The following is a 144179-nucleotide window of genomic DNA, read 5'->3' on the forward strand; positions in this document are numbered from 1 at the left end:
GTATAGCGCGCAGTGTTTTACCTCCATAATTCAAAATAAAAAGCTGGTGCGCGCTATACATTGATACAACGCTATCCTGGCTGCTAAATTGTTAAAAAATATGTTGTGTAATCGTAAATAATCAAAATGGCCGCCATGTTTTTTTCCAGAAAACTACCACCCTATAATCGTACAGACTGAGGGGCCATTGTCGAAACAACAAGAAGTCGCTACTGGTAGATATGAATACGGTAGAAGAAGTTTTGGTCAAAAATAAATTTGTTTGAATAAACTTGCGGACATTTCTTTGTTTGTGTTTTTACACTTCTTTATTGATGAATTCCGATGGGGATTGTTTTTGACATTCCGGAGAGCAGGCAAGGGTAGGTGCGAACGAGGTCTTTTTTGCGGGCAATGGTAGGTGTGAAAGGGGGTCATTTACACTTCGTAATAGGCAGATGTTATTGAGTAATATGTGCCACGACTTGTTAAGACGCTAATTGACATTTGAGACACTAATTGACACTTGAGAACGTGAAGATATGCAATTGCATTTTGTGTGTATAAATATTGAACATTCAACAGTGGTGTACCTCAACAACAGTTACTGTATCCCTGTCTCCCATGCGACATTCAAATTTACCGGTAATGCCCCTGCTTTCCCCGAGGAAAAATCACATGATGTACACTAATTCTTATTTTCTCACGTTTTTCACGAAATGCACGTGGACTGTTAATCTTTTGCTCCAAAATTACAAAATTGTCAGAAAAGTATAGTGCTATGCAAACCATGCTCCTAATCATAATGGCGCCTCCTATTTTGAATGCTTAATTAAGCTTTCCAATGCCCCGGATTATTGGATTGTGCAATAGTAAAATGGCGGCCATTTTCTGTCCGATTTGGTGGTTTTATGGTCTTTAAATATTTTTTTCTCCATTTTTGCATTTAAAAACAGCCTGCGCGCTATACATAATTTTTTTTTAATGTGACCTTGACCTTACCCTTGACCCGACTGGCTTCAAATGCAATCCCAATCTAGGTCTGCATGTTAGCTACAGTACAGGCACCATTTGCTTAAACAAAAACGCCTGTCCGCGGTGTTCATTTTTCCCGATGGGTGACATTTCGCGGGGGATGGACACGCTACTGACTGCGGTGTTCGGCGAACACCCTAAAATGCCGCGATTGCACATTATCATTAAGGGAACACCCAGGATCACAGCGATGACTTTTTTCCAAAGTGTCTAGAACCCATGTTTCTTATCCCTAAATGTTAAATAAGCATGTGCACTATTAATCATTATGTTGGTCAGTACAAAGGGCCTATAGAAAACTGCCAACTGCGTTTTTGTTTTATTTCCCAATCAATTAAGCACCCAAAATCCAATGATTGTACATGTCAGTAAACATATCGAAGGAATTCTCGTATATGATCTCGGAAACAGGATGTGCTTTATACATTTACAATTACGATATTTATTTTCATAAGTTTGCTGAAAACAAATGAGAACCAAACAAACGTACACAGACAACAGAAAATATAAATAATTATGACAAATTAAATTTTAAAACTGTTGGTTTATTTTCGAAAAATCGCTTTAACTTTCTCTCGATTTCCAGAAAATGACTGTTGAATGAAATCTCAATATAGATGACGCTGTTCATTGGTCGTTGTAAAAGAATATTTATGAACTGTACACGGAACTTTGTGTGCAATCGGATACATTACAATAATTGTTGCAATATTGAACGAACTAAAAGATGATAATGACACAGCATTTTTGTCTTTTATTTTATGCAGAGGAAATGTCAATCCCAAATCATTTGCAAGATACCCCAATACTTAAATGGAAATTCACTAGAAGTACGAAGCTTTTACAATGATGTCTGCTCTTCGCAGTTTTTTTAGTATAAATTAATACACCCACGCCTATTTACACGCGCTTTTTGTTAAGACAAAAACTGGACACGAAAATATCATGGGCATATACATGTATTTATTTGTGGCTACAATTTTTAAAACAACATGAACTGTATACGATTCGCGCACACCACATTAAGTGATTAACGCATGTTGGAATACCCGTGTCCTGATTGGACACTTATTTCATCAAATTTTTAAATAGAATCATATGCCGAAATTCATTTGATACTTTACTTTTGTTGTCAATATTAACACTTATAAATGAAAGGGATCAATACAAACCCTTTATGCTCAATTATTTTATGTTTAGCGAACACAATGAACACTGGGGTAGATATTATGGGTCCGCGGTGATTCGCGGTGTTCGCCTTATGGAAAACAGCCCCCTCCGGCGATATCTGAACACCCATCGCGGGGTTCATATTGGTAAGCAAACAGAGTGAGACGAACACCGCGGCGAGTAGCGTTTGTTTAAGTACACGGTGCCTATACTGTACCTACACACACAATTTCAGTGTAATACATCAATCAAAACTAAGGACTTTGTGCTAATGCCATTTTTCTATTATTTACATGTATACCAGAAGCCTTGACCATTAACGGACACCCCTAAAAGACACGCCCAACCAGGCCTAAACAAAAACTTGCTTTATCTTAAGTTGAGTTTCATTAAGGTTGGAGACTAAGATACAAACTACAGTTAATAAATTACCCAGAATCAACAGTGTTTTTTTTATAGTTTTAGACGCAGTGACCTTTGTCTTAATCTTTCTGGCCCAAAAAGCAAATCAAAGATTTGTCTTCATGTTAGCTTGCCATATCCAAAGTTTCATCCTGATTGGTCAGTGCAAACTAATTTATTGAGTTTAAACCACCTGTATGACTCAGTCAGCCAATCCGGGCAGTCAGCCCAGCATGCCTGCGATACCGGAATCTAATAAGTTTTTCAAAGTTGTTGAAAACCAAGTCAAAATTCTTCTCCTTTCAAACCATAAGGCCCAAAGGTTTTATTTTTGGTATGTACCATTGTATTTTTTTCACCCCCAGAATCAATACTGGTATAAGTTAATAACATGACACAGAGTATTGGCCAATAAATTTGCCAAAAAAAACAGATTAAACATTGTAAATTTCTACATAAATTCAAACAGGTGTTTATGTAGACAGCAAACTATATGTTGCAGATATTCATGTACATTTTCAGGGCTTCACAAGCTCAAAAGAGTCTTTGGCATTTAACATTGCCACTTTCAATAAATTTGAGCCAATGTTTATCCAAAACAACAATTCTATAAATAATAATTATAAATTGTTTTGTTACATTTTAGAAATCTACAATGTAGCTAAACATCAATGTCATGAAGTAACAAAATGCATTTTCATATTTGAAATGTTAACAGTATAATTGTTAATTACAGTAGATATATTTATTTCACAACTGTCAAGGGCCTTACTACAAGGATTTTAAACAGGATTCCTTTGAAAATTTAAGTTACCCAAATTTTAATTCAGCCTAGATATTGTCAAGGTTAACATTCTGACTGTTGAAGTTTCATCAAGATTGATAACAAATATGGCCTTCAGAGATGTACATGTAATGACAGAATATTTTATCATGTGCACAACAGCGGACATAGGTTGATCACAATACATTAAATGAGCAAAAATAACAAGAGCTGACTCATAGATTTTGATCAAGTGTGATTGTGCCTTATCAAGCACAAAACAGATTGTGTGCTATAAGAGATAATATTTTACCACATGCAACTCTCCTCTGCAAAAGGATAATTAGTGATCTCATAACAACATCGCCCTGGGGGCTTGTTTGTATGCACTGTTGTGAGTTAATAGTCTCCAGTAATATACCAAACAAGATACACTGTAGTACAGATTGGTCCAGTCATCAATGTTGTCACACATGATTAACAGGGGTGTGATTGCAGGTGAAGTCCAAAGGAAGGAAATTCTGTCTAACAATTTTTGTCCAGAACGCAATTATAAACCTGTAATAAGATACATTAGCACCTTCTTCAACTTCATTACAAGATTTATTTATGAAAACCTTTTGAACTTCACATTTAGCATATTAGATAAGTTAAGTAAACATTATTAATTTGATCAAAAACAATATGTGCTCCAATCCCTGTGAACAATGATGGCAAGTTTTCGGTATGGTTTATATTGTCATAAGTAATGGAGCATTTCTTGTTATTTGATTTCTATCCAGCTGATGAGGCTGATTGTGATAAACTAGAGACTAGATACTTGTCTACTTGAGTTATGTCAAAACCAGGATTCCATATTACAAATGCATTCAGCAAGCTGTCAAAACCAGGTTTTCAACTTAACTGACCTTTACATGTACCAAGATTCAATAAAAATGTTGATGAAACAAGTAGGCCAAAATAAATAACTCAAACTTGAGCATTTGTTAAAAATACCTTAATCAAGCAAATAAGAAAACATTCTGTCTAATCCTCAAAGTGTGTAAAATTATAGAAACTGGTTAACTAACTTTGTGCAGGAAGCACGCATTTCTGAAATTCAGATTATTTGTTTACATTTGTTCATACAGATATGTTTTTAATTCACTAACATTATTCACATGCTTATTCTGGTTGATGGCTGACAAGTTACATGTAAGAAGCTCAAATAATTTACAATGAATGTATGTTTGTTGCATGTGTTATTGGATTGTGCCACAGAGCTCCAGATAAGGATTTGTGAAATGAGTAACGGTACTGCCACTGACAGAAAGAAAAGGAGTAACGCTGAAAATCAATTAGTACATGTACTACCATATCCAAAAATACAGGTAGTACTGTACTACCCGTGTTCTTGGATATTGAAGGATGTATAACTAACTTTAAAGAAACATTTGCAGCAATTATAACAAGGGCTGTTTGTAAAACATGCATGCCCCCCATATGGGCTGTCTGTTGTAGTGGCAGCCATTGTGTGAAAATGATTTTTGTCACTGTGACCTTGACCTTTGACCTAGTGACCTGAAAATCAATAGGGGTCATCTGCGAGTCACGATAAATGTACCTATGAAGTGTCATGATCCTAGGCAAAAGCTTTCTTGAGTTATCATCCGAAAATCATTTTACTATTTCGGGTCACCATGACCTTGACTTTTGACCTTGTGGCCTCAAAATCTGTAGGGGTCATCTGCAAGTCATGATCAATCTACCTATGAAGTTTCATGATCCTAGGCGTATGCGTTCTTGAGTTATCATCCGAAAACCATTTTACTATTTCGGGTCACCGTGACCTTGACCTTTGACCTAGTGACCTCAAAATCAATAGGGGTCATTTGCTAGTCATGATCAATCTACCCATGAAGTTTCATGATCCTAGGCGTATGCGTTCTTGAGTTATCATCCGGAAACCATTTTACTATTTCGGGTCACCGTGACCTTGACCTTTGACCTAGTGACCTCAAAATCAATAGGGGTCATCTGCAAGTCATGATCAATCTAGCCATGAAGTTATATGATCCTAGGCGTATGCGTTCTTGATTTATCATTCAAAAACCATTTTACTATTTCTGGTCACCGTGACCTTTGACATAGTGACCTCAAAATCAATAGGGGTCATCTGCGAGTCATGATCAATGTACCTATGAAGTTTCATGATCCTAGGCCCAAGCGTTCTTGAGTTATCGTCTGACAACCACCTGGCGGACGGACCGACAGACCGACCGACCGACCGACCGACTGACAAGAGCAAAGCAATATACCCCCTGTTCTTCGAAGGGGGGCATAATAAATATATTTAGCTTCTTAAACAGTCACTTTATTAGGGTTTCCATTCTGAAGTACATGTATGTTGCAAATACAACTACACATTAAAACTCATGACTAAATACTATTTCTTTATTTTTCTTGACAAGAAAACACAAGCCAACTAGTAAGCTAAGCCTTAGTAAATGAACACTAATGTCACTGTCTCATCCGTTTCCCATCGTGTTTTCTAACGTATTTGGCCACCGATGCAATCAAATCGTTTAATATCGGGGCGACAATGTATTTTTGGGTAAGAGATTGAATGTCAGGATGGTTTGATGACCTTATGTGGTTATTATATGACAACAAAGTGTGTTTGTTTTAACCGCTTTCAGTTTACCTGGCCTTCCCTGCGCGCAGACATATTGTTTTTGATGGGTTAACGAGTTACCGAAAATCACACAACAGAATTGACAATAATACCTTAACCTAGTCTACAATTAATTGGTAATTTTAAATTGATGAAAAGCGCCGTAAGGTTAGAGACCAACAAATCACGATGCGCCGACCCAGACGTATTGGTACGGCCAGATTTTTTTTCGTAAATGCGTAAAAGGGATATTAAAGTCGTAATTGTACGTCCAGTTTATAAAAATAAATGCGATAACCTTCATGAAAAAGCTGTATTTACGGCTATACGGCCCTTATCTGAAGCTCTGGTGCCAATACAAATAGCGATGAAACTTCAGTGGTTTCCACGGGCCATTTAACGGTCCCTCACCGGGGCGCTTGAATTTAGAAATCACAGTCTGCGGGGCGCCTGAAATTTTCCAATCAGTGTATATTGGCTGTTACTACAAATAGCCATTCTTAAGATCAAAGTGATATCGACCTCGCCGAAAATTTTGAAAGCCGATTTACGATCGTCTATCAACTACATCTAACGCTGTACCCAACTAAAGCCCGCTTAAGGGCAGAGTGTCGCTGTATTGGATAATCAATATTGGCCTATGAGAGCGTAGGCTTTGTATAAACGAAAGCACTCGTAGGCAGGCACTACCTTCAGTTAAATCATGCCCATGACTCGTGATGTACATGTAATTGCCACATAAATCTTGGCCAGTTACTTAGAAGACTGATGATGGCTGTAATCCTTGTAAAAGTTGTGCATTTCATGAATAAAACATTTACTCCACTCGTAAAGCGTTTGAACAAATTATCGTTGAATTCATTACGCAACTGTTAATGTTTTCTTGAAGTCTCAAATGAGCATAATTAAATTTGTAATCCGAAACCCACTTCCGAATGTAAATGTTAACAGATTCTTGCTTCAAATAAACAGTGATAATTTATTTCATGTTGACCCTTTGTCTCAATAAAAAGGGCCTGAAAATTATGCAGCATGTTCAATGTAGCGTCATGTGCATAGAAAGCGTGGGTGTTCATGAACGTTGTATTAACAAGCACACACCATGTCAAGCGATTTACGCATTTTTAGTGGCAATATTTCATCAAATCTATATATAGTCACTTATGCTGAAATTTAGTTGATACTTTAGAAAAATGGCAACGTTTGTTGTAAAAGAAATTATTGAGCACTTTTATCGTCAATATTTACCTGAAAGTTCTTTTAAAAATAAGATTATCGGGTAATGAATAGAAACTTGAAAAGTAGTTAGTATGCAGTAATAGAATCGGGATGATATGGATGTATTGGTCAATTCAGGGTTTTTTATCTGATTATGGGGAAAGGGCCTGGCCTTTTTTGAGGGGAAAAAAATTGCGCGAAATGCAGGACTTTGGGGGAAAAAATCACCCGAAACGCCTGATTTGGGGAAAAATAAGGAAAGTCTTAAATGATCAATTTAACAATTATTTAACAGATAATTTAATTATGCAATATGTTCTATTTTCAACATTGGATCAGGTTAAAGTATGTATTTTTTATTTTTATTTTTTTTTGGGGGGGGGGGGGGAGGGGAAATTAAATCTGGGGGAAAATTTACCTGCTGAGGGGAAAAAAAATCGAGGGGAAAGGGCCGTTTTTCGGCAGGTAACAAAGAAGGAAAAAAACAAACTGGGTCAATCATTCTAGTCCCCACGTGGTTGTAGAAGTAGTTGTATAGAAAACTTGTTGATTTACGACAAACAAAAAGTCGTCTTTAAACTGATACTTATCAATTAATATAATCACAGTTTGCAACATTGTTTTTATTTTGATAATTTAATGCAAAGTTTTCATGTAAGCAGGTGTTTTTTCTATACTGAACATGTAAACAAATGACCAAGGACCCTAAAAGTCTCGCAAATCTGTGTGGATTGACAGTTTGACGTTATCAAAGAAAAGCCGCTTCCTGTCTGAAGGCATAACTTACTCAAGTAAACACGTTCAACGAATGCATAAGGAATGGTTTTCATTGTCGGAACAAAGTCGATTCTTGCTCACTAATGCATTTATTTTCTCTTTGTTAAGGTAGGTTATTCCATTGATTGCTAAAAGAAGGTGGTAACTATTGAGTTGATAGTTGCATTAAATATTCAAAGTTGTATTCTAATTGCGTCGACATTAAAAACAATGTTTACCAGTATAATGGACCAAATCGGCAGAGTGACATTCACACATGTTAATCCCTTTTGTCAAAACACGGCAGACAGCAGTCTACACAATAGGTCAGTAGACAAGCTTTGCGTGTTTTCATAACTTCGAACACTTAACCCAGTTCCGCCCAGATGTCTTCTTTAATCAGTTTACAGTACAATTACTGTTAAAATAATTACTCTACTAAAATACCGTAACGATAAAGATTCGGCGTATTTTTTGAAATTATTTTGTAGGAAATATCAACTTATTCGCGATATAATTTTTTTTTAAAATACCAAAGAAGCTTTTAACCGAAATCAACAGAATTAAGTGTTCTCTGCGTATCAAAAAATCAATACACGCACGCTTTGCAGGAGTATACATTGACCGTGTACATTGCAGCATAATTTTCGCGCGCTTTTGTCGGGAAATATACATGATGACTGTATATTGGAAGCATTTGTAAACGTCGTGTTAACATTTAAAATCGTAGTGTGTTTCGGATTACTAATTATTAATATTATTCTCATTTGGAAATTTTACGGAACATTTATCCTTATAAACTTTAAACAATCACCTGGCGTATTAATTCATATTGTAGACGTACCTGTGAAATAAAACATATATTAATTTTCTATACAATTTTCTTTTTTATACATGTACTACAGTATTTAAACAATTTATTATAACAATGTTTTTTTTTTTTTTGGCATGCCCAGTAGCACACTGCTAACGCGGCGGGAATTAGCGAACGCGGCGTAACGCCGAGCGTTTTATCGAGTTCACCTCGCTGACTCCAAACGTCGCGTGAACACTCGCTAGCAGAAAAAAACCCGCGGAGGGAGCGCGTTTTTTGGGGAAAATGCGTGGAGTGTACTGTACTAAATGTAGGACCCGCAAACTAAATATAATGACAACAAATATGGCCAACATTGTACCTGACAGATTGGGTTGTTTAAAGAAAAAGCAATTTGCTATCTTGAAAGAGAAAGATTCATACAAGGGACAAAATTGTCACAAAACCAGGTTTTCATTGTGAAAAAAAATCTGATAAAGGGAGAAAACTCAAAATGAACTTTTGAAATGAACAAACAAAATTAACCCCCTTTGTAATTTATTTATTTTTTTAAATCTATTTTTAGTCGTGGCGACCTTGACATTGGAGATATTGACATGATTCTTTCGTGCGACACACCGTCCCATGATGGTGAACAAATGTGCCAAATGATTTTAAAATCTCACAATGAATGACATAGTTATGGCCAGGACAAGCTCATTTATGGCAATTTTTGACCTTTGAACTCAAAGTGTGACCTTGACCTTGGAGATATCGACGTAATTATTTCGCGCGACACACCGTCCAATGATGGTGAACAAATGTGCCAAATGATTTTAAAATCTGACAATGAACGACATAGTTATGGACTTGTTCCGCCCGCCCGCCAGCCAGCCCGCCAGCCAGCCAGCCAGCCCGCCCGCATTCGCCAATCTAATAACCAGTTTTTTCCTTCGGAAAACCTGGTTAAAAAGTGTTATTGTTGTTCATATTAACTTGAATGGAGTTAATGATAAACGTCAACTAATGCATGGCAGTGTTGATATTTATGAAGAAAACGATTCCTGGAAATACGACTGTCAAAACGCTTGAACATTTTGACCAGTCAAGAATAACGTTTAGAACACGTGTCACTTACAATATTTAATATTGTTGGTGAGCAGTAAAAGGGGATAAAGTGGATTTATGCTTGTGTGATGACTGTAGCCATATGAACTGGTTATCGTACGGCAAAACCCATCACGTAAAGAAGAGTCTTCAACTTTTCAAGAAAGGAATGCCTTGTTTTGCTATCAACACAAAGCTTGGAACAGGAAGGTACATGGATTATGCATTTTTTTTCAAGTAGATCTATAACAATTTCATTATTCATAATTGGAGTAAAGTAGACTGTGTAGGAAAAGTGCACCCTGTCAGTGATTTTTAACACATAATCGGGCTAACAGTGATTTTTTTGCTTTTATTTGTTACAGCCTGTGCCATTTGAATTGGGAAAATTAGCGTGATAAACCGTTAAATTGGGAAAAATAGCTAGATAAACCATGAAATTGGGAAAACTCAAGCATTATAAATATGATACCAAGTAACAGAATTAAATTGTTTTTAAGTGCATGTTCAGGGGGTTTTCTAGCCATTTTGGGAAAAGGAGTCTGGTCAAATTGGGATTTTTTTCAATAAATAAAAGTGGCAAATTTGGGAATTATTTATCGACAAAAAGGACTAAATTAAAGTTATATATTTTGTAGGATGTTTAAAGAATAAAGTTGAGATCTAGAGTTAAGAAATCATAAAATCATATAAGACTTCCTTCTTAAAAAAAAAAAAATTATATTTTTTTTGTTTTTTTTGGAAATTGGGCTTTTTTTGGGAAATTTTGGTCAGATTTTTTGGGGAAAAAAAATCACTGGCTAATATTTGCTTTCATTTTGAAAAAGAAAATATGCCATGTAAGGAAAAATGTGTGTTGTAAATGCATGGAAATGAAGGACAGCATATTTGAATTTTATGACAAAGTAATGATGTTTTCCTCAAACAAACAACAAAAGTATATTATGTCCCAAATACTAAAATTACTATTCTGAAAATAATATGCCAATGACTGCTACTTGTGTGATCTCCTTAATTATGTATTATGGTTATCCAAATTAAAATGCTGCATATTTATTATCTTTTCAGCAATGATCAACAACATTGGTGGTCCAGGAAGGGTTAATTACTTTTTTGTCAGCACTGAATGTTCCAATGATCAGTTGAACTTGGAAAATGGAAATACATGCGGGTATGACCAGTCATCAAGTGTCAACCATCTCCTTTATAGCAGAAATACTTATAAGATGGAAATGAACATAGGTATTTCACTGATTTATGTGATTGTTAATGTAGAACCAATGTTTTAAGTAATAAATGTAACGTTAGAAGTCGGTTTCATATCCAGTAGGGATAATACATGTCTTTGGTATTAACATTTGGATGAAGAATGCATATATGTGGTGTTTACACTTACTTATTAATCCAGTTTAATAAACTGAAATTTCATAACATCTTTAATCCTTGAAACTGTCCTTATTATAAACTTTAAACTTAAAAAAATTGATAACACGAATTATTCTGCACTTATTGCTCTTGCTTTGAAAAAAGTTTGCAATCGACTGATATTTTGGCGCAACAATCGGGGACGTCTTTCAACCTCTCTTAAACATTTTGATTTCGCATCCTTATAGAAACTGAAAGTACAGTCGCTTTACAAATACATGCACAATGAGCGACAAATTATGTCAGATTGAAAACGCATGTATGTCTTCGTCAATTATTTGGTCAGAGGCTTGATTTAACTGTAAAATCTAGTCCGCAGAGCGTTTTAATAATTTTGACTGCTCTGTTATCCGTGCGCTTGCTGAATGAAAGCGTCGATGTGTTATGATAATAATTCCAAAGTTGAGAGAAAATTCCAAAAACGAACAAAGCATTTTCGATCGACGCTTTTGCATCGTACGCATAAAATTTGACGAATTTGCGTAAAAGTCAAATTGGTTGCGTTTTCAATACGCATGATATTGTATTTCTTTGCATTTTAAAACATTTTAATAGGGTGAAAGACGCAGATACGCAGCTTATCTGGGGCACTGAGCTTCATGAGATACACATGCATGCCAAATATTTAGTTGCTATCTTCAAGTTCAATATTGAAAAGGTTATGGCCAATGTACAAGTTTTCGGACGGACAGACGCCATATATTTGACATTTGACCTTGAAGGATGACCTTCACCTTCACCTTTCACCACATTAGTTCAGCTCCATGAGATACACATGCATGCCAAATATCAAGTTGCTATCATCAATATTGAAAAAGTTATGGCCAACGATAAAGTTTTTTTTTCGGACGGACCGACAGACTGACATACACACATACTGACTGACGGAAAGTTCAACTGCTATATGCCACCCTACCGGGGGCATAACAATAGATTACTGAACCATGTTAAACAAGTGAGATAAATACTGCAAAATCATGTACATGTTGTCTTTCTTTCAGCTATCTCACAGTTGATAGGCTTATCATAAGTGCTAATGGCTAAAACAGTTATGTTAATTATGAAAATTCTGTGTTATGAAAAATAACATAATACAGTTAATGTTACATAATAATGACATAATAAAAACAAGCTTTACTACACAGGAAACATATGTTCTGACCATATTTCATGAAGATTGGGCAAACTAGAGTGTTAACAAGATTTTACTTTAGCCATATATAGCCATATAAGGAAAAATGCCCCACCCCTTGGCAGCCATGTTTTTCAAGCAAAGGTTACCATTTTTGAACTCATCCAAGATATTATTGGGACAAATCTTCTGAGCAAGTTTCATGAAGATCTGAAAATAAATGTGGCCTCCAGAGTGTTAACAAGGTTTTACTATAGCAATATAAGGAAAAATGCCCCGCCTCCTGGTGGCCATGTTTTTCAATCAACCGGCATCATTTTCGAACTTGTCCAAGATATTATTGGGATAAATCTTCTGGCCAAGTTTCATGACGATCAGACAATAAATGTGGCCTCTAGAGTGTTAACAAGATTTTACTATAGCCATACATGTATATAGCCATATAAGGAAAAATGCCCCGCCCCTTGGCAGCCATGTTTTTCAAGCAAATGTTAACATTTTCGAACTCATCCAAGATATCATTGAGACCAATCTTCTGAGCAAGTTTCATGAAGATCTGAAAATAAATGTGGCCTCTAGAGTGTTAACAAGGTTTTACTATAGCCATAAAGGGAAAAATGCCCTGCCCCCTGGCAGCCATGTTTTTTAACCAACCGGCATCATTTTCGAACTCGTCTAAGATATTATTGGGATGAATCTTCTGACCAAGTTTCATGACGATCAGACAATAAATGTGGCCTCTAGAGTGTTAACAAGATTTTACTATAGCCATAAAGGAAAAATGCCCCGCCCCTTGGCAGCCATGTTTTTCAAGCTGCAAACGTAACCATTTTCAAACTCATCCAAGATATCATTGAGACCAATCTTCTTACCAAATTTCATGAAGATTGGACAATAAATGTGGCCTCAAGAGTGTTAACAAGGCAAATGTTGACGCCGAACGACGGACAACACACGACGGACAACGGACAATAGGCGATCACAAAAGCTCACCATGAGCACGTTGTGCTCAGGTGAGCTAAAAAGTGTATATTTTTCCCAATAGGAGCAAAAATTTCCCAATGGAAGGTTTAAAAAAAATAAAATAATAATATCAATAGTTTATTCAACTCCCATCCATATAAGTGCAACCTTCATAAATATAACACTGAAAACACTAAATTTTAAAGCATCATTTAACAAAACACGGTCCGGTGCTAAAATTGGGAAGCCTCCGGTAGGCTTTGGGAAAGGTACCGTTCCCCGGTACTAGTTAAAGAAGGAAAAAAACACGCTGTGTCCATATAGCTAAGGTATGCTCTACAAGCAACTGACTTCATGGCAGAACATTGTATCAGCTTTGTAATTTCATAAATAAACAACATAAATGGCGGTTTTCACAAATGATTGTGGCTAAAATTTAACCAATTTATAGTAGTTTGCGACTCAATTTTTCACATTTTGACAAAGTTTGTGACTCAATTTTTCATAATTTTTAAACAGTTTGTGACTCATTTTTGTAACAAGTTTGAAAAATTTGGGACTAATCTTTTCACAAAATTAGAGGGCCAAAGCGACTTTACAACAAAATGTGCAGCTCCATGTGATACACATAAAGTATATTTACCTTACCCGGGGTACATGTAAGTATACTTAAGAGTACCCGGGGTACATGTAAGTAGTACCCGAGCCGACAATCACCAATCGAGCTTAACTAACCATTGACAAAGAGAAGATTAACCTGTTAACTACTAATATTGTTTTGGTAATGCTAGTATCCAATGTACTTTTGGTAATTTCATTTCATTTTGGGTACTATTACCAAAAGAGAGCGCCTTCAATTAATCTAATAACCCAATTTCTGAATTTTAATATAGGCAACAGTGTGGAGAGAAAACTGTTAAATTTTAAAAACATGCAATGATTTTGTTATAATTTTGTATAAAATTGTTATAGATGTTTTAAGAATATTTTTTTTTAATATACATTTTCATCAAAATCAACATTTCATTGTTATGTTTGGGATTTCAACTTATTTTTCAAAATGACCAGACTGACACCTGGCCAGTTCTTCATGAATGCTCTGAGCTTTCATAAGTACATACGTAAAGCTCAAAGCTTGTTAACCCTTTTTTTCATGTAAAAAAATTATGTCTGACGTATGTCTATAAAATCGAGTTTAATCAACCTAATACATCGTTACAAACACAATACCTGTTATTATAATATTACCGATATCATTATGCGAGTGAATTGTGGAGAAATACTCAAAACAAAAACTTCATACAAAAACCGTTATTAAACTGAAAGCGGAAGTTTTAAATTGCCGATTCAATCTATCTTACGGTTGTTCCGGAGATAGTTGGTATATTACGATTGGTAGATTAGATACGAGATCTATGTCGCCAATGATTCTGGAGATAGTCTATAGTTTATTTTTGAATTCGGAGTTACTCGGAATACTCGACTGTCCATGGCAAAAAATATACATTACAAAGAACCATTGACGTGTTTGAAACTTTGGATTAATATCAATAACTTTAGATAAATGTTGCATAATATTATATAATACTTATGAATAATGATTATGTAAAATCTTAAATAGTTTAGCAGTGCTCAGTCTCTGGCCTTCAGAAAATAATAGCCATAATTTTCTTCCTTAAAAAAATAATAGCCAAAACATATGCGGACTTTTCCGCAAAACGGTACTGAAGGCAAAAAGAAAGAAAAACAATGAATCTCATTTTATCTATGTTTTATTAAATGTATATCTATTGGATTTAAGTTATAATATAATATATATATATATATATATATACTTAAAAACAAGCATAATATCAGTGTCATTTTCTTATAAAATATTATCATGGCTTTACAATAAAGAATACAATCAAGGTTGTGGGTGCGACTTAACAAACCAGATCTCAGCTACAGTTATATACACATAAGAATTAAGGGCAGAGGCCCCAACCCACCCAGAGCCCTTACTAATTATACTATTTTTTTTAGTTTTTCCAATTGCAATTTTTGGTGAATACAACTCGAAATATTATAAACCACACCTTCCGTATCACCGTATGTGTATTCGTCATTCTATTTTTGCTATTATGAACTTCGAAAATAAATCATAATCAACGAAAAATATACAGTTTCCGAAAACGGTAATCCGAAAAATTGTACGCGTTTTGCTTATGAAATATGCATAATATAAAATATTAATATGCATAATCTAAATTGTGCGTATCATTCGACAACTTTATCTCTTAATACGACATTTGCCATCGGCTGCAATATTGTAGGCACTGGTGAGAGGCCAATATCAATTGTAAAAATTGATTTATTCCAAAAATAACACTTTCGCAATGCCAATCATGTTTACATCAATAAACGTCACAGTGCGTGAGTTAAAATACACCACCTCAGTGTAATTTCAAACACGTGTTTCGTTAAAATTAGCTGGCCATGGCATATGCCGGGTCCCTTTGAATTGGGAAAACCAGGTTACCTGGTTAAAAATTGAAATCAGTTAATAAGGTTAAAGCAGACGACAAACAGCGGTAATTATGGGGATAATTAGTTGATGGCGATTAAATAATTATTTCATCAAGCAATGTTCAACGTTATCTAATTGCAGAAAAAAACAGCGTTAAAAATAAAACCAGCCGACAATATTAAGCGGCGATTTCATGCCGATTAATTAATAATTGGCGCAAAATTAACAAAAATCTAACAGTTACCGATAATTGGTAAAGCACCGAAGATTAAAAATGTTTTTTCCGAAATATATCACTGCTGTCGGACACTGATTGAGAAAAACGCTCTAAGCCACAATGTCGCAAAAGTTATTGACGCCTGTATGACAATACACATGGTCGAGTGTGTACACAGGTAATCTTGTCATCGATTTTTCCTGCTTGATGGCCCGATTTGCAGGTATTTCGCATTCTTCTGACAACATTTAGAAGCAATTTGTTTTTTGATGTAGTCGGATAAAATAATCACCATTTTTTCTAGACAATTTTAAGAAATAATAGCCAGTTGGATAAAATAATAGCAATTGGCGATAATGTCTGGCAGCAGCGTGAGCACTGGTTTAGAGTAGGCTCTTAGTAAACTTGTGAGTTCATATATATTTCATACTGAGTACATTTAACATTTGTGTATCATCTAATACGAATTAAGCTTTACTTATTTCTTTAATATCCTTACTTCTAGTATATTGTGTTAATGATGCAATATTTTATGATGCTTTATTTGTGATTCATATGTCATTATTAATGTAACCCATTATTGGTTTAATAAACAATTCTTATTCTTATTCTTGCAACTAACACCCGGCAGGCTTGGCAGGCTTAAAAGTTGTGCATACCCAGTGGTAAGTGACGTACAATACATTTGTTATTTCCCGAAATCGATCATTTAAAGGCGTTCTCAATTATGCTTACCCTAACGTCGAAATAAATCCATTGACAGTTCCTTCTGCATACAGTGACACTATGTCTCCAATATGCAAAAATGTTGCAGACATTCTGCAATCCAGCCAATCAGTCACTAGTTGTCAGATAATGTCTATGAATCAAAACAAGTGGTCACATCATTTTACAAATGTACTTTTTAAACATTTAGCTGAAGTAAACCAACTTCATTTGTATTCATCACAAATGTCGAACACGGAAACTAATTTTAGCAAATCAAGCTCATTCAGTACATTTGAGAGACTACACCCAACTATTTCAAATGCGGTACGGGTAAATACGGGTCAAAACGGCTTTATTTGAAACGGTTGTTTTCGCGTTATATAGAATTATTAGAATTAATATAATAGAATTTCCATTTGTATTAACGGCGAGTACAATAAATAGGCTTTGAGTGCGGCGTTTATATATACGTACACATGTATAATGTTTGAATAAGTCAGTTGGTGCTGTGCTGCTGTATACAGCCGATAAAGTAATTAACTTTAACCCAGAAAGACATTTAACGATGTCCTAAAAACACTTTACTAGATTCAAGTTTTATAGACTTCATTTCCAACCCTTAAATGCATGTGAGTAGCAAACATCATAAAACTTGAACATACTTCGAGTTACTCGCATGCTGTTCTGGTGTTATGCTGTTTCACGTAGCCATTTTAACTTCGCTTCTGAGAGGGAAAGGGTTACGAGAAGACAGCCTGGCTATTAATCTGAATCTGAATCTGAATCGATACGTTGCAGGGCCTTGTAGGGCGTAGGGCGCAACGGGAGAGAGACTAGACCAACTGTGGATTAAGCAGCGCAGTCCTAAAACTGTTGACGGAAGCCGCGCACACAACACTGTCACTAATTAAGTTTGTTCCAGTCTAATACAGTTCTGGGAAAGAAGGATTTTTTTTAAATTGTTCGGTTTTACACACAAAAGTTTAAAAACCCTTTGTATTATTTGTCACTTGGTTTTCTAGAATGTTTGTAGCTTGATAGTCATTAAATAGTTTAGGTTTAACGTTTCTTTTATTTCTTGCTGGTGTTAGTATGTCATGACAAGGTAAGGCTGGCACCTTCCCCCCGACAACTTTCTACAGGAAGGTGAGTCGATTGGTCTTTTGTCTGTCCTGTAGGCTTTGGAGTTCCAGTGTTTTCATCATTGAAGATACACAGCCTTCGTCCCGCGAGCGGTAATCCCCTGTGATGAATCTAGCCGCTTGTCTTTGGATGCGCTCGATCTTGTCGATATGCTTTGCTAGATGTGGATCCCATACTACAGAGCTGTACTCAAGTGTCGATCTGACTAACGCTAAGTAAGCTGTTTTTCTACAGGTGATCGGGCAGTGTTTAAGGCTTTTACGTATGAATCCTAGAGTACAGTTAGCTTTCTTGATTATTTTATTGATGTGGGTGTCCCAGTTTAAGTTGGAGGATATTGTGACGCCTAGGTATGGATTTTCTTCGACCTGTTGGAGGATGTGTTTATTTAATTCATAGAAGTGAGATGATCTGTTTTTAATGCTCAGGATGTAACATTTTTTTGGCATTGAAATGCATTCCCCATGAAGATGCCCAGATTTCCAACGCTTTCAGGTCGTCTTGAAGGGCTATGTGGTCTTGTATGGATCGTATGGGCCTGTACAAGAGGCAATCGTCTGCGAACAGTCGTGCTTGTGACTTAACTGTGTCAGGGAGGTCATTTATGTGGCACAAAAACAAGAGGGGGCCGAGGACGGTTCCTTGGGGTACTCCTGAGTCAACATGGGCGGTTGTGGATTTCTCCCCTTCTAGGACATTAAAGTGTTTGAAAACCAGGAATGAATGTTGCTATTTCTTAATCCTAACTCCTAAAATATGTTTTTGATCGGTTACAATTTGCATTTAAATGTTTCGTTCGAATGTATTGTTCAGACATGTATTTTCCAAGTTGACCAACATATGAGGCTTAAAACATCTGCATAGACAAATTCACAATGAGTGCACTAGCCTGATACACATGAAGTCTACATTTTTAATAATTAAAATAGTAAATTTTATTTGTTTCACATCGTTTAAACAGAAATGTATGATGTTTACACATGTTCGCCTTATGTCTTCTATGTTATTGTGAAGCGCAATAGAATACGAAACAAGTCGTCATTTGGGTCGATATGGATGCGAGGCGATCCATCCGATCGCCCGTCCTGACCTGCAAAACATAATAATCGATTAAAAAAGGAAACATGGCCGAGACTTGTGTTATTGAAAGTTTTATTTGATATTAACATGACAGACGCAGGTTGATTGAACGAACGTTAGTATGTTATATTTTACTTTTCTTTATTTTGCACAACCAAATAAAATGGAATTTCTTTAATTTGTATTTGAAAAAAAAGCTCTTTCGCCAGAAAGATTCGCCCCCTAAATACAGGTTTACTAACGACTCGCCCCCTTAACGACTCGCCCCATAACGACTCGCCCCACTTGTTATAACGACTCGCCCCACTTTTATAACGACTCGCCCCACATGTATAACGACTCGCCCCACTTTTATAACGACTCGCCCCATCATTATTTATATGGTAGGATTTTTATTTAATTTCGATTTTATTGTGTTTTAAGTCGGTAAAAACTGGTGGGGTATTGGAAAAATATCTTAAGATTTGGCAAATTAGAAGTTTGATGAAATTTGTTAAAATGCTTTACTTTAACTTTCACCTTTTTCAGGAACTTTCAACAGAAACTGGAATACTGTATCGCATCCTGCATGATATGTTCAAGATTTCTACACCTGGAATTTTATCAACTCTTGCAATTAATATAATGCGTTAACACAGTAACATAACTATGTTTTTGCGTATATAATATATAACGACTCGCCCCATCATTTTTATTGTTACATTTTTAGCATCTATGTTAAATGTAAACAGTACAGATGAATAGAAAGAGAAATATATAAGAAAAACTTTTTTGTTTTTATGGTTTATTAGATACTTATGTACTTATATACAACAACAACAACAACAACTTATAAAAATAGAAAGTTACGCAGTGTGTATAATAATATCAATACATTGAATTTATAACAAAAGTTTACAAAAAGACAGAAATGCATCAGTAATCAATATAATTATATCTTAATATAATCAACATTGAATTTATGAAAACGCTCGTTGTATCTTTTCCACACTCCCCAGAGCTTCCCCTGTACCTGAAGTGTCTGTTTATTCTGATATCTCCTCAACTTTCCCTCTCTCACTAACCCCACCTGTGTATTCAGCAGCTCGCCTCTTCATACAACAGTTGAACCAACAAGTACAATTTCTACTTACTTATATTCATTTGCATGTATTTCTTTATTGACTTATTCTTACTCTGTTCAACCTTAATTTAAATATACGTATTATTTGCATTTACCTCTGTCTTCTGCTGAATAGAACTTGCAAGACCTGGCTTGGATGGATGGATGTGCTCAATTGACATAGGAGTGAAGACGTTGCCGGACTGTTTAACCAACGCTGTGCATGCCATGGACTTCCCGCGCACACTACATCGCCAAACTATGTCACCAGATTTGAGTTCTCTCTTTACCACATACGAATATCCGTCGGATGACGCAAGCTTCGGCTTTCCTCGCTGTGATGTCGAACGCGTGGTCAACTTCCATTTCCTCTTCAAGGAGTGACATGGCTGACGTTGCCGTTGATTCCATGGTGGTGTTTGTCGAATCCGGTATCGAGTTGACTATCTCGTCCATCAGATCACCATTCTCATCGGTGTTGTTGTGCCGACAGCGCATACACACAAATTGTAGATCCCGATTTTCGGCAACAGCGGCGTCGTATTGCTCATCTGTGATCCCTGAAATTATATACTTAAATATTTATAAACTGTATAACGTATTTGTTTCAAAGTTTGTTCATATATATATATATATATATATATATATATATATATATATATATATATATATATATATATATATATATATATATATATATATTATATAAAGGTAAACAATGCTGCGCTGCAATTACAGAGTACAAAGTTTATTCAATCTCTGATATAAATTGACTATAATATAAGCATAGATAACAAGAGAAAAACAGTTTTATACACTTTTATATATATTAGTAAACAATGCTGCGCTGCAAATACAGAGTGCAAAGTTGACACACGAAAATACTACAACGCAAAAAAATAATTTATCTTCGATTGTACGTTTTAGAAGTACTTGCATGTGTTACCACATTTTATGTGATGCCACCGTGAACAGTTGTCACATGTCACCGCTCTGGAGTTTTGGTACACCCGTCGTAGACAAAACAAACAAGGAGGCGCAGGCATGGTGTTACTCGAATTATCAATTTAAAATTATTGGATACTATAATCATGTATACATCTTTAAATACTAAACTCCGCAGTGGCACGTATTACTCAAATAGTGAAATTTATTGATTTATCACAAATGGTTTCTTGTTTATTTGAAACCATTGCAAATTTTCCGCGATAATTGTTAACACCTACAAATTAAAAGAACCGCCATTTAATTGTCATTTAATGTTTATTTGAAACCATTGAAAACTTTCCGCGCTAATTGTTCACACCAAAATTTAAAAGAAACGCCATTTGATTAGCATTTTAAAGTAAAGTTTGTGTGAAAAACACAAAAGGACTGATACGCATTTTTATAATATGAAACAAGATTTTTAAAACGTGTGTTGTGTATTCAGATCAACAGGTAATAAATAGGTAGATTTAAGAGTATAATGGTAATTTTAAAATTATAAATAAAAAATTATCTTACAGATGAATTGTGTCCGTAAAATTTCTGCAAAAAATAAATTTCGGCAAAGACCTTTTTTCATTTTTCTTACCTTTCAATACCCGTATATATGAAAATATTTTTACCACGAAGCAAGGTATTCACGCTTTCGCGATTATGACACGTGTATTGTTGATTGTCATCACCCGCCCGCGGTAATGTACCTGTCAATTATGTTGTTAATTCATCGGTCTCCTTTATAACGATAATCCCTAAATTCTTGAGTAATTTAACCTGGGAATCTTTAATTGTCGATATGATCTTGATAGGACGAGTCGTTATATATGTGGGGCGAGTCGTTATACATGTGGGGCGAGTCGTTATAAAAAGTGGGGCGAGTCGTTATGGGGCGAGTCGTTAAGGGGGCGAGTCGTTACATTACCCTAAATACACAGGGAAAAGTCCTTTCCCTGTGCCTAAATCATGTAAACAGCAAGAACCAATGATTTTTTAAAACACACGCGATGATACGTAATTGATGACAAAAGAGTGCAAGAATAATAATAAGGGTCCAAGAAAGAATTTACTGTTTGTTTAATGTATAACATTGAAAACAAAATTTTGTATGATTTTTTTTTGGAAACAAGGGGTTGCAAATGTTATATTTTTTCACAGAGGTTATTTCCTTTTCTAAAAGCATGTCTATATTTTTCACTGAGATTAATTCCTTTTCTAAAAGCATATATATTCTGAATGTACAATTTTACATCCTTACATTTTCTTTATAAGCCCAAAGTCATAACTAATTCCAATTTGGTCAAGATGCTTGTGTCTTCGTTAACGTCACAATCACCCTTGTGTAGTGCAACAACAAAAAAACACTTGCCAAGACAAGATTTCAGCTGTCAATCACATTTTTCAAGGTCGTCATATCAGCCTTGTCTAAACCGGAAATCCCAAAAATAATTGACTTGCACTTCTTGTGGTTGTTCATATAGTGGACTTGTTAAACTTACTGTATGACAATATATATATTTTAAAAATACATTCAGAACATGCAACATTTTTTGTTTACGAAAATCTCCAAACAAATGTCCACTTCAAGTTTGATGTCTTATTTCATATTCACATAATACAGTGTGTTTGTTTCAGCTCTAATAAATTAGGCTGTGATCCTAGCAATCAGGGGAACATACTGCCGTCATCATGTCATCTCAAGCTTCCATCGCACAGTTTGTGTCAGGGCTGAAGAGTCGCAGCGAGGAGACACGATGGAAAACAGCCAACGACTTGCATCACTTTGTGAGCACAGAGCTGCGAGAAATGCCGCTAGAAGAACACACAAAGTTCATGGATGAGTTTAACCACCACATTTTTGAAATGGTGTCAAGTTCAGACCTTAATGAAAGGAAAGGAGCAATCTGGGCTATTGGTAAATGGCATTGAGTTATTGACAATGGAGAAAAGAATTTATGATTTTCAGCAAAATTACAAAGTTCAATCAAATTTACAAAGACATTTTAGATAAAAAGTATGAATGAAATGCGTGTGTCTCTCAACAATGGAAAATACTTTTTGTATAAAAACAACAAATATTTATAAAAAATTTACACAGTGCCACGGAAACAACAATGTTTGTTAATTGAAAGAAAAAGAAGAATATGATACAAAAATAAAATTAGACAAACTTGGTTTGATTTATTGCAGTCTGCACATGCAAATCAGGGAAAACTTTTTTCCATCTAGATTTGATTTTTTGTTTTGTGAAAACGAGGCTCATTTAATGGCTGGTGTTATTTCAGTGAGCCTACTAGGGGTCGATGTAGGCAATGCCACAACACGCATCGGTCGCTTCTCAAACTACCTGCAGAACCTGTTGGACTGCAACGATGTGGCTGTCATGGAGATGGCCGCTAGGGCGCTGGGAATACTGGTCCTCTCGTCGGGAACTTACGTCGCTGAGTACGTAGAGGTGGTCGTGAAGAAGGCCCTTGAGTGGCTCACTGAGGACCGGCATGAAGTTAAGAGGCATGCAGCGGTATGTACACACTGAGTTCATGCAACAATCAATATTATATGTCAGGGCCCTCAATCTGTCAAAACCACGGCCGAAATTCGGCCGCATTACCCCCCCCCCCCCCCCCCCCCTGAAAAGTATACTTTTTTCCCCTTTTGGGTGGAAAAATCCCCCCCCCCCCCCCCCCCCCCCCCCCAAAAAAAATTTTTTTTTTTTTTTTTTTATAGATAGATGTCTCATGATTACTATATCTCAATCCTTTTTAATTTAATCTTGTCAAACATACTAAATTATGAAATAAGCAATGAATATAGTGCAAACATGTACAAATGTAATAATTAGAATTTAAGTTAAAAATCCCCCAAAAAGGGAAACGCCGCGAAAATTCCCCCTGCTATGGGTAGCGACCCGCTTCCCCTAAAATGGATTGAGGGCCCTGTATGTGAATTGGATAATGAAAATGTTGATACTAGTATTTGGCACCATTTTCATTATATTATTAATCACCAAATTATAACCAGTATCAGTCAAACCCCAACTAGGCAGATTTTTACAGGGCAGTAGGTCAATACAAGACCTTTGTAATATCTCAAGAACATTGCAGTATTTTAAAAACAAAAGAAGTTGATCATGTTTAGCTCGGCTGTTTTTGGAGAAAACCCGAGGTATTGTCATAGCCAGCTCGTCGTCCGCCGCCTGACTTCCGCTGTCCGCGTCGTGCTTAAACCTTTACATTGGCTCTAAAATCAAAGTGCTTCCACCTACAACTTTGAAACTACATATGTAGATGCACCTTGATGAGTTCTACACGCCACACCCATTTTGGGGTCACTAGGTCAAAGGTCAAGGTCACTGTGACCTCTAAAAAAATAAAATTCTGACAAGCTTTCATTTATTAAAAACTGCACCCGCAGCCAAGAGTTGGCACCCGTTGTGCGGTGCTCTTGTTATTAGTAGCCACCAATATTCTGCAGTAAAAAATGCAGATCGTGGGCCCTGAACAAAAACAGGACCTCCTTTTATAGAGGGCCTTGGAAATATCCAAGAACATTGCAGTGTTTAAACAACATAAATAGTCGATCATTTAAGAGTTTTAGTGCACAAGTCTTTTAGGGGTCTGGTCAAGGCGGCTTAAATGTATGATAGCCTAGATAAATAAAGTGCAGCATTTTTCATGCCTGTAGTAGTTTGACAGCCTCGATCATGATGGTGCAAATGACAGTGATCATTTTAATAATTTACTTGTGCAGTTCCTTACAAAATTAATATTTCTATTTCTTGATAATTAGGTAATCTTATTAAGCGACGATGCCAGCATGGATTTGACTGTAAGATGATAATTATGCGCTAAATTGGCCAATAGGTTACCTAGAAAGTTCCGACAGCAGAAGTTTACTTTAGAACGGGAAAGCATGTGTAGAAAGATGGCATTGCTATTTTTTGCAACACAATAACTTGCAGAGGCATAAACAAACCAAGATAATCACTCTAAATCGGACAGACAGGCCGGACGTGACAATATATTACAGGACATGTTTGTCGGTCCGGCCATGTTTGGTAGGGACAGCTGTGTCACTGGGTGAGATGCAAAGCTGGTCAGAATAGTCTTTATTACATTCCATTTTCTTGAATATGAGTCTCGTTATGGGAAAACTGGGCATAATGCATGTGCGTCAAGTGTCCTCCCAGATAACTTGGGACGACACTTTACGCACATGCATTTAGCCCAGTTTTCTCAGAACGCAACTAATTATTATGTCAAATAAAGAGTTTGCATTTCATTACCAGGTTTGATTGCTTTGTTCTGTACAGGTGCTGTGCTTCATGGAGCTGGCTGTGAACACGCCCACTTTCTTCTTCCAGCAGATACAGCAGTTCTTTGACTGCATCTTTACAGCAGTCAGAGACCCCAAGGTATTGTCAATGAGCCAAATATGTGCTTCATGTGGCATACTAGATAAGTGTTGAAGGGTTTTTAATGCATGTGCGTAAAGTGTTGTCCCAGAAAAGCCTAGGCAGTCTTACAGGCTAATCAGGGACAACACTATCCGCCTAAACTTGATCTTTGCTAAGAAGAGACTTTCTTTAATTGAAAAATATCATAAAAGCAGAAAGTGTCGTCCCTGATTATCCTGTGTGGACTGCACAGGCTAATCTGGGACGACACTTTGCGCCCGTGCATTAAACCCCTTTTACCCGGCCTTTATGTTTATTTTAACAAAGCTTAGAAAATCTGGGCCTTTATTCACCAACCAATTCCTAGACTTAGTCTTAAAATAAAGAATACTATAAAAACTGTCATGTACTGATACTATTGAAAGTCCAGTCTCGCTGTTAACACTTTTTATTGTATGATTCTTCATTGAGAACAATTTGTTAATGATATTAGCACCATTTTTATAATTAAATGACCTGTGGAGTGATTTATTTTATTCCTATTGAAGTTTCCAGTTATGCATAACAAACACACAATCTGAAAAACATTTTGGATTTGTATGATGCTTTAAACAATATTTTATTATTAAATGAACCGCAATGTCCTAATTGTTGTCTTTAAAATCCAGAGATTTTAAACTTATATGTTTCGCAGTAGGCTGATTATAAACCTTCAGCCCAGCTCTGAAGTTTGTTATTGTCTAAGTAACCATCAACCTTGTCATATGCTGGGATAAACCTTGATATTCTTGGAATATACTTGCATGTTCATGGGTGAACAATATAACTTTTCAGTATTAATGCTGATTTCAGTATAATTTAAATTTGTATTGTTCATAATGTAAAAACTATTAAGTTGAGCTCCATGTCTACCATGCACAGCCAATGATTCGTGAAGGGGCCGTGGCGGCCCTTCGTGCAGCGCTCACTGTGACCTCCCAGAGAGAGGGCAAGGCCAGCCAGACATCTCAGTGGTACAAGGTAACATTCAGCAGAGATTTTTAACCATTTTGGGAAAGGGGTGGCTGCCTTTGGATGGGAGGAAAATCATGTCAAATTGACTTAAATTGAAAAATAAGTGATGCTGTTTTTGTTTGTTAACAAGAACTTAAAGTAACAATCACGCTCAAAAATATCGAATATTTCGTTAAATAAAGCTAACCCATAAAAAATCAATGTTCCTTTTAGCAAAATGCAAAATTTCAACGTAAGATGTTGTCTGGTAGAATTGATTTTACGAGATACAAAATGCTTGTTTTTATTTTTTTGTGGCCACAAATAATTCCGTTTATATCTCCCGTGAAATATCCGAACATTTACGGGCGAACATGAGATTGGATACGGCAAGCGTCGGAAGCATGACGTAGCTCTCATGAATAATCATTCTATGAAATCGAAATGAATTCTGGGTAACTGGAACTTACTGAACTGAATGCGAAAATGGCTTGTATAAATTATGCAAATGAACGAATCCGATCCTGACTCGAAAGCGAAAGTAGATTACATCGTGGAACGATATTTAGATATTTAGATGCTTAAAACTTGCCGAATGCTTGTAATATAACATTTTTACATCAATGTTACTTGTTTTTAGGGTCTTCCTATTGTAATTAACCATCGTATGGTACTACTTGTCGAATGTTTTTATATAGCATAATACAGTAGCCGCATGTATTGGTGAGCGTGATAGTGACTTTAACCATTTAAAATGGAAGTTATTTTAATTTTACATTTTCCATTTTCAACTTATTGGAATTTTTTAGGGTTTAATTTTAGAAAAATATTGTTTTATTGGGAATGTGTCCCTCTATCGGCCCAAAATTTGAATGAAAAAATAATGTACAAATGCCGGTGCGTTAACTTAACACACAAGCTAATCAGGGACTTTACTTTCCGAAACTAGGTTTTTGCTAAAAAGATGATTCCTTTTAACCAATTATTCCATAAAACGGGAAATTGTTGTCCCTTATAAGCCTGTGGGCACTGCACTGACTTCTCTGGGACACCACTTTACGCATGTGCATTCAGCCCTGTTTTAATAGAGCCATGCTCAACTAATAACAATTGTGACATTGAGACTGCTGTCTTCATTGACTCGTTATATAAATCTTCATGGCAAAAAAACCCTTGCGTAAGAATAATATTTTTTATCTTCTACTTGATGCTTTTTATTCAAGTTGTGAATAAAAGAGTTATGGTGTTCTTTTTAAGAACTCAATCTCTCAGATTGCTTGAAATGAAAGACATAATAAGGTGATGGTATTTCAGCAATGTTTTGATGAGGTGGACAGGCACTTTGATGACACCATATTGCGAGACAAGAAGATGTCAAAAGATGACTGGGCCCATGGCTCCCTGCTCATTATCAACGAGCTTCTAAGGTGCAGCAACGTGGAGGGGGAGGTAAGGCAGCAAATATTCCAATCTTCATGCAGAGTTGTTGTTCTTTCCTCTCACATACAATTTCTACCATCACAAGAAATTCCTACCAGATTTGGTAGGATTTCATTTTTATGCCCCCTTTCGAAGAAAAGGGGGTATATAGTTTTCGCACTTTCCGTCTGTAAGTCTGTCTGTCACACTTTTTCATGTCCGCTTTCTAATTCAAATAGTTTTCATCAGATCTTTATGAAACTTGGTCAGAAGTTGTATCTAGACAATATCTAGGTCAAGTTCGAATATGGGTCATGCCAGGTCAAAAACTTGGTCACAGGGTCGAAAAAAACAAACCCAAGGGAAGAAATAAGCTTTAAATGGACATAATTATCTGACCTGCCAAATTATATATTTTTATGTCCCCCACCTTTATAGTGGGGGACATATTGTTTTTGCCCAGTCTGTTGGTCTGCCTGTTGGTTTGTTTGCTCCAACTTTTACATTTTGCCATCACTTTTGCAATATTGAAGATAGCAACTGGATATTTGGCATGCATGTGTATCTCATGGAGCTGCACATATTGAGTGGTGAAAGGTCAAGGTCAAAGGTAAAAAAAATCAAAGCGGCGCAGAAGGGGACATAGTGTTAACGACAAACACATTTTTTTGTTAAATAAATCAAAGCAGCGCAGTAGGTGGCATTGTGTTTCTGACAAACACAGCGTGGTTAAAGGTCAAGGTCATCGTTCAAGGTCTAAGGTCAAAAATACAAATCCAAGGGAAGTAATAAGCTTTAAAGGAAGAGAATTATTCAATATTGAACATAGCAACTTGATATTTGGCATGCATGTGTATCTCATGGGACTGCACATTTTGAGTGGTGAATCTACAGTCACGGTAGTGGCTTTAAATTATTTGCTACTAAAAATAGAGATTTGTTAGAGGCAATTATTTTCAAGGGAAGTAATTTATATAATTATAAATCTCAGATTATATATTTCCTTACCAAGAATTTAAGTTCTTTTCACAGTTACTGTACAGATTTTTTATTTTGGTTATTTATAACTCAAATGATTGATTTGTCAAAGGTTTTTTAGCTATTGTCATCACCTTGGCGTCGGCATCCGTTTTTTTTGCGTTTAGGTCCACTTTTCTCAGAAAGTATCAATGCTATTGCATTCAAACTTGGTACACTTACTTACTATCATGAGGGGACTGGGCAGGCAAAGTTAGATAACTCTGGCGTGCATTTTGACAGAATTATGTGCCCTTTTTATATTTAGAAAATTGAAAACTTTGGTTAAGTTTTGTGTTTAGGTCCATTTTATTCCTAAAGTATCAAAGCTATTGCTTTCATACTTGCAACATTTACTTACTATCATAAAGGGACTGTGCAGGCAAAGTTATGTAACTCTGACTGGCATTTTGACAGAATTATGTGCCCTTTTTATACTTAGAAAATTAAAAATTTGGTTAAGTTTTGTGTTTAGGTCCACTATTCCTAAAGTATCAAAGCTATTGCTTTCATACTTGCAACACTTACGGACTATCATAAGGGGACTGTGCAAGCAAAGTTATGTAACTCTAACTGGCATTTGACAGAATTATGGGTCCTTTATACTTAGAAATTGAAAATTTGGTTAAGTTTTGTGTTTTGGTCGACTTTACCCCTAAAGTATCATTGATATTGCTTTCATACTTGGAACACTCACAAACTATCATAAGGGGGCAGTAAAGGACAAGTTGCATAACTCTGGTTGTCATTTTTACAGAATTATGGCCCTTTTTTGACTAAGTAACATTGAATATATTGTTAAATTTTGTGTTTAGATCCACTTTACTTCTAAAGTATCAAGGCTATTGCTTTCAAACTTCAAATACTTTCATGCTATCATGAGGGTACTGTACCTGGTAAGTTGAATTTTACCTTGACCTTGACTCTTAAAGTCAAATTATTAAATTTTGCTAAAATTGCCATAACTTCTTTATTTATGATTAGATTTGATTGATACTTTGGCAAAACAACTCTTACCGGACATATCACAATAGACTCCACCTAAACCATCCCCCATGCCCCCCCCCCCTCCCCCCGAATCCCCCTCCCCCTAATTTTTTTTTTTTTTTTTTTAAAGATCATCTAATAAATGACCACCACACCCTCACACTATACCCCGCCCCAACCCCCCCCCCACAATTTTTTTTTTTTAACGGTTAAAAAACACAAATATTTATTTGTATTATTTTTTTTTTTGAAATACCGTCAAGAATCTCCCCCTCCAATTTTTTTTTTTTTTTTCATGTATGGAAGATAATGTAATAAATGACCACACACCCACACTATACACCCTCTCCACTCCATCCCTCCCTCCTTTGTGATTGAAATTGAGATAGGTCCCCTCACCTTAAAAAAAAAGAAAAATAGATGAGCGGTCTGCACCCGCAAGGCAGTGCTCTTGTTTTAAATGATATAATTATCATTTGTTTCCTCTACTAATTTGTGAATGGTAGGGTTCATTACATACCTGTGGACTTATGTCCATAGATACATGATGAACTATGGCTATGATCTCTTTGATAAACCATAGGCCTTGGTTGTCAGTGATGTCTGATTTGGTCATTTTTGACTGTCTATAGACCCCCCCCCATTGGATTGGACCAAATCCAAGGGAAGTTATAAGCTTTAAAGGGAGATGATTTCTATACCTGCCAAATGATAAATAATTTGTTTTATTTCAAAGCGGCGCAGTAGGGGGCATTGTGTTTTTGATGAACACATATCTTGTTTTGTTGAAGAATTATATTATGAAAAGTAGTATCATTTTATTTTGTATTTTGAAAATCATGTATAAGTTAAGGTTCATTATGAAAAATAAATTACCTTAATTATATGAAGTAATTATAACAACGGTAAAATTATTGTACCACGTGGCTCGGCTATCATCATGTGGTTGGTTATGAAGGCAGAGATTTGATCCAGCTATGCTGGTTCTAGTCAAATCTCTGCGCGGTTGCAATAAACCCTTTACTACATGTACTCAGAAGTAAAGGTAAAATGGTTATGTGCTTACAGCATACAACCAGAACAGCCTGCGAGTAACTCGCAGTATGTTCATGTTTTATGCTGTTTGCTGCTCATCAGTGTCTTAGGGTTGGAAATAAAGGGGAGGTAAGACAGCAATTAACCTTTTACATCTTAGATATGATTTTCACGCATTTGTAGTCCCTAAGAAAGTTCAATTTAATTTAAAACCTTTCTTACTAGATTCAAGTTGTAAAGGCTTCATCGCTAAACATTGGATACTGATGAGCAGCAAACAGCATAAAACCTGAACAGACTGCAAGTTACTTTTATGGGAAGACACTTCAAGCAGATGGTTTTAGCCTGGTTTTCCCAGAACATGTTTCTTTCGTTTCAGAGGCTGAGAAATGACATGGAAGAGATCACAACTCAGCAATTCCAACATGAAAAGATTGTCAAAGTAAGCACTATGTGTTGTCTATCAATCATCTAACAGCTAACAAGCATAATGCTTTCTTCTACCTATTATTCGAGGCTGACACAATGGGCGTCGCTGAAAGCTGAATGTCTATGTTGTATTTTAAGCAATGAAACATTTAAGAGGATTAAATGAAGGACTTTCTACATACAGGAACTAATGCTTTTCAATAACACATATGAAGCCATCCTCTGTTAAAAGGGGAGTTAATGCATGTGTGCAAAGTGTTGTCCATGGTTAGCCTGTGCTTAGCCTGTGCAGTCTGCAGGGAGGACAATTTCTGCTTTTCTAATATTTTCCGATTAAAGAAAGTATCTTCTTAGCAAAAATCCAGTTTACGCGGAAAGTTTCCTACCTGATAAGCCTTTGCAGACTGCACAGGCTAATCTGAGAAGTGCATTAAACCCCTGTTTCACAGAGCTTGGCCCAATTATTTTTGAAAATCTTTTTCTTGGATTTCATTTGCAATATTTTGATTATTTCACACATTCCGTAAGCTTCTTTTGTCTCTTGTACCTAAAAGTTATATGTACAAAGTTGCTTGTGCTATGAATATGGTTCTTGGATGCTTCCATTTCACAGTTGGGTCTGACGCTAGGAAAACAGTGCTTACTGCATGTGTTACTGCAGACTACACAGGCTAAGCTGGAATGACACTAGTCATATGCATTAACCCTTTACCACTTAAATGCGTATTTTTAAGGATTTGTAGTTCCTTAGAAAGTTGAATTTAGTAAAAGATCTTTCTTACTAGGTTTAAGTTTTAAAGGCTTCATTTTCAACCCTTAGATACTGATGAGCAGCAAACAGCATAAAACCTGAACAGACAGCAAGTTACTCGCTGGCTGTTCTGGTTTTATGCTGTTTGCACATAGCCATTTTCAATTTATTTCTGAGAGGAAAACGTTAAGTCAGGTTTCCAAGTGTCAGGCTCACAGTAGTGTGTTTGTGTGATGTACAGGAGCAGTCAAGGGGCCACAAGCCACAGGGTACTTTGATGGGGGCCCAGCAGTTCAAGCAGAAGTCGTCTCCCCTGATGAGTTTCAGCCTCACGTCCAGGCAGCTGCACAGGAAGCCTACCCTGTTTGAGAGCAGGTTCTGTAAGGAGCTCATGACACAGAACTTTGACAAGGTCAGACACAACCACGTCTTCTTGTTTAACCCTTAACCAATCAGATATGCACTATGACGCATCTGTAATCCGTTAGAAAATGAAAGCCCAGGGGGCCGTTTCATAAACGATCGTACAACAATTTTAACTTACGAGAGAATTTCGCAATCTTAATAAGTAGACCAATTAGCTGGCCATGCTTTTCAAATATACGGGGCTAACGATGCCAATGTAATCAATTAAGGACTGCAAATTTATAATCATATGATATGGACTTAAGCAATTATGTCCTTTTGATACATGAATGTGTTTGATAATTGTGCTGTCTTATTTTATACTAATAATAAACATATTAGTGGCATTTACTTAGAACATTGATAAACCAAACTTCTCTTAAATGGCAGGATGGTCCTGATCCCATCAAGGATTGGTCTAGTTCTTTTGCTGTTCTGTTCAGACAGATTTCACTGCACTAAGATGCATGCCACTTGTTTCAGGTGTGTGCCCTGGTACTACGCCACAAGAGCAGTAAGAGTGTGTCCGTGCAGCAGACCCTGCTGGTGGTGTTCCCTAGGCTGGCAGCCTTCAACCCAGACGTATTCTCCAAACTGTGAGTGTTGCTTGTACTTTCAAATACTCTGCTTAATCAAAGCTTACTCTGCCATTCCTCAAGTAACACAATGGCTACAAAGTGACCCATTTGGCTAAAGAAATACAACTTTTCGGTTATAAAAATTGACAAAGTACACAAAATGAGAAGTTTTTTTCTATAGCAAGGCAAATCAGGTTAAAAAAAAAGAGCCTAGAGGTGTTATCGAAAGAATGGGTGCTTTGTGTGCTGTAATCTTTACTGATTTAATGTCTGATAAGTGTGCTTTTGACAAATGTGTCTCGCTCTTGGAGAACTAGGCTGCAGACATCCCATTGGCTGAAATTGTCATCCCTGATTTATCTGCGCAGACACTACACACATGCTTTAAGCCCCGTTTTCCCAGACCGCAGCTCAAGTACATGTTGTGTTGCAGGTACCTGGAGGAGACAGTGGTGTTCCTACTTGGTGTGCTGCGGTCCAGTAAGGAGAAGGCGAGTGCCTTTCAGGCCATAGGCCTTCTGGCTGTGTCTGTACAGCAGAAGATACAGCGCTTCATGCCCCGCATCATGGAGAATGTCAAACTGGCACTGCCGCCCAAAGACACTCAGACCAAGTAAGTGCCACGTTCGTGGGATATATATATTTTTTTTAACGATCCACAATTGAATACAAACACGTCTGGAAATGACCAATGCAAATATCTTTTTTTCATTTTAGCAGAAATCTACGATTTTGCTTGTCCACCATAAGTGTTTTTCTTAAGCACAAAATTTCATGCGAACAAATATAATGATAAATATATACAGTATTTTTTACTCGCTATGTTAAGTGTTTCACTTTTATCATCAAACAACCAAAGATATGTAAGTTAATTGATCCTTTTGTGGCAGGGATTTGATTACAGAAGTAAATTCGTTGTTTGCATTTTCAGGAAACACAAGAACTTTGTGGTGGACCCGACAGTGTTTACGTGTATCAGCATGCTAGCGAAGGCCATGGGAGCCCATATGTACAGGGATGTGCACGAGATGTTGGAGTCTATGCTGTCCACGGGTCAGTGATTTTTTTATTATATTTATATTTTACAGCCTGTGCCAGTGTGGTAAACCATGAAAAATAAAACATTGTTAAAATTATTATAATTAATGTTATTTTAATTGTTCATGAGTGCATGTTTTTAACTGCATTTTTTTAATTTTTATTATAAAGTGCTAAAGAATTACAACACTGTATAATAACATGTATAAACCAATTATTGAGTTTATTGGACAAGTTTGGCAATTTTTTAGGACAATTTTGGTAGGATTTTTGACACTTTCAGCCAAAAATGGAATTTTGCAAAGAAGAGACTTCCTTAAAATGAAAATTACCACAAAAGCCAAAAGTGGTGTCCCTGATAAGCCTTTGGTGACTGCAATCTGGCACGACACTTTTCACACACGCATTAATCCCCATTTCCCCAATTTTGAACGAAGAAACTCTCTACAGGTCTGAGTCCCGCCCTGACGGCTGCGCTGAGAGACCTCGCCCTGCAGATCCCAGCCCTGAAGAAGGAGATCCAGGACGGGCTGCTCAAGGCTCTCTCTGTCCTGCTGATGGGCCGCACCCTGCGCCACCCGGGCGCCCCACAGAGCCCGGCGCCCACCACCTCCCCTACCGGTGAGTAACAGGGCTCAAGGGCCCACCACCTCCCCTACTGGTGAGTAACAGGGCTGGAGTGCTTTCAGTAGATTTATGCACCAGGAGCAAAGCCTGTCAGGCCTGAATGTTTAAAGGTAGATCAGTGTCTGTTTTTGATCAAATTTGTGAACAAAAATTGCAATCTCAAAAAGTATATATTTTACTCAAATGACTGCCCGTCATGTCAATTCAAGTTTAAAATACATTTTTTTTAACTTTTTGTATATAAATTGCATTATAAAGTTATTCTCCCTATTCAGCTTTTTGAGATGAACTTAAGGAAAGATAATATTATAAACACTTTTATTCTCAATTTGTATTCAATTAGTGAGCAAAAAGACAACACGCAAAATTTAATAGTTTTAGTCAAAACTTCACAATTTTCTTTAATTTTCAGGTGTGTCCACCTTGGGTGCAGAGAACCAGGATGTCACCAGCATAACACTTGCACTGAAAACACTGGGAACATTTGATTTTGAAGGTTTGGTATATTTAATCAACCATTTCAAATTGTTTTTTATTCAAACAGTAGTTAATGTTTAATCCCATTATTTTGTATGCCCCCGGCAGGGTGGCATATTGCAGTTTAACTGTCAGTCCGTTTGTCTGTCTGTCTGTGTGTCCGTCCGAAAACTTTAACATTGGCCATAACTTTTGCAATATTAAATATAGCAACTTGATATTTGGCATGCATGTGTATCTCATGGAGCTCCACATTTTGAGTGTTGAAAGGTCAAGGTCATCCTTCAAGGTCAAAGGTCAAATACATGGTTTCAAAGTGCAGTAAGGGGCATTGTGTTTCACAAACACACCTCTTGTATTGTTGTGATATCACTGTGTAAACGACTTGTGAGATATACAGTGCAATTCATTCTCCAGAAATCTATGCTTGGTAACTGTAGTATTTCTATATGAGCCTCATTTTGGAAAAATGGTGCTTAATGCATTTGCGTAAAGTGTAATCTCAAATTAGCCCGTGTCATTTACACCAACTAATAAGGGACTACACTTTTGGTTTATGTTAAAAAAAAAATTTGAAGGAAGTCTCTTTTAAACAAAAAACAAGTCTAGACAGAAAGCGTCGTCCATAATTAGCCTGTTCAGACTGACTGCCTAATCTGGGACAATGTTCAATGCACATGCATTAAGCCCTGTTTTCCCAGGGCATGGCTCCTATGACTTACTGATGTGAGTTGTGGTCTGAGAAAACTGGGCATAATGCATGTGCGTAAAGTGTTGTCCCAGATTAGCCTGTGCAGTCCACACAGGCTAATCAGGGACTACACTTTCCGCTTTTATGGTATTTTTCGTTTAAAGGAAGTCTCTTCTACACGAAAATCCAGTTAAGGCCGAAAGTGTCGTCCCTGATGAGCCTTTGCAGACTGCACAGGCTAATCTGGGACAACACTTTACGCACATGCATTAAGCCCAGTTTTCTCAAACAAGACTCCCATGTATTCTTTCTACAGGTCATTCACTGACACAGTTTGTGCGACATTGTGCAGAGCACTACCTGTCCAGTGAACACAAAGAGATCAGAACGGAGGCCGTGAAGACGTGTGCCAGGCTCCTCTCTCCTTTACTGGTCGTAAGTTGAAGTTATTGATCCTCAATCTGGTAAATTGGGGCTAAATGCATGTGTGTTAAGTGTCATCCAAGATTAGCCTACGCAGTATGCACAGGCTAATCTGGTATGAATCTTTCGGCTTTTATGGTATTTTTGTTAAGAAAATTCCCTTCTTAGCAAAAATTCAGTGAATTTGGCAGAAAGGGTTGTTTCATATTAGTCAATGTGGACCTGTGTTTTACCTTTTGTTTTAATATTTGTTCGATTCTAAATTGTTTAAACACAAAATATTAAAATTATTTGAGCTGTCTTTTAATGACAATTTATTCAAGCCTAAAGTTGTAATGTTGTATGTGTGTGTTATCATTAAAGTGTTTCTGATCTGTCCAATCTTTGGCTTGTTCCAGCTTCTCTCCTCCCACCAGGGGCAGATAAGCATGGCTGCCATGAATACAGTGGCGGAGGTACTCAATAAACTGCTGGTCGTTGGAATCACAGACGTGGGTGAGTTGGCATTGATCTCACTGTTATGTGCAATATTTCTAATGTTAGTGTTGGATCCATTAGGTTATCTATGTTTTAAAATAATATGATAATAAATAAAAATAATGTGTTACTCAGCATAATGATTGCCATTCTAAATTGTAGGTGGATTGCCTCTCTTCCTTGCAGGATTGCCTCTCTTCCTCTTGTACTTGTTGAATTGCCTCTCCAACTTGTAGGTGGATTGTTTCTCATACTTGTAAATGGTTTGCCTCTCTTATTTGGAAGTGGATTGCCTCTCAAACTTGTAGGTGGATTGTTTCTCATACTTGTAGATAGTTTGCCTCTCTTATTTGGATGACGATTGCCCGTCTAACTTGTAGGTGAATTGCCTGTCTAACTTGTAGGTGGATTGCCTGTCTAACTTGTAGGTGGATTGCCCATCTAACTTGTAGGTGGATTGCCCATCTAACTTGTAGGTGGATTGCCCATCTAACTTGTAGGTGGATTGCCCGTCTAACTTGTAGGTAGATTGTTTCTCTAACTTGTAGGTGGCGATAAATTTCAATTGCAATGACAAATCAATAATTTGATTCCAAATGTGTATCTTCAGACCCCGACATACGGCTGTGTGTTCTGGGCTCCCTGGATGAGAGGTTTGATGACCACCTCGCGCAGGCTGAGAACCTCAGTGCCCTCTTTGTGGCCCTCAATGACGAGGTGTTCGAGATACGAGAGATCGCAATCTGCATGCTGGGCCGCCTCAGCAGTAAGAATCCAGCCTATGTGATGCCTTCGTTGAGGAAGAAACTCATACAGGTACTAGATCTCATTGAGACGCGCTCTGGGAAAACACGGCTTAATGCATGTGCATTAAGTGTTGTCCCAGATTAGCCTGTGCAGTTGGCACAGGCTAATCAAGGACGACACTTTATGCTATCATCATTTTTATTTTCTTTAAAGAAAGTATGTTTTTAAAGAAAATCCATTTAAGGAGGAAATTGTCCCAGATTAGCCTGTGCTAATCTGGGATGACATTTTATGCTCATGCATTAAGTCTGGTTTTCACAGAGCATGGCTGTCACAACAAACAGTGCTAGATTATTGCTTTATTTCCAGTAAATATGTGTTGCTGTTGTGGTCAGGGTTTGAATTATGAACCATACCTTCTTGTTCAGTGGCAAATACAAGATGTGTTATATTTGTAAGCAAATTTCTACCAGTTGTGATAATAAAGTTGAAGCAAATTAACAGTTTATCGCATAATATTCTTTGTAGATTTTAATTTTACAAAGAATTTAATGATATATATATAAAATTTAAGTTACTTGTATTAAACTTTTCTGGCACAGAAGGAAAGTGAAAATGGCTATATGCCACCAGCAAAAATTATGGAACAGATTGTAAGTAACTTGCAGTCTGTTCAGGTTTTATGCATTTTGCTGTTCATCAGTATCTTTGGGTTGGAAATGAAAACTTTAAAACTTGAATGTACAGTAGAATTGCAATAACTCGAGCTGGCAATTTCTCGAAAACTGGCGATTACTCGAGCATTAAAGAAAGTCCCTAGCATTTTCCTTTAATTTCTATATAAAAATACCCGCAATTACTCAAACATGCGATTTTTGATAACTCGAGGATGTGTGCCGTTCCAGGAAAGGCATTTCACACCTAATTAACTGGCAATTGTTCGAGGACACTTTCTCGTCTGGTCGGTGCTAAAAATATTCGAGTTGTGAAAACAGCGCAATCAAGCAGACAAAAGACGCTTGATTAGGTGTGAAGTTAGTTGCAGTTTGAGAACCACTGTAAATTGTCATCCTTTGAGAAACACTGCAAATTGCCACCGAAGCGCTAGATGTAGTATGCAGATTCTTTCAAGCAAAGCCTAACACAGACCGGGAACTACAGATGTACATTGAATATTGATGGAATATTTGTTATTATATATGCTTTTTGTGTGTATGTTGAATTAATTAAAAAAATTTACGATCATCCTTATTGTTTTGTTTATTATACTGTAACCTTAAGTGAGTTCTACAAAGCCTTTTGTTCTCTAGCACCGTCTTACATGTAAATAAAGCGTTTGCGGTCAGAAATTGAGCATCATCAACCGAGACAGTAAAACAAATAATACCATGGATTACTCTAAACCTGCGATTACTCGAGCATCGAGGTCGGTCCTGTGCTTCCTCGAGTTATCGCAGTTTTACTGTAGTTAGAAAAGTCTTAAATTTAATTTGAATTTTTAAGGGACTACAAACAGGTCAAAGTGCCTAACTGAGTGGTAAAGGGTTAAGGCTTCATAGCAGTCCTATTGTTGTGTTGTTAAGGTTGCTGGGTTCAGGCTCCATAGCAGTCCCATTGTTGTGTTGTTAAGGTTGCTGGGTTCAGGCTCCATAGCAGTCCTATTGCTATCCCCACCGAAAAATATAGGGGATATATTAATTGGTCCCGTCCTGTCTGTCCGTGCGTCTGTGCGTCCGTCCGAAACTTTGTCCAGAGCATTACTCCAAATCTATTCAATGGATTTACTTTAAACTACGAATATAAACAGATGGCAACTAGGAGAAGTGCAGTGAATTTTTGTCCGGAGCATAACTCTAATACTACTGAAGGGATTTACTTGAAACGGTAAATTTAAATAGATGGCAAGTAGGAGAAGTTCAGTGACTAAGAACCATAACTCTATCTACCCTAGTTTTTGAATTATCTCCCTTTATTTAATTTCAAAGTAAATTTTTGTCCAGAGCATAACTCTAAATTTACTGAAGGGATTCACTTGAAACTTTAAATATAAAAAGATGGCAAGTAGGAGAAGTGCAGTGACTCAGAACCATAACTCTATCTACCGTAGTTTTTAAATTATCTCCCTTTATTTAATTTCAAAGTAAATTTTTGTCCGGAGCAAAACTCTAAATCTACTGAAGGGATTTACTTAAAACTAGAAATCTACAGCATAATTCCAACACTATATAACTAATTGATCCTTGAAATATAAATAGATGACACAGCTGCCATGTTTTACAAATATTATTCTACACTCTAAAACTAATGTTGTCATACTAGCAAACACATTTCGGCGGGGATTTGGCACTACTGTGACAAGCTCTTGTTGTGTTGTTAAGGTTGCTGTTGCATAATGAATATGGTGTCCGCCTAGCGACCAGGAGGTAATGTGTTTGATCCTCACTGTGGAAGCATTCTTAGATCTCCCCATAGACATCAACTACTGTTTCAACCCAGAAACTATTTGTGAGAGCATTACAATAAGCCTTAGGCTTTCTATGTAATTGAGCATAAATGTATAGGTTTCAATTAAACAATTATGACTGTGTTGTAGATCCTGACAGTGCTGAATAAATAGGTTTTAAGTAAACAATTATGACTTTGTTGTAGATCCTGACAGAGCTGGACCACAGTGGTGTGGGCAGGAACAAGGAGCAGGCAGCGAGGATGCTGGGTCACTTGGTGGCCAACGCTGCCCGCCTCGTCAGACCCTACATGGACCCCATTCTCAATGTGAGACTCAGTTTTTTACTTCAGCAGCATTTTGGAAAATTGTGGCTTAATGCATGTGGGTAAAGTGTTGTCCAAGAGAAGCCTAAGCAGTCGACAGAGTCTAATCAGGGGCAACACTGGCAGCCTAAAATGGATGTTGGTTTGCAATATTGACTTAATTTGGACTCAAAATTCTATAAAAGTGTAAATTGTTGTCCCTGATTAGCCTGTGCAGACTGCACATGTAAATCTGGGACGGCACTTTGTGCACATGCATTAAGCCCAGTTTTTCCAGAATGCAGCTCCAATCTATCTAATCATCCTGCATACCTTATATCAGCTTCAGCTTAATCAACATGTAGCTAAATATCCGTGCCATATTATAAACATGTATTGAAAGGTTATTGTAATTGATTTTGTGATCTCAGAATATTGGAAACGTTTACAAAATGTTGATACACTTGAGCATTTAAATCTAATATTATGGCATCCCAGCATATCCACACAAAAAATGTTATTCCATAAAGCTTTCCCACTTAGAAGCAAAGTGAAAATGGGTATGTGTGAACAGCATATAACCATAGTAAGTCGCAGTCTGTTCAGGTTTTGTGCTTTTTTTTGCTCATCAGTATCTAAGGGTTGGAAATGATGCCTGTTAAACTTGAATTAAGTAAGAAAGGTCTTAAGATATATTTAACTTTCTTAGGAACTATAAATGCGTATGTATCTAAGTGATAAAGGGATAAATAATAAAGGTTTTATGGTATTCACTTTTAAAGTTCAACACCTATGTTTTGCAGGCTCTGATACCCAAGCTGAAGGACCCAGATCCCAACCCCGCTGTGACCATCAGTGTCCTGGCTGCCATCGGGGAGCAGGCCCAGGTAGGTTTAGTTTTAAACAGATTAGCTCGATTGCATCAAAAGCCTCAGGCTTATTGAAGCGCCCTTGAGTAAATTTCCTGGGTACAACCGGTACTTGAGGTCTTTGGGGGAGTTTTACGAAACGTTCCCACAATGGGTATCAAACCTGTGAACCCTGGGTCGCTAGGCGGACATCATATCCACTACACCAGGCCCAGGTAAGAATCTTATAAAGTAATGCTAAGCATATGCATAAGGCTGTACGATGTATTTGAAGAACGCGTGAAAAAAAGTGTGTACATATTTACAGCATTACCCCTTGTTACTACTCAAGTGCGTATATGTATAGACTTGTACTGTATTTTTTTAACCACACATATTAATGTTTATGTTTATATAATCTGCTGCTTAATTATATGCACCTGTTAATGCTGATGTTTGCTGCATCGTTATCTTGTTGTTGTTGTAGGTGAGTGGGATAGAGATGAGGAAGTCCATGGATGAGTTGCTGCCCATTATCCTGGACATGCTTCAGGACTCCTCAGCTCTACAGAAGAGAGAGGTATGTGAGATATAAACAGGAGACTTGTTCTTGGACAACTTGGCGCAGTGCATGTGCACAAAGTGTCACCCCAGATTAGCCTGTGCAGTCTGCACAGGATAATCACGGGCAACACTTTCTGCTTAAAGTGGATTTTCAGAAGAGATTTACTATAAACTAAAAAATCCATTAAAGCAAAGTGTCATCCTTGATAAGTGTGAACTGCACACGTCCTTGAAAAGTGTGAACTGCACAAGTGTCATCCTTGATAAGTGTGAACTGCACAAGTGTCGTCCTTGATAAGTGTGAACTGCACAAGTGTCGCCCTTGATAAGTGTGAACTGCACACATCCTTGATAAGTGTGAACTGCACACGTTCTTGATAAGTGTGAACTGCACACGTCCTTGATAAGTGTGAACTGCACAAGTGTCGTCCTTGATAAGTGTGAACTGCACAAGTGTTGTCCTTGATAAGTGTGAAATGCACAAGTGTCGTCCTTGATAAGTGTGAACTGCACACGTCCTTGATAAGTGTGAACTGCACACGTCCTTGATAAGTGTGAACTGCACAAGTGTTGTCCTTGATAAGTGTGAACTGCACAAGATAGTCTGAAATGTACTTTATGCACATGCATTTAGCCCAGTTATCCAAGCTGGAGGCTAAGGTAATCTACAGTATGTTACTGTATACTGGTGTACACTGTAGTCTGGAGGCTCGGGTAATCTACAGTATGTTACTGTATACTGGTGTTCACTGTAGTCTGGAGGCTGAGGTAATCTACAGTATGTTACTGTATACTGGTGTACACTGTAGTCTGGAGGCTCAGGTAATCTACAGTATGTTACTGTATACTGGTGTACACTGTAGTCTGGAGGCTCAGGTAATCTACAGTATGTTACTGTATACTGGTGTTCACTGTAGTCTGGAGGCTGAGGTAATCTACAGTATGTTACTGTATACTGGTGTACACTGTAGTCTGGAGGCTCAGGTAATCTACAGTATGTTACTGTATACTGGTGTACACTGTAGTCTGGAGGCTCAGGTAATCTACAGTATGTTACTGTATACTGGTGTATGGAGGCTCAGGTAATCTACAGTATGTTACTGTATACTGGTGTACACTGTAGTCTGGAGGCTCAGGTAATCTACAGTATGTTACTGTATACTGGTGTTCACTGTAGTCTGGAGGCTGAGGTAATCTACAGTATGTTACTGTATACTGGGAGGCTCAGGTAATCTACAGTATGTTACTGTATACTGGTGTTCACTGTAGTCTTTTATTTCATGGTTTCTTGAAAAATCTACTTAACATGTAATGGTTTTTCGATGTTCATATTTGTGTTGCAGTATTCTTTTCATATCTCTGTCTCGTTCCTGACAGTTTAAATAGATTTAAGTGTTTTGTCAAGCATCAACTTACTACAACATTTTGAATACTTTCCCTGTTTATTATTATTCCATATCTGTCTATACCACCCAACCCCATTGTGACCCTGACCAAATACTTTAAATAGATCATATGATCTTACTAAATATAGAAACAATTGTTTTGCATTGGTCCTGTACCAATCATATTGGACTTTTTGCATCTTTAAATCTTGCAAACAAAGTATGAAATAACCAAATCTTTTTAATGATGTCTTTTAAATATTAAATGTTATCTTTTATACAAGAAATTTGTTGGTAAAACATATCAGATGTATATTTATGGTTGTTTGCAAAGAGACTTTTTTGCATGTGCCTCTGCAATGCAGGTGTCTCTATGGGCAATGTATTGCAGGTGTCTCTATGGACACTGTATTGCAGGTGTCTCTATGGACAGTGTATTGAAGGTGTCTCTATGGCCCACTGTATTGCAGGTGTCTCTATGGGCTCTGTATTGCAGGTGTCTCTATGGACACTGTATTGCAGGTGTCTCTATGGACAGTGTATTGCAGGTGTCTCTATGGCCCACTGTATTGCAGGTGTCTCTATGGCCCACTGTATTGCAGGTGTCTCTATGGCCCACTGTATTGCAGGTGTCTCTATGGGCACTGTATTGCAGGTGTCTCTATGGGCACTGTATTGCAGGTGTCTCTATGGACACTGTATTGCAGGTGTCTCTATGGCCCACTGTATTGCAGGTGTCTCTATGGACACTTTATTGCATGTGTCTCTATGGGCACTGTATTTCAGGTGTCTATGGACACTATTGCAGGTGTCTATGGCCCACTGTATTGCAGGTGTCTATATGGACACTATATTGCAGGTGTCTCTATGGCCCACTGTATTGCAGGTGTCTCTATGGACGATGGCCCAGCTGATAGAAAGTACGGGCTATGTGGTAGAACCTTACAAGAAATACCCCAAACTACTGGAGGTGTTACTGGACTTCCTCAAGACAGAGCAGTCAGGAGGCATCAGACGGGAGGTAAGCACACTGCTGAGTCTGATTGCTGCTGCTTTCTTATATTGCCCCATTTGTACAAAAAGGTACCATGTGACAGAACATTCAGTTGCCACATGGAACCTGTTTGCATCAATCGGGCGATATATAAATGTTTAATACAGCTATGTTTTTAGTTTGAGCTGCATTCTGGGAAAACTGGACAAAATGCATGTGTGTAAAGTGTTGTCCCATATTAGCCTGTGCAGTCCACACAGGCTTATCAGAAACAACAGTCCCCCCTAGACTGGATTTTCGTTTACAAGAGACATCCTTATATGAAAAAATTCAGAAAGTGTAATCCATGATTAACCTTTGCAGACTGCACAGGCTAATCTGGGACAACACTTTCCGCCTACAATGGATTTTTGATCTCCTTGAAATGAAAAATTGCAATAAAGCAAAAACTGTTGTCCCTGATCAGCCTGTGTGCACTGCATAGTCTAATCTATGACAACACTTTACGCTTATGTATTAAGCCCTGATTTTCCAGAACGAGGCTTATATTCAGAAAGAGGCTCAAATAAGTTTCATTTCTGTTTCACCTGTGTTTTTCATATTTACCCTTTCCCACTAAGAAGCAAAGTGAGAATGGCTATGTGCAAACAGCATAAAACCAGAAAAGCCTTAATTCTCAGTCTGTTCAGGTTTTATGCTGTTTGCTGCTCATCATTATCTAAGGTTTGGATATAAAACCTTACAAATTTGAATCTAGTAAGAAAGGTCTTAAATTAAATGTAACTTTCTTAGGAAATGCGTGAAAATATATATCTAAGTGGTAAAGGGGTAACCAGTAGTTGTTGTAACACTCTGAGCAATCCAAAGATGGCTGCTATTCTGTGCTTCATTGTAACCCAGGTGCTGCGTGTGCTGGGCATTCTAGGGGCCCTGGACCCTCACAGACACAAGACCAACCTAGGCCTCATTCAGCTGGGCGAGGCAGGCACCGTGCTCAGCATGTCTGACCCCAAGACCAGCCAGGACGCAGCTGTAGATGGTACTGTCTTCTCTTGGCATGGGATTGCCATTCAATATATGGGCTGTGCTATGTGAAAAGGGGGTTGAATGCATGTGCGTAAAGTGACGTCCCAGATTAGCCTGTGCAGTCCGCACAGCCTTATCCGGGACAACTCTTTCCGCTTAAATGATATTTTTTGTTAAAAGAAAGTCTCTTCTTAGCAAAAATCTTGTTTATTCCGAAAGTGTCGTCCCTAATTAGCCTGTGCAAACTGCACAGGCTAATCTGGGACGATACTTTACGCACATGCATTAAACCCCCTTTTCACTAAGCACGGCCCATATATATTTTACTTGCCTGGGAAAAGGAGACTTTCTGCATTTGCGTAATGTGTTGTCCTAGATTAGCCTGTGCAGTCTGCATAGGCTTATCTGGTGGGACAACACTTTCTGCCTTAACTAAATTTTTTGCTGAAAACAGACTTCCTTTTAATGCAAAATACCATAAATAGGATAAGTGTTGTCTCATGCATGTGTGTAAATTATTATCCCAGATTAGCCTGTGCAGTCAGCACAGGCTTATGAGGGATTATAGTTTACACACATGCATGAAGCACTGTTTTGCGGCTAAATATGGCGGCTCAATAATTTCTCTGATATGCTCATGTAACTGAACCAGTTGTACAAGTAAATGAAAGATGTCCATTATTGATATTTGTTAATTTGCAATTATATTTAATTCCTGCTCTTAAATATCATGTGTGAAGTGCTTAAACTATTTCAGGAGCCTATTGAATTGTTGTTCTTTTTTCCAAACAGGATTTTGGAATATTTGGAATTTTGTATGACTAGAAAATTTAAAAAGTTGGTTAAAGTATTTCTTACAAAGCCCAGATTTGTGTTTTACTGTAAAAGCATTATTATTCATATCATATGAGTCGCGTTCTGAGAAAACTGGGCATAATGCATGTGCATAAAGTGTCATCCAAGATTAGCCTGTGCAGTCCACACAGACAAATCAGGCACGACATTTTCCAATTTTATGACATTTTTCGTTTAAATGAAGTCTCTTCTTAGCAAAAATCCAATTTAGGCAGAAAGTGTCGTTCCTGATTAGCCTATGCAGATTGCACAGGCTAATCTGGGACAAACTTTAACGCACATGCATTATGCCAAGTTTTCTCAGAACGCGACTCATATTATTTCTAGTTGATTTCATTGGTTTACCAAACCAGGAATTTTACACAAACAGATTGGAAAATGACAGGCGCAAACTCTTCCTTTTTTTTATCAAAAACAGAAATCCAGAGTTTGCAAATTTTTAAGTCATGTTTTGAAAAAACATGAAATTAAATGGTAAGGAATATAAATAATTTTCTAATATTATTTAAATATTCTGCCTTGTTGTCCCCTACCGGTGAAACCGGAGGGGACTTATGGTTTGCACTCCGTCTGTCAGTCGGTCAGTCAGTCTGTCTGTCAGTCAGTCTGTCTGTCACATTTTTCTGGATCCTGCAATAACTTTTAAAGTTCTGTATATTTTTCCATGAAACTTGAAACATGGATAGATGGCAATATGGAGATTATGCACGTCTTTCATTTTGTTTCTACGTCAAGAATTCTGGTTGCTATGGCAACAAATAAAAAAAATAAAAAATCTAACATTGGTGGAGTTTCACAGGTAGGGGACAATATTGCTTGGCAATCTCTTGTTTTTTTCAGAGACAACCAGCGAGATGCTCGCTAACATGAGTGCCTCTGCCACGTTGGAAGAGTTCTACCCGGCCATCGCCATAGCGACCCTGATGAGGATCATCCGAGATCCCACCCTGTCCAAGCACCACACCATGGTGGTCCAGGCCATCACATTCATCTTCAAGAGCCTGGGCATCAAGTGCGTGTCGTACATTCAGCAGGTCATACCTGCCTACCTGACGGTGATCAGGCCTGCTGACCAGAACTTCAGAGATGTGAGTGGGCAGGCTCTCAGTATTCCAGATCATGTGTTTGAGTTCTCATCATAGCTATATGTGTGTGTGGCAGGATTTGACAAGTGAGAAGTCAAGTGATTGGTCTCAATGATATCTTGGATGAGTTCGAAAATGGTTACGTTCGCTTGAAAAACATGAATGCCAAGGGGCGGGGCATTTTTCCTTATACATGTATGGCTATATATGGCTATAGTAAAATCTTGTTAACTCTCTAGAGGCCACATTTATTTCTGATCTTCATGAAACTTGGTCAGAAGATTCATCCCAATAATATCTTGGGCGAGTTCGAAAATGATGCTGGTTGGTTGAAAAACATAGCCGCCAGGGGGCGGGGCATTTTTCATCATATGGCTATAGTTAAACCTTGTTAACACTCTAGAGGCCACATTTATTTTCCGATCTTCATGAAACTTGTTCAGAAGATTTGTCCCAATGATATCTTGGACGAGTTTGAAAATGGTAACCTTTGCTTGAAAAACATTGCTGCCAAGGGGCGGGGCTTTTTTCCTTATATGGCTATATATGGCTATAGTAAAATCTTGTTAACACTCTAGAGGCCACATTTATTGTCCAATCTTCATGAAACTTGGTCAGAAGATTCATCCTAATAATATCTTGGACGAGATCAGAAATGATGCCCTTTGGTTGAAAAACATGGCCTCCAGGGGGCGGGGCATTTTTCCTTATATGGCTATAGTAAAACCTTGTTAACACTCTAGAGACCACATTTATTGTCCAATCTTCATGAAATATGGTCAGAAGATTTGTCTTATTGATATCATGGATGAGTTCGAAAATGGTTACGTTTTATTGAAAAACATGGCTGCCAAGGGGCGGGGCATTTTTCCCTATATGGCTATATATGGCTCTAGTAAAATCTTGTTAACACTCTAGAGGCCACATTTATAGTCCGATATTCATGAAACTTGGTCAGAAGATTCAACCCAATAATATCTTGGACGAGTTCAAAAATGATGCTGGTTGGTTGAAAAACATGGCCACCTTGGGGGCGGGGCATTTTTTCCTTATATGGCTATAGTAAAACATTGTTAACACTCTAGAGGTCACATTTATTTTCCGATCATCATAAAACTTGGTTAGAAGATTTTTCCCAATGATATCTTGGATGAGTTCGAAAATGGTTTTGGTTGCTTTAAAACATGGCCGCCAGGGGGCGGGGCATTGTTCCTAATATGGCTATAGTAAAACCTTGTTAACACTCTAGAGGCCACATTTATTGTCCAATCTTCATGAAATTTGGTCAGAAAATTAGTCTCAATGATATCTTGGATGAGTTAAAAAATAATTATGTTTGCTTGAAAAACATGGCTTCCAAAGGGCTGGGCATTTTTCCTTATATGACTATAGTAAAATCTTGTTAACACTCTAGAGGCCACATTTACTGTCCGATCTTCATCAAACTTGGTCAGAAGATTCATCCCAATAATATATTGGAAGAGTTTAAAAATGATGCCGGTTGGTTGAAAAACATGGCTGCCAGGGGGCGGGGCATTTTTCCTTATATGGCTTTAGTAACACCTTGTTTTTATTTTCCGATCTTCATGAAACTTGGTCAGAAGATTTGTCCCAATAATATTTTGTTATCTCAGGTGAGCGACGTTTGTCCTTTCAGGCCCTCTTGTTTGTAATTTATTGTTGAAATGAAGTCTGTTCTTACAAATATTCAGCGCTGGCTGAAAGATTTTTCTCTTATCAGCTTATGTGCTCTGCACAGGCTAATTTGGGATGACGCTAATGCACATGCATGTAGCCCTGTTTACCCAGAGCAAGGCTCGTATGTGTGGGTCAGGATTGGAAAAATGTTTGTTTTTTCTTTTCAGTTCCTGTTTCAGCAGCTAGGGTTGATCATTGCAATCGTGAAGCAACACATCAAACAGTACTTGGATGACATCTTTGCCTTAATAAAGGTGAGTCACTTGCCTGGAGGGCTCTTTGTTGGCTTAGATTGCGTTGTTATATTTTGCATGCCTTAAACAAATAGGTTTATTCAGAACATTGTTTTTAAAATTGACAAGAATAAGTTGAATCTGGCATGCCTTTAATAAATAAATTTATTCAGAACATTTTGCATGTATTTACCAAATAAGTTGTAGCTTATTCTTGCATGCCTTTAAATAATAAGTTTATCCAGAACATTTTGTGTGTATTCAAAAAATAAATTGTATTTGGAGATGTATTGGTCTCAACAGAGTGTGTTCCCTGGTGCTGTTTTGCAGGAGTTTTGGACGCCCAGCAGTCCCCTACAGAACACGATCATCCTGCTAATAGAGCACATAGTGACAGCCCTGGGCACAGACTTCAAGGTGTACCTGCCCCAGATCATACCCTACATCCTCAAGGTGTTCATGCATGACACCAGCCCCCAGCAGGTCGTCACAGCCAAGGTACACAAGGCATATGATCTCTGTGTGGGGGTTATTTCTTGTCTTTGTGCCTCTTAACCCTTCTCCACTCAGAGGCAAAGTGAAAGTAGCTTTGTAAAAACAGCATAAAACCAAAACAGCCTGTGTGTAACTCGCAGTCTTTTCAGGTCTTATGTAGTTTGCTGCTCATCAGTATCTAAGGGTTGAAAATGAAGCCTTTAAAACTTGAATCTAGTAAGAAAAGTCTTTTATTGTCCCCTACCGGTTTCACCGAAGGGGACTTATGATTTGCGCTCTGTGCGTCTGTCAGTCTGTCTGTCACACTTTTCTGGATCCTGCGATAACTTTAAAAGTTCTGAATATTTATTCATGAAGCTTGAAACATGGATAGATGGCAATAAGGACATGATGCACGTCATTTCATTTTGTTCCTTTGTCAAAAATTCTGGTTGCTATGGCAACAAATATTAAAAAAATAAAATAAAATCTGACAATGGTGGAGCCGGTAGGGGACATATATTGCTTGGCAATAGTCTTGTTAAATTGAACTTTCTAATGGACTACAAATCCATGTAACAGGAGAGGTCCAAAACAAACTGGAGTGCTTAATTCTAAAAGCACTTTGAGTATGCATTTTAGCATATGCATTACTCTTACTCATTACTTGTATTCAAACGTTGTTGATGTTCTTTTCCCATTGAAATGCATGCTATTAGTTGTGTTGTTGGTCTAGGATCACTGTGAGGAAGAGTACAGCCTAGTTCTGGGAAAACTGGGCTTAATGCATGTGCCTCAAGTGTTGTCCCTGAATAGCCTGTGCATTGGCATTAACGCTTGACCACTAAGAAGCAACGTGAAAATGGCTATGTGCAAACAGCATAAAACCAGAACAGCCTGCGAGTCACGCGCAGTCTGTTCAGGTTTTATGCTGTTTGCTGCTCAACAGTAAATAAGGGTTGAAAATGAAGCCTTTAAAACTTGGATCTAGTATTTAATTTTCTAAGTGACTACAAATGTGTTTAAAAACGTATCTCAGTGGTAAAGAGTTCAGCCCAGTGTTCCTAGAAAGCAGCTCACTGTACTTCCTACTGCCTTGTAGCTGCTGAATGCCATCCAGCTGTTTGGTGCCAACCTAGATGAGTACCTGCACCTGTTACTGCCTCCTGTAGTGAGAATGTTTGATTCAACAGATGTGCCCATACCTGTCAGAAGGTAAACAAGTTTAGTGGGTTCAAATGATTTCACATGTTTCCAATATTTAAACTATTTTAGTGTATTCTTTCTATATGTAAATTTATACACAGTATGGCTGTCAATAGTTCAGTACCACATAACTCTTAAGCCTTTCCCACTCAGAAGCAAAATGGAAATGCCTATGTGTAAACAGCATAAAACCAGAACAGCCTGGGAGTAACTCGCAGTCTGTTCAGGTTTTATGCTGTTTGCTGCACATCAGTATCTAATGGTTGGAAATGTAGAGTTTACAACTTGAATCTAGTAAGAAAGGTTTTTCATTATCCCCCGCCATTGGTGGAGGGATATTGTTTTGGCGTTGTCCGTATATCTGTCCGTCTGTATGTCCGGCACTTTTGTGTCCAGAGCCATATCTTGGAAGTGCTTTGGCAAATTTCATTGAATCTTGGTATGAGTATATTTATGGATAAGAGGATGATGCACGCCAAATGGCATTGTACACCATCGGATAATAACGGAGTTATGGCCCTTTGTATATTGAAAAAATGCTTTTTTTGTGTGTCCGGAGCCATATCTTGGAAGTGCTTTGACAGATTTCATTAAAACTTGGTATGAGTATATATATGCATAAGAGGATGATGCACGTTGGCGTTGTCCATCTGTCCAGAAAACTTTTGTGTCCAGAAGTATAATGGCGGGGGATATCAATTTAAATAATTTGCTTGTTTCATTTTACTTTATAAGGGACTACAAAGTTGTCAAAATATGTATCTAAGTGTTTAAGGGTTAAATTCTTCTGCTTGGTTGTCACTTTTTGTAATGACCTGCTCAAATGAGCCACGTTATCTGAAAACTGCCATCCCAAGGGCTAATTGGGGACAACACTTTCCCCCTTTATGGTATTTCTCTGTTAAAGTCTCTTACTAGCAAAAATCTCTTTTGAGGCAAAAGTTTAATCCCTAATAAGCCTGTGCGGACTTCAAATGCTAATCTGGGATGGCACTTTAGGTACAAGCATTAGGTATAGTTTTCTAAGAACATGGCTCAAATAAATCTTGCCTATTGTCTCTTATTTGATAAATTTCCAATATTTACTGTATTTAAGTGTATACTTTATATTTATAAGTTCAGTTTCTCGTAACTCTTAAATACTTTCCTTTATTTGTATGGACCTGCTAAAATCCTGCCTGTTTGCCTGTTGCAGAGTGGCCCTTGAGACTGTGGACCGACTAGCAGACACGCTGGACCTCACAGACTTTGCATCCCGTATCATCCACCCGCTGTCCCGGACCCTGGACACGACCCCTGACCTTCAGCAGACAGCAATGGACACACTGTGCTCCCTCGTGGTGCAGCTGGGGCCCAAGTTTCTCATCTTCATTCCCATGGTGAACAAGATCACCCTGAAACATAAGATCAATCACCAGAGATACAACATCCTCATGTGCCGCATCCTCAAGGTATTCATACTGGGCTTGCGTTGATGCTATAACCCTTTACATCTATCATACACATTTTTACCCGTTTGTTGTCCCCTAGAAAATCAAATTAAATTAAACGACCTTTTCAATATCATTCAAGTTACAAAGTCTTCATTTCCAAGATACTGATGAGCAGCAAACAGCATAAAACCTGAACAGCCAACGAGTAAATTGCATGCTGTTCCTGGTTTTATGCTGGTTGCATATGGTCATTTGCACCTATTTAAGTAACCAAATTGGCCTTTTAAAGATCATATATTTCTTAAATCAACAGTTTAAGCAATATTACAAATTGTAACTCTGTTTTAAGACATCAATACCAATTATATATTTTTTCTTGATAAAAAAGATATTAAAAAAAAACAACAAGATGTTTGTCAATATTGTTTTGTGAGCATTCGAACAGTGTTTAACAGGTTATGTATAAGAAAATATGTGAAGAATGAGTTATGTTTAACCTTGGTAACCATGGTGAACTGGTTATATATCCGACAATTTGTAAGTAGTGCGTTGTGTTTAAGAGAATACAACTGCAAATAGGTGATCAGTTATGTATGTCAATACTAGAAAACCAACATTAATTTATAAAACTGGTTACTAGATTGGCGAATGCGGGCGGGCGGGCTGGCGGGCGGGCGGAACAAGCTTGTCCGGGCCATAACTATGTCGTTCATTGTAAGATTTTAAAATCATTTGGCACATTTGTTCACCATCATTGGACGGTGTGTCGCGCGAAATAATTACGTCGATATCTCCAAGGTCAAGGTCACACTTTGAGTTCAAAGGTCAAAAATGGCCATAAATGAGCTTGTCCTGGCCATAACTATGTCATTCATTGTGAGATTTTAAAATCATTTGGCACATTTGTTCACCATCATGGGACAGTGTCGCATGAAAGAATCACGTCAATATCTCCAATGTCAAGGTCGCCTCAACTAAAAATAGATTTTTTTTATAAACAAACTTACAAAGGGGGTTAATTTTGTTTGTTCATTTCAAAAGTTCAGTTTGAGTTTTCTCCCTTTATCAGATTTTTTTTCACAATGAAAACCTGGTTTTGTGACAATTTTGTCCCTTGTTTTCAATTTAATTCAGGTTTGAATACCAGGTCAAGCTCACTAACCATGTCAAGTTTAAACTTTCACCATTTCTTTTATTTTGGTCATTCCTGATGTCTCCTTTAATGCGAGCGTTGCTCTGGAATACACAAAGCTTGAGTGTTGTCCCAGATAAGCCTGTGCACTTGACCCATTCTAATCAGCGACGACACTTACCGCTTAGACTTATTTTTCATTTAGCAGACACTTGAAATGAAAAATTCTACAAATCAGAAATATGTCCCTGGTTAACAGCACTTTACACACAGACAATAAGTACCATTTTCCAAGATGGAGGCTGACCGTGTTGTGTTGATTCCAGGGCAGCACTATAGCGGAGGAGGAAGAGGACACTGCTCTGATGCTGTACAAGAAAAATAAGGAGAAGGCTGCAGAGTCGGAGAAAAATAAAACTGAACCAACCACAATCAAAAAGCTGCATGTCAACTTCAACAATCTTAGATCTGTAAGTACATGTGTTTTCTCATGAGCCAAACTATTGGAAACCATGCAATGTTAAGAAGTCAGTATTGTGGGAACCTTTTCTAGTTCACCTGAGCACAAAGTGAGCAAGGCATTAGGTGCTTAATCCTATACCACTTACATACTTATTTTGACAAATTTGTAGTCCCTTAGAAAGTTACATTTAATTAAATACCTTTCTTACTAGATTCAAGTTTTACAGGCTTCATTTCCAACCCTTAGTTACTGATGAGCAGCAAACAGCATAAAATCTGAACAGACTGCAAGTTACTCGCAGGCTGGTCTGGTTTTATGCTGGTTGCAAAAGCCATTTTTGATTTGCTTCCTATGGGGAAAAGGGTTAAGGTGATGTACTCTGGTCAGTGTTTGACAGGCTGTTGAGTTGTATGTTGTGTAGTCATCTTCTAGCTCAGTACAAATCTAGAGGCCACATTCTTGTCAAGTCTTGATTTACTTAATCAGAATGTTTATTTTGACAAGATCTAAGCCAAGTTCATGTTTGGGTCAAAAAAACTACTAGGTCATAAGGTAAATATTAAACTAGAAATGGCGCAGCAGAGGCCGACGCGTATCCCCATGCCGCATGTTTGACCCAGGGGGCGCCCAAGGGTTGGTTATGGGGCCATGCATAGTTGAGATTGACCGTATTGTCATAAAACAGAAGTTCAGTATCAATTAGAAGTGAATCGGTGTAGAAATGAAGAAGTTATAGTAAAAGGAAATTTTGGGTGGGTGTGGCCTATGTGGGCGGGGTGCCCCAGGTGTGGTAATGGGGCCATGCATAGTTGAGATTGACCGTTTTGTCATAAGAGAAGTTCAGTATCAATTAGAAGTGAATCAGTGTAGAAATGAAGAAATTATAGTAAAAGGCAATTTTGGGTGGGTGTGACCTTTGTGGGCGGGGCGCCCCAGGGTTTGTAATGGGGCCATGCATAGTTGAGATTGACCGTATTGTCATAAGAGAAGTTCAGTATCAAATTGCAGTGAATCAGTGTAGAAATGAAGAAATTGTAGTAAAAGGCAATTTTGGGTGGGTGTGGTTTATGTTGGCGGGGCGCCCCAGGGTTGGTAATGGGGCCATGCATAGTTGAGATTGACCGTATTGTCATAAGAGAAGTTCAGTATCAATTTGAAGTGAATCAGAGTAGAAATGAAGAAATTATAGTAAAAGGCAATTTTGGGTGGGTGTGGTCTATGTGGGGGGGGCACCCCAGGGTTGGTAATGGGGCCATGCATAGTTGAGATTGAACGTATTGTCATAATAGAAGTTCAGTATCAATTTGAAGTGAATCGGTGTAGAAATGAAGAAATTATAGTAAAAAGCACTTTTGGGTGGGCGTGGTCTATGTGGGCGGGGCGCCCCAGAGTTGGTAATGGGGCCATGCATAGTTGAGATTGACCGTATTGTCATAAGAGATGTTCAGTATCAATTTGAAGTAAATCGGTATAGAAATAAAGAAGTTAATGTAAAATAACATTAAAAAATGAGTGAAAATCTCTGACCCGACCCCACCCCAACCCCTATAACTTTTGACTCAGGGGTCAGATCAATAGTGCAGGGTCACACATATGCTCATAGCTACCATGTGTGTAAGTTTCAAGGTTCTAGTGCTTTTAGTGTAGGAGGAGATAGTGGCCAGGACGGACAGACAGACAAACAGACAGACAGACGGACAAACGCCAGAGATAACCACAATATCCCCATGCTTTTTTAAACAAACCTTATTACCACTTTAGACGCCACTTTTTAGCTCGACTATTATATATGAAATATATATAAAGTAGAGCTATCCTACTCACCCCGGCGTCTGCGTCAGCCTTAGCGTGCAAATGTTAAAGTTTTCGTACTACCCCAAATATTTTCTTTGTCCCTTGACATATTGCTTTCATATTTTGCATACTTGTTTACCAACATGACCCCAACCTATAAACAAGAGCAGACAACTCTATCAAGCATTTTGTCATAATTATGGCCCCCTTTTTCACTTAGAATATGCAGCAAATGTTAAAGTTTTCGTACTACCCCATTTTTTTCATTGTCACTTGACATATTGCTTTGATATTTTGCATACTTGTTTACCAACATCACCCTAAACCTATAAACAAGAGCAGAAAACTCTATCAAGCATTTTGTCATAATTATTGCCCCTTTTATACTTAGAATATGCATATTATTGATAAATCTATGTTAAAGTTTGCGTACTACCCCAAATATTTCCTATATCCTTTGACATATTGCTTTTATATGTTGCATACTTGTTTACCAACATGACCCCAACCTATAAACAAGAGCAGACCACTGTATCAAGCATTTTGACATAATTATGGCCCCTTTTACACATAGATAATTGAACATTTTGCTTAAATTGCCATAACTTCTTTATTTATGATCACATTTTATTATTACTTTGACAAAACAACACTTACCTGAATACCACAATGGACTCCACCCAAACAATACCCCACGCCCCTACCAGAATCCCTTCCCCCACCCCCCAACGTCAACCCCAATTTTTTTTTTAACATCATCTAATAAATTACCACACCCCACATTATACCCCCCTCTCACCCCCGCCCCCTATCCCCCCCCCACCCCCCCCTACCCCCCCACCCCCCCCAATTTTTTTTTTTTAAACATCTAATAAATTACCCCACCCCACATTATACCCCCCTCTCACCCCCCTACCCCCCCCCAAAAAAAAAAGATTTTTTTTTAAACATCAATAAATAAATTACCACACCCCACATTATACCCCCCTCTCACCCCCCCATACCCCCCCCCACCCCCCAATTTTTTTTCAAAACATCATCTAAAAAATTACCACACCCCACATTATACCCCCTCTCACCCCTCCTACCCCCCCCCCCCCCCCCCCCCCCAAAAAAAAATAAAAAAAAAAATTTATTTTTTATTTTTTTTATTTTCGAAAGATCGTCTAATAAATTATCGAATATGAACATTTTCCCCATGATGGCTTACGTTATACTGTCAAGCACTCGAATAGTCGAGCACGCTGTCCTCTGACAGCTCTTGTATGAATCAGTCTTGATAAAGCTTTGTCAAAATATTCATCTTTGAATGTCAAAATGTCAAATCTAACTAAATCCCTTCTGTCTGCAGTGGAAACCTCATTTATGACTTAACCTTCCCTCTCAGAAGCAACATAAAAATGGCTATGTGCAAACAGCATAAAACCAGAACAGCCTGAGAGTAACTCGCAGTCTGTTCAGGTTTTATGCTGTTTGCTGCTTATCAGTATCTAAGGGTTGGAAATGAAGCCTTTAAAACTTCAATCTAGTAAGATTTGTCTTTAATTAAATTTAACTTTCTTACTCTTAGGGACTACAAATGCGTATACAAAAGTATCTAAGTGGTAAAGGGTAATTGATGGCATTTGGTCTGAAAGTTTGTCTTGACAATATCACAGCCATGTTTGAATCTGGGTCAGGTGGGGTAGAAAACAAGGTCACCAGGTCAAGTCTTTCAAAAAAGGTGTACCCGGTATTTTGAATTCAGGCCATGACAGTAGGTCATTGTGACCCTCTTATAATTATTTGGTTATGAACATGCGGGGGGTCAATGTCAAAGAGGCCAAAAGTAAAATTATCGGAAATCACTGTAGGAAACTTGGTTTCTATCAGTTTAAAGTTGATGTAGTTGAAAAATTATTAGTAATAAACATGTCTTGATATTTAATTTTGAAAACATGGTAAGTGACCTATATATTTGAGACTCGCTCTGTGAAAAGAGGGTTTAATACATGTGCTTTTAAGTGTGGTGCTATCTTAGCCTGTGCAGACTGCACAGGCTAATCTGGGACAACACTTTATGGATATGCATCAAACCCCATTTTTACAGAGCGGGGCCCATATGTAGTTTATTGTGTTTCAGGCACTGGGTAAGGGTCGTCGTGAGTCCAAGGAGGACTGGATGGAGTGGCTGCGCAAGCTGAGTATAGAGCTACTCAAGGAGTCCCCGTCCCCAGCCCTCCGCTCCTGCTGGGCCCTCGCTCAGTCATACAACCCTCTCGCTAGGTAAGTAAACTCACGAGTCCCCGTCCTCTCCTACCCATCCCCAGCCCTCCGCTCCTGCTGGGCCCTCGCTCAGTCATACAACCCTCTCGCTAGGTCAGTAAACTCACGAGTCCCCCTCCTCTCCTACCCATCCCCAGCCCTCCGCTCCTGCTGGGCCCTCGCTCAGTCATACAACCCTCTCGCTTGGTCAGTAAACTCACGAGTTCCCCTCCTCTCCTACCCATCTGCTAGGCCCTTGCTATACTGTCTGGCTATGTCGGGGAACTCATGATCTTCAAGGAGTCACCCTTCTCTTGGCCCCTTGCTGGCCCTTACTAAGTATTACCCTTAGTCCCATAGTCCGCATTCTTGGCCAGTGAACTTATCATCTCAGTCAAGGAAGCCCCTTCCCTCTACTCCTGTTGGGCCCTTGCTCATCAGGCAAACCAACCCATTTCTCTTTACTCAAGATCTCGCTCATGGTGTCCCCCTTTTCTCTACAGCTCTGTCCCACAATGCTGTCTCTAGGTCACTAAACTCATGAGCTCAATCAAGAAGTCCACTCCCCGCCACTCCTAAAAGACCGGTACTTGGTGATAAAACCACATGGATAGGTCAGTGAACTCTTATACTTACTAAAGAATTCCCCTCCCTTCACTCCTAATTGGCCCTTGCTAATTCATACACCCTCATTGCTAGGTCAGTGAGCCCATGTTTTCACTCCTGTAGCTCGTTCCCTTATCTCCTGTTAGGCCCTCGTTCAATCATACCACCCCCTCACTATTAAACATTCACTCTCTATTGCTCTCCTGTAGCTCCGTTCCTCCTCTCCTGTTAGGCCGTTGTTCAATCATACCACCCCCTCACTATTAAACATTCACTTTCTATTGCTCCTCGTGCCATCATCAAACCTTCATTAACGAAATAACAACCTGATAAATATCGGTTTAAACAGCTAAACTTATATTATTTTCTTTAATTTCATTATATATTTTTATGTTTTAGTATTGCATTCGGCCATATTTTTATTCGATAGATCAGGGGTATATTGTTTTTGTCCTGTCTGTCTGTCATTGTGTCATTGTTTCAGAGTGTGTGTCCCAAAACTTTAACCTTGGTAAAAGTTTGATAACTTTTTTAATATTAAAGATAGCAACTTGATATTTGGCATGCATGTGTATCTCATGGAGCTGCACATTTTGAGTGGTGAAAAGTCAAGGTCATCCTTCAAGGTCAAATGTCAAATATCATTGTATTTTTCTTTCCTAAAACTTTAACCTTCGTTAAAATTTTGTCATAACTTTTTGAATATTGAAGATAGCAACTTGATATTTGGCATGCATGTGTATCTTACGGAGCTGCACATTTTGAGTGGTGAAAGGTCAAGGTCATCCTTCAAAGTCAAAGGTCAAATATATGGCTTCAAAGCGGCACATAAGGGGGCATAGTGTTTCTGACAAACAAATCTCTTGTTTTTACTTACCATATGTTGATGCGTTTATCTGTTTGACAAAAAGGCTCACAGTTGAAGTTGGCATTTGTCTCCTCAAGGACCTGTTTAACACTTCATCTGTCATCTGCAATTATATGTTTAATGCTGCATTTCTCTCCCCCTCACAGACCTGTTTAACGCTGTGTCTGTCTCTACCCTCAGGGACCTGTTTAACGCTGCGTTTGTCTCCTGCTGGACCCAGCTGACTGAGGAGCAGCAGGATGAGCTCATCAACAGCCTGGAGCTGGCCCTGAACTCCCAGGAGATCCCTGAGATCACACAGACCCTGCTCAACCTGGCAGAGTTCATGGAGCACTGTGACAAGGTGAGATCATACAGACCCTGCTCAACCTGGCAGAGTTCATGGAGCACTGTGACAAGTTGAACACACGCTTGCTCAAACTGGGCCTATATTCACCGACAATTCTTAGACTTGAGTATAAATATTTAGAATACTTTTAAAACTGCAATGTACTAATACTCCTTAAAAGTCAAGAAAGCATTGCAGTTTACACATTTAATTGTGTAATGTTTGTTAATAACAGTTTGTTAATAACAATATGTTAATAATACAGTGGAAACCCTCTAAACCAGATCCTCTCTAAACCGGACAAATTTTCCGGTCCCATTTTTAACCAGGTTTTCCGAAGGAAAAAACTGGTTATTAGATTGGCGAATGCGGGCGGGCTGGCTGGCGGGCGGGCGGAACAAGCTTGTCCGGGCCATAACTATGTCGTTCATTGTCAGATTTTAAAATCATTTGGCACATTTGTTCACCATCATTGGACGGTGTGTCGCGCGAAATAATATTCGTCGATATCTCCAAGGTCAAGGTCACACTTTGAGTTCAAAGGTCAAAAATGGCCATAAATGAGCTTGTCCTGGCCATAACTATGTCATTCATTGTGAAATTTTAAAATCATTTGGCACATTTGTTCACCATCATGGGAGGTGTGTCGCACAAAAGAATCACGTCAATATCTCCAATGTCAAGGTCGCCACGACTAAAAATAGATTTTTTTTAAAAACAAACTTACAAAGGGGGTTAATTTTGTTTGTTCATTTCAAAAGTTCAGTTTGAGTTTTCTCCCTTTATCAGATTTTTTTTCACAATGAAAACCTGGTTTTGTGACAATTTTGTCCCTTGTTTCCCTTTAAAACCATGCGTTAAATATTTCCTCAAGACCGGAATCCCCTCAATTCTGAATACCGGTCATTTTTTGGATCAAAATTGGGTAATTCCATACGTAATTGTACCTCTCTAAACTGCTCAGGGCCGGCTTATTGCACCTCAGACCTTGTGTCAAAAAGTTGTGAATAGCGGATTAAAGACGCGTGAAATTAATAAAGGTGGTAGAAAAATTTGCAAACTGTAAAAAGCGCAAAACAATTTAAAGATACTTGTCCTGTGATGTACATATCGCTTAATAGATGTGATAATACTGATTATAATTACTGATGACAAACATTGAGTTCTTTAGTGTGTTTTGTTTTTGATATAGGAAGCCGTGCTAAATTTTAATAATCTTTATGCTATTTAATTTTATGTTGTTTATGACAATTGCTAATTTAATGTCATATAAAACGGTGATTTGCAGAGTTCTTGACGCAGTTTTATTTAGATATTCATTTAGATTTTCAAATTGGTAATTAAGATAACTAAGACTAAAAGTGTCCGAACCTACTTCTACGCGATGGCGCATGGAATTTTATTGTTTCTAGAAGACAAAATCAAACTGATAAAAGAGTCAGATATGTTGCCAAAACCTACACTCAAGATGCTGTCAAAGAAATATCGGGTAGGAAAGTCGACGATCGGGGATATCGTGCGAAAAAAGTCGGCATACATGTTTTTTAGTGTGAAAAGGAACTAAATTCACCTAACACTTGCATGCATGTATAAAATTGTTTGTTTTCCAGGGTGCACTGTTTGATCTATGTTGTGACTGATATTGCTTTTGAATCAACAAATTAAGTGATGTGTTTTTCTTATGTGATGCAATATGAATAAATGTTATATATATATAAACTATGACAATTTACTGAAAGTGTTTTTTTCCACATTAGGCTATGTAATTGACCTTCTGAAAGTAAAATAGTCAATGTCCCCTCTAAACCGGAATCTTCTCTAAACTGGAATTTCCTCTCGGTCCCAGGGGTGTCCGGTTTAGAGGGTTTTCACTGTATAAGCATAATATTTAGATTGTATGCATGCAGAGTTCTTAAGTATATTTGAGTGTAAGACTTTTTGTTATTCTTAAGTTTCAGAATGGGTTAGTAAATATGGGTGCCGGACTGTCTTTTACATCAATAATAATTATTAAGCTCATATTACAAATATCTGGTTGTATGGTAAACTTGACCGAGATAGATTGTTCATTGATAATTCAGTCATTGTGTGTAGCAAAATGGTTATTCCAAATGAAAAAGCCTCATTTTGGGAAAACTAGGCTAAATGCATGTATGTAAATTGTCATCCCAGATTATCCTGTGCAGTCCACATATCCAATCGGGGAAAACACTTTCCGCCTCTATGGAATTTTTCATTTTAAAGAAGTCTCTTCTAAACGAAAATCCAGTTAAGGCCAAATGTGTCATCCCTGATAAACACTTGCGGACTGCAGAGGCTAATCTGGAACGACACTTTATGCAAATGCATTCAGCCTGGTTTTCCCAGAACGAGGCTCTATAGCCCCCAGGCCCTTGGTGCAAAAAGGTACCATGTGGCATTGAAATAAGAAGGCACATGGTACCTTTTTGCACCAATCGGGCGAATTATAATCCTCACAATCAAAATGTCTGATTGCATGTTGAACTTGACCCAAAAAGACTTGATAGATTTTTCATTGATAAATCAGTCACTGTTTGAAACAAAATAGCCATTTTAACCCCAACCACTTAGATAAGCATGTTCACGCATTTGTAGTACCTTAAAAAGTTAACTTTATTTAAAGACTTTTCTCACTAGATTAAAGTGTTAAAGGCTTCATTTCCAATCTAAGATACTGATTAACAGCAAACAGCATAAAACCTGAACAGACTGGGAGTTACTTGCAGGCCGTTCTGGTTTTATGCTGCTTGCATACGGACGTTGCTTCTGAGTGGAAAAGGGTTAAACATGCTTCAGGGTCCATTGCCCCTGGAGGCGTCCCTGCTTGGCCAGAGGGCCATGAAGTGCCGGGCGTACGCCAAGGCCCTCCACTATAAGGAGGAGGAGTTCCATCGCGGCCCCACCACCGACACTCTTGAGGCTCTAATCAGCATCAACAACAAGCTTCAGCAGCCCGAGTCAGCGGCAGGCGTACTGGAATATGCCATGAAACACCATCGAGCTGACCTGGTAGGGATCACACCAATTGTTTTCCTTCTTTATTAAGTACTTGTAAAAGGCACTTTCCTAATCAAGGAAAATTTGTGATATTCCCAACTGCTGTTCACAAAATTTCCCACAAGGTAGGAAGATTTCATCAATTTTATTCCAGAAGCATGTTATCTGCAAGTGACAACAAAAAACGAGCACTGACACTGAACAGTTCATCAAAAAGGCTTGTAAAACTACATTTTTTGGGCGTGCAATTAAGTACAAAGTAATTAAAAAGACCCAACGTTCCCAATCTTAATACAAGTGTGCGGAGGGATATTGTTTTGGGGTTGTCCGACTGTCTGTCTTTCCGTCCGTCCGGGGCCATTATCTTGGAAGTGCTTTGGCGGATTTCATTGAAACTTGGTATGAGAATATATATGGATAAGAGGATGATGCACGCCAAATGGCATTTTACACCATCTGTTAATCAAAGAGTTATGGCCCTATGTAAAAACTGTCCTCAATTGTTCTCCATTATCTAAATGAGTGTCAAATATAAGATCAAGGTTGCTAGGGTCATGGTCAATTTTTTTTTTTTTTTACCACTCAAAGGTCAAAATCACACATTTTGATTAAATATGCCTTATTTGGTAAGGAGTCTACCATACTAAAATGGATTCTCAAAATGTCCTGATGTAATTGTTCTCAATTTCCAGGCACAACCTTCACTTATACCTTTCCTTTAGTTCTACACCCATCCATAAACAAAATTTATTTGGCGGGATATCAATTCAACGAATTTGCTTGTTTTTTTTTACAAAATTGGACCTTAATACATGTATATATATGCCCTATTTGGTCAGATATCTGTAACTGAAATGGTAAACCTGGTTTAGATTGCAGCATACCTTTTCAAACCACATTTTTAGTTGGTAAACCCAGTTAAGATTTTAGCAGAAGTTTTTCAAATGTCATCTTTATTTAAGAAAATCCAGGAGGGCTGGTATGAGAAACTTCACGACTGGCCTCGCGCTCTGAAGGCCTATGAGCAGAAGTTGGAGACCAACCCTGACATGGAGACCCTGCTGTTTGGGCGCATGCGCTGCCTGGAGGCGCTGGCTGAGTGGAACCAGCTGCACCAGGTGGCGCTGGAGAAGTGGCCCACTGTGAGTGATGACGTGCGCAGTCGCATGGCTACCATGGCATCAGCAGCAGCATGGGGACTGGGTAAGCAGAAATAACCGAATTTATAACTTCATTATTAAGTCTTTGTAAGATGACTTATGTCCAAAGATGGACTTGTATAACAATTTCATGTTGATGTGATAATAAAAGTGTGTGTATTTCAAAATGTATGAGGTTCTTTCTGAGCCAGAGGCTACATTATGTGCGGAACCCGCAGTGTGTCTCAGCACACATGTGGTATGACACACTACAAACATGCATTAAGTCCTTTTTTCCCAGAAGAAGGCTTAATAATCTTAGGTGTCTTAATTTCTCTTCCTTTTTTCTCCAGGTCAGTGGGAGTCCATGGAGGAGTACATGCTGTTCATCCCCCGCACCACATACGATGGAGCGTTCTATCGCGCGGTGTACGCTGTCCACTCAGAGCAGTATCAGCTGGCCCAGCAGTGCATTGACAAGTCACGAGACATCCTCGACACGGAGCTCACTGCCATGGCGGGCGAGAGCTACAGTCGGGCATATGGGGTGGGAACCTGCGATATTTGAGCCTTGTTCTGGGGCTTAATGCATGTGCGGAAAGTGTCGTCCAAGATTAGTCTGTGCAGTTGTGAGTTTGCACAGGCTATTTAGAGACGACACTTGCCGCTTGTATGGTATTTTTTGTTTTAAGTAATTATTTTTAACAAAAATGCATATGAAGAAGAAAGCCTTGTCCCTGATTACTGTGAGGACTGCACATGATAATCTTGGATGACACTTTAGTAACCAGAATGAAGCTCATTTTTATACTATACCCACACTTTAGTAACCAGAATGAAGCTCATTTTTATACTATACCCACACTTAAGTAACCAGAATGAAGCTCATTTTTATACTATACCCACACTTTAGTAACCAGAATGAAGCTCATTTTTATACTATTCCCACACTTTAGTAACCAGAATGAAGTTCATTTTTATACTATACCCACACTTTAGTAACCAGAATGAAGCTCATTTTTATACTATACCCACACTTTAGTAACCAGAATGAAGCTCATTTTTATACTATACCCACACTTTCATCCTTTTATCCTTCTATATGTCCTTCCAATCTTCCAGCCATCAGATTTTGTTGTTGCAATAGCTGAAAAATTTGCTGGAATTATGAAACTTGATAAAGATATTCATCAATATTTGAACTTGTGCAACTGAGTATTTTGAGGCAGATTCTATGCTTCCATTCTCTCTTCGATACATTTGTTAGATTTTTGTCTGCAGGCGATGGTGAATGTTCAGATGCTGTCAGAGCTAGAGGAGGTGATACAGTACAAACTGATCCCTGAACGGAGAGAGGCCATCAGGAACATGTGGTGGGACAGGTTGCAGGTAAGTTAGCCAGTTTATGTATTATTTATAAATGGTATATTATAAATGGTAATTGTAGTTTAAAAATATTTATTTAAGCTTTATTTCCTGAAAAGCCAAAGGCGTATTGAAATACAGAGGTTGCCATGGCATAATGGAGATGATGTCTGCCTGCCAACCTGGAGGTCATGGGTTCGATCCCCACTGTGGTAGCGTTCTTTAGATTTTCCCCATAGACACCAAGTGCTGGTTCTAGACCCAGGAAACGGTCTCGAGGGTTTTTCAAATAAGCCTTAGGCTTTCTATGCAATCAAGCTAAAATAAAAAGGTTTAATCTAAACCTAATTTTTGAGACCGTTTCCTTGGTAGAACCAGTACTTGGTGTCTTTGTGGGAGATCTTATTGACCGTTTATTGTTATTGTAAATAACTTTGACACAAAATGCCTTTTGTACAGTATTGAGGAAGTCCTTTCTATGTTACTTCATTTGATACTTATATTTGATCTTATTTAGGAAAAACTACATGAATACAAATTGTTAAATTCTTTGTTCACTTGGGTTAAGTTTCTTATTACCTATAAGATTAATGTACATATTATATAGTCAGATGCAATTTGGTCATGTGCAATGTGTTTGATACTTGAGGCTAAGTGACATTGTATTTAATAGGAGATGGCAGGTTTTTCTGCTGGTAATTGACCTTTGTGGTGGGGAAATGGGTTTAAATGCATGGGCATAAAGTTTTGTCAGGGTTTAGCCTGTGTAGTCCATTAATCAAGGACAACCAGTTTAGAATGAATTTTCGTTTAAAAGAGATTTCCTTAAAACTTTCATGAAAAATTCCATTAGAGCGGAAAATGTCGTCCCTGAATGGCCTGTGTGGACACTTTATGCTCATGCATATAGCCTGATTTTCCTGTGTGTTGTGTGCAGGGCTGCCAGCGTGTGGCGGAGGACTGGCAGAGGATCATTCAGGTGAGGTCCCTGGTGGTGTCACCTATGGAGGACATGAAGACATGGCTCAAGTACGCCAGCCTTTGTCGCAGAAGTGGGCGCTTGGTAAGCTGCATGCAATGGGCGTTTATTGTTGAAAAAAACTAAGCTTCAACGATGGATAGAACAAACAGCTAGCCTAACAACATGGCTGTGGTCTTATTTTGCTACATTTCATTTTTTTTTAATTAGATAGTGAATACAAATAAGACACCATTTGATATTTTTGTTGTAATATTTTATAGCATCTCTTTTTCTAGTATCAATTTATAAACCAATTGTAAGCTGTTGGTTTCTGACATAATTGTATAGAAATACATATACAGTAACTTTCAAGTGTTTCCTATAAAAATGAACTTGCAAAACATGTCTTATTTTAAAGATTTCTGTTAATTTTTAAGCTTGTAATTTATGTATCATATCAAGTCTCGATAGCTTTCAGAGGTTGAAGCTGTTCTCAGGTCCCCCTCTAATTTTTCAGGTTTGCCATGTTTTAATCCTATAAGCACGCAACATGTTTATATCGTATTATTTTTCAATGAAATTTTAGTGAGAATACAAACAAGGCAATTTGTTTATCTCACCTGAGCACAACATGCTAATTGTGAGCTTTTGTGATCGCCTTTTGCCTGTTGTATGTTGTCTACATTTACCTTGTTAACACTATAGAGGCCACATTTATTGTCCAATATTAATGGAACTTGGTCAGAACTCGTGTCCCAATGATATCATGGACAAGTTCAAAAATGGTTCCTGTTGGTTAAAAAACATGGCTGCAAGGGGGCGTGGCAGTTTTTTTTAGGTGATAATTGTAAAACCTTGTTAACACTCTAGAAGTTACATATATTGTCAGATCTTCATGATACTTAGTCAGAACATTTTTTTAACGATATCTTGGATGAGTTTGAAACTGGTTCTGGTCTGATGAAAAATATGGGCACCAGGGGGCAGGGCATTTTTCCTTATATCGCTATAGTAAAACCTTGTCAACTCTCAAGAAGTCACATTTTTAGTCCAATCTTCATGAAACATGGTCAGAATATGTTTCTTAATTATATCTTGGATGAGTTCGAAAATGGTTTCCGTTTTTTTTAAAACATGGCCGCCATGGGACAGGCCAGTTTTCCCTATATGGCTATAGTAAAACCTTGATAACACTCAAGAAGTCACATTTATAGTCATATCTTAATGAAACTTAGTCAGAACTTTTGTTTTAATGATATCTTGGAAGGGTTTGAAAATGGTTCTGGTTGGTTGAAAAACATAGCTGCAAGGGGGGGGGGGGGGGGGGGGGGTCAGGGCAGTTTTTCTTATATGGCTATAGTTAAACTTGTTGGCGCTATATAAGCCACATTTATTGTCAAAGCTTCATGAAACTTTAGTCAGAACATTTGTCCCAATGCCATCATCTTGGCTGAGATTGAAACTGGGTCATGTCATGTTAGCACAAAAACTAGGTCAATTAAAAAATCAACATATTAATACTCTAGAAGTCACTTTTTTGGTCCAATCTTCATGAATCAGATCTACCTTTTTCAGAATAACCTAGCTCTTTTGGGTCGCATGTGAGCAACTTAGGATCCATGGACATCTCGTTTTTTTCTGGTTTTATTTTGAAAACCAAGTTATGTTGAGCTTGTTTGACTGTTCTATTTCAGGGTTTGTCTCACAAGACCCTGGTCATGTTGTTAGGAACAGACCCCAGCAAAAATCCTGACCAGCCCATTCCCACTGTTCAGCCCAAGGTCACCTTCGCCTATCTGAAACACATGTGGAAAAACAATCAAAGGGTAAGTCATGCTGCACTCAACATGGTTATCATACATGATCGATTGTGACAAACAATATTTATTCAAAGAACATGTTTTATTTGCCAAACAGTTTGTTTAACATTTTGCTAAAAAACTGTCCATTCAATAACTTGATTATTCTTCCCCGCCATCGGTGGAGGGATATTGTTTTGGCATTGTCTGTCCGTCCATCAGACCTTCCGTCCGTCCGTTTTTCCGTCCGTCCGGAGCCATATCTTGGAAGTGCTTTGGCGGATTTCATTGAAACTTGGTATGAGTATTTATGATACCGCCACATTGATATCTGCCTGATATAACAGTGCCTGATATATTTTTTAATATCATGGTCAACAGGAAGTTCTTATATCAGTCATTTGTGGAGGATGGTCATATGACTCGGTATCAACTATAAAGTACTCATTTTTAGTAACATCGAATCAGATTCAACAAAACAAACAATTTGATACCAAGATGTAATATATTTTAAACACAAAATGCAACACAAACAAAATAAAGCATTTTTTTAAAAAATAATAAGCGCGCGTGCCCATGAGGTCATTATTAACACGTCAAACGACAACAGTCATATTCTTTCCCGCTAAAACTGCAGCTTTTAGCGATTTTTTCATTTTTTCTTTAAAATCAGGGACGTAGAGGTATGATAAATAGAAAAACAAGTTACTGCCTGATCTTTTTGTTATATATCAGGCTCGGCACGAATAAAATAACGTTTCAGCAAGCCTCACCGCTATATAATTCTAAGCCTTGCCTGATATATTACAAAAAGATCAGGCAGTAACCTGTTATTCTCTATATATATGGATAATAGGATGATGTACGCCAAATGGCATTGTACACCATCTGATAATAACAGAGTTATGGCCCTATGCATCTTGAAAAAATGTTTTGTGTGTGTCCAGAGCCATATCTTGGAAGTGCTTTGGCGGATTTTATTATACCCCCACAAACGAAGTTTAGTGGGGTATATAGGAGTGAACTTGTCTGTCGGTCGGTCTGTCTGTCGGTCAGTATTAAGTGTACGCTCTCTAATTCAAGTAGTTTTCATCTGATCTTCACCAAACTTGGTCAGAAGTTGTATCTACATGATGTCTAGGCCAAGTTCGAACATGGGCCTTGCCAGGTCAAAAACTAGGTCACGGGGTCACTTAGTGTGTTTTAAACATTCAGCATGTTGTCCACTCTCTAATTCAAGTAGTTTTCATCCGATCTTCACCAAACTTGGTCAGAAGTTGAATCTAGATGATCTTAAGATCAAGTTCACACATGGGCCTTGCTGGGTCAAAAACTAGGTCATGGGGTCACTTAGTGCGTTTTTTTAACATTCAGCATGGTGTCCTCTCTCTTATTCAAGTAGTTTTCATCTGATCTTCACCAAACTTGGTCAGAAGTTTTATTTAGATGATCTGAAGGCCAAGTTCGAACATGGGCCATGAAGGGTCAAAAACTAGGTCACAGGGTCACTTAGTACGTTTTACACATTGAGCATGGTGTCCGCTCTCTATTTCAAGTAGTTTAAATCCGATCTTCACCACACTTGGTCAGAAGTTGTAACTAGATGATGTGTAGGTCAAGTTCGAACATGGGCCATGCCGGGTCAAAAACTAGGTCATGGGGTCACTTAGTGTGTTTTAAACCTCACCATGTTGTCCGCTCTCTAATTCAAGTAGTTTTTATCCAATCTTCACCAAAATTGGTCAGAAGTTGTATCTTGTCTAGGGTAAGTTTGAATATGGGTCATGCTATGTCAAAAACAAGGTCACGGGGTCACTTAGTGCGTTTTAAACAACACAATGTTGTCTGCTCTCTAATTCAAGTAGTTTTCATCCAATCTTCACCAAACTTGGTCAGAAGTTGTATCTAGATGATGTCTTGGTCAAGTTTTAATATGGGTCATGCCGGGTCAAAAACTAGGTCACATGGTATCTTATTGCGTTTTAAACCTCACCATGTTGTCCGCTCTCTAATTCAAGTAGTTTTCATCCAATCCTCACCAAACTTGGTCACAAGTTTTATGTAAATGATCTCCAGGACAAGTTTGAACATGGGCCATTCCGGGCCTAAAACTAGGTCACGGGGTCACTTAGTGCGTTTTTTAACATTCAGCATGGTGTCTGCTCTCAAATTAAAGTAGTTTACATCCGATCTTCACCAAACTTTTTCAGAAGTTTTATGGAGATGATCTTAAGGCCAAGTTAGAACATGGGCCTTTCTGGGTCAAAAACTAGATCAAGGGGTCACTTAGCGTGTTTTAAAAATTGAGCATGGTGTCCGCTGTTTTTTGTGAAGACGACATGCAAAATATTATGTGTCAATGCGGCATGTGGGGGTATTCGTCACGTCTGTGACAAAGCTCTAGTTGAAACTTGGTATGAGTGCCCACAAATATATTGGCGGGGGATATCAATTCAAAGAATTTGCTTGTTAGACATTATTATCCCCCGCAAAAAGGGGTTGTCCGTCAGTCTGTTCGTTTGTCACAAACTTTTTAGTTATGGCGGGGGATATCAATTCAACGAATTTGCTTGTTTTAATCACAATGAAGTGTCAACATGCAACTGAAGAGTGGTAGTAGTACAGTCATTGCCAGGACTCATCAACACTTCAACAACCATCTGTTTGAATGTGCGGTAAAATGAGCCTCAGTCTGGGGAAATCAGACTTAACCTATTTATGTCCAGCGTCTAGAAAAAAGGCCTTGGCAAACAGTGTAGACCCAGATGAGAAGCCGCATCATGTGGCGTCTCATCAGGGTCTGCGCTGTTTGCTTAAAGGAATTTCTGTAAGAAATATTATAAATATAGAAATAAATATACTAGACATCCCTGATTTTGGAAAAAAGTTGATCCAATTTAGAAGGATGTGAGAGTCCACTAGGCATAAAAGGGTTAATGCAAGTGGGTAATGGTTCGTGGGAGTTTAGGAGGCCTTATAATGCCTTCCTCCCTCCAAGCTCATTATATTTAACATCTACTTAAAGTAAAATGTATGTTTCATGATTTAAACAATTGCATAGTAACTGAATAATTGCCCAAATAATTTAGTTTTTAGCGAGGCTGTTTTCGGAGAAAACCCGAGGTATTGTCATCGCCTGCTCGTCGTCAGCCGTCCGCTGTCCGCCGGCGTTGTGCTAAAACCTTTACAATGGCTCTAAAATCAAAGTGCTTCCACCTACAACTTTGAAACTTCATATGTAGATGCACCTTAATGAGTTCTACACGCCACACCCATTTTGGGTCACTAGGTCAAAGGTCAAGGTCACTGCGAGCTCTAATACAAAAAAAAATAATCTGACAAGCTTTTGCAGCCGAGCGTGGCACCCATTATGCGGTGCTCTTGTTTTAAATACTGATGGCACATGCACAGCACATATCTTATTTAAGGTCTCATAAACTCCCATTTCTCCTAGAAGTACATTCAAACATCGTCTTAACCAAGTATCGTTTAATTATTTAATTTCCTTGAATTAAGCTGAAAAACTGTCAACAACGATATTCAAAATTTACTACATAGACATTAAATTCTGCCAAATTTACTACAGAGACATTGAATGAACTCAGCCAAATTTACTATATGGACATTGATTTGTATTGTGTTGTTAAACCGTTGTTCTACTGTTGTTATGCCCTGCTTAATCCAGAGGGATATAGAATTGGAATAGTCCGTCCTTCAGTCAGTCTGTCTAGAAGTCTGTCAAAAAAAATATTTTAAATGGGGGATATCAATTCAATTACTTGTTGATCTGCTGTTCAGAGTGAGTCCTACAAGAAGCTGCAGCACTTTGTGTCCCACTCCCTGCAAGCCCGGGCCCTCCAGCTACTGGCCCCTGAGGACGTCACACACAGGACCGAGCTCAACAAGCTCATGGCAAGGTTCGTACAAAACTACTTAACATAATTATCCCCCGCCATAGGCGGAGGGATATTGTTTTGGTGTTGTCCTTCCGTCTTTCTGTCCGTCCAGAGCCATATCTTGGAAGTGCTTTGGCGGATTTCATTGAAACTTGGTATGAATATATATATATATGGATAAGAGGATGATGCACGCCAAATGGCATTGTACAACATCTGTTAATAACGGAGTTATGGCCCTTTGTAGGGTCAGGATTAGCATTGAAAAAATGCTTTTTTTAGTGTCAAATATAACACTTTTGTGTCCAGAAGCATATTGGCGGGGGATATCAATTCAACGAATTTGCTTGTTATGGGCTGTGTTCCGTGAAAAGGGGGTAATCAGGAACACCACTTTCCGCTTTTTATATTTTTTGTTTAAAAAAGTCTCTTCTTTGCAAAAATCCAGTTCATGCTGAAAGTGTTATCCTGGAATAGCCTGTACAAACTTTACACATATGCATTAAACCCCCTTTTCACATTTGTTATTGGCAGTCCATGTCAAGTCATTGTGTGTTTTACGTCTGGTAAGGTGTTATGTTGTATGGTATTCAGTGTTGGTTATTTAGTGAAAATAAGAGGCTGAAATTCAGCCCCATTTACAATTTTATAAGGTATTTATTTTTATCCAAATGACTGACTAAAATTGTTAATTGAAGGTTTTCGGCAAAAAATATAAATATGTACAAACAATTTCACAAAGTGCAAGATTTAGTTAATCTCCCTATGAGTTGAACATAAGAAAATGTTATTATAAAAACCTTTACTCTTTTGTTTAAGGTCTTTTGTAAGCTAAAAAACAGCAGCACGCATTTTATGAATTTAATGCAAGATGGTGCCATTTTTCTTAGTCCACAGGGCCCTGATCCCATTTTCAAAATGGTAAGAAAAAACACTGGTAAATGTATTATATTGAACAGATGCTACCTGAAGTTGGGCGACTGGTCGGAGGCGAGTCTGGAGCTGAACGAGCAGACGATCCCCCAGATCCTGGAGTACTACAGCCTGGCCACGGAGCATGACAAGGGCTGGTACAAGGCCTGGCACATGTGGGCCCTCATGAACTATGAGGCAGTCCTATTCTACAAGCAGAAGGACTCTGGGGCCGGGCAGAGTCAGGATGTTAACCTGCCCCTCACGCCCCGCGCTGATACGGTGAGTGCCCCTTAAGCCTTGGGCTGATACAGTGAGTGGAGAGCTTGTGTTCTGTAGTTAACCACTTAAATAAGTATATTTACGTATTTATAGTCCCAAATGTAATTAAAGATTGTTATGCCCCTGGTAGGGTGGCATATAGCAGTTGCACTGTCAGTCCGTTTGTCTGCCTGTCTGTCTGTCTGTGTGTCCGTCGGAAGGTCATCCTTCAAGGTCAAAAGTCAAAAAATACAATCCAAGGGAAGTTATGAGCTTTAAAAGGGAGATCATTTCTAAACCTGCCAAATGATATATTGAAATTTTTATTTCAAAGCGGCACAATAGGGGGCATTGTGTTTCTGACAAACACATCTCTTGTTCTTACTAGATTCAAGTTTTAAAGGCATCATTTTCAACCCTTAGATACTGATGAGCAGCAAACAGCATAAAACCTGAACAGACTGCGAGTTACTCACAGGCTGTTCCGGTTTTATGCTATTTGCACATAGCCATTTTCACTTAGCCCAGGCTGTTCCGGTTTTATGCTGTTTACACATAGCCATTTTCACTTTGCTTCTGAGTGGGAAGAGTTTATCTATGTGAGCCTTACTCTGGGTAATCAGGGTTTAATGCAGGTGTGAAAAGTCTCATCCAAGATAAACCTGTGCAGTCTGCTTATCAGGGTTTAATGCAGGTGTGAACAGTTTCATCCAAGATAAACCTGTGCAGTCTGCTTATCAGGGTTTAATGCAGGTGTGAACAGTTTCATCCAAGATAAACCTGTGCAGTCTGCTTATCAGGGTTTAATGCAGGTGTGCACAGTTTCATCCAAGATAAACCTGTGCAGTCTGCTTATCAGGTCCAACACTTTCCGCCTGAAGTGAATTTTTGATAAAAGAGGAAACTTGCTTTAAACTTACGATACAATAAAAGTCGTCTCTGTTAAGCCTGTATAGACTGTAAACGGAAATCTTGGACAACACTTTTCACACATGCATTAAGCCCCATTTTCCCAGAGTGATCTGGGACAACACTACACTCATGCATTAAGCCCTATTTTCCCAGAGTGATCTGGGACAATACTACACACATGCATTAAGCCCTATTTTCCCAGAGTGATCTGGGACAACACTTTACACTCATGCATTAAGCCCTATTTTCCCAGAGTGATCTGGGACAACACTACACTCATGCATTAAGCCCTATTTTCCCAGAGTGATCTGGGACAACACTACACTCATGCATTAAGCCCTATTTTCCCAGAGTGATCTGGGACAACACTTTACACTCATGCATTAAGCCCTATTTTCCCAGAGTGATCTGGGACAACACTTTACACTCATGCATTAAGCCCTATTTTCCCAGAGTGATCTGGGACAACACTACACACATGCATTAAGCCCTATTTTCCCAGAGTGATCTGGGACAACACTTTACACTCATGCATTAAGCCCTATTTTCCCAGAGTGATCTGGGACAACACTACACTCATGCATTAAGCCCTATTTTCCCAGAGTGATCTGGGACAACACTACACTCATGCATTAAGCCCTATTTTCCCAGAGTGATCTGGGACAACACTACACTCATGCATTAAGCCCTATTATCCCAGAGTGATCTGGGACAACACTTTACACTCATGCATTAAGCCCTATTTTCCCAGAGTGATCTGGGACAACACTTTACACTCATGCATTAAGCCCTATTTTCCCAGAGTAATCTGGGACAACACTACACTCATGCATTAAGCCCTATTTTCCCAGAGTGATCTGGGACAACACTTTACACTCATGCATTAAGCCCTATTTTCCCAGAGTGATCTGGGACAACACTACACACATGCATTAAGCCCTATTTTCCCTTAGTGAGGTTCATATGTACCTGCTGAAATTATTACCAATATGGAGTACCTGTCATAATTGTTTTCATTGTTTTTTTTAAAGCAAGAGTAATTGTTTTTTGTATTTTTTAGGCAATGTCAAAAAGGCTTATTAGTCTTTTGGTTCCTTTTTATTAGATTAATTGTGCACAACTGAAGAAACAGCTAATAAACCAATCTACTAATAAAGTCAATCAACCAAGAACAAAGTATAGCAAAGTTTTAGGCCAACAATAACTTTTAATAGTTCGTCAAGCAACAATTGTATGCCATTTACTGAAAGGGGTGAGTCTCACATGTTGATTACGTTATAATTACAGATTTCCGCCAAGATCCACAAGTATTGTGTGCCAGCAGTGGTTGGTTTTTTCAAGTCTATCAACCTGTCCTCTCAGAACAGCCTGCAGGACACACTCAGGTAGCTCCACAGTCAGGTAGCTCCACAGTCATGTAGCTCCACACTCATGTAGCTCCACAGTCAGGTAGCTCCACAGTCATGTAGCTCCACAGTCTTGTAGCTCCACACTCAGGTAGCTCCACACTCAGGTAGCTCCATAGTCATGAAGCTCCACACTCAGGTAGCTCCACAGTCATGTAGCTCCACAGTCATGTAGCTCAACACTCAGGTAGCTCCACACTCAGGTAGCTCCACACTCAGATAGCTCCACATTCAGGTAGCTCCACACTCAGGTAGCTCCACAGTCAGGTAACTCCACACTCAGGTAGCTCCACACTCAGGTAGCTCCACACTCTGGTAGCTCCACACTCAGGTAGCTCCACACTCAGGTAGCTCAAAACTCATGTAGCACCACACTAAGGTATCACCATTGCTTTTCTTGTCACAATTAGCTCAATATCCCCATTTGATACAGTTCTAGTAATTCTGACATGTTTGGCTTTACTGTTGTATGCATTAGTTTGTTGTTGGACACATCACTCTGATATCAGTATACCTAACGTTACTGTCGTGTGCATTAGTTTGTGGTGGGACAAGTATACATTGTAGAGACTGTATTTTGAGTGTTATAATCTGTTGACACTTCAATATATGCTTTGCCCTATTGTCCATGTGTTAATGCTGATTACACTGGTGTTTAATTTAGTCGCTTTATGTGAAAACTAGACTAAATGCAAGTGTGTAAAGTGTTGTCCCAGATCAGCCTGTGCAGTCTGACACTTTCTGCGTAGACTTGTTTTTTGTTTGAAAGAGGCTTCTTCAAACAAAAACATCCATAAAGTGTAAACTGATGTCCCTGATTCTGCACAGGCTATTCGGGGACACCACTTTAAGCACATGCATTAAGCCCAGTTTACCCAGAATGAGGCTCACATTTTAATGGCCTTTATGATTATCTATTTCACAGGCTGCTGACCCTCTGGTTTGACTACGGACAGTGGCCGGAGGTACATGAGGCGCTCATTGAAGGCATCAAGGCCATCAAGATAGATGAGTGGCTGCAGGTGATACCCCAGCTCATCGCCCGTATTGACACCCATCGCACACTGGTGGGGCGGCTCATACACCAGCTACTAATGGATGTGGGCAAGGAGCATCCGCAGGCCAGTGATCCCCCCCCCCCCAAAAAAAAAATCTGACTAAAATTTCCAAAAATAAAGATGCCATACTTTTTCAAAAATCTAAATAATTGGTTCTTTGAATTTATTATACAATCATATAATTCCTTTTTATATTATAAATTTTCAAAAGCAGTTTAACATTCACTTATAAACAATTTGAACACTGTTATTTTGAGTAATATTATCAATGTTTCATTTTTTTCCAATATCATGGTTTATCCCGCTATCTTTCCCAATCCAAAAGGCAAAAGTTGTAAAATATAAAACAACATCCCTGCAGGCTCTCATCTACCCCCTGACTGTGGCCTCCAAGTCGGCCGTCACTGCCAGACAGAATGCAGCCAACAAGATCCTCAAGAACATGAGAGAGCATAGCAACACACTCGTGCAACAAGCTATTCTGGTATAGCAAGAAAGTTTGACATTTTTGTATTGAATTTTTTTTTAGGCACCCACTTTCAGAGGTGGTAACATTTAGATTAGAGCATAGCAACACACTTATGCAACAAGCTATTCTGGTTTAGCAAGAAAGTTTGACATTTTTTTATTGATTTGAGTATTGCTTGTGATAACCAGGGCGTAATGCATGTGCGTAAAGTGTCGGCCCAGATTTGCATGTGCAGTCAAAACAGGCTAATCATGGATGACACTATCCATGTTTATTTTATTATTCGTATCAATTGACTTTAAAAAAGCATAAAATCAAAGAAAATGTGTTGGATTCAGTGGAATATCGACTTATATTCACTTTTGATAATAAGTAAAATATATTTTCACTCGTGGCTGCGCCACTTGTGAACATATTATTTTCTATGATAACTCGTGAATTAAAATTGATATTCCACTGAATCCAACAAATATCATCTATGTATTTAAGTGGTAAAGGGTTAACCTGACCTCTAACCTTGAACCCTTTAAGTTTAGTAAGGAGCTGATACGTGTTGCCATTTTCTGGCATGAGTTGTTGCTCTGACCTCTAACCTTTGACCTTTAAGGTGAGTAAGGAGCTGATACGTGCTGCCATTCTCTGGCATGAGTTGTGGCTCTGACCTCTAACCTTTGACCTTTAAGGTGAGTGAGGAGCTGATACGTGTTGCCATTCTCTGGCATGAGTTGTTGCTCTGACCTCTAACTTTTGACCTTTAAGGTGAGTGAGGAGTTAATACGTGCTGCCATTCTCTGGCATGAGTTGTGGCTCTGACCTCTGACCTTTGACCTTCATGGTGAGTGAGGAGCTGATACGTGTTGCCATTCTCTAGCATGAGTTGTGGCTCTGACCTCTAACCTTTGACTTTTAAGGTGAGTAAGGAGATGATACGTGTTGCCATTCTCTGGCATGAGTTGTTGCTCTGACCTCTAACCTTTGACCTTTAAGGTGAGTGAGGAGTTAATACATGTTGCCATTCTCTGGCATGAGTTGTTTCTCTGACCTCTGACCTTTGACCTTCATGGTGAGTGAGGAGCTGATACGTGTTGCCATTCTCTAGCATGAGTTGTGGCTCTGACCTCTAACCTTTGACCTTTAAGGTGAGTGAGGAGCTGATACGTGTAGCCATTCTCTGGCATGAGTTGTGGCTCTGACCTCTAACCTTTGACCTTTAAGGTGAGTGAGGAGCTGATACGTGTTGCCATTCTCTGGCATGAGTTGTGGCTCTGACCTCTAACCTTTGACCTTTAAGGTGATTGAGGAGCTGATATGTGTTGCCATTCTCTGGCATGAGTTGTTGCTCTGACCTCTTACCTTTGACCTTTAAGGTGAGTGAGGAGCTGATTTGTGTTGCCATTCTGTGGCATGAGTGTTGGCTCTGACCTCCAACCTTTGACCTTTAAGGTGAGTGAGGAGTTAATACGTGTTGCCATTCTCTGGCATGAGTTGTTGCTCTGACCTCTGACCTTTGACCTTCATGGTGAGTGAGGAGCTGATACGTGTTGCCATTCTCTGGCATGAGTTGTGGCTCTGACCTCTAACCTTTGACCTTTAAGGTGAGAGAGGAGCTGATACGTGTAGCCATTCTCTGGCATGAGTTGTGGCTCTGACCTCTAACCTTTGACCTTTAAGGTGAGTGAGGAGCTGATACGTGTTGCCAATCTCTGGCATGAGTTGTGGCTCTGACCTCTAACCTTTGACCTTTAAGGTGATTGAGGAGCTGATATGTGTTGCCATTCTCTGGCATGAGTTGTTGCTCTGACCTCTAACCTTTGACCTTTAAGGTGAGTGAGGAGCTGGTTTGTGTTGCCATTCTGTGGCATGAGTTGTGGCTCTGACCTCTAACCTTTGGCCTTTAAGGTGAGTGAGGAGCTGATACGTGTTGCCATTCTTTGGCATGAGTTGTGGCACGAGGGGCTGGAGGAGGCGTCCAGGCTCTACTTCGGGGAGCGCAATGTGAAGGGCATGTTCACCACCCTGGAGCCCCTGCATGCCATGATGGAGAGAGGGCCTCAGACACTCAAGGAAACATCGTTTAACCAGGTATGCTGATACATATCTATGGGGTAATTTTAATCTGTTATGAGAATGTTGTAAAATCTGGAATATTTTGTTTCTTTAATTAATGCACTTTTTTTTTGTTGATTGTTGGGCGGCATCTCAACCCCATTCCCAATCACAAAATGCATATAAAAAATTCTCAAATGACTGCTTAACATTCATCATTGAAGTTTTCCCAAAAGAAAAATATATATATTAAGTACAATAAAATTAACAAAACTAATTTCCCAATTTTAGTCCAATCGACAATATTTTTCCCCAATTTGAAGGGCATGGCAACATTTCCACTATAGTAAGAAAGAAACACTGTACTGGAACAAACATATCACAATTAGGGTATTCTCAGAAGGGACTTGATGGAGGCGATTAATTACCTCTGTCTACACATGTTTTCAGACGTATGGTCGCGACCTGATGGAAGCTCAGGAGTGGTGCAAGAAGTACCAGCGCTCCGGCAATGTGAAGGATCTCACCCAGGCCTGGGACCTGTACTACCATGTGTTCAGAAGGATTTCCAAACAGCTTCCTCAGGTATGTACCAATGAGCCACGCTTTATGAAAAGTGGTTTTAATGCATGCGCATAAAGTGTTTTCCCAGATTAGCCTGTGTTGTCGGGATAGGCTAATTAGGGACGACACTTTCCCTTTTCATTGTATAATTTGTTATTAGGAAGACTCTTCCTGATGAAAATCCAGTGACTGCTGAAAGTGTTGTCCCTGATTAGCCTGTGTTGTCCGGATAGGCTAATTAGGGACTGCTGAAAGTGTCGTCCCTGATTAGCCTGTGCAGACTGTACAGGCCATCTGTTGGACACTTTTTTGCCTAAATTGGATTTTTGCTAAGAAGAGACATCATTTAAACAAAAAATGTTATAAAAGCGGAAAGTGTCGTCCCTGACTAGCCTGCGTGGACTGCACAGACTAATCTGGGAAGACACTTTACGCACATGCATTTTGCCCAGTTTTCTCAGGACGCGACTCATTTAATAATGTCTCAGTACTCAATGACTGTGTTTTGCTTCAGCTGACCTCGCTGGAGCTGCAGTACGTGTCCCAGAAGCTGCTGCGCTGTCAGGACCTGGAGCTGGCGGTGCCGGGCACGTACGACCCCAAGCAGCCCATCATCAAGATACGCAAGGTGCAGAGCTCCCTGGCCGTCATCACCTCCAAACAGAGGCCCAGGAAACTCAGTGTCTTTGGTACGAATTCATTAATGGGGATTAAAACTTTTAAGCAGCACTCTTGAAAACGGGGTTTAATAAATGTGCGTATTGCTGTCCCAGTCTGCACAGGCAAATCCAAATCAGGGATGACACTTTCCACCTTGACCGGATTTTCTTTAATTCAGACTTCTATTAAACAAAAAAATCCATGAAAATCAAAAGTTTACTCCCAGATTAGCTTGTGCTACTCAGGGTGGGACAACATTTATGCACATGCATGAAGTCAAGTTTTCCGCACATATTATGTAATTGTTGTTGAATGGTTTTGTGAAATTTATGCAGAATGTAGTAAACTTAATCACTGTTATACATGTACTGATCTATTGCCTTTACACACTCTTGCTTCTTGTTGATAATTTTGGTACCAAGTTATCTTCCCACCTAAAAAAAGGATTCATGTTTGCTGTTTCTGTCATGTATTGAGTGTTGTCATCTAGTTGATTATGTGAATACATTTCTTGCATTACAGTTCTGTATTTATAATTACCAAACCTTATCTTTGGATTAAATTAAATTAAATTATAATATGTTACATGTACCCAGTTATAATGACCCCAATGTGCTGCCAGACTGGTGTCATTAGAGTCTTGTTCGTGGAAAACTGGGTTTATGTGTAAAGTATTTCCCGGATTAGCCTGTGCAGTCCAAAGGAATAAGACATTCAGCCTAAACTGAATTTTGCTAAGAAGAGACTTCCTTTAACCCTTTCCACTAAGAAGCAAAGTGAAAAATTGCTATGTGCAAACAGCATAAAACCACAACAGCCTGCGAGTAACTCTCAGTCTGTTCAGGTTTTATGCTGTTTGCTGCTCATCAGTATCTAAATTTCGGAGATGAAGCCTTATAAACTTGAATCTAGTAAAAAAGTTGTTAAATTAAATTTCACGTTCTAAGGGACAACAAATGTGTAAAAATAGTTATCTAAATGGGTAAGGGTTAAAGGAAAAATACCATTAAAGCTGAAAGTGTTGTCTCTGGGACGACACTTTACGTACATGCATTAAGCCTGGTTTTCCCAGATCGAGGCTGTTTACATGCGAGGACCATCTTGTGTGTGTTACAGGCAGCAATGGCCAGGAGTACCAGTTCCTGCTGAAAGGCCACGAGGACCTGCGCCAGGACGAGAGAGTCATGCAGCTGTTTGGACTGGTCAACTCGCTACTGCTTAGCAACGCAGAAACATTCAGAAGAAATCTGACGTACGTATGCAGTGGGTTTTTATGCCCCCGGATCGAATGATCAGGTGTATATTGTTTTTGGCCTGTCTGTCTGTCTGTCATTGTATGTATCACAAAACTTTAACCTTTGTCATAACTTTTGCAATATTGATGATAGCAACTTGATATTACAGATTCCATTAATCAGTAAACTGTTCAGCCATTATGTCTATCACTAATTTGTATACCTTGCAGGATACAGAGGTTCAGCGTGATACCGTTGTCTACAAACTCTGGACTGATTGGCTGGGTGCCCCACACTGACACGCTGCATTCTCTGATTAGAGATTACAGAGAGAAAAAGAAGATCCTGTTAAATATTGAGCACAGGCTTATGTTGAGGGTAGGGATAACATGTTGATTGAAAACAGCGAAGGACTAAAATAAATATATTTTTTATATAAATGCCAACATTTTTGGGAGTTTTTAAGTACACCTGGGCTAGCCTTCATCAACACTTTTTAGACTAAATATAAAAGAAAAATTTTACTCACTTAATAATCAAGAATATTCATAGTCTCAACCATTTTATACCGAAGAGTTTTCATATATACAAACTTTAAATGGTGCTATAATCATTTACATATTGTTTTAAAGGAAGAATATAGCAAAAGATGTAAACCGCTATGCTAGACTTGACTTTCAAGTGGTTACAGTATGATAAAGTTTACAAAATATTCCTTATTTTCAGACTTAAGTCCAATCGGTTAGTTAATACGGCCCTTTATGGGAGCTGATCTTGCATTGTATGAGCAGTTGCACGCTATACCTCCTGGCCCCTTCACCATGGTAGATCTGTTGACTTGGTCCTTTATTTGTAGATTGCATAAGAATTGCACAACCTTTTTATCTTTCCAAATTGTCTATGAAAACTACAAGTGAGCCTTGCTCTGTGAATATTGGGCTTAATGCATGTTCTTAAAGTGTTGTCTCATGTTAGCCTGTGCAGTCCTCACAGGCTAATCAGTGCTGACACTTTTCGCCAATACTAGATTTTCATAAAGAATGGACCTCCTTAAAAGCAAAAATTCCGCAAAAACCCAAACAGTTGTCCCTGATTAGCATGTGCAGACTGCACAGGCTAATTTTTGCCCACACTTTATGCACAGGCATTAATCTCTGTTACCTCATTGCACGGATCATTAAGTTTGATCTATTGACTGTGCCTCTATCTATTGATAGAATTGATTTATTGACTATTTGGACTGTGCTCTGTGAAAAAGGGGTTTAATGCATGTGCATAAAGTGTTGTTTCACATTAGCCTGTGCACTCAGCACAGGCAAATCTGTGACGACACTTTCTGCCTAAACTAGATTTTTGCTAAGAAGAGACTTTAATACCATAATAGTGAAAAGTGTCTCCCCTGATTAGCCTGTGCGGACTTCACAGGCTTATATAGGAAGGCACTTTACACACATGCATTAAACCCCCTTTTAACAGAGCATGGCCTATATGTGTTTGTAGATGGCCCCAGACTACGACCACCTGTGTCTGATGCAGAAGGTGGAGGTGTTTGAGCATGCCCTGGAGCACACGCTGGGAGACGACCTCGCCAAGATTCTGTGGTACAAGAGTCCAAACTCAGAGGCAAGTCATATTGAGCTTTGAGGAATCAGGGCTTAAAACATGTGTAAAGTGTCGTCCTAGATTAGCCAGTGCAGTCTGCACAGGCTTATCAAGGACAAAACTTTTTGCTTTTATGGAATTATTTGTTTAAGGGATGTCTCTTTTAAACAGAAATCTAGTTTAAGCAAAAATTGTTATCCCTGATTAGCCTGTGGTGAATCCACAGATAAATCTGTGACGAAACTTTAAGCACATTAAGGCCCATTTTCTCAGAGCCTGACTGAAATATATTGGTCTGTATTGTCTTCCCAATCGAATGAATGTATTGGAATGAAAGTTAGTTACATTTGAGTTGGTAGTTGATAATGTGACAATCTTATCCTGTGTTTGCTTCCCGCAGATGTGGTTTGACAGGAGGACAAACTACACTCGGTCCCTTGCCGTCATGTCCATGGTCGGTTATGTGCTGGGTTTGGGAGACAGGTATGTATCCATGTCTTGTGATATTGAGTCTCGCTATTGGAAAACAGGGCTAAATGCATGTTGGTAAAGGGTCATTCCAGATAAGCCTGTGCAGTCCAGAGAGGGTGATCAGGGATTATACTTTCCGCTTTAATGGATTTTGTTTCGTCTGAAGGAAGTCTCTTCTAAACAAAAATCTAGTTAAGGCGGAAAGTGGTGTCCCTAATTAGCCTGTGCAGACTGCACAGGCTTAGCTGGGATGACACTTTACTCTCATGTATTTAAGCCCAGTTTTCCCAGACCTTGGCTCAATGTTCCCCTTTTTGAAAAGGGAATTATATTGCTTTGTGATCATGCAAATTGCTATGATAGCAACATTGGATCCTGTATTCCCTAATTGTTGGTTACATTATGCTATTGCCATCAGTATTTGTATTCAAGCATTAAATTGTCAGGGACATAGTGTTTACACCAATCTATTTTCAGCCATTTCAGTTGTTCATCTTTTGATTTTAAATACTGGCGTATTTTAAACTATACGGGACTGTAATCATTACAAACATTAATGCAATTTGGGGTTGCGTTTTATATTGTTTACAAAATCTCTTCCTATCTATAGGTGTCCTCTTGTTTTTTATAATACAAGTTCTAGTTTATGTCACTAGGATTATGATATCAGTATCATACACAAATCAGTATGTCAAGTTAAGGGCATTTGAGAAATTTTGGACCAGGTTTCATATAAAATTTAGTATCCTAGTTATTAGACTGGGGTATGTGGGTGGTGTCAAACAGGTGGTTGGTGGTCAATAAATTTAGTTTGTATTAACCAATCTTTATGAAACGGTGAATTAATCATCATATTTTGGTCTAGTATAATCGCGGTCAAGGTGGCTGTAATTGAAAATATCAAACGGTTTCTGCTCAATAAGTTGAGTTTTGAAGAAGGTATTGCACTTAACCCTTTTACTCTCAGAAGCAAAGTGAAAATGGCTATGTGCAAACAGCATAAAACCGGAACAGCCTGCAAGTAACATGCTGTCTGTTCAGGTTTTATGCTGTTTGCTGCTCATCAGTATCTAAGGGTAAATTTGACTTTCTAAGGGACTAAAAACGCGTCAAAATAGGTATCTTAGTGTTAACGAGTTAAATTTTATGTTTATGTTGCTTATGTTGCAGATTTAGCTCAATTACATTGAAGGTCAACATAGTTTAAAATTAAATAAGGTTTCCTGTCAATAACTTGAGTTTGGGTTACAGTTTTGTGTTTAAATTTAGTGTGTAGGTTCGAACTTGGAAAAACTCATTATTAAATGACAGTAAACCACAACGACGAAGAAAAGAAAAGTTGTAAAACACCGTATTTTTTTACATTTATGAGTTTATATTGATTAAAATATCACAACTGGTAAATTACATTACTTGAAAAAAGTTAATATTTTCAGTATATTCGGTAATAAACTTTCGCGATGTGAAATCGAAAGAACATCGCGAAAATATACACACTATAAATAACGCAAGTAGATTGATCATTTATAGATAAAATTTATACAATTCACTATGCATGCACAATTTGCATTCCTGGGTTAACCACGTGATGATGATGATCAATCTACTGGCGTTAACTGGTAGTTACCTGGTACCAGTACCCTGTAAAATTTATTACAGAATATGCTGAAAATATGAAAACTTAACAACTTTTTTTAAGTAATGTAATATACCAGTCGTGATATTTTAATCAATATAAACTAATAATTGTAAAAAAATACGGTATTTTACAACTTTTCTTTTCTTTGTCATGGTGGTTGACAGTACCTTTAAGTTAAAAGTAAATTTATTAATAAAACATTGAAAACCTGGTTTCACAGCATTGCCTTGTATGTTGTTTATGTAGACATTTATAGTACATGCTTTAAAGTTGAAAACTATAATGGATGTGAGCTGATACCTTTTTAACTTGTAGGCTTTTTTTTTACATTACAGACATCCGTCAAATCTGATGTTAGATCGGATGAGTGGCAAGATTATCCACATTGATTTTGGAGATTGTTTTGAGGTTGCTATGGTACGAGAGAAGTTTCCAGAGAAAATTCCATTCAGGTTGACTCGCATGTTGATAAATGCTATGGAGGTACGTTGGATTGCATTATTGCAATAAATAATAAAGGAAGATAATTGATTTTATAAATATAATAAAACTTAAGCATTTCTTCATATCGTCTTATCAGGATGAAAATTTTATCATTTTGATATATAAATCATACACAAATACCACACACTTTATGGTTGGCTCAAATTCGAATTCATTGTAATTGTCATATGGCTTTGAACTTTTATTAGTAAAATAGTTGTACTGGCCCATTTGAAAAAAGTTTTGGTCTCTTTGAATTTTCTTATTTAGTTTTTAAACAATGTTTTATTTCATTCTGAGTATGTACTAAAATGAGATTCATAAAGCCATTTGTGTGTGTGTGTGTTTTGTCTGTCTGTACTAGGTTTACACAAATTTAAACATTTCAAAAATGCTATCTGTAATACTTTGATACTGTGTACACGCCCACATCACCTCATCTCATTGTGACCTTGACATTGACATACTTTTGTACTTTGATTAACTCAGAAGGTAACAATTCTTAGTTAACATAATACTTACGCAAAAGCTTTGAACATACCACTTACCAGTACTTAAAAGCTTTGATACTTGCATCACTCCGCAGACTCACATCATCTGACCTCATTTTGACCTTGACATTGACCTTCTGTTGAACCTTATTTTGGACTCATTTAAAAGCGCAAATGAATCAATACTTTAAAGGTGTCCACTGGAGTTAATCCCATTTATTGAACACAACATCTTGTTAGCTTTTTACAGTTGCACTGTCAGTCCATCTGTCTGTCAGTCTGTGCGTCCGTCCGTAAACTTTAACATTGGCCATAACTTTTGCAGTATTGAAGATAGCAACTTGATATTTGGCATGCATGTGTATCTCATGGAGCTGCACATTTTGAGTGGTGAAAGGTCAAGGTCATCGTTCAAGGTCAAAGATATGGCTTCAAAGCGGCGCAGTAGGGGGCATTATGTTTTTGACAAACACATCCCTTGTTTTTATCTCTGTATGGCTTAAAAAGTATTTATTACAATTATATTTTAAATTGAAAATGGCACATGCGAAATCAATATACTCATGTCTGCATTGTCTGGTGTTGGTATCTGCAGGTGACTGGTATTGGTGGTAACTACAAGATGACATGTGAGAGTGTTATGAACGTACTCCGTGACAACAAGGACAGTCTGATGGCCGTCCTTGAGGCCTTTGTGTATGACCCACTACTTAACTGGAGGCTTATGGATGGTAGGTATCCTAAAATATAGGAACGTAATTAATGTATTTTTAGCTCACCTGAGTACAACGTGCTCATGGTGAGCTTTTGTGATCTTCATGAAACTTGGTCAGAAGATTCATCCCAATAATATCTTGGACGAGTTCGAAAATGATGCCGGTTGGTTTAAAAACATGGCTTCCAGGGGGCGGGGCATTTTTCCTTAAATGGCTATAGTAAAACCTTGTTAACACACTAGTGGTCACATTTAATTTCTGATCTTCATGAAACATGGTCAGAAGATTTGTCCCAATGATATCTTGGATGAGTTCGAAAATGGTTTTGGTTGCTTTAAAAACATGGCCACCTGGGGCGTTGCATTTTTCCTTATATGGCTATATATGGCTTTAGTAAAACCTTGTTAACACTCTAGAGGCCACATTTATTGTCCAATCGTCATGAAATTTGGTCAGAAGATTGGTCTCAATTATATCTTGGATGAGTTCGAAAATAATTATGTTTGCTTGAAAAACATGGCTTCCAAGGGGAGGGGCATTTTTCCTTATATGGCTATAGTTAAATCTTGTTAACACTCTAGAGGCCACATTTACTGTCCTATCTTCATGAAACTTGGTCAGAAGATTCATCCCAATAATATCTTGGAAGAGTTCAAAAATGATACCGGTTGGTTGAAAAACATGGCTGCAAGGGGGCAGGGCAATTTTCCTTATATGGCTATAGAAAAACCTTGTTAACACTATAGAGGCCACATTTATTTTCCGATCTTCATGAAACTTGGTCAGAAGATTTGTCCCAATAATATCTCGTTATCTCAGGTGAGCGACTTTGGACCTTTCAGGCCCTCTTGTTTAATGGATGGTAGGCAATCTTTCAACATATGTTCTGTTTGTTATTAATTTGTAATATTTCCTTACAGTTGAATGGTTTTAAAGATTTTATGAAAGGCCTATGATATGTTCAAAATAAACCTGGTTTGCTTTTTGAAAATTTGCAATGCTTTTGTTCACAGTCAAATGCCTGGTTCAGTTTACTTATACAAAAAGTATTTAATTAAAATAAAAAAAAAAATTATTGTTCACACTGTATAAATGTTGTATGTCAGTATCAAAAAATATAATATTGTTCACACTTTATAAGTATTGTTTGCCAATATCCTAAAATATAAGCACATAATTAATGTATTTGTTATGCAAGCATCTGAACGCATTTATTATAGTATAAATGTTGCTGTTGGTGACTTCAATAATGTGAAAGTACCACTACTGTTATCATGAAATGATTTATTAAAATCAATACACAAACAGAACTACACAAATTTAATGATTTTGAGATGGACATTCTTTGTGCCATTAACAACTGTGAAATGTCTGGAAACTAAAGTGGTTAATAGTGTTTCGTAAATGAAAGTGAAATATGATGGGGGGGGGTTATTGTGGAAAAGTTTTAGATGATCCTTTTCCTTCTTTGAAAGTTGCTGTTTACAACCAGCATTAAACTAGAACTAGCAGAAAAAGAAGTATCTTGTTGTCTGTTCAGGTGTTACGCTGTTTGCTGCTTATCAGTGTCTGAGGGTTGGAAATGACGCCTTTTAAACTTTAATCTGTTTGGAAAAGTCTTTAATTTAATTTGATTTTCTAAGGAATTGCATACTGGTCAAAATGTGTATGTTGGGAGTCAAGCTAAATAAACGATTTCAACTACAACAAACAACAAGGGTAAATCCAAGCAGTCCACACAGGCTAATCAGAGACAATACTACCCCCCTTAACGTCACACAGGCTAATCGGAGACAATACTTTCCCCCTTAACGTGATTTTCAGTTAGAAGAGTCTTCCTATAAACAACAAATTCTGTAGTAGCGGAAAGGATCGTCCCTTTTTAGACTACATTAAGCTCATTTTTGTTAAAATTTCAATAAATCTCTTCAGCTACAACAAAGAACAAGGGTAAATCCAAGAGGTCCGATGCCAGCTTCTCAGGGGAGAGTCAAGAGCAGGGTGACAACTTTGAGACTGTGGAGCTGACCCATTCCAGCCACAAGAAGTCCTTGAAGTCTGTAGCCGAGGTGGGACACACTGCTGCAGGGGACTCCTCTCAGGCAAGGGATTTTTTAAGCCCTAAATTACAGCCTCTTATAGTATGTTTCCCGATGGCAGAAAGTAAATTTTTTCCCCAAAAATGCTAACAAAATTTCTGAAAAATATTGTCAATAAAGTCAAAAATCGGTTTCTTGAGTTTATGATACAGCAATATAAATCTGTAGCACTTTATAATATAATGTAACCATGCTGTTAAAGTTGCACTTATAAACATTTGATATGCAGTCATTTATAATCATATTGATAATGTTTCATTTTTCCAATTTGATAGTTTATCGGGCTTTATTTTATGCTTTCAGGCGGTTTATAGAGAAATTCCAGTGAATTAAATCTTAAAATTCACTGTTTCAAACTGTAAAAATATCTAAATTTTTACTGATATATTGTGAAATTATGTCGTTTTCATGACGTTACAACGTCATTATTTCAACAAAAATGCAAAAATATTCATTTTGAAGCATAAAATAAAAATAAAATGTGTGTTGATTCGATGAAATATTGATTTTAATTCACTTGTGAACATAGAAAATATAGTCACTTGATAAATTAATAATTAAAATTAATATTCCACCCAAATCCCAAAAATATCCTATATATTTTTCCCAATCTAAAAAGCACAGGCTGTAAAATATTAATAAAATGATGCACAGGCTGTAAAATATCAAGCATTTAAGGCACATTCTGTAAAATAGAAAGCAAAAAATGCACAGGCTGTAAAATATAAAGCAAAAACACACATTGCAGGCAGAGAACATGAACAAGAAGGCCATCAGTATTGTGGAGCATGTGAGGGCCAAGTTGACGGGGCGAGACTTTACTGCAGATGAGCCGGTGGACGTGGCAAAGCAGGTAGATCTGCTCATCAAGCAGGCCACGTCCCATGAGAACCTTTGTCAGTGCTACATCGGCTGGTGTCCTTTCTGGTAGTGGACTTTTATTGATAGTTCAGACATTCTAGTCGAGATTGAGGCACATAACTCTTAAGATATTTTACTGTGAATGATGTTTTATTAGGGCTCTAGTTACATTGTCAATGCAAGTGGCCATAATATTTGTTTGAATTATTTAGAAGAGACTGTTTTGAGTATTTGGTAAAGTAAATCTAAACTTAAAGTTTTGAATATTGTTTGCATAATCAAGGCATCTTGGAAAAGTTTACAATTATTAACTGCAAAATGTTACAGCTTGTGTTTAATTGACTGTGAAGTTTTTTGTTGTTGCTGTAAATGGTATGATTTCCGCCCTCTCCCTCCCAAGAAGAGTGGCTATACTGGATTCACCTTTTGCTTTTTTCTTTGTAAACATTTTACCTTAATGTTCAAGTTTGCATGTCTTGTTCCTAATGTTATGAAGTTGTTCATGTTCTATTTGTATTGTCCTATGATGAAATTGTTTAAGATTTGCTCTCATGGTACTTGTTATTTAAATAAAACAACTTGCTACATATTACATGTAGCACTGGGATATTTGTCATTTCTGTGACAAGCTGTAATTGTTGAAAAACAATGAACAGTCCTAAATAACAATTACAGGACGATTAAGGGTGCTTTTTTATGATTGTTAATGTTTTGTAAATATTTTTGAAAGAGATGTATATTTAACCAGTTATTGCAAGTTCTTTAGCCGAGCAGTTATTGCACAACAATAGACTTCTGTTGTATACACCAAAGGTATCCACTGTTAATTTTATATACTTTAATTGGTAAGAAAATGTTGTTATTTTCCCCCACCACTATAGTGGGGGACATATTGTTGTTGCCCTGTCTGTTGCTTTGTTTGTTTGCGTCAAATCTTTACATTTCCATAACTTTTGCAATATTGAAGATAGCAACTTCATATTTGGGGATCCAGACATAAGCCCCCCAGGACAAAACCCCCCCAATGAAAAAATGAACATTTGGACAATTGCCCCCCAGTAGAAATAACAGGTAGGATATAAGCCCCCCAGTGCTTATTTTGCATCTGGACATTTGCCCCCCAGTGCTTATTTTAGAAGTGGACATTTGCCCCCCAGTGCCTAATTTTCAATGACATTACTCGATTGAGCAGATAATCATGTCCAATTATCACCACCTGATTACTCAAAACCTTTGAGATGATAATCCATTTATCCAATTACCACCACTGAAAGGCTTAAATAATGGAATGGATAAATAAGGCGACACTGGATTTGATCTCTTCTCTGACTTTCATAACTTCAATGGCTAAGTGGTCAGCATCGTTACTGTGTGTTGTGGATGATGTGACCATAGTAACCTGAATATATAAAAACAATTATTTAATATTGTAACTAATGATAATAGCAATGAAACATTTAATTTATTATATATAAAATTATTTTGTGACGTTTTGTATAACTGTTTGGAATTAATTATGTAAATTAATTGATATTTTGAATGTTGGTAAAGCTTACAAATACTACATTTACCTTTACTTCAAATAATTAAATTTGTGAAGTTATGCAATACTGTCTGGAATTAATTTTGCAAATCGCTATTTTAAAAGTTATGATAGCAAAGATAACAAATAGCATTTTAATATTATACTTACATCAAGATTAGTTGTCAAGGTTCCTTTACATGAAGCGCTTTTGCGCTTGGAACATTCCCAATGTATTGATTCTTTACGAGACTTCTTTTTGGTGTAAGAGTACCCATCCTTCAGTAATTTCTCAGACCCTTTATTACTCTTAATAATTTCCATGATGAAATGTATCATTTGAAATGTGATAGTTTCGTTATATACTAAGTTTTAGTTAATTGTCACTCAAACAATGTAACTACAAAAATAATTGCCTTTAAATGTTGTTATATGTGTTCACTTTAATTATCATTATTTGTACTAAGTTATGATAATTATTATTGATAATCCTTTTGATTGATTAAATAAAGAAGCCATTAATTTTCATTAACAAGTATATGATCAAAGCCACATGTCACACCTTTAACAAGCTGATAATCCTTTTGATTGATTTTTTTTTTTTTAACAAACACGTCTTAATGCCGAGCTAAGCCTTTATTTGTCAGTCAGCATTCCGCTGAAACATGACTGGCATGTATGTGCCCCGACCCGGGATCGAACCCGAGACCTCTGGATTTCAGCAAGCGCCTTATCCACTGAGCTATGGAGGCACATGAACAGTTCTTTAAGATGTTTGTTTTACCTAAGATTAGGAAATTCAAGTGAGTTTCTGGACCTTTTTTATTTCAAATTATAATAATCCAAGTTTCTATGATTATATATTTGTGAGATATGAAATAATAATGAATCCAAAGACAGAGATATACTAGTTTAATGGAAACAACATATGATATTAGCACTGGGGGGCAAATGTCCTCTTCTAAAATAAGCACTGGGGGGCAAATGTCCAGATGCAAAATAAGCACTGGGGGGCTTATATCTTACCTGTCATTTCTACTGGGGGGCAATTGTCCAAATGTTCATTTTTTCATTGGGGGGGTTTTGTCCTGGGGGGCTTATGTCCTGCATGCATATGTATCTCATGGAGCTGCACATTTTGAGTGGTGAAAGGTCATGGTCACCCTTCAAAGGTCAAATATATGTGTCAAAATCGCTCATTTAATAAACGCTTGCAATATTGAAGATAGCAACTTCATAATTATGTGGCATGCATTTGTATCTCATGGAGCTGCAGATTTTGAGTGGTGAAAGGTCAAGGTCATCCTTGAAGGTCAAATATATGGCTTCAAAGCGGCACAGTAGGGGATATTGTGTTTATGACAAGCAATCTCTTGTTTTCTTTCAAGTAATGTACTTTGATATATTTATTATTGTATTAATAAAGTGAAGTAAATGTTGTCCGAACAACAACATGAAAAATCTTTTGTATTTTACTGTATCAAGTTTAAATAATGCAGTTAAAACACTGTTAATATAGTATGTATATAATAAGCGATATGTAGTTTTACTTGATTGTGCTTTGATTTTGGATATAATAATTATAAACAATATATTGTGTTCATAAATTGTTCTTTGAACATGGATATAATAAACAGTATATTGTGTTCATTTTTTGTTCTTTGATGATGAAAAGTTGTTTGTTAATGGGGTGCCAATTAACAGCTTCAATTGACTGGCGAATAATAATTAAGATTCTGTGATCACAGTATGGACAGTCATTAAAATGTGTGAATTACTCAAATTGCACAATGCAATATACACACTTTAATAAACGGCACAAACTGTTGTTTGTCAATTAGGTGCCAATTAAGAGCTTCAATTGACTGGCGAATAATAATTTAGTTGTTGTGGTCACAGTTTGAACAGACATTAAAATATGTGAATTACTCAAATTTAACAAATGATATAAATTCAAATAGTAAATTTTTGGTAGGAAACTAATCTTCAGAACAATTATTTTATAAATTTTATATTTTACAGAAGCATTTATTGTATCTGTAGCCATCTTACTCTGTATTTAAATCTAAAGATTCATATTGCAATAAAAATGGTAAAGCAAATTAGTAATTACCTGGGGCATATGTTAGCACAATTGTCTTGATCTCATTGATTTCACTGATGATATTTTCACATTATTTTGCTAGCACCAATGCATTCTTCGTAAAATATATCTTTAAACACTTCCTATCGAATTCTGTATTTTCCTCTTACACCACCAATCATTTGTAAAATAGTGTGGTTATATCTTTTGAAAACATATCAAATTATTTTTTAATTTTTGAAAAATAAGCGAATAGGGTGAAAATGGTTTTGTAATTGAATCTTATATTGCTTTTTGTCATAATGTTGGCAAAGTGACTTAGTTTAATGAAAACAATGTTTTGTCAAATGCAGATCATCGTCGTACTTTCATGAATGCCGAACAAAAACCCTCCCGGATAAAAACCATCCCATGAAAAAACGGGGTCGGACGAAAACCCTCCCATGAAAAAACGGGACCGGACAAAACCCTCCCGTGAAATATGAGTCAGGAATTCAAGTACCAACGATTATTTATAAAAAAAAAATATCCGAAATCGGTCATTTCCGAATGTCATTTCCGATATTTGTCTTTTGTTGTCGGTTATCCGAGATATTTATTTTTTGTAATAGTTACTTCACTTCAGTAGGTAACATTACACTATACATTGACTATACATTGACTAATTAAAATATTTCCGCATTGAAATGTTGTTATTTTACACCCATTTGACTTCAATTATACGATTACTTAGTATGAATAACAAGTAAGGTGTGTGAAGCAAATGCATGTGTCGGTGTTTAATTGCTTTTAATTGATTCTGTGATTATACTAATTAAAAACTAAAAGTAGTTGCAGATTCACAGTTTGCTACTTTGAGTAAATTTTGCGGATTAATGAATGCAACACTGTGTTAAACAATTACATTTGTCGGTGTTTAATTGCTTTCACGGGAGGGCTTTGCCCGCAGGTGCAGATCCACAGTTTGATATTTTGATATATATTATTGTATGCCATTAACTAGTTCATTGTTATAATTAGCTGATTAGTGGGCCTCATTAACCGTTAGCGACTATCGGTAATGCTGTATGTGCTTTCGATCTTTTGAATAATTGACAGATTTGACAATATGCATTTAAATATTGTCTGCAAAAATGCTATTGAAAACATTACAGTCAAATAGAATTTAAATAAGTAATTCAAACAATTGAGTTACATGCAAACGCATTGTTAGTTGTTAACGGAATTTCACATTCATTTTCGCAAGGTTTTCAGAAAGTTCACGAAAAGCACGCTTTTTGCACGAACGCGCGTATGACGCGATTAAGCGTTGCTCTGTATCGTATTGCATTTAATCTACATTTAAATTCACTTGTCTATAAATGGCCTCATTTACAGTTCATCGATACACATTTTCTTCTTTTCGGATTAACTGTGTGAAACAATTACCTTTGTCGGTGTTTACTTGCTTTCACGGGAGGGTTTTTGTCCGCCCCGTGCTTTCACGGGAGGGTTTTTGTCCGCATCCGTTTTTTCATGGGATGGTTTTCGTCCGGCCCCGTTTTTTTCATGGGAGGGTTTTTGTCCGCCCCCTATGAAAATGACGGGAGGGATTTTATCCGGGAGGGGTTTTGTCCGTATTCCTACTTTCATCTATGGCAAGCAAAGAGTAACATAATCACTGTTTGATTTTAAAACTACTAATTTTCAATAACTAAATTTCTATAAAGATTGTGCTTTTACTTATTCAATTATATATTATTATATATATAAACCACTTGTAGTGGTGTACATGTAGTGCATAAAATCAAGCGGAATATAGTATTTGTTAAATATTTAATGGAAAATGAAAACAGCTTACATGTACGCGAGTGTCCTTGTCTAACTTTCAAGTGGTATTTTCCTGAAGTCAGAGGTGTTTATGCGCCGCTTTTTTCAATGCTATGGCATTCAAAATGTCATTCTTTATACAGCTTAGATCCTGTGCTTTTTTCTGCCAATCAGGTTTCATCATACAAGATACAGACGAGGTAAAGTAGTCATCAACTGCTTAGCTCACCTGAGCACAACATGTCGATGATTGTATTTTATTTGTGAATGTTGTCCCTCTAATATGTTTTCACTTTAAATGGTACTTAAGGGGATTTTTTCTAAATAAGTTTCACAAAACATGGTAAAATAATCGATGCAAATCATTTTCTATAATAAGATAATAGTTTATGCATTGTGCGATCAAAGTTATGTATTAATATGGCGGGCCTGTTTGTGTGAACTTTAGTATGGTAACATATTGACTGCATTATTATGAGTATTCTTAATATCAATAGGTTGGACAGGGTAATTTACAAAGCAAGATAGTGCAGATTGTTACTGCGTTGTGTACTGTCATTTCTGCATTATTGATACATGAGTATGAAACCCTAAACTGCTTGGTGGATTGTAACGAAATCTCATTAGAATTATCCTGAGAAAACCGTTTTTCAAAGTTGTTTAATCCTTCCAATCCGCTACATATGTAGGTCATCAGAGATAAACATGGGTTTTAAAAGTGAAGATCTTTATTTTTTAAACCGCAATGCTCAGAGGTTTAATATTTGGTATGTAACATTGTCTAGTGGTCCTCTACAACGAATGTTTTAATCATTCACCTGGGGTCAATTTTGCCACGCCCAACGGGTCACATAATTGATAAAGAATAATAGTAAAAACATTAGAGATTCTCCTTTCTGGAGCCGCAAGTAAAGGGCTTCATATTGGTTTGAAAGATTGTCTTTTGGTCCTCTACAACGATTGTTTAAATCATGTAATGGGGCACAATGATTTATATACATGTACACTAAGTTATATAATACATAACTTTTAAAACTCTTCTCTGAAATCATGAGGCTCAGAGATGAAATGTTTTTGTGAGTAATATCATATATGGGTAATATCGATAAGTTATCCAAATCAAGCCGTGTGGTTAAAACTGGCGACGCCCAATGGGTAACCATATTTATCATATAGACTGATATATATCTATACTTCATTACATGAAAAATAACTAAAACCATTTCATCTCTGGTTTCAAAATTTAAATATATATATATAAATGGATTCTTCTTAAAAACTAGAGTTCTAATGGGATATTTGCAGTTATTTTGTGAGTAGGTAGCTTACATTCAGATGTAGGGTAATAAGTTATTTAAATGTAAATAAACAAACGGAAAAATCTAATTTCTAGGCAAGGTAATTTTTCTTGTTTAATTTATACATTTTCAACTTTACAGAAACTATCTTACTACTATTCAATTCAAGTTTGACGTTTTTGGTTATTATACCAGTCATTCACAGCAAGAGTGCATCTATAATACTACTATTCAATTTGAAGTGTGACTTTTTGGGCTGTTATATCTGCCAATCACAGCAAGAGTGCATTATACTATCAAGGTGGAAGAATACTCAAGGGCGCTGTCTTGCGATAGCTCTTGTTTATCAAACCCCGTATCAGCGACTATCTAAATGTTTTCAAATAAGTGTCTTTTTGTTCAGGTTTAAGCATATTTACCACAGCTACTTAATGTCGACTTGATAAACAAACACTTAATGATTTGGTTATTCCAAATACCTTAAAGGACTTCCATGAAAATTGAAATTTGCAAAAATCATCAAGATAACTGAGCGCACATGGCTTAAATGCATTATTTGTTTAATGCCAATAAAATAAAACAGTTTATTACATTGCGTTTGCTTTATTTTGTAAAGGAGCAAATCAATCATATTTCTACAATTTATATACATATTGCTTTTTCACAATTCTCACCCACATAATATATATTTATCTTTCACCATTAGCATTTCAATAATCTTTCAATACAATATATTAAAAAGATGAAGCTTGTTAACCAGATTACATAATGAACTATAAAATGTTAACTTATTTTTAAAGAAAAAACATGGACTGAATTATATCAATTATAGTATGTTAACAGTGTAATATTGGCATCTTAGCAAAGTTTAAAAATTAGGTTCAGGGGTCAAATATTAAACAAAGTTCACAACAGATCCGGGATATTGTGGTTTGCGATATAACTTGTCAGGTCATCCATGCATATTAATGTATGCATAAGCCTAGTTTGATAATCTAAAAAAAAAACGTTATTTACTTAACTATAGTGGGGAACATATTGTTTTTGTCCTGTCTGTTGGTTGGTTGGTTTGTTTGCTGCAACTTAAACATTTTGCCATAACTTTTGCAATATTGAAGATAGAAACTTCATATTTGGCATGCATGTGTATCTCATGGAGCTGCACATTTTTAGTGATGAAAGGTTAAGGTCATCCTTCAAGGTCAAAGGTCAAATATATAGCTTCAAAGCGGCGCAGTAGGGGACATAATGTTTCTGACAAACACATATCTTGTTGCATTTGGCTTTTTGTCAATATGGTACATCATACTGTAAAACTTTGATATAAAGACAACCTGTGAGATTTTTGAAAAGTGGTCTCAATAGCCATGTAGTCTTAATTCTGAGTTTTCATGAATTCGATGGACACATAGTACAAAAACATAAACATTCAATGAAATTTTAAATTTTTGCATGCTATATAACAGTAATCAATTTAAACATTGTACAAAGATAGTATGTCAGGCTTTTCAAACAAGACGTGAAGTCTGTTAACCACAGTTCTGAAGCATAGAAAAAGGCTTTTTCTTGAAGCATGAGACCGGAGAGTGGTATATTCTATGCACCTGCTGTCTTATACCATTCCCACGTGAGATAATTATGTTGTGAACCGGTGATCTGGTACACCGCTTTTCCCTTTCGTTGCCTTGATTCTGTTCATAGTCGTCTATAAATTAAGCTTTTCTTTTTAAAATGGCTTAAACATAAAAAGGAAAAATAAGAACATTTAAAAACATATCTTAAAAAATGAGTTTCTCATAACAGGCATATTTTATTATTAGCGCATTTTTGTCTATGGCTAATACAATTTTGTTGGGTCACAACGTTGCAGGTTATCAGCTGCATTCAAATCTAATAAAGTGGATACATGTCAAACTGTTAAATGACATAACGGAGTGGGGCAATAAACGTTTTGGAGGGACGGAACAAAAAATAAAAATTAACACACCTGCGTCTTTCTAATGCCAAAAAAATAATGCCAAATTGTCTTTGAGATTTTCCACCTCTCGTCTTGATTAAATAAATCTTTTATTTCAAACACAACTCCATTTGTAATAATGGCATACAGGTTGGTTTTCAGATCCATCAGGAACAAAACCATATTACTCAATTATATCTGTTAAATTATTCGCCTTATTTAATCTTAAAAGTGTGTACCAAACAATAACCAATAGTAAAGGAGTAACATCAAGACTTGATAATAATAGCTTATTGTCAATCAAGAATCATGGGTTAAAAGGAAAAACAAGGGCCCAAAATCTAACATCGGCGTTGCAATAGATGCCAAAAACTGTATTGTGTACACACCGGTCTAACTGACCTGTGTGCTAACGCGAAAAGAATTGTGGGTAGCGCTTCTTTTACGAGTGAAAAGTGAAAGCGAAAGCAGGTCAGGTAATCGTGCTTCTGATAATCGCTATCAGTCTTAATAGAGATTCAAAATCACAGTTAAACATAATTAAATAACATTTATTTCGACAACATTATTCTATGAGGTTATTTTGAAATTCGTATAATTATAACGAGTGTCAATCTTGAGCAATTTCGTTGATCGGTACTGATTTAAGTTGTCGGAATAGCGGATTAACGGATTGGTTGGAGTAGTTAGTGTAACGATCATAGAAATATAGAAGAAAAAAATCGGGATTGAAAAATGTTGGTCCTCTTAGCGAGTTGGTCGTAGTAACGAGGTGGTTGTTAAGAAAGTTTTTACTATATATGAAATAACATTATTCTATGAGGTTATTTTGAAATTCGTATAATTATAAATATGTATCTCTTAAGATACAAGTGTAAGGGGTTTAATATTTGTTGTGTAATTTCATCTATTAATCCTCTACCAACTCTGTTCATATCTGCCCCTGAGGTCAAAATTGGTCACACCCAAGTTATTAATATACAATTGTTAAGAAAATAACTTGAAAAATATACGGCATCACGGGGTTTAAAGGTTTGATACTTGGTATTTCACATTGCATGGTGGTCATTAACCAAATTTGTTCAAAGCATGCCCCTGGATAAAAATTTGCCCAGCCCTAGTATACACTAGGTTTGTTTACATTTTTTAGTGACAATTTCAAAAATTATCTCTTAAACCGAATTGTCTAGAGTTTTTTTTTATATTTATTTGGCATGTAACTTTCAATAGTGATCATCTGCAAACTTTTCATTATGATTAAGTCATAAATGTGGCTTTTGGAGATTTTATCTTGTGACCTATTTTTTACGCACATGGTCTAGATTCAATGATGGCTTAGATATTTGTTATGAACAAAGTTTCATCAAGATTAAGTCATAAATGTGGCCTCTAGAGTGGAAACAATGTTTTCTAAGACTTGGCCTGGTGACTTAGTTATTAGACGCACGTGATCCAAATTCAAACTGTGCTTAAATATTGTCTAGATACACATCCCGACCAAGTTTCATTAAGTTAGGATGAACAAGAAATATATGAGATTTTTTCAATATTCGGCATATATCAATCCTTAAGAATAAAGGAAGAACATGTGTGAGTATTTTTTCAACTTATTTAATTTAAAACAAGGTGTAAGTAATGTTGTTGTTGTTTACACTAAATAGTCAAATATCAACCGCATGAAATGTTTGTTACGAAGTGCACGTATATCAAACCACATTATATCGTATGGTTGTTCACATCATATGTGTCCTCACGTGGCTTGCTGTGAATTTATTTCTTCTTCATTGAAAGATACGATTTGTTTATATTTCATTAAGGCGCAGTTGTTTTTTCGTCACAACTAACACTGTTACATCCGTGTCATGCAAAAATTTGTCTTGTGGCATATGCGACCAGCGTAGCTCAAGCGAAGCATGCGCACGTGCGCGGTCTAGTCATGTGCTACGCCTTCCGCACTTGCGTAGTGTGATCATAGGCTACGCTTTCCTCTATACAATAGCATGCAAGGTTTCGTGGTATCTCCTGAGTATCCTCCTCAGTATTCATATCCTGCAAGACTGCGCGGATGCGAAGGCTAAGCTTCAGCTACCCTGGCAGCATAATGCATAAGATCAATTTTCACATGACGCGGGTCTTTCAACATCTTATTGCGTCTGGTAAATGGAACATCAAACAACAATTCTTTCCGATTTTAAATTAAAATCACGCTTTGTTATTTATAGCAAACTGGCAAATGCCAGAAACCTATTCTGGCTAGAAGGAAACATTTTTAGACAGATTGACCGCTAACGTCACACATGTGTGGGAAGATAATCTAACGATTTCCCTTCTATCATGGACACTATACTATTTAGGCGGTTGCTTCTTAACCTAAAATTCGTGTTTTTTTATATCTTGAAAACAATAATGTGTAATCAACATAAGGCGTTTATTGGTAGTACATTCTGTCTTCCCTGACGCTTTACTTAACCAGCGCTGACCCTGAACGTCTTGGGGATTTGGGGATGGAACTTACCGGTAATGCGTAATTGTAACTGGGATAAAATGTGTAGATATGTTTCGTAAGGACCCAATAGAGTAGTCTGCATTTCCTTAATTTGAGCAGTGTAACATAATATACTACAAAGACGCGGTTATACTACATATGTTCCAGAGGATTATGCTCAAATCAACCAATCGAATGCATGGAGCATATTCATTCGGGTCTGCTGGCGTTATGTAGAGATCATCTAAGGTGAAAAGCTCGGTTAAACAGCTACACCGAAAAAAGTAGCCTCTAGAGTGGTTACGAGCTTAAAGTTTACTATTCACGAGGCCGGACAAAGGATGATCTCAATAGCTCACATTGAGCCGTTTGTGTTTAGGTGGGCTAAAAGTGTTCAATTACACCAGTTGTGTTGAAAATCAGCGAAGTAATTTATGGAGGGGAAAAAGCTGGTAAATATGTGAAGTTTTATTCCACAAACAGCATCACATTTTTGCAAGAAACACGTTAAACAATGTAATAGTTTTCTATAACGGTCATAACATAAGTTGTTTAAATAATCATAACGAACAATAAAATTGCGCAAGCTGAAATGCTGGTTGTTTTATTTGTTGTATTTCTATAGTTGTATTATTCTAGCGCTAACATTTTATAGTAACCCAAGACACAAACACATGGGACTAACGGAAGGAAGGACAGAAAGTGGAAAAACAAGGATACATATATTTGCCAACCCCCACCCCTCAAAACTAATTTGATAGTTGGAAATAAGCACATGTTTATAAAACAAAGATGCATATGCATATTAATTAGTGGACAAAGTGATAATCCTATTACTTTACAAAGCAAACAAGTTTTAACAACCAAGAAATATGTCCCGTATTATCGTGTAGGCCTACGTCTCAAATAGGAGCTTAATCAAAGATGACACAGCAATAAAATGAAGTTTAATTGCCAGTTTATGTTTATCTTTAACATCATCTTGTGCGGTACAAAGTCTTGACAAAGAGATTAGGGTTCATATTGAGTGTCCTTAACCCATAATTGATAGCATGTTGTCAAGAGCTTAGTATCTCTTAAGCTCAACTTATTTGTATTTGGAACTCCTCTGATAAAACTTTCCCACGACGTCAGCATACAATTATTTCTCCTTTTTTAAACCTACCAGTTAAGAAACATGTGTTGGTCACCAGCCTTTATTTAATAATTATACATGTTTTGTTTCAAAAATGTTATCGCAATCCATTTGCAAATAACAGATATATGATGGACTTTTTTACTCAAGCAAACTTCAAAACCTTAGCCACATATTGGAACTTCTTAGGCAGATTTTATTGAAACTTGGTATGAGTGTATTTATGGATAAGAAGATGATTCACGTCAAATGACATTTAAACCATCTGTCAATATCGGAGTAATGGTCCTTTTGTACTTAAAAATACCTTTTTAGATGTTGTTTTTGTACTGAGCTGTATCTCCAATATAATATGAGCCACATCCACAAAACTTACCACCGTTGTTTTAAATTATAAGGGCCTGAGTCCAATCAAGACCCATAGACCTATAGGCAAAGTCAAGGTCAAACATTGAGGTCAAAGTTCACAAATTTGATTATGTATTCATATTTAAGCCTTTACTTCACAATGAAGAAGGAGATTCTGTAACAACTTTCTACAATTGTTCTCTTTTATCTTGCCGTGTATCACAGGCAAGAGTCAGGTTTAGATTCAACATCGAGGTCACACACTAAGATCAAATGTTACACATTTTTCGGGATGGCTGTTTAACCCATCATTTCACCTAAAATGAAATTTTACATAATGCCATCCGACTCGCATGAATACACTTCATGTATTTCATTGGCTGTTTTGATCATTCTCACCCGGAACATTGGCAACATCACCGCGTCTTTGAAGTATTGGATGTAACAATGTTTAGATTAGGGAGATGCTGACACATTTGTCCAGTTACCGGTAAATTCCATCCCAAAAACTTTCAGGGTAAAAGCTGGGTCAATAATTCGTCAGGGGAAGACGGAATGTTCTATCAATACATGCCTTATGTTGATAAAACAGTATTGCTTTGAATAAATAATACGAATTTTAACTTAAAAAAACTTATCGGTTAACGCTGTTTTTGTTGTATTATAAGACAAAACTACCGAGATAAGTATACTGTCATTGATTGAAGTTAAATCATTGAATATCTAGCCACACATGTGTGACGTATGCCAGCATAAATAGGTTACCGATTTTGCCAGTTTGCTATGAATAACTCAGTGTGACATTAATTTTCTATTGCAAAGTATCGTGGTTTGTCACATTTACAATCCGCAATTAGATTTTTGTAAAAGACCCGCGTCATGCAAACATGGGTCTTATGCACTATGATTCCAGCGTAGCTCCAACCAAGCCTGCGCATCTACAAACACTATTATCTGGTTTAATATACGTTCACTTCATAACAAACATTTCATGAGTTGTACGTGCGACTGATAATATAACATAACACTACTTAAACCTATGTTTTTTTTATTAAAAAATAATAAACTTCAATTTTCTACCTTCATTTCACAGTCAGAATATACCCCGAAGATCTTTGTTAAGGGTATTTCTTGCTATAAAATATGCTTTATTTTGTTGTGATTATCCATATATCAATGGATGTTAAAACGCGTGGATGTTATTGTTTATTGTTATCAGGCAGCGAAACACATGCACGACCCATTTACCTATGCCAAGGTCAAGTCAACATCGCATTTATTATTGCACAGTTATCGCCATTCCTTATAGCGTAAAATCATTTTATAAACTTTTCGAGTATATACACGGATAGCTGAATGAGGCAATACAAATTTTCTTACACACTATCTTTTAATAACACCAACGTTTAATAGCATCTATTGTTCTTGTATAAGTAGGTTTGCGTTGGCAGCTTGGAAATTGTATCCATCTAGAAACGCAATTTATTGTGCGAAGGACACCAAGTCAACAAATTTTCTTGTTGATATATATTGGTGAATCTGTTTTATAGCCAGACATGGTTGTCTATTATGGAAGATAAGAAAAATAAAAACCACATTAGCAGTGAATAACCTCTAGGAAGTCAGATTTGAAAAATGCCTTCGGATGACTGAAAAGGTTCGGGGTGACCTCTTTTGAAAAAAAAAATGGATGGTAAACTTTGTTAATTGTAAGTTAGCTAACTATGCGATTTCCATTTAGGTTTGTACGTCCGGGCCTTATTTTATTATTTAGGAAATATGACCTATACCCACGACACTGTGAATAAGCTTCAATTAACTTTCTAGTGGGGAAAAGTATCTATAATCTTATAACGTTTAATAATAGCAATATTATATAATATTTAAACATAAAACAACTAAATTAGATTAACATAACTTTCTTCAAACTCTTTATTTTGATTCCTAACAGTTTTATTACCAAACAAATGAATGTCAAACCATCAGTCGGAAATTTCAGGATTGGATCTGGGAAAATAATTTATTTAAAGATAATTTATTCCATGAGATATGGTTTTTATTAAAAATAAGTTTACCGGATTTGTTAATATCTAGTTATACTGTACGTCACTATGTAAAATCTTAAATAGCCAAAAACATTATTAGTATATCTGTAGTCTGGAGACCATTGAATAATAATAAGGTACAAGAAAGGGTCCGACATAGTTTAAAAGATTACATTTCTCTAAATCATTTAGTAACCATTCGTGGTTCATTTGAAAGTAGTGCCTATAAATGAAGAGTTATTTGTCTCTTCTTGAATAAAAGCCTTTAAAAAAATCTTAGACATGTCTTATGTTGTTATTTCTAATATCCTATATGGGTCTGAAATGTTTTGAAGCCTTTGATTGATGGCTAACTAAAAAAATATAAACTTTTGGCGTAGTGTATTCTGCAGTATGTGGGTTTTTTCGAAAGAAGGCTGTCGAAACACTGTTTTTTCTGTATAATTATGTATTCAGTGGAGATTTACTTTCCCACAATTTGAGTAAATGTATCTTTTTATTGCAACTATTGGAAGAGGACAGACTCAACTTTAACAGTATACCAGGCTTGCAAAAAATGTATGTAGGAATCGCAAAAAAATGCTTTAAACATTTGCAGTTTTATAATGGTTACCTTATGGGACTTTTAAAAAGTTTTATATAACCTCAAATGGTGAGGCATAATATAGGAGGACCAGCCATGCAATTGCGTATTAGCTTAATCTTATATCATGTACCTTCTGATGGTCAAGTGGAGGTTCAACTATATATCTTTACAAAGGCTTCAGTTGTAATTGGTTGTTTATTCGTTGGAGTCGACCTAAAAGTTATAAAGGTAATTTCCTCATGCAGGGGGTAGGTCTTTAGCAAGTTTCTGTTGGAGCGTAGGAGAGAAACATACTAACTGGTGTTCAAATGGCAAAACAACTGATCCCTCGATGTTTTCGTCAAACATTTAAAGTGTTAGTACATTTAACATACTTATTCGACATTATCTTTATGCGCAGGATGACCTACTGATATCTATTTAAACTCGGTATAAATCCTGTAAATGCATTATAAATATTTAAAAAATAGTGAAGACTTTTTTACGCAAAGCCTGAGTTTTCACGATTGACACGGTTCATTGTATGTGCATTCTTTTTTAAATCATAGGTTTTCTTAGCAGTATTCATATTAAGATGGACTCACGAACCATCATAGTTTACCTTGCATGCTTCCAACAAGCAATTTTTTATACAAAAGTCACAGCACAAAAATACAAACAACTAAAACTGAATAAAATACGTATATATAGGTTTGCTACGTTAACTACGTTACTATAATTTGCTGAGTCCCACTTAAATGTACAACGGCATAGAGCGGGCATGTGACATATTTTTTAATACATGGGTGGAAGAAATGATTTCTTGTGCGTTTACATTTTCACAATTTGCTTTCACGTGTGAAATAATAGTGAGTGCAAAGCGCATATTTTCACGTTTGCGAGCGCACATAATATATTTATCCATATATGTGCGTACACAATAAACAATGTTTATGGTGGATTGGGCAAATAATATTTATTTTGATTAATTGAATTACTGTGTGGAAAATTTAACTACTATAACAATACGGCTGTAAAAAACCCATACATTAATACGTATTTGATGATGTTCGAGGAATTTATAATTTGCATTTTGATTTATATTGTATGGTAAACAGCACTGGACACACAATGAAATTATTGTCACTTAGCAGCTTAACATGTCATTTCTTTTTTATTAATGACACTTGTGTAGAAAGTAAATAATACCAAAGATTAAAGTTTATATAACTACACTGTAAGAAATAGTTTGAGTTGTTTGCTTCCGAACAACTAAGGTTAGTACCACGCGTTTCACGTCAGTACTCTCTTAATTACGATAAACCTGATAACTGCCGCATCTGACGCATCTGCCGCATCCGCGCGAGAAAGAGTTTAATTTATGCAAGAGGCTTGAGTTCTTCAACTGTATTCATTCACAAATGGAAACATTATATGAATATCGTGTTAAATGGAATATTTTTGAACGGAGCGTATATAAAAAAAAATCAATAAACAGTGTTTGTATTATACGTGTCGCGGAAAAATAGTCCACTATCTGCTGCGTCTTAATGACGTTATATTTTTGCTCAGCACAGGTTATTCATAATCTGAGTCTATTAATAGATGCGGGAAAATAGAACTTCTGCTGATAAACAAATATAGTGGGATGTCCAATACACTATCACGCGACTGTTGCGTAACCTCGTTCAAAGTGCATGTTACTACAGCCGGGTTAGATTTGATACATCTGGAAAACGTTTTTTTTTGTTCTCAACAGATAGCGGCGATCTTTTGTATTTACGGGTGCTTACAACGCAATAGGAGAATGTTATGTTTGTTTATATTCACAGTTCTCAATTTATACAACGTTGAACGTGAGTTCGCCAATAACTTCAGGTATGCTATAGACAACAACAGAAAATGTTTTATAATCGCTTAAACCGAATATTAAAAAACAACAACACATTTTTACAAGAAATATGTTTTAAAAAGGTAGTCGGCGTAAATACTAACTTTGAAATAAAGTTTAAAATTTACGTTTCAAAATAATTAAATTGAAAACAAAAGAAGATTTACTATTGTGTTTTTCACTTGTTAGTCGCAAATTCACCGCATGAAATGTGTTTTCATTGTCAAACCACATATTAGTGTAAGTAGATATAAATTGTACTACGGGCGTGCTCATTATTTATGTCCTCACATACCTTATTATGAGTGTATTTCTTCACCATCGAAATATATCGCATATTTATATTTGATTTACACGCAGTTTTTTTTCGACACACTTAAATCACACTTTCATAGTCGCGTCAAGCGAAAGTGGGTCTTATGCGTTTTGGCCAGCGTATCTTAAGCCCAACCTGTGCATTTGCGCAGTCTGGTCAGAGGCGATGCTGTTAGCTATAAAATCACTAAATGTGTTATGGTCTAATTAAGTATATCCTTGCCAGACTGAGAGATGCTCAGGCTGAGTAGGCAATATATATGATGGGTGCATATGGAATAAAACCCATTTTCGTATGACGAGGGTCATTAAAAATCTAATTACGAATTGTAAATGGCACATTTTAGCACACTGCTTTTTGATAAAAAAAGTGATTTCAAAATAGCAAACTTATTAATAAGGGCAGCCTATCCATGCGTTCATGAACGATTTCCAGACGCGCTTACAGAGTACGGCAAACATTTGTGGTTGGATAATTAAACGATTTTCCTCTTATCGTGACACTATACTATTTCGGTAGTGTTTGTTTTCTCATCTTTAACTTTATCGATAGTCAATTATATATTACCCTAACGATTTAGTGAACGAGTACTTACATTAAATTCTTCGAGATGGATTTTAACGCGTAATTGTAACTAAGCCACAATTTGTGTCGTTTGAACATACACAGAGTAGTCCGGAATTCCTTACACTGAACAGTGCTACATTATATACGCTCAGCACGTACACAGTGATGTAGCCAAAGTTCAGAAATTTGATCTCAAATCAGCCTATGAAATATTCGAATATATTCATGCGTGTCTGCTGGCGTTAGGTAAAAGTCATTTAAGGTGAAAAGCTGGGTAAAACAGCTATGCCGAAAAGCGCATGTGTGCTCTATATCCATGTTTAGGTCAGAGTTGTTGACACCGTGTGAACTGCTAGGGTAACAAGTTATGCATAAACAACAAAGTACGGGTCAACAGGGCTGTCTTTATGACTACCTAATTCGTAAGTAAAAAGCATTGCTCGCAGATTCATTTTAGCGAGGCTGTTTTCGGAGAAAACCCGAGCTATTGTCATAGCCAGCTCGTCGTGTCGTGTCGTGTTGTCCGCCGGCGTCGTGCTAAAACCTTAACATTGCCTCTAAAATCAAAGTGCTTCCACCTACAATTTTGAAACTTAATATGTAGATGCACCTTGATGAGTTCTACACGCCACACCCATTTTTGGGTCACTAGGTCAAAGGTTAAGGTCACTGTGACCTCTAAAAATTCTGACAAGCTTTCGCAGCCGAGCGTGGCACCCGTTATGCGGCGCTCTTGTTTATTTATTGTCATCAGTTATCTGATTGTATACTTTGAATTTGTATATGGTGTCAACAATCGAAAGTTGTGTACAGGGACTTTCCATCATCAAATTATATTCTAAGTGAGATAGGTATTCGATATCCAAACAATATTAATTAAATATGATGGTGATTGTAAATTTTCTTTATATTCAGTTCTCATTACCATTTTCATCATACTTTCTATGCTTTTAAAACGTCAACAAGAGCTTTGTTTGTGAAACACAATGCCCCCATCCATATATTTGACCTTTGACCTTTACATTTGACCTTGAAGGATGACCTTGACCTTTCATCCCTCAAAATGTGCAGCTCCGTGAGATAAGCACGCATGCCAAATATCATGTTGCTATCTTCATAATTGCAAACGTTATGGTCAAGGTTAAAGTTTTGGGACAGACACACACATATAATGAAGACAGATACACACATACAATGACAGAAACACACTTCTGTTGCTTTAGAAAATGGCGAGTGCCCTACCTTTTCAATATCTTTACATGTATATATAGTCGAACTATCTTTTTTTAAGAAGAGGTTTTATTGATTTAGTATGTGTATGCATTATAATAAGCAACGGGTAACTAAAAAAATATATAATACAATTTTAAAAAACATTGCCATCGAGCGCCTGTGAAGAAAACTGGAATTCTACCAACGATCAAAATCTAAATATTTGTTTCTCCGAACGTTTTTTCTGGTGGAATTCAATTTAAATTTAAAAGTATATCCGCATTCAATAAATGAAATAAGCGATATAAAAAGGCATTCCTAAAAAATCTCGTGTTTACTTGAATAAATTACCTCCCCTAAGCTTATCGGAATATTAAAAATTACGCATATGGATAAACGTGTTCCCTCTAAAGCGTGATAATAAACCGCGTGCCCGTGCCACTCGTTCTCCAATAACTCAATAAATAAAGTGCAAACTATCTACAAACATCTCGACCAAATAAAATCCCAGTAAATGAGTTGTCAGAATAAATATGCATGTAGGAAATTTGGACCAACACATAAATAAACTGATATAACCTGTATCCTGTCGGCCGACTCCGATCCATGGACTATAGCAACGACAGGTGCCCCCGAGCGGGACATGGACGAAGGGCCGCTTCGACGAGCGTCATTGGCCCAACTCGTCCGGGCCCTGCTCGGGCTGCATCTTATCGTATCCTACCGGACTGGCCCGAGCAATGATCTAAAAACAACCTATAGTTACCCCTAAAGCAGGGCATAGCCGACGAGCCGCTTCGACAAGCGTCATCGGCCCCTGGGGCTGTGCCCTGTGGGGGTGCCATGGACGTGAGCGGGCTGTCATGTTGCAAAATAAACCTCTGTACAACATCAAACAACACACAACGCAAAAACGACGGAAGGGTACGCTTTCCCCATTACGCAGGTCACTCAGCCTTTTAAACCACTATGGATGAGCTTAACTCCTCTTTCAAAACCACCAATCAATCGGGTTAACAATATCCGGGTGCCGCGAGACCCCCTTTTTAACGCTGTACTCAGCAGTCAGCAGCCGTCGACGTACGCAGGGGCTTGCACACAGACAACTTACTTCCACGCACCAACGGAAGCCACAATACGTGCGCACGTGGGTAACTCAAAGCTACCCACAGTGCAACCTCTATAGGTGTAAATATTGTAGCATTCAAATATGACCATATATTTTCCATATGTACACTATAAAAAGCGGGTCGGCTGGGATAGTGGGGCGCACCAAGCGGCCCGCGCGCTACGGCTCTGTCGACATGACCTACCCAAGATAACAAAAAAGAAAGGTGATGGTATTTGTTTTTCCTCTTTGTCGTGTAGCCTTAGGAATAACTGATTGCATGCCATTTGTCTAATAACCATTGTATTTGCTACTTATAATTAACATATGTGGCCGGATCGAATTTAATGAACGGTAAGCATCATCCCAGTTCATGGTCTTCCCCGGCCAAAATACAATAATACATAGGACAGCTGTCTTTGTCACCACAAATTGTATAAACAGAAACATGCACTAGCGCTCTCTCTCTAATAACAAACTAATATAAGCACACGGTCCCGCGGGAAAAGAAAGAATGAAGCTCTAACTTTGTCTCACCAAGAAGAAAGAATATATCCAGAAATTGTCTCCCCCTATACCACCAAGAAGAAAGAATATATCCAAAATTGTCTCCCCCTGTACCGCCAATGAAATAGTCATCTTGGTTCAATCACACGCATTCAGTCCCTTTCTACTATCGCCAAGTACATTACCTTTCAAAACTAGTCTTGCCCTAACAACACCACACAACTCCAGACAATACTCATAATAACAACAGAAAGAGCCCATGTTATTATATGATAAGACACAAGGCAGCAGAGTAATATTTGTACTATTACTAACATCACGTACTCATCTGTCCTCCGCGAGGGACGTTACACTGGGCTGCAGTGTATTGGTGCTGTACACCGGGCACTTAAAACAACCAGGCGCGTCTCTGGAATCGGGGCATCTTCGGTATCCAGCTCGAACCCCCACTAACACCTCTCTTGGAACGGAGAGCAAAAAACCACACACAAGTACCAGAAAACAAGAACAATGCCAATAGCAATAATGTTAATCTTTGAGATAACATGAATACCACATAATAATACTAATTATTATTATTATTATAAAGGGTAACACTTATACTCAAAAACCGTCATCCATACATCATATACTATTATTTCATCACTATAAGACCTATCATAATATAGCAGTTAATAACAATATAAATGCAAAACAAAAACAGTCCAGCTTGATGCATGGCCTGGATGTTTGGGAGGCGGGTGGGAATGGGCGATGATGACTCCGGATGGGGTTCTGTAAGACTCCTTGGTCGGCCATGGACTGATCTGTTGTCTCGCGCAGCGAGAGGGTGGATGAGGGTGCGTTTGTCTCGGGATGCTTCGGCGGTTGAATACTCGGGGCGGGGCCGTATACCCGTGCGGGCGGGGTCTGACCCGCGCGGCGTGGGTGCGCTTGTGCGGGGCGGCGTACTATGCACTCTGGGAACTGCGACGAGAAGTTACTGCCTTTTACGACTGACTGACGGACGCGAGCAACTGACAAACCCTCCTACTTCCGCTCCAGACAAACACACAATAACCACATACTATATACTATAAATAACCATGCACAGATCACCACCACAAAGACCCAGGACACACTAATGTAACATTCAACACTCTGAGAACCGACTCAACGCAACTGCATTTTACGACTAACGGACGCGAACAATTTGACCGACCCTTCCACTTCAGACCAGGCACATACACATCACCCACATACAATACACACCACATAATCCACATCAGATCATCATCACACATTCCATGGCACATTAAGGCACATAAATTGTCACTTCTCCTGCGGATGCGAGCGGGACAACATCTGAAAAAAGGTGCGGTACTCTAAACTTGGCACAGAAACTCTGCAGCCCGGGCAGCACCGTTTGAAGTCAACGTAATTACAATGCAGAGTTTCTGTTGCACGTTTAGAGAGTCTTCAGAGGGTTGGTGTTTACGGAAGTCGTACTAGGTGGTGGACGTTTCACCTAGGGCCTTTGGATGACGAATAGCTTAAGCTTCATTGAAGGCAACGGTCCCCTGTTTGTCGCTCTATAAATATTCGTGGCGACTAGACCACTTTTCAATTTTCTAATCAAAAGCTAGGTAGCCAGAGGAAAACATTGAATGATATTGTTTTTTTGTAAGTTGCCTTCCGAGGGCTTCGGAAGGCACATCGGCATTGTGAGGCCGCGCACAGAGTGCTCCGTGCCGGCCTCATGACGGCGGTCGGCTCGCGTTACATAAAATTGGAAGTCTAAAAGTAATGTACAAAGAAAATTTCAAATGAATATAGATATATGTAGTAAAGTAAAAGGATTATTGATATAAGAGTAAAGTTTTAACAGCGGTGGCATAAAAGGGGCATAAGGTTTATCTTATAAAGATTAATCTATTACGTGCACACGCTATGGTAATTACGTGCGCACGTTTTCTCACTCGATATTAAAATAATTATGACGAAAAGCCGCCCATACTAAAGGCAGAGGTGGACGCGGCAGTGCGAAGTCTGAAGGCAGGAAAATTTCCGGGAGTGGACAATGCCACTTCCGAGCTGATCAAACTAGGAGGAGAGGCAACGGTTGCAGCAATGCCCGAATATCTTGAAGGAGAAATGTCATAAGGAGTGGACCTAGTCCCTCGTCATCCCCCTACCGAAAAGAGGCAACCTCGGGCTGTGCGAGAATCACTGCAACTTCAGCTGTATAACCCATCCCAGCAAATTAATACAACCCATTATCCTCAACCGACTGATAAGTAGGGCCGTTACCCTGCTGGCGGACACACATAGAGAAACATCTGCAACAGCAACGTGAGTTTTTCCACAACTTCGTGCACTTTAAAAAAGGTTTCGATCGCTTGTGGCACGATGACTTTGCAGGTTCTGAGAGTATTTAACATTGAAGACGGGCTGGTGCAAGTCATCCAAAAACTCTACGGAAACGACAGCAGCGCAGTAGTTCTCAATTGACAGATGGGTAACTTCCCTATGGCATGATTGGGCGTCCGTCAAGGATGTCTGCTCTCCTCCGTCTTGTTTCCTTGAGACCCTCGAAGACCACCACGCATTCGTCCCCATCTGTGGAAGACCGATCACCAACTTTTCAGATTCCCGGATGGTATTGACCTTATGAATGGCATCCGAAATGAACACCAAGACCTAACAGAACAGGAGAATACGGATTGGAGGTCAGCACGGAGAAGTCAAATATCATGGTGAACAGAATGAGCAGACCCATGAGTGCATACATTACCATGAACGGCCAGACGATGGGCGAAGTCACAACTTGGGAGCAACCCTGTCCAAGTCTTGTATCAAAAAGGTCCGAATTATCTAATGTGACAAGAGCGATGACCAGACTAATCAGGCTGTGGACAAGCAGCCCCTTCAGCTTTGAGACTCCGACATAAGGCACAAGACAAACGAGAACCTCCGAAACATGACAGCAGCCAACAATAACCCTCTTCTCGACCTTCAAACAACGCAAGCTAGCTTGGTTTGGACACGACACCAGGCATTACTCTCTGTGCATGGTGCAAGGCTGTGCTCCACGTCACGCTAGAAGGAGGTCGCCTTCAAGGTCGTCAGAAGAAAAGCTGGATGTACAATGTAAAAGAGTGGACGTCCCTCCACATGGGTGAGCTACTCTCAGAAGCCTACTGCAGACCTGACTGGCGGAGGATGTCTGTGTCGTCGTCCCTCATTTTATCTCAAGTAGATGATGATGATGATGATTCTGATGATGATGACGATGATGATGATTCTGATGATGATTATGATGATGATGATGATGTAACAAATGCGTAAATTCCTTTGATAGAAATTCATATAATTATTTAATATAAAGACTATGTTTCATTGATATAAATTCGTAAGTATTTAATTTAAATTCGTTTGTTTCGTTGATGTTAAAGTATGTTTCATGTTTAATGCATTTCTAACTGAGTAATGTGTTGGACACATGGATTGCGGATCATATATCTATGCGCATATTAACTTGTTTATCATAGCTCTATGTTGTTGAAACCAAACATAACGTAATGAAAAAAAATCATAAGTTTAGTTAGCCCGAACAGTTGTATAAATATTTACCGCATCGATGTTTATGGGGCCTACATAGATCGTGTAAGTTTTACAGAACAGTTCATCTATCAATATATAGGTTAAAAGTCAACCTGTTGCTTTACAGTTACACTTCGTGATTGATTGATAATAGTTTAATTTAAATGAAACCAATGTATGTCTTAAAAATGAATTGACCTGCGCACTGTTCCGTTTATGTCAATATCATCCTTAGTCCGATTTGCCTTTAGCTTCTTTGTATATCTCGTTATAAATCTGGTTCTTAAAAAGAATATCAATACCATGCTTATAAGAACAGGACAGGACAGAACAGACAGTTTATTAAGACTTATACACATGTACATCGTCTAAATACATTAAATATAATACAAAATAGTGTCATGTGTATATATATAACAACGTATGGGTTATAACAAAATGCAATCTTACAATGTGAAATAAAGTATAATTAACAAAGTAGTACGATTTATATTACATAATTTAATATCATTTCACTGGCAGTAAGGAAATACTAGTTTTCGCTGACAATATTATTTGTGATAGAATATCTAACGGTTAGAGCTTCCTTCATATATTTACACAAATTTATAATTTCAATTTTACAAGTTGATTTCAATAAAGAATGGAACTTAAAAACTGATGGATTCACATAGTAAACTGTTTTTATATATGTTTGCCTTATTTGACGGAAACATGGACATTTACATATAAAGTGGAATTCGTCTTCTAAGTCCCTTTGATCACAACATTGACAGAATCGTTCATTACGAGGAATGTGGTTACGTGCGTATCGTCCAGTTTGAATTCTTAAAGGGTGAGCAGAAGCCCTTAGTTTAACAAGATATGTATTCAAACTTTTTGGTAGTAAATCTAAATACGTTTCGTATTCAAGAGTTGTTTTGAATATCCTGTACATATCTAAAACAGAACTATTATTCATATTGCCAAACCATTCTTGTTTAAATGTAACTATAATTCTACATTTTAATTCATATAAAAACGAATTTGTGTTAGTTATATTTGCATTTTCGAATACATACGAAAATCCATAATCATTTAACAACTTTTTCACATTTGATACCCAATTTGTATACCCTTTATTACAATCATTTATCGCTTGGTTATACACAGTTTTTATGATAATATTTTCACTATTTACAACTTAAAACCAATATTTTACAATACGAACATATATATTTACATAAAGTGGGTGTCTACCTAATTCACCATACACCATATCATTACATGTGTTGCTTTTAAAATTTAACGACCTTTTGCAAAATTTTAAGTGAATGCCTTCAATATCTTTAATTTATTAAAACCCCATATCTCTGATGAATAATTTAAAATCGAGCTAACAAAGGCATCAAGCAATTGACACAATATTCTAGGTTTAAGATCGTACTGTTTGCATTTAACAAGCAAAGTGTGCATAGCCTTAAGGGCTTTTCCTACTAAATGTTCATCCGAAATTTAAGCATTGTTTTCACAAAATGATTCGATGCGCTTGTTTAAAATTGTTGTAAATAGCTTTGAAAAACAACTAACAAGGGTTATCCCTCTATAATTATTTACATCATCCTCAGGGCCTTGTTTATGCAATGGTATAATTAAACCTTCTGTCCACTTTTCAGGAAAAAAGCCCGACGTTAAAATATTATTAAAAAAATCACACAAATGACCGGATAATATATCAATACACTCAATAAAATATTCGTTTAAAATACACTCACCCCCATGCGCTTTATTACGTTTCAAGTGTTTGCTTGCATTTAAAACCTCATTTACCGTTATAGGTTGGTCTAATTCTGGATAAGTACAATTTTCAGCGTCAAAGTTATTATTCGAACAACAAAATCTGCCTATGCATTATTATTTTCCGAATTAGAATTACTCAAATTTTCAAAATACTGTTTGAATACATCTAATGGAATTTTATTACAATTACCTTTATTTCTAGAATTAAAAAATTTCCTAAATTCTCTTGGCTTTTTATTTTTTAACCATTCAATTTCCGAAATTTTACGCTGATATGCATAATTTTTCTTATTTTAATTAATTTCTTAAAAACACTTTTGTTTTCGCACAACGATTTTCTATTTAAATCGGTCTTGTTTAGGTTAAAATATATTGAAGCGTCATTGTAGTGATTTCGTGCAGTAATACACTCATGGTCAAACTTATCTGCATGCTTTAAACAAATGTCAATATTGAATGAAGGTTTATTACTGTACGAATACGATTTTGAGAATAGCTCATCCGCTTCACTGCGAATTGTGGCTTTAAATTTATCTAAAATGGAGTTCATTGACAATTGGCTCGAATTATCAATACTTATAACAATATCATTAAAAATGGGAAGTTTCGAAATAATTATTGAGCGAAATTCATCCATATGCGAACTATCCCATTTATATTTAACATCAGTGAATGTCTCGTAACTAGGTAAACAATCATTACAAAATAATGAAAAGTGTAACGGAGCATGATCACTCCACTCGTTGAAATCGCCAACAGTAAATGTTGATAACATTAGAAAGTTACTTTCATTGGTCAATAAGTAATCAATGACAGATGAACCGTTAATCGAATAGAATGTTTGTTTACAACTATCACCAATTCTTCCATTAGCAATACGTAAAGTTGTTGATTTACATAAATCGAGCAATTTAATCCCATGATTATTGTATATAGTATCAATAGAGGCCCTAACAGTGGAGTGATCTGGCATATAGTCACTATCGTCAAGTACAGTGTTAATTGAGTCATATACAATAAAATCAAATTTATTACTGGTTCTTCTAGTCAGGTCTCCTGTAACAAAGACACTGCCAAGTTTAGAATAATATGAAATATCACTTTCTAAAATATAAAAAAGATCCACGTTAATGGTATTATAAACTGGCGAACTTCTCCCCATTCATAGCTTCCACATATATACATATCACTAGCAGTATTAAAAAAAATCATGCTTAAGTTTCAACCAAATAATAGTATCGTAATGGTTACGTACAATTTCAATTCCCATCTTTTATCTGATCTTTAAAATAAATAACAATTCTACCGCTGAATCGCCGTGCATTCCTGTGTTGGAACTTTTTTTAAAAATTAAAAGATTGATAGCCATTGATTTTAATGTTACTCGAAGCTTTGGTCCATGATTCAAACAGAAAACATATATTAGAAGTACCTAAAATATTTACAAACTCAGCACTAGATAATTTACATTCGCTCAGTCCCTGTACATTCCATGATTATATGGATATCTCACCGCCATCGTGCCCCTACGCTTCCATCGATGTAAAGGGTATCAAATACCAGGTAAGCTCGCTTGCCCTGCCGCCTTGCCTCTGTCATCTTTGGCACAAATTTACGCCGTTTTTCGATAACGTCCTGTGTAAATTGCTCGGAAACACGGTACACAGTCCCATCGAGCTCTTTCCAGAGCTCTCGAACGTCCTTTCTGTCCTTGAAATAGGTGAATTTGGCCACAATATTTCTCACCTTGCCAGAAATTGGTGAACCCGGTAAACGGTGTACCCTTTCAAACCTTATGGAGTCTGCAACGTCACGTTGTATTTTGAAGGCTTCGTGAAGGTGTTGGCGAAGCCTCAGCTCCGTCGTTTGTGGCGACTCGCTTCCAGCGGAATTGTCCTCCGCTACCCCGGTGAATATCAAGTTCTTCCGCATAGACTGCGACTGGAGGTATGTAACGTTGTCACGCAGGGTGTCCCTCTCCTTCTCCAGCTCCTGCACCCGTTCAGACATCTGTGCCGTGTGGATATCCGCCCCGTCCACCTTGTCCTCGAGACGAATCACGCGCTCATCTACCTTCCGGACTCGGTCTTCAAGAGCAACCCACAGTATATCATTCTCCAAGTTACACTTTTTTTTCTACAGACTCGAGGCGGTCACTTACATTTTTGTATAAGTTTCATTAAGTCCCAGATTTTTGATTCAACATTAATTTCCGCCATTACAGCACTGTCACATGAATGTTCATATAAGTCATTTTAGCGGAAACGGGTAATATCAATCTTTTCCTCCTATGTTTATGTTACATACAGGTACACCCTTTACATAAGATCTTAGGTTTTTAGTATTTAAACAGTACATGTTGTGACAATCATGATATAACAAATAAAAATAAAACTATTTTGCCTGGTGTTCATTTTTTGTGATGATCAGCAACAACTTTCACAAAAGATATACTAGTGTGACGTAATGTTTTTTTTTTATAGATGTAAGGCAATCGTTATTTTAACTGCATGAGTCGTTATGGTCGTTATGGTGCCTTTCGCCACTCGAAAGCATTATTTTTACGAAAAGGTCCATATGTAACAAAAGCTCAAGATTAACTGATATCAGGATTGAAAGTTTGTGGCACATTTAGGCAAGATTTTAGTGAAGCGTAAAACAACTTACACAAACATGTCGCAAACACTGACAATATACAAGAAAAATAACACTTAAGTGGTTAACGTGATAATTATTGCGAAACTTATGTTGGTTATCGTATAGCAGTTCTATGCCACCATACTAATGTTATCTAATATGTGAGCTGATATGGGGTTTCCGTTTATTTATGCACAAACCTTGCACCGCCATTCAAGTGTGTCTGTCGTCAGGATCGTATTAAACTAGACTATAAAATGCCTGTTAGCGAGTATTTGTTTTTGATAAGTTGGTAATTTATTGTTAAGTAATATTTGATTTTGTAGTAAATCGATTAAGAATAAGTATTGAAAACTTAAACTTAACTGTGATTGTTTAATAAAAGGGTTAACATACATTTAGTCGTGTGATCAAATGTTCATAAAAAAACTGAAATGGCGACCAATCTGTGGTATATCTGTTCTGTGTGCATGGAAAATGGAAGATTAACAGATACAGATATCCATTGTCAGAATTGTGGCAAATATTACTGTGACGAGTGTTTGTCACTCCACAATCAGATGTACAAGAAACACACGACTCATGGAATATATGAAAATGAAAAATGGCCGGGCGCCAAGGGCGTGGAGGAGCTATTTACGCAATGTAAGGAACACGGAGGGAACCATATTAAAAAGTTCTGTAAGGACCACAGTCAGTTATGCTGTTCAACGTGTGTACTGATTGATCACAGGTAATTTAATTAGCAATATTAAATATTTAAATTTCAGATAAGAAATATTTCTTTCCTGCAACGTACTAGATAAATATATTAATACATGGTATGTTCATAATCATATTTAGTCTCACATGCATTTATTTTTCAGACATTGTAACCAGGTAACCCAAATTTCTAGCAAACAACTAAAAAAGACTTATGCAGATTTGCAAAAGCTGAAACCAAAAATTACTGATACCAAACAACGTTTACAGAAACTGATTGAACAAAGAGAATGGAATATCCAGTCACTTGAAGATACATACGAATATATTTTAGAAGAAATCGAGCTTTGGCGTCAAAAAATAAATAAAATGTTAGATTCGCTAATGCAGCGTACTATCGAAGAAGGAAATGCTTTGTTTAACAACCTGCAAGAAACGCTTCAAACTGAAGTAGATCAATGTAAAAAGGTTTTACAGACGATTCAATCCCTTCACGTAGCGACCGATAGAATAGGACGAAACGATTCAGAATTGTGTACGATTGCGTTCATGAAAATTAAAAAAACAGTTGTCATTTTCCGACGCATTATTACGGAAAGGTGCCATAAATTTGGGTACCACATTATCATTTACTCCAATCAAAGCACTTAAAACATATCTGTTAACAATGACAACATTTGGTAATATCGTATCTAATCATTCGTGTTCAGCCATTACAATAGAACATAAACAACAATATAATGTAAAACTTAGCGGTGAATCTGCATGTATGATACGGGGCATTTGCGAGATGCCAAATGGCAATATCATTATTGCCGATGACTCAAACAAGAAGGTGAAGATGCTGGATAAAAACTACCGCGTTATCTGTCAGTGTGTTTTGTCATCATCTCCAGTGTCCGTTTGCAAGATTTCAGACGATTCCTTGGCTGCAGCCGTATATGACTGGACAAACTTTCATGAGATTAATTTTCTTGCCGTGACTAGTGATGAAAATTTGGTTAAAACGAGCGCTTTTACACTTAACCACCCGTGCACTGGAGTCTGCCACAATATGGGACTGCTATATATCACTTCCAGAACAGCATTATACCGTTACACTCTGACTGGTACGCTTGTGGACAAGATGTATGAAGACACTTCGAATTTCAATACAGGTAAAACTACTTTTAGCTATCAGAGAAAAAACAAGAAAGACGCATTACAAGCTTGAGATTTCGATAGCTATATAAATTTCACATTGGTGTTGTTATTTTTGAAATGTGAACATCCTATCTCTTGTCTCTAGCCTTTGTTCAAGAACTGAGAATTTTCATTACAAGATTTTGTAAGATTATAGAAAGGTGTATTTATTGCAACTTAATATTACAACATCTATAATTTAAGCCTTCACGCATGTAAAGCAAAAGTGCACTCGTTGGTTATGACGGATAGACGGTAGCCTTAATCGTTAAGTTTGACCACATGTTTATTCTTTAATTACAGTATTCAGATGTGCATTGAATACTCGGGAAGACAAAATTTATGTTCTCAACTGGGCTCAACAACAGGTCCTTACCCTGAACATGTTTGGGCAAGTCTTAACATCGTTCACTGACCCGGAACTTGAAACCCCTTACGACGTGCATGTGTCTGAGTCAGGTCATGTCTTGATCGCCGGATATAGTTCCAAGATAATCATTCAACTTAACAGCAAGGGGACGAAGAAGATTGATCATGTAGTTTCACTAAAGGAAGGAAATAACATTTTGTATGTGTGTGTGTTAAAACGAACTGGTTCTATACTAGTAGGAAGCTACGGAACGGATGAAATTTTGGTGTTCAACACAAAATAACTCTTTCTTATGTACATGTTTTAATATGTACCATATAAGTTTATCAGCAATTGCGTTTAAACATTAAACATTTCGATTTACACATCCCTATGATAACTACTTCAATTGCAAATAATCATCTCGTTGTCTTTGTCTGCGTTGTTATTAAATTACTTGCTGGGTATTTTTTATGGTAATTTAAATACTGTAACCTGAAGTATTACACGTTCAACATGAGCGGGTGGGGTAAATCAGTCTTCATTTATTTACATCGATAAATACACGTTGGCAATAATAGAATGAGTAAACATAAATAATATGATTAAAGGTGCTACCTAATTTACGGGCAAAAGCTTTTTAAGTTAATTTGATAACCATGTATTTTTTATAAATATATGGACATGATCGTGTTCAAATATTATAATTGTTGCAATAATTAAGTAACGCATCCAAAAAAATCAATCTTAAAACGAGTTACATGTTCCTAGCTTACAGATCAAGCATCTTATATATATTTTTTCTAGCCACAGGAATTTAAAGCTGGTTCGGTGGCTGAGGTATTGTGGATGGGGTGTCTGCTATCTGGCTTAGTCACTGGGAGGTCTCTGTATTGATCCCTTAAGTGAGAGCATTCTTAAGATAACCCTAAAGATATACTATGGCGTACCATTTGGGTTGAAAGTCAAGAAGACCTACAAGGTAAAACGAGAAATGTACGTCGAAGTACAATAATTGTACGTCGACATACACATATAAAAGACACTTCGAAGTATATATTTGTACGTCAAAGTACAATTTGTACTTCGACATACATGTTTGTACTTCGACGTACACATTTTCTGAACAGCCAATCGAGAAACTTGTCTCTTTAGCCGCTTTTCCTTCAGATTTATTCATAATAAATGTTTAAAATATCTTTTTCAATTGAGGACAAAATGAATAAAAATATCAGAATGGCAAAAAAAACCCACAGAAGTTTCAAGTATTTTATGCATTGAAATAGATTATATACACATTTGAAGAAGATTCAATTGTTACCTTTTTAAAATTAAAATTATTCAGCATATTGTGAGTATCTGACGGTTACTTCCGGTGTAAACAGTAAACAATAAAATGTAGAGTTCAATTTTTAAAATAACATGTGCAATCAGTTGGATTTGAAGTGCGAAAAGTGTGAAATAAGTGTAAATATAACGGACTAATGTAAAAAAAAATGTACGTATAAAATTACGTGAAACAAAATAAGTATTTTGATAAACTGACTGATGTTTTTTTACGTTAAAAACACCGGGTGGGGTATTTTTTGTGCCTAAATATTCTGGGCCGGTTTGAGCGGTTCGAGCGGGTTAGACAGTACCGTTCATCCGTCACGCTCTATCTGACTGATTAATCGTCACGCATGAGGAGGCAATATTTGTGAAATTTACCTGCAATCAAACTTGTATAAGCAGCGACATGTACCGTTAATCATAAACATAAGCCTACTTTTCTCTCATTTAAAGACGTTCAAGTAATTGAAAATGAACGCAGGAAAACGGACGCTTTCGTCTACTGCAAGCGAAACGTCTACAAACGCAAGCTTGCTTGAAACGTCAGTGTTTGAGAAAAGTGAAACTGCAAGCAAAAATAACAGTCATACTAAAAATTCAAAAAGCAAATCAAAACCAGGATCGAAAAAGCAGAAAACAATGACCACATTTGTAACTAATACGCAACATGAAACTAGCAATTCAAGTGAAAAAACTATTAAAAAACGCCTTGATGAAATAAGCGACAAATTATCCCGCGTTCTCACAAAAGACGACTCAACCTTCATAAAAGACATGATCAAGGAAACAGTTGAACAATTAAAAGAAAAGCTTCTTGGAAACGTCATTCGTCGCATTGAAATACTTGAAAGCGACGTTTTTGAACAAAAGCGGGAAATTGAATTACTTAAACAGGAAAACGCAACAAAAACCAAACAAATTGAAGATCTCAAACAACAAAATTCAAACCTAGAAAACAAGAAAGCCGGTGACTCAATAAATCACGAAGAGTTTGCGAATAACACCGAGCAATATAGTCGCCGAAATAACGTTAGAATTGCCGGTGTTCCAGAGGATCAAGACCGTCAATCATCGGTGGCGGTGACAAATAAAGTCATCTCACTCGTAAATACACACCTGGGTATCTCCATTCACCCCAGTGATATAGACATAGCACACAGGCTTGGAAAATATAAACCCAATACGAATCGGCCTGTTATCGTAAGATTTGTCAGACGACAAACCAAGATAGACATTCTCCGTAATGCAAAACAATTCAAAGGGTCTGGCATCTTTGTGAACGAAGATCTCACAAAACTAAACGCAGAAGTACTGGCGTCCGTCCGTCTCAAGCAAACTAGCACCGTCCAAAGGGCATGGTCATACGAGGGAAAAATCTTCGCGCTGTTAAAAGGAAATGAGCATGCCAAGCAAATAAACTACTCAGAATTTAAAGACTGGTTAGACAAGCCGTGGCCGAAAAAGTCATATTCCGAAAGCGTCGAAATTCCCGCTCGAGCAAAATCGAGAGTTACCTCGAATAAATAATTAATAGAATCTAGCTTGTTAAAACTGTGTATAGATAATCTATTACTCTAAATAATAAATAGAATCTAGCTTGTTAAAACTGTGTATAGATAATCTATTACTCTAAATTGCCCTAATGCATTATCTGTGCTATGTATATAAAAGATCAATGTATAGTGTTGGCTCCCATGGTGTCATGGTTCAGCCCTTATCTCTTGTAATTTACATCTACTTTAGCTATATCAATATACATTGAGAAACAATAAAAATTACGATTACGCGCTATCAAAAAATAAAACACTCTCTCTTAATTTCAAATTTCTTAAATTTTCCGGCTACGCACATGCATTTGTAATTTTCATTCAACTCAGTTACGTCCCTTGTAAACGAAAGGGTTACTATCTAGAATGTATGTGAATAAGCACATAAGCCTAACGATACAGGTATAGTGTAAGCAGTCTGAAGTTCAGATTCATGGTTCCCATAATACTTATAAAACTTATAAAACAATTTGTAATAACCTTTGTATGCTATTTTTGTGTACATGCACATGCTATGCAACTAATTAATATTTTTTGATGTTTAGCAGTTAGCATTTGCACATATACTGATACCTATTACAATGCATGTAAAAATATTGTTATCGCTCTAGCATAATTTTGCTTTGTCCTCAATTACTGTTATTGCAATTTTGTGAGTTAAATATCCAAATACACTTTTTGTGTGTAAATAAATCCAAGTTGTATTTAATCCTTTATGCATGATAGCAGTAAAATATTATTTTTTGACATACTTTCATGCATGCATCATGAGTCCACGTCAAAACCACACAATACATAGGAGAAAGCTCAATCATAGTACTTTATTATATATACTATACGTAATTCAGGATGACGCTTTTATATAATACCAATAATGATTTTGTTCATGTTTTAAAATAGAAATAAATCCATCCACTGTTATTCTTAACGCAATGCCCCAGGACAGTCAGTGTTACTGAATAATTAATAATTTATGCACTCTGATATCTTAAGGACTGAATAATAAATAATTTATGCACTTTGATATCTTCAGTGTAAAGATGTTAAATTTATGCACTTAGATAACTACAATGCAAAGATTGTTCATTATATTTGTTCATGTGAAACTAGTCATTTTTTGAAGGTATAAGAAGTGGATAACCTAATATCATCTACCTATTTTCATTCAATACTTTTAGTAAGCTTTTTCCTCTTACTTCTTTCAAACTCTTGCTTCATTTTCGCTTTCCTATGAAGCCTTTTATACAGTATTGAGTGAAATGTGGATGTTAAATACAATTACACTGTCCTATTCAGTATCATTGTCCTTCCGATTTCTACCTTGTTTTTCCAATATAGATTAGTGTCATTTGGTAAGAACAAAATATCACGCTTGTCAACCCCTTTTTTTCTGTAGGAGTACTAATAATACTGATATCTGAAAATCAAAACAAATGTAAGTGTTAATTCAAGAGTACTCCTGCAAAAATAACAGGGTTGTCAAATGTGTACTTTCTCTTGTAAATTTTTATAACTACACAGATCCTACAAAGTAGGACTAATATCTGCTCATACTATCTAATCAAAACAAAGCATGTATCTACATCTTATGCTCCTGATTTAACTGCTTCATAAAGTTTAAAAATTACACACATGTTACTCTTTAATAAATAGCAGGTACGTGTGCTCTTATTACACTTACGCAACTAAAAATCCACGTTGTAATGTATGCATTATGGTTGTAGATTATATAAAAATAAAACTATTTATATTAATATTTGATCATAGTGACTGACTTATAAAGCAAACTTATGTCTTTGTTATATCTACCTGACATTTTTATGCCACATAACAATACTGCTTAACAAGTCTCTTATAAAATGGCATGTGAACCATTACTGATACCAATCTCAAATATAATGTGGCTTTTATGTGTAAGGGTTGTAATCAATGAAACTATGTATTATATATGGTATTTCAAATGAAATGCGTATCAAACTTGTGTTTGTTTTCGTTCGTGTTTATCTGATAATATATTTAAATTAAGACATGTAGTACCAATAGAACATGTATTGCATGAATTTCTGTGTGCATATAATCCAAAATGTATATTCTTCATATACGATAGTGTTAGCATTCTACTTTGATACACCGTCTTACGCATGTAACAAGCGCATTATAGATGTTTTAGTAAATGCTACTATTACATGTAGAATTCTGTAAATAGTTTACGTCAATTATACGTTAGTGTTATGCACTTATTATCACATGAAAATAACAATCATCTTCCACAAGAATTCTAACAGTAGTACATTTAGTGTTTTTGTTTTATATAAATTAAACACCGTTATTCTTTTTCTTAATAACATTGTATAAGCTTAAAAGCTTATAAGTTTTTTATATAAATAAATAAAAATAAATAAAATAATAATAACATTGTAGAAGCTTATATCTGCATTTAAAAAAAGGGCGAATGAGACGACAAAAATCTAATACATGTTGTTAGTTAAAAACTAAATCAACTTAATAAATTTTAATAACATTATATTGATTGATATCTGTTCTAACAAATAGTACAAAAAATACTTAATTAAACATAACTTTTCGAAAAATAATTATGAAATTAACTATTTACTGATTGCATATGTCTATTTATCTTTGTAATGTTTAGCCAAGCTACCGTTACACATTTTGTCTTTTTTACTTTTATTTTCTTCTTAATTTATTGTGTTGTTATTTTGTTTCCTTCCACTATATATAGATTATGCTTATGCTTTTTTGTATATCTCTATTGGAGACCAGTCTTTTTTTTCCTCATTCTTGTGATTATTTCTTTTTACTTCTTCATTGCTATGGAATATTCATCTTTTTGTATCCCTAATTTTTGTTTTCTATTTTTGCTTATTTGTATGGACATCTTGTGTCTTATAATAGAAACCCACTGGACATGTTTTAAAAAAGAAACTAACTGGACAAGCACACACAAATTTGCATCACCCTACACCTCATTAAATGATTAAATTATGTACTTTGAATGTAAAAGGGCTTAACAATAAAGACAAACGCATAAAAATCTTCAAATGGTTAGACGAGAAAAAATATAGTATATGCCTATTACAAGAAAGTCACTTGACACTTACTTTAGCACAAACCTTGAAAGCTGAATGGGACGGAGACATATATCTCAGTGGACAACATAATAATAAACAAGGCATTGCCTTTCTGATAAAAAATAATATAGGGGTCACAGTCGATAACTTTAAGGAAATAATAATTGGCAGACAAGCAAGTATAGATATAAAAATACACGAAACACAAATAACATTAATCAACGTCTACGGCCCTAACATAGACGATTCCACATTTTACGAAACATTACACTCCTTTATAATTAATAACCAAGATAAAAATATTATAATCGGTGGTGATTTCAATACTGTCCTGAACCCATTATTGGATAAAAAGAATGGAAACCTTTATACCCACACTAAAAATAGAAACATTTTAAATAACATAATTGAAAATTACAATATGATAGATATCTGGCGTACAGTATACCCAAACGAAAGCAAATTCACCTGGCACTCAAACACAAAACCAACAATATTTTGTAGATTAGACTATTTTTTAATATCTGAATCTCTTTGCAACATTATTGACACATGTAACATAAAACCAGGATTTATGACTGACCACTCACTAGTTGAACTTAAGCTGCACAATATACAACCTGAAAGAGGCCCAGGATACTTTAAAATTAACAACAGCATCTTATTAGATACACAATATCAAACACAAATAAAACAGGAAATATTAAATACAGTTCAAAATAATAAAGATGCAAACCCAAACACCTTATGGGAAGTAATTAAAGGAAATATACGTAACACAACCATTAGATACACATCATTTAAACAAAAAGAAACACACAAACTTGAAACTGAAACCATCAAAACCATTGAAACACTTGAAAAACAATTGCATCAATCAAACACGAATGATACCACCGACATTGAAAATAAAATAACTTTAAAAAAACAAATATTAGATGGAATCTATCATACACATCTCAATGGAATAATACTAAGAGCGCGTGCACAGCATGTTGAACACAATGAAAAAAATACAAAATATTTCGCAAACATTGAAAAACGTAGAAGTGAACAAAAAACTGTACACAAATTAGTAGTCAATGGCAAAGATATAACAAACAGAACTCAAATACTAGAAGAACAACGTTTATTTTTCGAAACCCTCTATAAACGAAAAAATGTTGAAAATAACACCCTTTTTAAAAATACACATCACGCTTTAAACCAGGAGGAAAAACAACTGTGCGACGGATTGCTTAATGAATATGAATGTGGATTAGCCCTAAAAGAAATGCAAAATAACAAAAGCCCAGGATCTGATGGCATCACAATCGAATTTTATAAAATATTCTGGAATGATATAAAAACACATCTAATTAATTCACTTAACTATTCATTTAACAACGAAAACTTAACTACGCTACAAAAACAAGGTATTATATCACTTATTCCAAAACCTGGAAAAAATTTAGAATCCTTATCAAACTGGCGCCCGATTAGTTTACTGAACAATGATTATAAAATTGCAACTAAAAGTATAGCAAACAGAATAAAAAAAATATTACCATCAATCATTTCAAAATCTCAATCTGGTTTCATAAAAGGACGTTACATTGGTGAAAACGTTCGTCTTATCCAAGAATGCATAAACTATTTCAACAATTCAAATAATCCTGGTCTAATATTCTTTGCAGACTTTGAAAAGGCATTCGATTCGCTTGATCATTCATTTATGTTCTCTTGCTTAGAAAATATGAACTTTGGTGAAAGTCTCATTCAGTGGGTCAAACTATTCTATACCGATATTAATAGTATAATCATTAACAATGGCTTCTTTTCAAACAGTTTTAACATCGAACGAGGGGTTCGACAAGGATGTCCACTCTCATCATCGCTATTTATTATTTGCATCGAGTATCTATCACATCACATCCAATCAAATAAACACATAAAAGGCATATCACTAGAACCTGACGAAGAAATCAAACAATCCCTATTTGCTGACGATGCAACTTATTTTTTAAACGGCAATTACGATTCTTTCCATAACCTAATAGAGTCGCTAACCCTTTACGGAATGACATCGGGTCTTAAACTAAACAAAAGTAAATGTACTGTGCTACGAGTAGGTAAATTAAAACAAAGTAATGTTCAATATAAAAAAGAAATGAAATTTAATTGGACATCCGATGAAGCCACAACGTTAGGAATTACTTTCACAAATAATGAAAAGGAAACAGTTCTTAAAAACATACTACCTAAATTACAGAATTTTAAAAACTGCTTAAAATCATGGCATCATCGTAAACTTACACTTATCGGAAAAAACACAGTATTGAAAACGTTTGCACTTCCTAAATTAATATATGTATTAACAGTTCTACCAAATCCACCAAATGATGTTATTAACGATATAAAATCAGCAATATTTAATTTCATATGGGACGGTAAGCATGATAAAATAAAAAGAACTCAGTTAATCCAATCTGTAGAAAATGGAGGTATCCAATTAACGAACATTGACTCTTTCTTAAATGCAATCAAATGCAGCTGGGTTAAAAGATACCTAGATAATACCAATACGAGTAGATGGAAATTATTCTACCAGAAAATCCTAAAAAAATATGGTGACTCCTTACTCTTTGAATGTAACATCAGCAATACTATCTTACATGAAATTGCAAACGAAAACATATTTCTGTCTGATGTTCTATCAGCGTGGAGTGATGTCACTCATAACTTAGAAACCCAAACCAGCAGTAAAACAATTTTATGGAACAATAAAGACATAACTTCAAACAATAAGACGTTTTTCTATAAAGATTGGTTTGAACGAAGCATTAAATATGTCGACCAATTATATGACTACAGAATTAAGGATTTCTACTCTTTTGATAATATACGCTACATATACGGAATACCTTCAAATAATTTTCTGAAGTACTACACACTAATCAAAAGCATACCCATACATATTAAATCTGAAATCAATACAAATAATACACCATGTACTCAAACAACATTTGTAGAAAACATACTTGGAAGAAAAAACAAAACAAATAAAATATTTTACACATTACAAATTAAAAACCCTACAGAAAACTCCAAAATCCAAAATAAATGGCAAGTCCTCTTTGGAGAAAATGAACTTAATTGGAAACACATATTTACCATGCCATATAAAGCAACTATTGAAAGCACACTAAGAAATTTTCAATATAAATACATCCATAGAATTATAGCTACAAATAAATATCTCTTTAAATGCAAATTATCTAACTCAAATCTGTGTGACTTCTGCAGTGAAAACATTGAAACTATAGAACATCTTTTTTGGGAGTGCAAACACATCCAGCCTATTTGGAATCAATTAATATCTTTTCTTGAACAACAGCAACTAAACGTTAAACTATCTTTCTTAAATGTAAGTTTCGGAATTAACTCATTGAAATCAATAGACTGTAATAATATTGTGAATTTTATGGTTATATTGATGAAATATTTTATCTTTAACATGAAGTTTAAAAAACAAGTACCAAATTTTAATTGTTTTGTCCATAGTCTTAAACTAAAAATCCAGATTGAGAAAGAAATAGCCCTCAGTAATGACACATTACAAATCTTTGAACAAAAATGGAATCGGATTAAATTCTCATAATGTTTTGTCCACTTATATACATTTCACTCTAATGTTAGTTTATCTTTCTAAAATAGTTTTGTTTATTTTTTTATTTTTATTTTTCAATCTGAAAAGATCATTGTGAATATACAACAAAACACACAAGTCCAGTATGCTTTCTTCCGACTTTATACAACTCATCATTTTTCATAACTATTTCTCTGTTGTTCTTTTCTTTTCTCTAAAAAAAATATATATATATTAGCATATCTTGTATAACATGTCTGAACTTTATTGCTTTGTACAATCACTATGTTGTATGAACATATACATGTTTACATTGTATGTATGATATTGAATAAAAAAAAAAAAAAAAAAAAAAAAAAAAAAAAAAAAAAAATATTGTGAGTATTTATTGATCATGCGGGGCGGAGTATCACGACCGTCCAGCGCATTACTGTGTAGGAAATTCCTAACGGTAACCAGACAGTTACCAAGCATTAACGGGATAAATAATGTATTATAACCTCACCGTTGGTCGTATTTTGTGATAACCATAACTTGCATAAGTCAGAGGTTAATTCCGCCACGCCAGGTCAATAAATACGCACAATATCTATGAGTTAGAGGTCGATAGTCGCATAATTTGGTATAAATTATAATAATAATAATGTTTAATAAATACGCACAATATCTATGAGTAAGCGGTCGATAGTCGCATAATTCGGTATAAATAATAATAATGTTCAATGTCAAATATCTCTAAAAGCAACAGACGTAAGGTGTCTTCTGATTGGCTAACACTCCAGGGTCGGTGAAAATTGAACGTCGAATTACATTTCTCGTTCTACCAAGTAGGTCTTGTAGACTTTCGACGTCATGGTACGTCATATAGACACTAAGTACTGGTCCTACCCAGGAAACAGGTTGTTTCATCAAATGTCTCAATTCAACTTGACAGCTTGCTAAAGCAGTTGCATTTAGCATACAGTACACTGATTTAACATAATCAAAATCATGTGATGTGTCAAATCAATTTTGATTTACAAATTTGACAGGATTTTTTTTACTCCAATAAGTTTTAGACTGTCAAATAACACACACTACGTATTGAAAGGCATACCTGGAGCTTTCGTCTGTATATCACTGACTTCATCAGAAGAATGATTTCCACTGTTGGGAAACGTTAACACCACTAATTGTTTTCTTATTTATTATCAATGTATAGTTATGTGTAACAGCATAACAACATACTTGTTTTGCAATTAAAATATTTAATAAATACAGGTATCTTGCAGGTTTCTAATTTTCTTTCGCAAACTATCGTTGAATAGTTTATATTTTGTCGCCACTAAAAAACTAGCCATTTTGTAGCAATTCTAAAATCACAGTCTAAACTGCATACACTTAGCTTTATAGTTACAATTTGAATGCAAATATTAGAATGCATCATGTTATATCATCCATATTTTTTTTTGAAACATTCAAATAACACATAACACAGTAAATATATAAAAAGGTATGTGGTATTGTGTGGAGATACAAAACACTTCACATCATTTATTTGCACATAAAATTATAGTTACAAAATAAGTAAAACTAAAACACTGTCATCAACCTACATTTCAAGAATATTTACGTAAATGAAATTACAAAGTGGTGTTATTGTATTACCTTTTACAAAATTAACATTGCTGGTTTTGTACTAGCCATAAAACATTTATCATGGATTAACAAGTAACAACCAATTTATTAATTACACAATAGAACGGCATTCAAATTAATTGCATTATGCATTTACTAAACAAGCTATTTGCAACTGTTTAGAATAACACTATCTTACTAAAAATGATCACAGGTACTTAGTGCTCTTACATACTTGTGGTAAGTTTTGTATTACTAGTTTGACAATTATCGGCAGACACTTGTCGATATACAGACAAAATTTGCATGGGAACTTTCATATTTTTTCAGCATAATTGCCTTCAAATTGTTAATTTAACAACCCTTTGACATTGTTTGCACATCTGATCTTATTATACCATAGCTGATTTTTGTTTATAGATAGACATATATAGACTTTTCAAAGTTCTATAAAAGTTCACACATGTTCCATCCAAGTAAACAAACAGAACCAATAAAGATCACCACAGATAATAACTGTGTGTATATTTTGGAAATTTTGATAGTTCAGGAATCCCTCCTTGATTTCTGTAAACCAAAACTGTAAGTTTTGCTGGATAGAATGGCTTGTATGATGCCCAGCTCTTGCCTTGGCAGAACAGCTTCTAAAAACGGAAAACCAACAAATATCTTAAAATTTGATCAATAACGCAGACTGTTTAAATATGTCTTGGTTTTTGTTGATTTCGAATCTGGAAGATTTTTTTACGTAAGATTGTGGAACGAAAATCCAACGGTATCGGATTTTGTGGTTTTAGGCCTAAACTTATTATAGTGATATGTAACCTTTCGGGATATCGGTAAAGTGCGAGCAGACGAGGTGTAAATACGTTAAAAATTAAAGCTAAAAGACTGAAAAGTCAGATCGGAATATCTTTAAATTGTGTGAATAAATGTGTTTCTGGTGATAACAACGACAACTAACCAGAATATTGCTCATGATCACACGTAAAACTTCTTTCTGAGAGCGAATGGAAAATGCGTCAAAAATTCTGACAAATAAACAGTAGGGTGTCGTTATTGAAATACCGCGAGACTACTGGAAAAATAGAGATGCCAACTATAATGTTTAAAAGAAATACTTTTTTAACAAGCGTTTGTGATTTTTTCAGGAAAATAATAACAATAAGATATCGAAAAGATCAAAGCAATTGAGATTCGGCAATATATTAAAGACGGGTTATGTTCACCTAAATTGTGTTTGGTAAAGACTGTCACTATATGTAGTTAACCAGTCTTCGGCTTATACCCACTGAAGAAGAGCATTCAGGGGAGATAATTGAGTTATGACTTAATTCTGGAACGGTTGCGAAGAAAAACAAATAATGCGAGAATATTAAGGGCAATTCGCTACACAATTATGATGTCATTGATATAATTTTTCCTGAGGTATGTATTTACATGTGATTTAGCATATGTCAAAGTGTTTTTGATTTGTTCAAGGTCATAAATAGCATCGCGAAAATATATATCGCGTGGCAAATATTTTTGAGACGCATCCCTTTATGGTATTCTTATGTAATTTTATGGTCTAAATTTCCATATGTATGAACGATCAACGCCCGCTTCGCGGGCTTTTGCCCGTATTACAACTTGATGAAAACGTGTCCACTTCGAATTTTGGTGAAGACATTTACTATGAGTCAGACTTACATGTCAGTAGATTTTGTGTAAAAATTGCTGTAAACATATTTTAAAGAAAATCTTAAATCATGAATAAGTACAGATTTAGGTATACATGAATCTGAAAACAATATCGCACTCGGAATGCATTATCGACTGAAGAAATTCGAAAACGATCTACAAGTAGATCTTCTGTGTTTAAAAAAACAACTTTATTTAGGTCGTTGAAATTGGACGCCATTTCTTTACAATTCTTTCAATTGAACGTTAATTACTCCGCATTTAACTATTAAAATTTTAGGTGCTACCTAATTTACGGGCAAAAGCTTATTTGATTACCACGTGAAAAAAAAGCATCTGCCAAGCTTTAACATTTAACATCTCATAATTGTGTGCTTTTTAGCCTCTGGAATTTAAAGCTGGTTCGGTGGCTGCGGCGTAGTAGATATGGTGTCCGCTTAGTGACTTGGGGGTCTCGGCATTGATACCTTTAGTGGAAGTGTTCTTTAGATAATCCTTAAGATGCCAAGTACTGATCCTACCTAGGAAACATGTTATTCCATCTCATGTCTCAAGTCAAAGTAAGCTGTTGATTCAATCATAAACTGATTTAACATAATCAAAATAATGTAATGTGTCAGATCAATTTTGATTGACAGGATTATCAATGTATATTTATGTGAACTGTAGGATATCTTACTTATTTATTTTTTTTGCAATTGAAATATTTCATTAATACCGGTATCTCCCAAGGTTACAGGTTTTTTTTGCAAACTATTGTCGCATAGTTTAAATAAGGTTTCCACTAAAAACGAGCCATTTGGTAGTAATTCAAAAATCACAGTCTAAACTGCATACACTAAGTTTGTAGCTGTATGGTAAATATTTGAATGCAAAAAACATAAGGTTATATCATCCATATTTATTTTTTCAATTTATACATTCTTTTAACACAAACAACACACACATATATTTCAGTAATCATATGAGCTTATTGTCTCCCTCCAAAGGTGAAGGGATATTGTTTTGGCATTGTCCGTCCTTCCGGCACTTTTGTGTCCGGAGCCATATCTTGGAAGTGCTTTGGTGGATTTCATTGAAACCTGGTATGAGTATATATATATATATATATATATATATATATATATATATATATATATATATATATATATATATATATATATATATATATATATATACGGATAAGAGGATGATGCACACCAAATGACGTTGTACACCATCTGTTTATAACGGAGTTATGGCCCTTTGTAAACATTCTGTGTAAATGCAGCATGTGTCATATATGTCACGTCTGTGACAAAGCTCTAGTTTGGCGGGGGTTATCAAGTCAACGAATTTGCTTGTTTATATGTCATTCTGTCTAGGCTTAGAAGAAGCATGTTAATTATATTAGTATATTCAGTCCATATATAAAACTTATATGGTAATGCATTGCGATACAATATAAATAGTGAACACTTCACATCATTAATTTGCAAATAAAAGACTAGTTATACAATCAGTAATGCTTAAACACTGTCATCAACTTACAAGAATATTTATGTATTATGTAGTTACAAAGTGATATTATCTTTTGAAAAACTGTTGCATGAATTCCTTATGTATCATAATCCATTCATTGCATTATGAAAAACAAGAATAATACAGAATAGTATGCAGTTTATTCAAAACAATATATTATTCATACAATTTTATAAATAAACAATGCTGGTTTTTTACTAGTGTATAAAATATTTAGCATTGGAAACAACAATAAACAGCCAATTTATTAATTTATGATGCTAGTTGCTACTGTTTATTATTACACTGTCTTACTAAATGATCACAACGACTACGTATGGAGTTCTTTTACCAACTTGTTGTAAGTTGTTTTATTGCAAGTTTAACATTTAGTTGCAGACACTGGTCGACATAAAGACTAAATTTGCATCCGAACAATCGCTTTTCTTCAACATGTTAATTGCCTTCAAATCGTTAATTTAACAACCCATTGACAATGTTTGCACATACGTCTTTATAATGTGACAGCTGATTTTTGTTTACAGAGAGACAGATATAGATTCTACAAAGTTCTATAAAAGTTCACATATGTACCTTTGAAATTGGAGTAAAAATACAGAACCAATTAACAAGACCACCATGGCTAAAAACTTCATTCCATGGAAACTTTGATAGTTCAGGAATCCCTCCTTTGTTGATTTCTGGAAACCAACACTGTCAGTTTTGCTCAATAGAATGGCTTGTGTGATGTCCAGTGCTTGGCAGAACAGCTTCTAAAAATGGAGAACCAACAGTGAGCACAAATCATAAAATTTGGTAAATGATGCAGGCGTTTTGTAAAGTTTTTTGTTTAATTTTGAACAATCTGGAATATTGTGGTACGAAAATCCGACAGTGTTAGATTTAGGGGTTTTAGGCCTAATCTGTATATAGTGATATGTAACCTCGGCAAAGTGAGACGCACCAAGGTGTAAACAAGTTGAAACTAAGCTAAAATACAAAACACTTAAATCGCAATATCGAAACATTTTGTAAATAAACTTGTTTCTGAAGGATTACAACCGCAACTTACCAGATTATTGCTAATGATCACATGTAAAACTCCTTTCTGAGAGCGAATGCAAATTGTGTCATGAACTCTGACATGTGAACAGCACGTACTGTAGGGTGGCGCATTTGAAATACCGCGAGAATACCGATGCCGACTATAATATTTTTAATGACATTATTTTTAAACAAGCGTTTATTGATTTATGAGGATAATAATACCAATCAGAAATCAAATATATCGAAGCAAATAGATTCGAAAGAAATCTGGATTTATGCAATACATTTAAGACGAGTTATATTACGGGAAAATATGTTGCCCAAAGTTATCGCGTTTTGTAGTAACCAGTCTGTGGAATATGACTTGTTGCCCGTTACGGCTTTAGGCCGGGAAACAGGCAAACCGGAAGAAAAACAAAAAATTGCATTTTGGCGGTCAAAAACATATAATACAATAACATAGAGTACGATTCGCTACTTAATAATTACTGCCATGACGTATTATTTCATGAGGAATGCATCTACGTGTCATATAGCGTTTGTCGAAGTGTCTATGTGCTCCAGCGCTCTATGATTTTCCATCGCGAAAATAGGTGACGGCAGGAATTATTTGACTTGATAGCCTATTAGGTAATGTCTCTTTGTATTTCAGAAAAGTGATACAAATTCACGGTCAACGCCCGCTTTGCGGGCTTTTGCCCGTAATGTATTAAGAAACACCAGAAATTTAGATAAAACTTACTCATTATTGTTAGATTGTATTTTTACAGTATTAAAACATTCATCGTTAAAATGTTTTGCTAAAACCAAGGCATGTGTTATCAAATGCTCTGTCAACAAAGGGGAACTACTCTATACGTTTTGGGGTTAAATATTTGCCATTTGAAAATCAATGCAATTTAGCAATTATAATGGTGTAAAACAAAGGTTTCTTTGTCCTATTTACATCAAAACTGACAGCAAACATTGCATCGGCAATCAACGACGAGTCGGTGCGTCCAATTCATAAATCAGCAATCCAACAATGAAATAAATAAATAGTTTCCGGGTGAAATCTATATATATCGCTTAAATCGGCTAACGTCCTCGTAAACAATGAATGCGTTCAACAAAAGCGGCCATTTTTGAGTACTGCTTTATAACTTGAGACAGGTAGAACGCTGGCTCAATTATTTTTGCTCAAACTCAAAGATGAGTCCGACTCAGTACTCAAACACGTTATGTGATCACCAACTTGAGCAAGGTGTTTACACTCATCTCAAAAGTTGAGCGAAATCTCAAAGTTGAGTCAAAATATCGACTTAAGTATGTTCGTGATACTAGGCCAATGTGTATAAACAATTATTTAACATACAAAGTAAAATAAATGCTATGTACCAAATTCAGCTATAAACATTTATTTTACTTACATGATATAATATTAATGAAAAAGTTTTATGAAATCACGGCATAACAGTTTTCTGACGTCATACATGAACTACTCATAAAACGATCCAAATACTCGACACTTGTACTATTATTCTTTCTCAGCTATAACATGGCTTGTCTTTTAAATATGATATTTATTAACAGAGATTTTCGTCTCCTGAATTTAACATATTTATCATTTGGAATGGGGAATGTCCTGTATTGACAAACCTGAGTATATGCACGGTAATAATTATTAGTCAGTGAATACTGCGAACCAAGCTGCTTTACGGCTGTGTTGACTATGCTCTGAATAGTGACGTCATTGGCGTCAGCTGGCGTTATATCTGACAGCCTCTGCGCTGCAATGGGCCAGGTCATGAACAACACGGCAATCGCTTGGGTTGTTGTTGACATCAAAATGTTGATTATGGCGTAGTTGCAAGATGTACCTTATTTCTGTTGTTTTAGAGGAGACACACAACTTGTATATATTTATTGAACACTACATCGTTGGCAGATAATTAATAATTATTTTAAATTTTGTAAAAATGCATCAATCTGTTTGATTGCACAATGTGTTTAAAGGTAGTATACAAGAATAATGCTGCATAATAAAGCTAATCTAGCGTTCTAATATAAAGTACACTGAACCTATAAATGCAGACCAGTATTCATATTAATTTCGTAGTATACATTGCATACACAATATAATATATTCAACATGGGAATGAAAACACGAAGTCGTATGTTTATATGTCGGTAACATTGTTCAGACAAAGTTTAGGTCACGATATAGAGAATACTAGGTTAGCGTTGAATACAGAGAAGTTTATGTTGCGAGGCTTAGAACGTCGGGAGCGCGAGCCTTGGCGAGCGCTTTCGGTGCTCGAGCCGAGCAACATAAACTTCTCTGTATTCAACGCTAATCCTAGTATTATATTTATCCCATTTGATTTTTTTTTCAACGTGACATTTTACTAACCTTAGCCTAACAATTAGTTTAATTCATTCTTAAAAATCGCTTAAAATCTAACGAATGTAACCATGCGTAGTGATATAAATGTATTTGTTCTGGTACGCAAAATAGTCTGAAAAAATTCACACACAAACTGTAAAACTAGTAAAAATATCACCATATGCCTCGATTCAATTTCACGCAGCATGCGAATTGTAACACATTACGACCGCGAAAAGAAGATTTTACTTTACTATAATTCATTTTATTTTCGAAAGAAAATGATCAAAATCCAATATGGCGGCGATTGCTCCTGACAAAATGATGTCGAGGTCAACATAGATTCTACATGTACCCTATCGACGAGTAAACAGACAATTGCAGCGACTGACACTTAATTTGACTTTATATGCAGGGCAATACGTTTTCCGACTTCGGACGACGAATTTAAGGAACCGCAGAACGTGTTTTTTATATAATGTTCCGGGTATGCCGTGTGTGATCCAATGCATCAATGGCCCCCATGTTAAAATCATTTTCCTGAGAACAGGGAACGACAAAAGTACAAACAAAACCCAAAACACGTTCGAACTAGTATCTTACCTTTAATTATCCTTTAAAATCCATCTAATATTCCATTTAACTCAATAAATGGCGATTTTGCATCTAGGGTCTTTAATAATTATTTTAGCATACTTAAATAAAGACCCTTATGCCATCTATCACTATTTTCAAATGAATTCGTTAAACTTTCTTATTCGTCACACGCTACGTCATGTACTCTATGAACATTACTGCTGTTAAAATCAACCGGAGCAGTTTTTCAAATAATAGCCGTTGGTAAACTCGGATGCGTTTGCAGATTTCTGCATACAAACATAATTATGTTTAAACTTGCACAATGTTATTTGTCTATGATAAATGTCCTTATTGTGTACAAGAAAATAATTTAATATATAAATACCCAAAGAATGGAAAACATTCCATTACACAACAGATAAATCAGTAGATAATACCCGTGTACAAAATGGGACGTTCCGAATTCCAGTGTGGTGCTATTTTTACCATCTTATACTTTACACAGCTCTATGCTTAACGTGAATTAAATCGGATAGCAAATATTGCAGATAATTTATGAATTGTGCGATATTTATATGGCTTGTTGTACATTCTTAAATGTCAAAAGTATATGCACGGATTATAAACTATGCACATTACACGAAATAAGGAAAATGTGATTAATTGACAATTCAAATACCGTATGTCGATATACAGTACATGTACATGTGAAATAAGTCGCGTTTATAATAAATCGTCAATTTTTTGGGGGAAAATGACGCAATAAGTGTCATTTTATGACGCCATCAATCAGCTGATTCATTAAACGGATGGCAAAAAATTATGTCATATGACTAGATTTAAAGGTTGAAGGTCGTATAATTTTGAAGCTTAAGTTTTCTCGACTTAATTAATTATGAAAAATCATTCAGTGGTAAAGTAAAAAGTAGTCCGTGCACGTGCCCTGACAGGGCACGTGACAAGTATATCCCACAGTGTTGAATACAGGCTAGTATATTCCATACGGTGTTATACCGTCAATGTCGCGTTGAAAATGGGATAAATATTGATTAACACGTCACGTTTCTTTTTGTTTTTTAGTAACTAAGTTTTAACTGTATCACATCTCCGTACCAAATATAAGGCGGTTAAGAGCGTACTAAGAAACACACACTAATATAAATAATGACAGCAAACAAACAGACGTTACAAAACAATTAAGATAAACGTCATGCATAATGCAAACACATTTTTATGAAACGTACATTATGTATATGCATACCGTTTCAACTTATATAATTGAAATATTATTTAATAACGATCAATGAATATTAAGCCTATAAAAATATAGCATTTTAAAGTTGTACTTACATACTCCTTATCTGTAGTGTGTATTTTATCTGTTTGCATACGTTATTGTTTGTTATAATTGACGAAGATACGTAATGTTATACTGACGTTTTAGCCCACGTATTGTTGACGTGAAAAAGATATATGAGAAATTGAAGATTAATACATTTAAATCCGGGGTATTTAATGTGACAACCAACCGCAACACGATCGGAGTACTAAACATGGTTTTATGAAGATGCTCATTTTTCTTGGAAAGCGAACAAGGTATGCGCTTGGTTATTTACGATCGTAATATTTTGTATACCGTGTTAAATGAAAAATTAAACTTGGATGGGTTGTTTTTTAGCATATTGCATTTGCCTGAATTTATGAATCAGTTACACATAAATTAACATGACACTAACGTATGGCCTCGCTTACATTACGAATTGTTATCATCTACTGTGAAACCATTTATTTTCGTCGGCACAAAATTTCGCCCTTTTCATAAAAATGACTATTTCGTCCGCTCTTAAATTCGTCCATTTCTGGTTTTGAAAAAAAAAACAACGTCCGATTTGTTTGTAATACATGTAAAAAATGTTTTTGTTATAAAAAAAATAAAGGTACGGGTTTTTATGTAAATGTACAAAAATAGAAGATGCAGTTTAAACCAAACAACCAAACACAAATCAAAATGTTCTTTATTAATTTGTAACAAAGCGCAGAATATATTTCAGTCAGGTGTTGATCACACATCGTAATATTTTAATTGCGTTTAATAGTATTGTCTTTAATCCAGATTCGCCGCGTGTAGGCTGTATTATCTGCAACACCCCTGAAAAACACAATACACACAATGGGTAATAAAGTTGTTAACAATTAGCGCTAATCAACATTATTATACCTAAACGAAGTCGACGCATTCGATACAGCCTTATTGCATTCGCGTTTTATAGGAAATGTCAGTTGTCAGTACACTGTATAATGAACTACCCTTTGTGTCAAAACCGGACTTAACTTGAGTGTGAATAGTCGACTGTTTCATGTTCTTTGTATCAATACCATCTGTGTATCTGTATTATAAGTATACCAGTCAACAAACAAGGTGCGCGCTTCCGCATATGGGTATTCGGACGTTCAAAAAATTGACCTACGGTTTAGCGTTCATGCCGTCGAACGCATTGAGCAATATAATTCGTTTTTTTCACTATTTCTTTATTTGCAAAAATATACTAGTGGCTTATAACTTACCGTGCAATATTTTTTTTCTCGCATTTTGCGAGTGTGCGAGTGTTAATTTCGAGCCCTGTGTATATGCGTGGATTACGCTGGATTTAAATGCCTCATGCCTACGGTAATTCAGTCTTATTTGTTTCAAATATGGGACATGATTGTTCGTTAGGATCTTGAATTCGTCCATCGGTCGAAGGACGAAAAAGGCGAAAATTTATGTCGGACGAATAATAATGGTTTCACAGTATTAAATTTTATATAAAGCAATGTTAAGTCTCAGGATGTAGCGTTTTGAAAACAAATTAACAACACAATCATTATACGTGGTATCGCATTTTGAACAGGAATACACGAGGTTGTATTAGCCGCACTTACGGATATATCTTATCCTCGGTACCTGCGAGCGTAATAAAGATATGCTTCTTTATGATTGTGGTATCTACCTCGCAGTGTTGTTATTGTAGATACAGTCAAACCTGAATTAGCGGTCGTCTGAGTAAATCGGTCATCGGACTGTAGCGTTCTTGTACCATAACATATACTTAAACGTTGACAAAGTCCATTTCTGATTTCATTGCGTTTTATTTCTGCTTATAAACACAACACAACGTTTACAAAATGTTTGTCAAATACAAGATACATGCGAAGCCCGCAACGGGCCCATCCCGTGAAAGCAAGCAAGAATGCGACTCTTATGTTCGGCTGCTCAAGTAAGACTGTTTTTTAATATAGGTTAAACAACGAAAGCTTTGATAATTATTACGTATGCAATTCTGATTGGCCGTGTAAAGTCACGTGTCTACATGTACAATTCTGATTGGCCGTTTGTTAAGTCACGTGTCTGCAACATAAATATGGCGTTTGCAACGGACCTATAACGAATAAATACGGACTTGACCGAATGTTGACACGCAAGGTAAACAAATATTCGTGTCCGGTAATAATTGATGTTTGCTAACCCGAAGTTTTTCATATGTTGATCCATGTGGCCGCCTATCAAAGACTGCATGAAATCTGGTACAAATTTCGACTATCATATTAATCCAACAATGCCCCAAATTTGCGTTTTGTGTGCGTTATGTTACAGTTCTGTCTAGATGCCCCACCCCCACGAAAATCAGTATTTATTACACATGTGTATAACAGTCACCTGGCTACAGGGGCCAGTATATTTCAATCCGAAGTCCATTTTCATCAGTGTTAAGTGGTCACGATGCAGTCATTTTGATGTGCGAAAAGTTAACACTCAAATCAATTGTTGTTGTGTTCTCTTACTTCTGACATAATAGCGCAACCTACGCACAGAGATTAGACTGGAACTAGGATAGCTCGATCAAAACCCTGACGTTATAACCAAGCACCCGCTGATCGCCGAGTCACAGGGAACAATATTTTTTTTATTTTATTTTTATTTAGGTAATTTATTTTTTATTATGAACTTTTAACTTATACACTTTTTTCAAAATATAAACGATAATCATACTACTTTTCATTATATAATAATTAAAGAAAGAAAAAAATCCTTCCAATCCAGAAGGATTTTCGTGTGATGGCAGCAAGGAGCAAGGAACGACAACTCTGCTTGGAGATTGATAATAGCGCAATGCGCGTCTATTCAGCGGATTAAGTGGGTTGATAACCCAGGTAAACCTCAAATCAATTTTAAAATCAATACCGTATAAAATTTCAGAAGCGGAACAGCGCAATTGGCATTGCAGGCTACATTCCCCACTTGTTGAAGCATCCGATCAACCGGATGAATGATTTTATCGTTTGCCTGCACATACTGTAGTCAAATGATCACATGTACAATTTTAAATCAAAATATTTACTAGTAACTGAGATATTTAAGTTTGAAAAATGCTGCGTTCGAAGTCACCAAGTGAAGTACAACGCTATATAAGTCCAATTTAATTTCAATTGAATCATTCTCGGTGGGTTTTTACACCAGGAAAACATAACATTAATTAGAAAAACAATATGGCTCGTATGGATATTCCTGAGCGCAATGTTGCAAGCCGGACCGTCATTAAAACGTTCAAGTAAATGCGTTTTACTGTTCACATTATTATTTTACGATGTACGATTTTGAAAATTTTACTTTATCAGTGATTTTTTTAATTGGTTATGTTTGATTTTTTAATGTTGATCAATTTCAATTAAATTTACATCAAGTATTTTATATGTGTTGAATTGACCTGAGAATACATTTCAACAAAATCCGTTCTAAAATAAGGGAGCTATATTGATTGAATACGTGTTGCGTTAGAAAAGTCTCTAAGTGTATTTATACGCATTATGAGTCAAGATGTCCTGCATAACTAAACAGATTTGTTTTATTGATCAGGCCATGCCATTTACACTTGTGCATGTACAGCTTGAATTCTCTTGAATTCTCGAATTCTTTTAAATGCATTTTTACAGTAGAACGCATACTTCAAACGAATTTGTATTTGTCAAAACCATTAGAAATGTTGTCATAATACAATTTGT

At 36.7% G+C, this 144179-nt stretch overlaps 2 protein-coding genes and 1 long non-coding RNA gene across 4 annotated transcripts in view; 2 read left to right on the forward strand and 1 right to left on the reverse strand.

Moving 5' to 3' along the window:
- LOC127861130 (inositol 1,4,5-trisphosphate receptor type 1-like) overlaps positions 1-17128 on the reverse strand; it is a 169175-nt gene extending 152047 nt beyond the window's left edge. The window contains 1 exon segment of the mRNA XM_052399507.1: positions 16858-17128. Within this exon segment, the coding sequence (XP_052255467.1) occupies positions 16858-16940 (83 nt within the window). The 5' untranslated portion in view covers positions 16941-17128.
- Positions 17129-19064: 1936 nt separating this feature from the next.
- LOC127861143 (serine/threonine-protein kinase mTOR-like) lies at positions 19065-90262 on the forward strand. 2 transcript variants are annotated; one of them, XM_052399523.1, is made up of 51 exons: positions 19065-19172; positions 22772-23051; positions 23422-23657; positions 25449-25550; positions 26454-26552; positions 27840-27974; positions 31363-31425; positions 32405-32575; positions 33052-33164; positions 33580-33759; positions 34078-34199; positions 34635-34805; positions 35224-35307; positions 36296-36414; positions 36801-36897; positions 37490-37695; positions 40276-40398; positions 41178-41261; positions 41710-41802; positions 44058-44192; positions 45066-45204; positions 46887-47134; positions 48997-49083; positions 49393-49560; positions 50639-50751; positions 51938-52193; positions 53634-53777; positions 57687-57829; positions 59463-59625; positions 62428-62640; positions 63591-63831; positions 64121-64314; positions 65049-65156; positions 66070-66195; positions 67788-67919; positions 71691-71809; positions 72748-72982; positions 75161-75258; positions 76205-76400; positions 76699-76821; positions 78706-78888; positions 79303-79437; positions 79931-80105; positions 81193-81328; positions 81542-81689; positions 82812-82934; positions 83314-83396; positions 85359-85506; positions 86593-86728; positions 88646-88815; positions 89561-90262. In XM_052399523.1, the coding sequence occupies exons 2-51, from the start codon at positions 22826-22828 to the stop codon at positions 89741-89743; spliced, it is 7425 nt and encodes a 2474-aa protein (XP_052255483.1). In that variant the 5' UTR covers positions 19065-19172; positions 22772-22825; the 3' UTR covers positions 89744-90262. The 2 variants fall into 2 exon arrangements, with proteins under 2 accessions (XP_052255483.1, XP_052255474.1); XM_052399514.1 differs by having other exon boundaries at positions 19078-19168.
- A 28461-nt stretch (positions 90263-118723) lies between these two features.
- LOC127861187 (uncharacterized) lies at positions 118724-121186 on the forward strand. Its single transcript, XR_008040104.1, has 3 exons — positions 118724-119252; positions 119386-120378; positions 120707-121186. It is a non-coding gene; the product is annotated as an uncharacterized LOC127861187 (long non-coding RNA).
- The last annotated feature ends 22993 nt before the right edge of the window (positions 121187-144179 follow it).

The sequence above is a fragment of the Dreissena polymorpha genome, chromosome 1, assembly GCF_020536995.1.
Source record: "Dreissena polymorpha isolate Duluth1 chromosome 1, UMN_Dpol_1.0, whole genome shotgun sequence".
In the NCBI taxonomy this organism is placed as follows: domain Eukaryota; kingdom Metazoa; phylum Mollusca; class Bivalvia; order Myida; family Dreissenidae; genus Dreissena; species Dreissena polymorpha.

What these genes read in the sequence shown, in the direction of transcription:
- LOC127861143 (XM_052399523.1), top strand. Translation starts at nt 22,826, where the DNA reads ATGTCATCTCAAGCTTCCATCGCACAGTTTGTGTCAGGGCTGAAGAGT. An exon ending in TCATACAACCCTCTCGCTAG is followed by an intron (nt 57,830 to 59,462) that starts GTAAGTAAACTC and finishes CTCTACCCTCAG; the next exon opens with GGACCTGTTTAACGCTGCGT. An exon ending in TTTCCAAACAGCTTCCTCAG is followed by an intron (nt 79,438 to 79,930) that starts GTATGTACCAAT and finishes GTTTTGCTTCAG; the next exon opens with CTGACCTCGCTGGAGCTGCA.